The 144,179-nt window shown below is 31.4% G+C and overlaps 7 protein-coding genes, 2 long non-coding RNA genes, 4 other non-coding genes and 3 pseudogenes across 15 annotated transcripts; 11 read left to right on the forward strand and 5 right to left on the reverse strand.

Moving 5' to 3' along the window:
• Positions 1 to 11,303: 11,303 nt before the first annotated feature.
• LOC126846574 (uncharacterized) lies at positions 11,304 to 71,900 on the reverse strand. The gene is made up of 4 exons (XM_050586165.1): positions 71,719 to 71,900; positions 43,917 to 43,984; positions 15,532 to 15,908; positions 11,304 to 11,692 (listed from the first exon to the last, which is right to left on the reverse strand). The coding sequence occupies exons 3-4, from the start codon at positions 15,840 to 15,842 to the stop codon at positions 11,395 to 11,397; spliced, it is 609 nt and encodes a 202-aa protein (XP_050442122.1). The 5' UTR covers positions 15,843 to 15,908; positions 43,917 to 43,984; positions 71,719 to 71,900; the 3' UTR covers positions 11,304 to 11,394.
• Positions 71,901 to 72,066: 166 nt separating this feature from the next.
• On the forward strand, positions 72,067 to 74,488 carry LOC126846419 (RNA polymerase II transcriptional coactivator). 2 transcript variants are annotated; one of them, XM_050585798.1, is made up of 4 exons: positions 72,067 to 72,194; positions 72,276 to 72,443; positions 73,776 to 73,971; positions 74,045 to 74,488. In XM_050585798.1, exons 2-4 carry the CDS (start codon positions 72,378 to 72,380, stop codon positions 74,128 to 74,130), a joined length of 348 nt encoding a protein of 115 aa, XP_050441755.1. In that variant the 5' UTR covers positions 72,067 to 72,194; positions 72,276 to 72,377; the 3' UTR covers positions 74,131 to 74,488. The 2 variants fall into 2 exon arrangements, with proteins under 2 accessions (XP_050441755.1, XP_050441754.1); XM_050585797.1 differs by having other exon boundaries at positions 72,075 to 72,443.
• Positions 74,489 to 75,150: 662 nt separating this feature from the next.
• Positions 75,151 to 78,854, reverse strand: LOC126846845 (farnesol dehydrogenase-like). The gene is made up of 6 exons (XM_050586662.1): positions 78,591 to 78,854; positions 77,655 to 77,850; positions 76,366 to 76,492; positions 76,095 to 76,224; positions 75,863 to 76,018; positions 75,151 to 75,441 (listed from the first exon to the last, which is right to left on the reverse strand). Exons 1-6 carry the CDS (start codon positions 78,720 to 78,722, stop codon positions 75,352 to 75,354), a joined length of 831 nt encoding a protein of 276 aa, XP_050442619.1. The 5' UTR covers positions 78,723 to 78,854; the 3' UTR covers positions 75,151 to 75,351.
• A 1,537-nt stretch (positions 78,855 to 80,391) lies between these two features.
• LOC126846844 (thioredoxin domain-containing protein 15) lies at positions 80,392 to 83,446 on the forward strand. The gene is made up of 6 exons (XM_050586661.1): positions 80,392 to 80,721; positions 80,853 to 81,004; positions 81,091 to 81,351; positions 81,457 to 81,659; positions 82,066 to 82,196; positions 82,943 to 83,446. Exons 1-6 carry the CDS (start codon positions 80,670 to 80,672, stop codon positions 83,164 to 83,166), a joined length of 1,023 nt encoding a protein of 340 aa, XP_050442618.1. The 5' UTR covers positions 80,392 to 80,669; the 3' UTR covers positions 83,167 to 83,446.
• Positions 83,447 to 83,949: 503 nt separating this feature from the next.
• Positions 83,950 to 89,829, forward strand: LOC126846910 (SET domain-containing protein SmydA-8-like). Of its 2 annotated transcripts, XM_050586770.1 has the most exons (7): positions 83,950 to 84,196; positions 84,914 to 85,338; positions 86,333 to 86,587; positions 87,454 to 87,607; positions 88,169 to 88,321; positions 88,911 to 89,079; positions 89,327 to 89,829. In XM_050586770.1, exons 1-7 carry the CDS (start codon positions 84,029 to 84,031, stop codon positions 89,605 to 89,607), a joined length of 1,605 nt encoding a protein of 534 aa, XP_050442727.1. In that variant the 5' UTR covers positions 83,950 to 84,028; the 3' UTR covers positions 89,608 to 89,829. The 2 variants fall into 2 exon arrangements, with proteins under 2 accessions (XP_050442727.1, XP_050442729.1); XM_050586772.1 differs by lacking the exon at positions 84,914 to 85,338 and having other exon boundaries at positions 89,327 to 89,827.
• A 1,681-nt stretch (positions 89,830 to 91,510) lies between these two features.
• On the forward strand, positions 91,511 to 99,477 carry LOC126846832 (protein wings apart-like). Its single transcript, XM_050586641.1, has 13 exons — positions 91,511 to 91,893; positions 92,750 to 92,960; positions 93,030 to 94,339; positions 94,417 to 94,544; positions 94,610 to 94,730; positions 94,813 to 95,277; positions 95,581 to 95,803; positions 95,882 to 95,994; positions 96,067 to 96,169; positions 96,239 to 96,424; positions 96,520 to 96,608; positions 97,899 to 98,000; positions 98,342 to 99,477. The coding sequence occupies exons 1-13, from the start codon at positions 91,888 to 91,890 to the stop codon at positions 98,444 to 98,446; spliced, it is 3,162 nt and encodes a 1,053-aa protein (XP_050442598.1). The 5' UTR covers positions 91,511 to 91,887; the 3' UTR covers positions 98,447 to 99,477.
• A 7,026-nt stretch (positions 99,478 to 106,503) lies between these two features.
• Positions 106,504 to 106,622, reverse strand: LOC126847265 (5S ribosomal RNA). The gene has a single exon (XR_007687018.1). It is a non-coding gene; the product is annotated as a 5S ribosomal RNA (ribosomal RNA).
• A 1,171-nt stretch (positions 106,623 to 107,793) lies between these two features.
• LOC126847297 (U5 spliceosomal RNA) lies at positions 107,794 to 107,916 on the reverse strand. Its single transcript, XR_007687041.1, has one exon. It is a non-coding gene; the product is annotated as a U5 spliceosomal RNA (small nuclear RNA).
• A 455-nt stretch (positions 107,917 to 108,371) lies between these two features.
• Positions 108,372 to 108,576, reverse strand: LOC126847284 (small nucleolar RNA U3). Its single transcript, XR_007687029.1, has one exon. It is a non-coding gene; the product is annotated as a small nucleolar RNA U3 (small nucleolar RNA).
• A 1,038-nt stretch (positions 108,577 to 109,614) lies between these two features.
• Positions 109,615 to 113,034, forward strand: LOC126846492 (uncharacterized). The gene is made up of 4 exons (XR_007686893.1): positions 109,615 to 110,221; positions 110,710 to 110,874; positions 110,954 to 111,040; positions 112,041 to 113,034. It is a non-coding gene; the product is annotated as an uncharacterized LOC126846492 (long non-coding RNA).
• Positions 113,035 to 114,798: 1,764 nt separating this feature from the next.
• Positions 114,799 to 114,929, forward strand: LOC126847282 (U2 spliceosomal RNA; annotated as a pseudogene).
• A 544-nt stretch (positions 114,930 to 115,473) lies between these two features.
• LOC126846179 (uncharacterized) lies at positions 115,474 to 119,235 on the forward strand. Its single transcript, XM_050585403.1, has one exon. The coding sequence runs from the start codon at positions 115,474 to 115,476 to the stop codon at positions 119,233 to 119,235; it is 3,762 nt and encodes a 1,253-aa protein (XP_050441360.1).
• A 163-nt stretch (positions 119,236 to 119,398) lies between these two features.
• Positions 119,399 to 119,572, forward strand: LOC126847275 (U2 spliceosomal RNA; annotated as a pseudogene).
• A 917-nt stretch (positions 119,573 to 120,489) lies between these two features.
• On the forward strand, positions 120,490 to 120,608 carry LOC126847268 (5S ribosomal RNA; annotated as a pseudogene).
• Positions 120,609 to 122,871: 2,263 nt separating this feature from the next.
• LOC126847263 (5S ribosomal RNA) lies at positions 122,872 to 122,990 on the forward strand. The gene has a single exon (XR_007687015.1). It is a non-coding gene; the product is annotated as a 5S ribosomal RNA (ribosomal RNA).
• A 4,365-nt stretch (positions 122,991 to 127,355) lies between these two features.
• Positions 127,356 to 129,007, forward strand: LOC126847090 (uncharacterized). Its single transcript, XR_007686973.1, has 3 exons — positions 127,356 to 127,474; positions 128,369 to 128,401; positions 128,866 to 129,007. It is a non-coding gene; the product is annotated as an uncharacterized LOC126847090 (long non-coding RNA).
• The last annotated feature ends 15,172 nt before the right edge of the window (positions 129,008 to 144,179 follow it).

Consider the following 144,179-nt stretch of genomic DNA (forward strand, 5'->3'; position numbering starts at 1 on the left):
TTGTACTATTTAGATATGTTTAAAATAGAAATGAACGACTAGAAGGCAAAGCGAGTAAATAAAATGTGATTAGATGAAACGAAATTAGAGAAAAACCATGTAGAGAAGTTTTAGAGAATTTAATATTTAAATTTCCTTAATACAATTCGAGTGAAGACAGTGAATAATATAATAAAATTTGGAGATGAAAAAAAGTAGCTTTACATTGATAACATTGATGTGCTAATTAATGATTAATTGATGGAATTAGAAAATATTATACGGATAAGAATGCTCAATGCTTAATAAAAGTTGAAATAGATAGTATTGTGCGTGTGCGTGTAGTTCTGTTTATTTAATGTGGTACGTCAAACGTAACCTATTGACATCATTGCTAAAATTTAACTTGAAAGAACCAATTCCAAGACAACAGCAGAGCAAAATCATAACATGTGTATTGTGAAAATATAGTATAGTATTTCAAAAACACTCGGTATAGGTCGTATTCCTTTTACAATCTTTACTCTGTTCAAGCAACAATCATTTTTTAACCGATTCTATATTAATAATATTTATGATCGTTATTACCGCTTCAAGCTATAATAAAAAAAAAATATATTTATTTATCATAATGTTGAGTAACACGACGGATAAGATAGACATTAGACAATTTACGATAAAATAAATAAAATTATCTACAAACCATTGTTAATATATTTAACTAGCCATAGTTAGTCATAATTTTGCCGATGGTATAATTTTGTATAACTATGAAAATACAGTCAGAAAACTATTTTTAAAAAAACAAGCACAGTCCAAATTAACCCAGTTGGCATGCTAGTATAAACTTGGTATGCTAAATTTGCGATTTTACAGTTGAAATGTAAAATTTAGTTTGCTTATCTATAAAGCATTATGTAATATTATCATTATTATTTAATATTAAGCACTATTATTATTATTTATAAGCATCATTATTCATTTATTAATCAAAATTTATTAAAAACATGTAACCAACCGGTCATAATATCGTTATAGTTAAAATTAATTAAAATATATACTTGCAGGTCGGTTAACCTTATGCATTTCACCTTCCAGACTGTCGTTTAAAATAATATACTTAACTCAACTCTAATTATTATTAAACTCATTATTTAGCCAGAGTTGGACGTCATTCAAATAATAATTTCATTGCTAAATATAAATAATATTTTATTGCTAAAGAATTATTTTAATATTCATCATTACTAGGTATTTGGTTAATTATATCACAATTGGTTTTTCATTATTAATTCGAATATTATGCATTGTTCGTTGTTTTTTATTTGTTAGTTTTAACTTATTTGAAGGATTTTACATATTTTTATTTATAGACGACGAATAAATATACAAATTCGTTATAATTTATCTGAAGCGCTGGCTTCCTTATTTAAATATATGTAAATATAAAAAATGTATTGTATTATTTTGTATCTTATAGTGTGCTATTATGTGCTGTAATGTGTAATCCCAAAAGCAATTTAATAAATAAAATAAAAATTAGCTATAAAAAAATTATATATATTAATAGTAAAAAAAGACTGTAAATAATGTACTTAGGAAATAGAAATGTTTTTAATTTTAATTCGTTACACTAGAAAATAGGTACCTATTAAAAAATACAACAAAAGAAAATGTCAAAACCGTAACGACATGTACATATACAATATAAATTATATTTTATTAAATTAATAGCAAAGTCTATAGGTATCAACATCAAATATAAAGTATGAATTACCGCGAGATGAACAAATAATAGTTTTATATATCTAGTATGTATACTGTAAAACTAGCAGTAAACAGATGACAGAAAATAATTAAAAAAACATAAATCAGCATTGACAAACACAAAATTAGAAATTTTGGATTTTCAGATTTTGAAATTCAGATTTATGTAACATTACTAGTAGGTATAAATATGTAAAAGTATAACAAAGTTGGTTCAAAATAATTATAAAATCTGAATGTGATTTCATCGTAGAATAACGCTTCGATCTAAGCTGAACGTCTAGATTTTACTATAAGAGGCTCCAAAATAGGTGGAATTACATCCTTTTGGAGCCTCAATATCCGAGATAAATTCCATTGACTAAAATATAATAATAGATTTTTTTTAAATTAGGTAATATAAATATAGGTGAAAATTAATTAATATATTTGTTTTGGAAAAAATGTTTGCATTTTCGTTCATTAAACTTGTTAGTTATTGTTATGATTTGTGGCATATAAAACGATTCTCTCACGAAACGTTCATTTTTGGATACAACACTTAATTATTTATTACCCATTTTTCTTTTGTACAATAAAATTAAGTACGACTTAAACTATTTACCGAAACTAAAGTAAATATTAAATTATGAAAAAGATGTGGTAAGAAGCCTTAAGGGGATTGAAAGCGGTTGGGTTTTTTGACGTTTTAGACCAAAAAGCCTGGTAAATTTTCACCTAACTAAGATGGTCCGATTTCAATTCTGTAAAAATAATATTGTCTCTATAAAACTCCTTTCAAACCGGCCGCTTCCAATCCTCTTAACTAAGCACACTATTCTTTTATGTAGCTATATTGCCTACACTCGGCCCCGTTTTAATACCAGACGCATGTTTTGTAGACTTCAAATAATATACAAAAACAAATACTTAAATGTAACCGTATATTTTAATTTTAACATTAAAAATGTCTGCTACTGAAACTTTTATAAATTCTTAACGTTGTTGACTTTTTTACATGGGGACAACGGCAACAAATTATGATGATAGACATACGATCAACGTACGCGGTAATCGGATCTAATCGAATACTAAAAATACAATTTTAAGTACTCAATTGTCATTAAAATGAAACCTATTGTACTGGGTTTTTATATATATATTTTTTAACAATTTCAAATGCGCGGTGATTTTTTGTTTTGTTTTTACACGATGAAACTGATGACACTATTTTTAAAGAGTAGTGCATTACACACTCCACTTAAGATGTCTAATCGTACTTGCACATTATAATGACGGTAAGATTGAAGTGCAACAATTTTTTTTTCGCACAACCATAAGCATTGCACTACTGGCGAACGCGCACAACTGATTTCGCAATTATTATTATTTTTGTTTTGTTTTGTTTTAGACGTTTCACAGCTATAATATAGCAATAGCGACTTATGTTAATATAAGTATTATATCTCTCAAGTAGAGAGCTCTCTCGTATACCGTGGAGCCACATTGTTACCGAGGATTGTAATATTAGCCAATCGCCTGGCAGAATTCCTCTTTTATATTTTTCTCATACATATATGTACAATAAAATGATAATGACCAGTAAAATATTGCAACTCTGTACGTGAAATATGTTAACGAATTCGGAAACAGGATATCGGCATGATGTAATAAGTTAGCTTTTTTCATTACACGGTTAAAATGTTTTCATTATATTTTATATTAATAGGTAATACATAATAGATATTGATATTAATAGATAGATATTAATGATAGATATATCTTATGGATTTCAAGTACACATTTCATCAGACTAATGCGATTTACTGTAGATAAACTACATTATTTTGTTTCTTTTGAAACCTTCACACGCGCTTAAATTTAATAATATATTTTATTATACTGACATAGTTAAGAAAGCTTTATTCGTATTTTTTCTTTAGCGCGTTGTACATTTTTATTTTTTAGCAGATGTTCAAGAGTTTAGGCTTCAAAAGGTTACCGAGCACTTTAGATTTGCACAGTTAAGCCTATGCAAATGTATGAATTATTTTTTGGTATGTACATTTTTGAAGAAATAATACAAGACGAGCGTGTAGGTGAATGTTATTTTGAATATTTTGTCCCTTACTTGAAATTCATTATCCTCTTTTGAGATAACAAAACACTTATAAAATATTTTCCGTTCCCATTCAGGTTCGTATCATAAACGGTTAAAACAGAATTACAATTTTTGATTTTGGGTCAACATATCTTTTTGATTTGCTGGTTTTTCTGTTGATTTTTTTTTATTTATAAGCTAAGTGGCTGCTCATTGCCTTATGTCGTGACTAAACATTGGATAATATATTTAACCGTCCTTTCGAGTTGAATATTCATACTGTTCATCCGTCTGTAGTTTGTACTCATAGTTGTTTTAATAGTCAATCAAAATGAGTATAGCAGGTATTTGAGAGTTAAACCTGTATCGGAGCTTGTAATTACACAATATTATAATACTACCATTTGTTGAGTTTGCAAATTCCTTTCAAGTATTCGTGAGATTGTTTAATATCGTATGTGTGGCTTATGAATTTAATGTCGGAGTTTAAATCACTTGAAAAATAATTGCTGTGTACAGTGAACACATTGTAGCGCGTTTGGTTGCTAAGAAAATTGTTTATTATATGTATATAAAAACCCTAAAATAAAATTTAAAAAAAAGTCAGCACAATCACAATGTTTCAGGAATTATCAAAGCTGAAAGTGATAAAATCACTTAAAATTAAATGCGAATCGGTAAATGATAATATTATTAAATTCCAATAAAAATATCGTAAGTAGTAAAAAAATATATACTTATTGCTACAAGAAAAATAAATGGAAATTCGCGTTTTCAATGTTGTAAACACAAAAACTACAGTCTGTAAAAAACAAACAACAACGATATAATATAGAAAAAATATTTATTTGATTTTACTTAGAAGTAAACACATTTCCAAATGTCAAATGCAAACCGTTTAACATAGAGCTTTCTGTTTGAGAACGAATGTATAACTCTTCGTACATAATATAGTTTTTTTTTTTGTACTGCGTTAACAAGAAATATTTCACGCTGGTAAAAATATGTTTTATAACGTGCGGGTGAATCTGTTATTTTTAATAACCATAGTCGAACTCGCGTCATACTCGCACCCGGTTAATTCGAAAAGAAAATATAACGAAAAAATCATCAACAAACTGACTACACTTCTAAAAAGTACCGGATGGAGCCGTCTCAATCAGCTGGAAGTCAAGTATCACGATAGCACAGAAGTTCGTACTTCATTTTCTGGCATAGATCTATTTATAGCCCCCGAAGAACCCGAACAGCTTATCATCACAGACAAAAACGTGAAAAATAAGTACATCATGGCCAATAAGCTGTTGGCATGTGTGTACGCAAATGCTGTGGTCGAGTTCGTACAATTGATAAAACGTCTTCTGGTAAAATATGACTATGAAATGCGTCTTGCGCATGGAAGAAACTATGGCCGAGAACGTCGCCACATCGAAAAGTGTAACGCAGGTAAGGTTAGGCCGCCTTATGAAGTACTTTCTGGTAACTTTTGCAAACCCTGTAAGCTCTTCGACACCGTTATGGAACAATTTGAGAACAGTAGGCAGATGTTTGATTGCATGTTGTGTGCGTTGGCTTATTTATTAGAACCGTTGACAAAAAAAAGAAAATATGTTCACCTCCAAAACAATATAAAATATCTTATAGGTAGCGTGATTAAGATTCGAGATACGACGACTATACTAAACTATGAATACCACGAGGACTCGGAAGACAATGTTAAAACATATAATATAAAACTGAGACAATCTTTAAATTACCAAGTAAATGTTGTTTTGTTACCTCTATTAAAGACATACTGCATACTACCAAAAGAAGCTCGTAATATTGATCTTAATCAAATGGATGACGAAACAACTGAAGATGTGTCAACCAACCGGCCCCTCGAGGTGAGTGCATACACTGAGGATGAGGTCAAATTGCAGATCGCAGAACACGTGGACGAGGTCATAAATAAATACTTTAGAGACTTAGGGTTTCAGTGTGTTGCAATTCCAAATTGATTATTTGTAATAAAATATGTTTTTGTTTTAAAACAAAACTATATAGTGTAGAGTATCTAAGTATTGTATTTATACATTTTTTTTTCTAACTAGATTTATACCAGTTTATAATTTGTATTATACTATTACTTATAGTGTAACAAATTACAGTGCTAATATACGGTTTTTTTGTGTGGAGATTTATATATTTATTTATTTAATATAAATTAATGTAAGGAAAACGGATCTGATGTACCCTGTGCTAGATAATAACTTGACTCTACTATGACGTTGGAAATCTAATGGTGCGTAGGTATGTTTTATGATAGACAAATATAATTATTGTACTATTTAGATATGTTTGAAATAGAAATGAATGACTAGAAGACAACGCGAGTAAATAAAGTGTGATTAGATGAAACGGAAGTAGAGAAAAACGATGTAGAGAAGTGATATTTAAAATTTAAATTTGCTTAATGCAACTCGAGTGAGGACAGTGAATAATATAATAACAGATTGGAGATAAAAAAAAGGAAAAAGTAAGTAGTAAGGTTAATTAATGATAAATTGATGAAATTAGAAAATATTATACGGATAAGAATGCTCAATGCTTAATAAAAGTTGAAATAGATAGAATTGTGCTTGTAGTTCTGTATATTTAATGTGGTATGCCAAACGTAACTTATTGACATCATTGTTAAAAATTTAACCTGAAAGAACCAACTCCAAGACAACAACAAAGCAAATTATAACATGCGCATTCTGAAAATATAGTATAGTATTTCAAAAACGTAGGTATTGGTCGTATTCCATTTACAATCTTTACTCTGTTCAAGCAACAACGTTCCGTTTGAGTATAACTGTAACCTACTTATTATTTATGTCTCTTTCAATATTGAAATACAACATATTTTATTTGATGTTTTGCTACGCATCCATTATCATAGTTATAAAAACATAATGTTTTAAATTCCTATTTGGCCATAAGTGCAAAGCCGAATGTATTAGCTAGTAGATCTCATAAAATTATTTATATTTACATATTAATTATGTGTTCAGCGTGTTACATATAATATTTGGGCTATTTGGGCACTGTATTTTTCAAAATGAAAAGTAGTTTTGTACATTTTTTAACATTACTATTTTTTAAAGAAATTTTGAATCTGTAGTGACGCCTTTGTCATTGGGAAACCCCCAAAAAATGTATTGTGTCGACATTTTTTTTTTATATATAATTGTTTGTGCCATTTACAGTCTTTCACGTCGAAGCGTTTACATATTTCAAAGCGATTTTATCACTTTCAGTTATTTTTTAAGTGTTTTTTTTATTTAAACAATACTTCCTCAGCGCCTAGTCGAAGCTAAAGTTGTTAGAAATTGTTAAGAAATCGATTTTGTCCGAACTAAAACGATGTACGTTTTACATTGGGGAAACGGTTATAAAAAAAAAAGCACATAACTTGTGCAGACAAGTCGTACAACAATTGAAGTGGTTAAACTTACAAAAAAAAAGAAGCTACTCCGTCAGAACAGTATATATACACAAAACCGAACGGAATACCAGAAGAAAAAAATGTCTGATCCAGTGTCTGAATTGATGCGAATCCAATTGAGTTTTTCCTTTGAATGTTTGCTCACCGACCGGTTCATTTAGTACATCCTTTAGGCGTTATAATATGACGTATAGATATACAGGATCACGGCCGTTACACAATATATAAACTGTACAGTTCCAAAAGGTTTCTAAATTCGTATTACTACTATTTTTTTTTTTCTACTATTTTTATATGGGATTTCATTATATTTGCTTAGGTGCGTCCGAGTGGACACAACAAAAGCGCAAACGATATTATTACCCGACCGTTGCGTTGTTGTGTCTCGGTTTTGCCAAAAAAAAAAAAAAAAACATCCGATGCAGGCAAAACTTTTGTTATTCTTAAAAAAAAAAAAATGAATGTATACAAAAATATTTGAAACTAAAAATCCAATAAAAATATCGATATTTTATTTAACAGACAACTATTTGCCCTTCAAACAAGTTAAGACTAACAAAAAAAAAAAATTAAATTAATAACGAATTGTAGCAGAAATTTGCAGGGTCAAACTTGGGAAATCGTTGTTCTGTGTACTAAGTTTGGCTGCTTTCCCATAATATTATTTCAGACACGTGTTGATCTAAAGTACTGGCAATTAGTCGGTTTCGAGGGCATTACCTACGTGCCGAGTGCCCAAAACGAGTTAATAGTTCAGCAGCGCCTTTTTGATCGAGTGTTATGCTTCACATTCGTGTATTTTCTTGCCGGCGTGTTCTTCACAAAAGTTTCTTTAATTGGCTTTCACAAAATATGGCGCAATCGGTTAATTTCTGTATACAATAAATTAGAGCGGGAACGAATTTTTCCAATTAAATATTCTAATAATGCAATATTATGTATGCTAAATAAAAATAATTCCAAAACAAAAATGTGTAACAACCGAATATAAGGCATTAGCAAATTTTATTTTTTCCGGAGTGAGCAACAACATTTATTTTGAACTAAATGTGTAAAATGATTTTTCCAATGTTCGGAAAAATATATTTGATTTTGGAAAAACATTCAATTATTTTGAAAAGAGTTATAGTATTAAACTATTAAAAAGAAAGCTTCTTTTTTATGTTAATTTTAAAAAATATTAAATACGATATGGATTTTTTTCATCTTCATCGTAATATTAATAATATCTTAACCACAGAATAATACATTTATTGCACTCGTATGTAAAATTATAAAATCACAAAATAATTTAAATAGAACTAAACACATATGCACTGAGCAAGCCAAAAAATCCCATTCCTTATGACTCGTCTTTCCCTCCTTTCATAACAACCAGTGAACAGAACGATTTCTAAGGGCCTAAGTTGATTTCTAAGTTGATTATGTATCACCATCCAATTAACAAAGCGATAATTAATATCCTTTTCCCGAAATTTCTTTATTATTTAAATTTCTTACAAAAAATAATTTTTCAATACTATTATTTTTGTTTTTTTTTAATTACTAAATTAAGTTTTTATCATGTAGATAGTTTCAAGTGTAAATTGTGTCGATTAAATTTGACTAGACTACAAACGTTTAATATTAATATTTGCTTTTTAAATTGAAAATATTTTTTAATATAAAAAATACATATGTACCAAAAAAAAAATCTGTACCGAGGAGAAAAACCGCATTTGTTGTCGCAAAATATCTATTTGTAAAATTGTATGAATGCAAAAATAGTGGTACATTTTAATTATCAATTATCATATTAAGATGGACGCATTAAACACTGTATACGATGTAATGGTATTAAATAATGTATACATCTACTTACCTTTCGTTAATTAATTTCCAGCAAACGCATAATTTCTATCTAAATTTAAATTGTATAATTAAAAGTTCTCCGTTAAACGATTAAACAGTTAATTAACCATTGTACAGGTTAAATCACTATAGCAGGTGAAAGAAAACCCATTTCGCCGATGAAATCGTATCTTTATAATTCATATTTTATGAAATTACAACTTTTGTCACATCTCTAAATTCGTACTAAGAATTTATTAAGGTCGAACAGAAGAGATTTTTTTAAATCTTCCTTTTACAAAACCCACGTTTTTTTCCTATCAAAATAGACAAGCACGTATATGTATCTAATAAAAGAAGTAAAAAGTAGTGGAACTTCGCTAAAAGGAAAGCTTTGTACCTACATAAGAAAAAAGTAAAGACGAAAATCGAGTTAAATACGTTTTTGATAAATATTATTATTTCATACTTTTCTCGAAGAACGTTGTTATTTTGTAAAAATAAAATGATACACACACGTTTTTTGATAAATCCAACTGTATTTTTAATATAATGATTTAAATAAAAATACTATTTTTATACGCGTTTTCAACTGTAATTAATACTCGACACTAATTGATTGATTGAACAATTGATCAATTATGTCAGTTATTATGTGGTTATTGTCAGTTATAACAGATAACACACTGATAATAATAATTGGAGTTATTTAATTTCAGCTTTTGACGTGTTGTGCAAAATATGACAGATGTACACTGTATACATAATAAATGTCAAAATCGTTGTTGGAAATAAATACATTATACGCAATATTATTTAAAAATGACAAACGTCCTGTATAGTTTATACTCTACGTGGTATAATTAATTAGAATTAATATATTATAATATTATTGGGTACATTTTAACATTTTTGAATGTATTGCTCATAGATATGTGCATAATGTAAAAATACAATGACAAAGTGGACGAAAATAATCAACTAGGTCTCTATACTGATTCATAATGGTATAATAATATATTGTATGATACACATTTTTTAGATTACAGCAACGACAGTAGAAATAATTCGGCAGCCTTTCATCGCTATTCACGCTATGTTTTTATTATTATCACTAGAGCTTCGCTCTAGTTATATTGCTAATATAACAATATCAACAAAATACCAAGTCAGTAATAAACTTGGTATAAGGTGTACAGAAATAATTGTAATAAGTGCAGTTTTATTATGATATCCGATACGTCATATAGGGGTTACTATAGGAAATAAATTGTCAAAAATCATTTTATATAGATATGTATTACATAGATAAAGATACACGTATGTACAAGATTTTCAATAAATAATATTATGCATACACAATGTGTATTACACATTATAATATATTTGTAAAATATAAAAGTAAGTAAACTTTTGGATGCATTTAATTCAAATCTGGTCTTTTTTTTCTAACAACAGAATTTTTTATTAATAATTTACAAATATGAAATTAAACACCAGTTTGCTTGTACGTACATTATATTACCGTTAAATTATGTCGTTTAGAGTTAATATAAATAATAGGTAACTAGATAATTCATCAAATAACGGCCGGATTTAGTTTATGAGTAAAACAGAAAAACAACAGTTATATTTTACCTGCATATTAATTAGTTTTTCTATTTAGGCGTTTGGGGGTCGCATCGGGTGTGCTTTTAGATTAAAGTTAGTAGAATTTTTTTTAAGTTGTTTTTGTATTGATTTAAAAAAAAAAGAGATCGAGATAAAAAGTAAAAAAGTAGTTATCCGAAAATAGTCTAATGTTTTATCGATTTCATATCATGTTAAAAGTCCGTTTTATTGTTGTATATTTTTGACGGGGTTATCATTTTTCTGTCGATGATATCACAACAAAACAATCAGCACATAACTAAGGTTATGTTATCAACCGGAATTCAATTAATTTTAAACGACAGGTTGTGCAACACAAACGGCGCGCACTCAACTGATTTAACAAACGGTTTCATGCGACCCGACATAGTTTTCTAGAAACTAATTCTAATTAAAAAATAAAAAAACAATGAAAATCACAAACACAAACGATACTCGATTGGTTGACAAAAAAAAAAAAAAAAAAAAACAATTAGTTTTTTTCACATGGGCGGTTTCCATTTAGTTTTGCTCGAGTGTGTTTTCCCAAATTCTTCAATTTGATCGTGTCGGACCGGACGACCAGTTTTTGTTGCGATCGCTTCGATAGTCGACCAAGTGCGGTCGTGGGTCGATGTCATTCGAAAAGTAGCAAGTCTTCTTCTTCGGAATTTTTCCTGGACCTCGACAGCTGCTGTTGTTGCCCGGACCTGAACCGGCGGTCGTTCTTCGGTCCAGCAGGTAACGCGGCACACGATTCTATACGGTGAACGTATTCGGTTAGGTCGCATAATTTGTTTTCGTACGGTTCGGCGACCGAATTGCGGTAATCCCGCGACTTGGTCGGATTCAACAGCGTTATGGCATCGCCGTCTATTAGCTCCGAATCGAACGGGTCGTCTCCTTGTAGCTCGGTATAAGTGACGGCGCCGAATCTGCGAAAACAAAACGTCGAAAAAAAAAAGGTAAATTTTAGCCGGGCAACATAATAATGTAATTGAAATGGCAAGGTTAAACGTTGAAATCAAATAACGCGGCTATTTGCGATCATAATTTCGTTCCAAACTGATTACTGATAAGAAACGGCTGATAATGATAATAGATAACAGCAGTTGATAGCGCGAATCATTGGCTTAGAGGAGCCGTTTCACAAGTATGCAATTCAAGTACAATGCTGACCCTAGACGAACTCTGTCTCACTGTGAATTCATTCGTTTCATCACACGCACACACACTGTCTGTACGCTGCTTCTTTATTAGTTTTACAAACATTCTTTGTAAACTTTTTTCTCCCGACCCTCTGCACAATACATTTCTCTGGGCACTCTGTCATGTCGTTTTTATACAAAAATTTACTGACAAAATTGAAAATGATATTATAATTTATATTGTTTAGAAGCAAAAATAACGTTGGTTGAGCACACGAGCAACACCACCCATTTTTTTTAACTCGTATGATTGACACCAGTGGTTATCAATGTGATATTTTAGATCATTATGCTATCAGTTTGCTTGATTTATAATAAATATGATTAAGCTACATTAGAGGGTCGAAAGAATCCCGAAGGACTTGGGCGTAATTGGAAAGCATCTAGTCCGGAGTTATTATAAAGACTTATATGCTGGTAATTTGGAGTAGGTAGTGCAGAACTGCTGTATAATATGGTAAGAAATAAGAATGTATTTTTTTTTACAAAAAAAGTAAATCTTTAAGTTTTTAAGTTAAGATTTAGCTTAAAATTACTAAAAAATATGGCTTTTAACTAAACTTTAAGTTTTATAACTCTTTAACATAGTTAAACCATAATAAAAAAATGTATTACATGTTAAGATTTTTTTTTAAATCAGACATTAAAAAAATTAATTGTTACTATTTTTTATTTTTTTCGACTGGTTTTTTTCTATACATTTTAGACTATAATGATAAATACAGTGTGATTTTATCGGTGGATTAATTGTGTTTTCAAATGCATACAAATTATTTTTCGGTAAATTTTTTTTTTTTAACTTATAACGGAATGTATTGTGTTTTAGTTTAGTTAGCTGTGCAGGTATTGATTTTTAGTGTTCATTTTTTTGTAATAGAATATTTTTGAGTTAACACTAGTTTATTGCTAATATATATTTATTATATTAGGCGTTCAAGTTATCGGATCTTGGAACTTTCTAAATTAACCGTCTTCGAACTTGCACTTAATTTCCTTGCACCGTCAATGTTGACATTTAACGTCAAAATAAACTCCAACCGTGTCAATATAAATAATCTTGAAAAAATTCTTATTCAAAGTGTCAATTTTGATTTTTTAATAATATCCATAAAATACTGTAATTATTAGAGGTTGTTGTACTTGAAAGAAAACTTATGCCCCGCTGGGTCTTATAAGATCATATTCTAAAACGGTTTACAGAAAATTACCATTTTGTTCAGTGTATAAAATATATATTCTACTACCTTCATATAAAGTGTATAAAACGGTCGTTTCAAACGGATAACATCATTATTTTTATTTGAGAAAACCTCTTGCGGTGAATGAAAAACGACTGTTGGTCGAGTGTATATTATAATAATGTACAACAATAATCGCAATTACAATAATAAAACAGTTTGTTGACCCTTTACAAGTCAAACGATTGTCGAATCCGTGATTTTTTAGTAATGCAATAATTATGAGGTTAAAAAAACATAACAGTTCAATGTACAGCAATAATCATTTTTTTTCAATACATTCGGTTTGGTCGATACTTTTAAGGGTAATAATTAAAACTAATTACAAATTCCTAAGTATAATTTATACAGAACAAACTTTGCCCAAGTCGTTATAAATATTAACAGCTGTAAAGCAAAAAACGGTTTGCTTGAATAATAGCCCTAATCAGTAATTTTTTACATTGGAAGTTTTTAAATTTTTTCTAATATTAACATAAATAAGCAAAAATGTGCGTTGTACAGAATTCAGAGTCAAATAAATATCGATATATAATATATATAAATATGGAAAATAACCTTGTTACTGAAACTTAAATTCAATAAAAATAAAACTAAGTTTTTCAAAACTTCTAAAGAATATTAATCAATCTAAACGTTTAAATTCAACAATAATAACTAACAAAAAATAAAGCCTAAACGAGTTGAACATACAAACATAAAAAAATACATTTTTCTTGATATTCATTCATACAGTTTTCGTTTTGGGTAATTCATTTTTAAAAGACAACTTCGTATGGACGGCTTTTACATGTATTTCTAGTTTCAATATGACAGTTTACTACATAGAATATCATGAGTTTGGACGGTGTAACACCGTTAAACTATATTTCAGCTATACATTGAACGTTTACCGCAAAACTTTACTCAAAGTATTTCAATTTATACGGTTCTAGGCATTTTCGTGTAATTGTTACAAAAGGGTCTTTTGTTTTCATCGATTTCTCTCTTGTTGGCATATCGAATGCAAAACAATGGTAATGGAATAGTTTCTGTATTTTCTCTTAAGTTATACTACACAAAACGCTTTACTTAGAATTCTAAAAAATTAATTGTTTTTATTCATAACAGTATAACACTAAAGCCAAAAGGGATGTATTCGCACAAATCTGGCTCTTCAAGTGCATTTTTGTTATTTATTTATTTATAGCTAAAGTAAAGGCAAACATTTTGCAGCTGCTTAAGTTTCCTAATTATTAGCTAACAATTATTCTCGAAGTGGATTAATAAGATAACTGCTAATTATTCAACCAAGTACCAATCGATAATTAAATTGAAATATTTTACTATTAAGTGGTCGACGAGTTCGTTAAAGTTGTACTACTCGTCGAATTTGGATTAAATGTAATCAACTAAATATTTGATCATGCATCGTCCAACTAACAAATAAATCATTCATCAACTAATCGTCAATCAGTCGGTTAAAATGAATCAATAATTTCAAAAAAGTTGATATGATATTTGTTTAATTTCAATTAGATAAGTTATATTAAAATAAGTGTTCAAATTAGTTATTTAGTAAAAAATAAATCGAATAATTATATTTAATTTTGAATTGATGACTTACGATGAAAATACTAGTTATGATAAAACATTTAGCAATTATTTTTCTAAAAGTTATTCATTGTTAATGTTTGAGGATTTATTATTTAATTTCAATCTAATAATTATTAGTTGATTGAAAATTTGCCCAACGCCAGTTGGTAATTTATTAATATTAATCATAAATAACTCAATTTTTACATATAAACAACAACATATTAAAATTTATATTTTACAAATAATTACCTACACGATCGACCTTTTAAACTCAACCAATTAATTTTAATTTTGGGCTAATTATTTTCTTACTACATAGTTTAATTTCAGAGGGCGTAAGAACAAATTCAAACCATTTTAGTCACTTATGCAAATTAAATTATAAATTTTATCATAAATACTCGGCAAAACAGATAATTTTAATAATCGTATAATAGTAATTTTTTATTGGTTAATTTATTAAAATGTGTTCGAATAATTCTCAATTTTACTTGACGGCTTCGAAATGATTTTTAAAATAATACATAAATCTCACTTAAAATTGGATTGTGTTATTAACTACTGAGAATAATATGATGGTGATGGGTTTGGATTGGCGATTAAGGGAAACCGGGAATCTTGTATAACAGCCGTTGAAGAGAGACGGTCGCCTGCCATTAAGCTCCGGCCGGGTCTCTGGGATTAGAATGAATTTTTTTGACACTCATATTGTTTACAGTTGATTTAATGACATATTCGTGAACGGTTTACTTTTTGTGGTACGACGGATCCGTGAAACAGTGCACGCAAGTCATGATCAGCAGGATGAAAGCGAAGTTCAAAAAACAAGTGACCGCGATGATGACCAGCACTTCGTTGGTCGTGTAACACATACTGGCCGGTGTCGATTGCAAATGGCCGCTGTTGGCCACAGAGTTGTTGGCGGCCGAGAACACGGTCTGCCGGTGGTGTACGGCGTTCTGTTGCTGGTCGGCGGCACCGGACGGCCAGCGGTCAGGCGGGGCCATTTTATGGTGTTTGCCGTGGTGCCGGACTACGCGGCGGTCAGCAATTCCGTCCATGGCCGTTCAGCGGATTTTCATCTTGCCTCGAGTCCCGGAGTCCTTACAGATTATGAACTACGCAACCTGAAAGCAATAATAATAACAGTTGCTAATATATCTATTTCAATTACACAGGAAATATACATATTAACTTAGTTTACGGTTTTGACCATTTCACGGAATAGCGACACCCTGTATAACGGTGTCACTATCCAAGAGATAATTGTAGCCAATATTATGAGCTGTCTCTTATCACTAATCTTTTATCATTGAACCTTTATCAGCTATCTCTTATTACTTATCTGATACACCGACCGTTTCTCTTTTCCTCCATTTCCTTCTCCCCTTAATTTCACTTTTTCCTTCTCCCCTCCCTTACCTACCTAGCCTAACCTAACTTAACCTAATCTGTTGGTGTCGGATTATTTTCAATTATTTATTATCATTTACAAAATTTGCCCAACTGAGCTTACATTTCCATTAAGTCCCATTTCCGTTGAATTTAAAACGCACATTCATAATATATTATACCGCAGTTCTACACTACCTACTCCAAATTACCAGTTATAAATCTTTGAAATAACTCTGGAAGATATGCTTTCAATTTACGTCAAAACCCTTCGGGATTCTTTCGACCTTCTGGTCGTTTATATATTGTAGCTTGATAATATTTATTATAAATTAAGATAACTCATAGCATAATGATCTAAAATATCACATTGAAAATCATATGAGTTAAAAACAAATTGTGGTGTTGCTCGTATGCTCAACCAACGTTATTTTTGTATCTAAACAATATAAGTTATAATATAATTTTCAATTTTTCCAGTAAATTTTTGAAGCAAGAGGTGATGTGACAAGATTTGAGAGAGAAAAATAAGAGAGTCCAAGGAATGTTTATAAAAGTAATGAAAAAAAGAAAATTAGAATGTTAAGATTTAATATTTATGTGTGTGTGATGAAACTAATGAATTCACAGTGAAAGCAGGAGTTCGTCGAGAGACAGCATTGTGTCCAGACTTGCATTAAATACGTTAATGGGGAAGAGCTTACCAGAGACATAAAATTAAAAATTCAACTATCTGAAATGAAAACATTGAGAGGGTTGTGTGAATTTACTAGGTTAAAATGAATTAATAATGAGTCAACAAAACGTATTCGTGCTGCCAGTGAACTAAGGCGGTCGTGCCCATTTGCATGGGATAAAACTTAAGAATTTCAATTAGGAGCAAACTGAGAACTCCCAACAGTTTTAAAGTTAATACTGACTCCGAACCCGTAAAATCTGTTGAATCTTAGGGTCAAAAACATAAACGTATAGTTTTTCGATTTGAACTTTAATACTACCTAAATGCTACAATTCTGCCTAAATCCTGTTTATACAGCTAAAACATAATTATATAAAAATAATTCTCATTTTACCGTCGATAATTGAACCACAAAAATTAAACAAATAATTCCAAGCCGGCGGCGAGGCAGAAAGTTGGCTTATTTTTCATTGTTATTATATATTTTTTTAATTATTAAATCGAAAGAGCTGCGTACGATTTGAAAAGGTGCATTTCGAGTTGTTATTGCGAGCACTTAGCATACGCAATGACAAGTGCTACTTGACATGACGGCTTTAAATTAGTTTTTCAAAAACTAACCCCCCCCCCTTATTATTATATCCCTTCATCACCCTTCGCGGTCGTATGAATTGGTAATTTCGCTGCGAAATAGTTTGCTTTATTTAGACCTGACGTTTTAAATTGTAAAAACTAGTAATTACCAAAATTATTTCAATTCGGTCAATTTAAAGTGAGATCAATTTATCGCCAATATAAATTTACAATCAGTCATAAAAAAAATTAAATAACAACATTAAACAACACAATTTTGGAACAAGAATCCAAATTCTTCAATTGTGTTTGATTTCTTTTGCTAAAATCAATTTTGAATTCAGAATTTTCTTTCTTTTGCAAAAAAAAAACCTAAGAAGCTACATTAAGTCTAAGGCTGGTTTTTATATCTAAAAAAAAAATAAAATATAATGCACTGAAAAATATTTTGGATAATTATCTACAGACTACACTTTGAAAACACTATTATACACTACTATAGAGATTTTTTTTTTGTAATTTTCTTTTCTTTGCAAAATTCAGTTCTGGTTACGTGTACAGCCTGGCACCTATTTTAAAAAGTAATACTCGAATATTTGTTAAACTTGTAATTTTTTTTTTTTTGAATCCAATGTAATTGTTCACCACATTAGTTTATTATGTCTAGGATCAAGTTGGGCCGTTATACTCGACAGTGGTATTTAATGACGTTTAAAAAGCGTTCATATGGAATTAATCCTCGACCCCAAAAATACAACCAGAACAGAAACGGAGTGACTTTTTAGATTCAGTAGAATAAGAACCTTAACTAAATATAAAACTATATGTTTAACCGAGAACGAACCGGACAATTGAAATGGTCTACTTAAAAACACAGTCCAAGGATTAGTACTAGTACAACACATGCTGTAGTTAAATTCATGTGAAATCAGTAAAGCGGTTTTTTTCGAGCCGTACAAAGCTCCATTGTTTATTTTTTTAATACGACTTATAAAAAGGAGTAAATACCGGACAATTTGAAAACTTTATAACTAAAGAACAAATCAAATCGAAAAGGTACCTAAAACTATAGTTAAACAGTTATAAACTGTCTTAATTGGAACATCTGAAAATGAAAACACTAACATTTGTTTTTAATCTAGTAGAATAAATATATTTGGACTTAATAGCGATTAGTGAATAATTAAATAATGTTTCATAAACAGTAAAAACAACATTTTCAAAACATTACTTAATTCAAACAGATACAAAATTCTTTTAGCAAAAAATATAATTAACTTTACCATACTTAATTGACCTTTTGTAAACTAGCATTATTAATTTAATTTTTAGTAATATTTAAAACCTGCAAATTTCAAAATAACTTAATTCAATAAAAAAAATAACAAAATAAGGAATGCGAAGAAACTGAATCTGAGTCGAATTCCTTTTTTAAATAATGAACATTCCCACAACAGTACAATCCATAATGATATTATTAAACTGTAAACATTTAGTTGTAGTTTAACATTCATTTCCATCGCGAAAAATATAAAAGTAAACGATAGTACATGTTATAATAATAATATAATAAATTGATTATTCGAAAAAGGGTAAAACAAATGAAAAAAAGAAATATTTTTTGGATTTTAAAGTACTGATTTTGTGTCTTTTTTATGCACTCATAGCCGTCTTATATTCTTTTTCTTAAATGGAATATAAAAAAAAATGGTGTAACAGAAATTAAAATAATTTCGACGAATTAAAAATGGTTTACTTTCCAAATAATACAAGAATGAATAAAAAAAACTAAATAAATGTACAAAGCCACAAAAAAATATAGATATAATTATTAACTAGATAAATATACAATAGTGTTTATAGTTAATAATTTATATACATGTTAATATATATTTGTGATTTTTATATAATTAAATATTTATTGAGATATATTTATAAGAATTTGCACTACGCTGATGGCAGACGATCATTTTTTACTTATAATTGTTTAAGTTCATCAACCTTGCCTAACTGTTAATTAATTAATTGTTATTTTGCTATATGTATTGTGTTCAACACCGTTTGTACTGTTTTTCATCAACTACTTTTCAACTGTTATAAGATTGTGGCTTAGGCTTTTTTTTCTAGATGTTTTTAGGATTCTCTAGAATAATTTTGGATTGGCCATTATGAATTATACAATTTGAAATAATCGTGGCTCACTTGAAACCCTTTTATAGTACTTTTCCGAGTATGACTTTTATATTTAGGTCAACGTGAAAAGCGCTGCTGAAGGCACGAAGAGAATCATTTGTTATAGCTTGTGGTGATAATGTGATATTGTGGAAAGATTACATTTTATTAATGTTTCGCTATTATTGACACTCCAAAGATCTCACGTTATTTATAGGTTGGAGATTTATAGTATATATTTTATATTATAAATTAAACGTTTATGTTTTTTTTAGCTTCGACGCGTAACTGGGAAGGTATTGTTTTTACAATGATGTGTTTTGTGTGTGTGTGTGTGTGTGTGTGTCCACGATATACTTTAAGTCGCTAAACCGATTTCTCCATATAGCTATTGTCTATTGATCAGAAATCGTACCAGAAGAATATTTGTTTGAGTCAAAGGTTCACCATACATCTACCATCTGCAGGTTAGCACCGAAGTCGTTTGCTTGAACATATGTTTTTTTTATTTACTGCAAGTATTTGGTTATTTTCGCGCTGGTCGACAAATAAATGAGTTATACATAATTTACCGTTGATAAAACCGCAGTTGGACGACATTGGAATGGTACAAAGCGTTTATAATTAATAATAATTTAGTTAAAATATTACATTCAGCAGCCGGTCACTCGTCCGGGAATCGCTTGTCATAATTAATTGCCATATCAAATGGACTAATAGCAGTGGTAATAGATACGGTCGTATATTAATAATATATTATATAATCGGCAGTCGGTCGGAATCGACGTTTAAATCGCCTTAAGACGGTTTATCGACAATTCAACCGACGTATCTGACATTGGAAATCGAGACAATACAAAACAATAGGTGGCTTCGAAATTAAGACGTGTATTGAAACTTTCACAAGGGCCTCTTCTGTAGAGCATTCGAATTTATTGACAATAGCCCAAACCTGTCGGCGGGGTAGATTTTTGATTTTCCGAATTATTTGACCGTATTTTTTGACTTAAGCGCATTAAAAAAATGTTATTCATGCACTAAATACCTAGATTATTTTATTAGAATAGTACAAATTATTTTAATTGTGGCTTTTATTTAATAAATCGCCATTATATTTTGTCATCAAAACAGATTTCAATAATAGCGAAACACAAATAATATCCAATCTTTCCAAAATATCTCCACAACTATAACAAATCGCTTCATGCTTTTAGCAGTGCTCCACACAATGGCCTAAATGTAATATCCGTACTCGAAAAAGTACTATAAAAAGTATCATGTAGAGCCATAATTATTTCAAACTGTATCGTTTGAAATCGCCAATCCTTTATTGTTCCAGACGTGTATTTGAAATTATTACTTTGAAATAATGTTCGAACATAAATACAATTTTAATTATTACTTGAGATTTTATTCAAATAAATTTTGATAATTTTTCAAATATGTATTTAAATTAAAAAACAAAATATGCCTTAGTGCGCCGAATAATATGTAAAAAACCGTTTTAAAAACAACTTTAAATATTATGGTTCAAGGATTACATCAACAAAGTCGTGTATGTTGACAAGGAAAATATTACCTAATTTAATATTTTTTAATCATTAAATTAGTAACGTTGACACATCCCGTGGTCGGGTTCACCCTGAGGGTTTTCTCAGGTCGTTATTGGATTAGGCTTGTAATACTCGTACAATGTAACTTTGAAAAAATAATAAATGGGAAAAAGGGTTTACCGTTTTATAATTAATTACAAAGTATCAGACGTTATTTGATTATAAAACTCTGCCTCTGCTCTTCCCATCCCAATCTCTTGCCCATCTCCTATCAGTCAGCCATTTCTGTACTCAACAGTGCACCCAAGTTTTAGAATTCTTTGATTTTGTTTTCCAACGAGATAATAGATTTAGATTATTATATTATTTTCTCATTTAGTTTACCGCTGTATCAAAATATATGTTTTGTTGACTTGATTATAAAAGTATAAAAATTTGATAATGGTGTTAAAAAAAAAGGACATCAAAGCATTACCGACTATATTTTTGCTACGGTCCCCATCAACCCACATAATAAAAAGTGTCAACCGATTCTTATCGATTAATCATTTTTTTCTATACCTATCACCGACAATCTGTGAAGTCTTTTAAATATCCAAAAAATGAAAAGTTACATATTTTTAAAACTTGATCGCGACTATTTATTTTTCTTTAAATTTTCCAGACAGTTAATAATGTCATATAGAAAAACGCAACGCGCGTATCCGGGAATATAAAAATCAATCTTAGATACGTTTCGATTGGTTCGACGGTCGCCCGGTTTTTTCACCAAGAAAATATGTATATATAAATAGATATAGAATGAAAGGCAATCAAGATAACATACATTGCTTTGTGTTCGCTTTTATAATATACTTTTGACAGTTTCACGTTGCGTCTGAACTCTAAAGGATGAATTTTGTATTGTGATCCGACACGGTTGATAAGTGTTTTTGGACGCTCACAAACCGAGTCAAAAATAAATAATTGTATGGCAAAGTTTCCGAGGTACGCGTCCGGTTGACTCGTTTTAAAAAAGGAAACACTGGGAAATCAATAAAAAAAAAAAAAACCATTAATTAACTCAACAAACGGTCTGATAAATAAGTGTATTCTTCGACGGTTATAAAGTGGTACAGATTTATCGTTTAACTTCGCATAATATATTGAGCTCTTTATAGAATATAAAGTGTTACACGATTTAACAGTTGAACTAAAGAACGAGCGCAATCAAAATCAAAATTCTCGTTTTATAAGCTGGCGTTAAAGTTTTGTAAAGAAAACTTTTGATGAAAAGATATATGATAAAAATGAAATAATCAAGAAAATTAAGTTACAATTTGTTAAAAAAGTTGAAACTTATTTTAACACATAATAATATAACCAGTAAAAACAAAATAAGTCTGAGTGATGATTCGGGGCTGATTTATTTTAATCGAGAAACAAAAATAACAAATTATACTGTTAAATATATAATTTAAAAATCCCATGACCCACAATGTCTTATACTGTTTATTTTGCATTTTTCAAAAATTTCAATTATTTTCCTCGACAAACAAAAAATAGAACAGCTAAAGAAATGTATTAGTTATACAACTAATATAACGGATGTGCGACTTAAATAAACGCACATCTGACATTTTGTTATGTCAAAGCAAAGTCAACTGGACATCGCTCGTGTTTTTCTTTCTTTATTTTATTTTTTTTTCAAGCAAGACAAGACGAGTTCAAAATTAAGTACGAGTGCCATCCGTCCGTCTTAGTTGCAACAAATACAACATTCGCCTTGTTTCGAAGTACAAGTTAACGCTGTCGTTTAATGACAAACTAAAGTTATTTATGCGAGGGACCGACGGTGTACATTGTAACAGCTGTGTTTCTCGTGCTCTATAAGCATACACCATAGTCTCAGGCACAAGCTCAAGGGCAGATATTTTTTAATGGCGGGGGGCTAAAGTTTACATGAATGTGTCTTATGGCTAAGGGACAATCCAAAAATTTGCTTTAGACGCTTTTGGGGAGGGGGATGATGAGGGGTATAGAAGATGAATAAAAGGGTATGACCATAAGGGAAGAACGATATTCTTGGATACCGATAAGATCAAAGAATCAGCTTCTTAAGATATGGTTGACTTATTTTTGACATGAGTACGTCTCATGGCTGTGAGTTGTGAAAAATTGGCGACATAAACCGTTTTACTGAAAATTTTTTCCCGAAAGAGACAAGAAAAGACTGATTAAAATTATGGTGATAACAAACTGCTGATAAAGGATAAGTGATAAGAGACCGCTGATAATGACTCTTGTTAAGAGATCTTAAAAAAATGTAAGGGAGGGAATTTTTTTCCTTTCCTTCAAAGGAAAAACTGATTTCTTTTTGTTAAGTTGTATTTTAGTAACAAAACAACAATTTTTTTTTTCTTTTTTGTACTATAAATTTAGTATTATAGTAAATAAAACGTCACAGAGATTTCAAAATAATAATATAGAACCATCATTGAAAAATTTCGATTTTCGCAATGTAAATTACTAATATTGTGCAAAAACATAAACAAAAATGTTTTCGAAAAGAAAAACTTTAAATTTGAAATTATTTTCCGAGAAAATGAGTGTCTTACGTTCAAATTGATGTATAAAATTGTCCGAATGAAAATAAATTAAATTTTTTTACTGTACAAAGAGTCTTTTTGTACTTGCTATTTTTTAAAAAAAAGTCTGGTTTTATTTTGAATCTCATTAAATTACCTAGTTCTAGTCGCATAATGAATATAATAATGGGTAGCACTTGCGTAGCGTTGGTGGACGCAGGATGGTTACCACGGTACAGTGTGTGCGACGATTAGATAATTTACCAGAATTTACCGCGCTTTCATTACTAGACACACGGGATTATGGCTCGGTAATTGGTAACTCAATTACGGTATCGACGTGGTTATCTGCAGCCGCGCCGGAGGCAGAGGGGACAGACACGTGCATAACACTATAAATATACACCGGGCCTTTGGTTTCCAGTCAGATTAATCAAGCATAACGAGACGAGTTCCGGGGATAAAGTATATCGTTTCTGAAAATTATACATATATAATTATAATAATAATAGTAATTATTATTATCGTCCCGGGATAACGAGACTTTAGTGCGTGACATATTCAAACGACGCGACGTTGGTTTTCGGTTAAGCCACCATTTTCCGGCAAGTGTTTCAAACAGACGCCGAACGTACTTTATCAGTTACAATCAACGTGACGACCGTTTTTTGGCGAACATCGGCAACAGAAACATATCATCTATACTCTGCCGACAGTGACTATGGCAGTGCTATACGGTACAACAATATCGGTAGTACGCCACTTTTTTTTCAGATTAAAACCACAGAAGAGAAACTTAAACATTTTCACATTGGGCTCTTATGGGACGAGATAAAATCATGTCCGACATCTTAAAAATGATAAAGAAATAGACAGTGCTGGTAGGTGTAGGGAAAATCTTATTTTTTTTTGTTCATTCTGACCAAAACTGTTCACTCGACAAACGCGAAAAATGGCGACGACGTTGTAGCTATGGATCACGGACAAATTTAAGAAAAGGGAATATCTGAGTTACGGCATCACTGGCTAAATCTCAATATATATGATCTTTTTTTTAATAAACTCTAAGATCTCCTTCTGTTTGTTCTGTGTTTTAAGACTATGAAAACCCGCCTAAAAGTAAAACGTTAACAGTTCCAAACAAATGTCGGTTTAGACGCGAGACCTTAGAGTAATAATATATAGAGCCAAATAGATAAATAAAGAATAAAAAGATAAAAAAAGAATAGATAAATATAATGTCCTGTACACAGCAACGAAGCAATCAAGGTGAGCGCGCTTTATATAAAAAAATAATTTTTTATAGGTTGTTAAAAACACTGCACCGTAAAATCCTAATCAACTATACAGACCAATAGATAAATTTGAATTTCATATGATGATGTGATTCTATAAAAACTTATAATTGATCTTAGTCACCGCCCCTATATTGTGTTCTATGATTAGCAGCTCTCGCGTTCCATATTTGTATATTGAAGGTAATTTTCTGTACAGGGAAGGTGACAGAGAAATGAAGCACAGCTTGAACTTTTCATTGCAAAAGACTTTATAAATAAAATTCGGTGAACGACCAGAAAACGGGATTGAAAGATCTAGCGCGCTAACATTCCGGTGGTTTTTTGAAATCGAATAGATTTTATAAATCTAAAGTTTTTCTTTTTTAGCAAACATTTTAGTTGGTGTTATTTTACAATATTATACGACTATTAAATATTTACCTTTTTTTTAGTATTTTCAAGAGCTCTATCAAGTTTTGAAATTAAAACGGTAACGTTAAACATAATGGAGTGTAATTTCGAATCATTTGCTAGATGTACCCATTAATTTGATTGAAGGGTCTGTGTGTGTGTGTATGTAAATATATCTATGCTTATACTTGTATATAGCGTGTAGTGTCAAAAAAAATCATTGACCAGCATAACACCGGCTATAAACGAAAAAAACAATTTTTTTTTACTTTATCATCAAAAATGTATTTATAACTTATACGACTTGTAAATGTGAAAAAAAAGTAACATGACAGTGAAAAAAGCGTTTATGGGAAGCAGTCAACTAGGAAAAAATAATTTAAAAAAATAGATGAAGTAAAATATATGTGTATATTGTGTAATTATATGTGAAACAACATTTCAAAAATAATAAAATAAAATATCTAGAAAAATACAAGAGCAAATTCGAGGTCAAATGGACAAAAACTAATGTTGGATAATTTGATTAATTAGGACTACTAGACACTGTAGAAAACCAATATTGACAAAACTAAACGAAAAATTATAATATTTACATAGTCATAAGTCACAAAACTAACAGGTTGATGAAAATTCAAAATTCAAACGCTAATATTTTTGAACACTGAGCATATTGAAATATAAAAAAATTTTAAACTTATCATCTAAAAGTTACTAAAAGTGAGTATGGCTGTAGTTTAGCCCCCCAAATAATAAAAAACGTTCTAATATTAAAGTTTTCTTTGGAACAGTTTTTTAAAAGTTCTCTCAAATACAATTTCCATAATAGACTGTTATTTAAAAATGTCCTGTACAGCTGTTACAAAAAACTTTTATTTAATATGAACACATGTTTAACCCTTGAAGGTTAGTTCAAAATTTGCGTAACATACTTTTCAGTAAGATCAATATCTGCAAAATGTTTGACCTATAACCCTCCTTATCTCTTATCACTCACCATTTTCTATCTCCCCTACTTAGGAAATATCCTTATCACTGCTCCTTATCATTCAACCTTTTTATAATACTATTAATTGAATCGTGAAATGTTCAGCTAAGACTAGGAGGAGATGGGTGGCATAAAAAAATTCATGATTTACATTTCTTCCTCATTTTTGTAATTTACCCATTGACCTTACAAATGTTAAAATTGTATTTTTTCAAGTATTTGGATGGATACGGTTAGGCTCGATCTTCTTAACAATAAAATAAAAATATGTTTTACAAAAAGTTCTAGAAGAGTTGCTAAAAAAGTAAACTTTATACAGGCATTTTTTTTTAAGAGAAGATACAACATAATATTGCTCTTAAATTTGATCCCTGGTTTATTTATATACTAAAGAGTTTTGAGTGAGGGCAAATAATATTAAACTATAGCAACGTTTTAAAAATTGATAAAAAAACAATAAAAATTGCTCACAACTAAAACCGAGATATATTACATTATTATTATGGACATTTGTCATACCAGCATTGCTACAACTACGCATGTACACAATGGATGTAAAAAGAGTTGTCGGCCGTCGGTTATTTATTTATTTTTTCGATTTCACCTCGAATTTGCTCTCTTGTATTTTTTTAGATATTTTATTTCATTATTTTTTTAAGTATTGTTTCATATATAGGTACACTTTAAATGTACATATTATTATATTTTATCAATTTTTATTTGTTCGTTCACTGCCAATATAATGGTTGGTCATTGACTTTTTTTTTTTTTTGACACAATACACATTGTATAAAAGTATAATCGTAGATATACACACACAGAGAGACCCTTCAAACAAATTAATGGGTACATATAGCAAACGGTGCAAGAATACACTCCATTATTTTTAACGCCAACGTTCATCCAGAAATATAAAAGGCGTCACGTAGGGTTCGCTTTGATTTCGCGTTAAAGTTGTCAATTTAATATTTTTTTTTCTCTTGTACAACTATTTCCAGTGTTTAGAGTAAAATCTACAATGTTTTTTAAGCCGCTAGACCGATTTCTTCTGGTAGCAAGTGTATAGATAGTAAATCGTAGCCGAAAAGTTCTTTATAGGGCCAAAAATGTACAAAGTTCACCTCTCCCCTTCATAACCAGAAAAAGACAATGTACACATTTTTCAATTGAAAGTTGAAAATGTTTTTTTATGATGTACAAGGGATAGACAGTGATACCCCTAGAAAATATCTAATGATATTTCCCAAAGGACCCTTTCGCCCAGGACGCATAGAACATGATTACTTTAATAAAACAAAATTAAGCCTTTTGAAAAAATGCCAAATTACAGGCTTTTTTTAAAACATTTTTTTTTCGTTACTTTATTTTCTTTGAACTAACTTAATTTGGTTACATTTACGTTATTTTCTAAACACAAATACAAATAAATTATAATATAATATTACCACACAATTTCAACAAGAATATTATACTTTCAGACCGTTGCATTACTTTAAAATTACCTCTTGACTATAATAATTGTGTGGTAATCGTCGACTTAATCCGTTTCTGGTTTAAAGCTAGACATGACCTGAGGTACCTAAGTTTCAGCGACACTTTTTATTGCACACTTTTCCACATGCCCTTTTTACAGTGCTGTTAATGCGGTCAAACCTCTCGACTATTATACCATGTACGTTTGGCCAATTTAAAAGGCCTTTTCTTCGTTAAGAATTATACGTATACCGCAAGGTTCTACTACAGTATATTTTAATAGTTTCAGACTAGTTTAATAAGCTTCAAAATGTCCAACAAACAGTTTGCCGAAACAGAAATGAGCGACACGAAAGACTCAACATATTAAGTAACGTTTTCCCTAGTTATTATTTATTCCAACTAAAGTATTAGTGCTTTTGATGAGGTTGAGATAAACGTTGAAGTCAGTCAATCCAAATTTAAGCGTATCTATGTGTATATAGGTGTTTTTCTTTTCGATATTTTTGAATTATGAAAATCTTAAATATAGTAAGAAATATGAACAAAAAGAGTCATACTACATAAAACATTTCTCCCACAGAGCGGTCCAGAGTTATAACTTGAAATTAAATGACAATCACGACAGGTATTAAATTTTGTGTAATATACACAATAATGCACTTTGAGTGCCAAAATTATGCAAATAAACTTTTCTTAGTGTTAAAAACGAGTAATGGAAAATAACAAACTATATAAGAAAATATATGTTGTTATAGGATGACTATGCCATCATTACATTATATTTATAAGAAAATAAATGCGGACAGTACTAACGGTGACTCGAGACTGATGAATAACTAAACAGTTAAATTATTTTAAAAAAACATTAATGTAACGATTACTTACAAAAGTTAAATTAGTATAAAAAATATAAAAATATTTTCATTAAATCAATTAACGATAAATGGGTTACAATAGCAACAAAAAAAAAAATAACCAGACCTTCATCCCTAATCGTATCTACCCTAATACTAAAAATACAATTTAAAGCACATTATTGGCAAAGATTTATTTGTATTCAATATAATAATGTTATATCTACAAGTACGCATTGAAGCGTTTATTTTAAGTAATTTTATCACATTCAGATTAAAATATTCCTATAGATCTGTGACCTCTCCCGTTCCAATGTGCTAATATATGAAACATTTTATTTTTGCAAACATTAAAAGTACTGTACCAAAAAAAACAGTCAAATATCAATTTATTTCTACAACTCGAACGATGTTTTAAGCTTAAATCCGTGTATTTTAGCTATATCGGCTAAACAAATAACTATGGTTAAATGATCAGCTCGATCAAAAAAACAATTGCAGATATTTTGTAGTAAAATATTTTGCATTCTTCTATAAAAATATGAATGTACGAGATTGTTATGTAAATGTATTATTGTAAGTTAAGAAACAGAAAAACAACTAAATATGTTTTTTACTATTGAAACCTATTGTATTAAACTTAAATCCAGTACATCGTGCTTTTACTCATACCGACTAAATAAATAACTATGGCTGAATGTCGTACGCACTTGTTTTTCATACGTACACAAAAAAACGTTTTTACAATTTTGTAAACAGTGTGAATTGAAAAACAGAAAAACTAGGTTTGGCGTAGGATTTACATTTTTTATAAATAAAAACTTAAGAGTGAACATATACGACCAGGCAAGAGCTGTAGCAGTATGCGATTTCCAATATTCAATATGGCAATTCTCAGGATTTCTCTTGTTTTTATAACAATGGCTTGTCTAAGTGTTGCCGACCGGAACGACATTTTTTTGATGCAGTCATACATGCCCGACCGAGGTTATTTGGCAAGACGTGATATTACTTTAGAACAGCTTATGTTAATGGATACAACGATCGCAGAACAATATTATTCAACTTTGGAAAAAGAGTTAGAATGTAGTTTCGTACTTAGTGCACTGGTGCATATAAATCTAATCAATATTTACTTGTCAGAACCGGAAAAGTCAAGTATTTTAAATATTCGAAAAAAATTATACGATATAACATTTATAGAAGAAGCATTGTATATAATTAATTATGCATTCGACAAACAAAAGTCAAGTCTTTTAGAGGTCATGTGGATATATTATTTTCTCGATTTGAGAACATGTAATTTTATCATTAATTCATATGAAATCAGAACTCAAAGTCTCAATAATAATATGTTAGCTGCATATGCTAACATAAAAATAGTGCTCGAGAAGTTCACTGAGTCTTACGAATGTCAGGTGTACAATCAAGAAACTGGCGAAACCCAAAATGTCAAGTATGTGGACAAGATCAAAGAAGTTATGGAGGGGCGTACAAACGGCACTCCATTGACACTGGCAGCTAACAAGCTAAGATTTTTAAATCAGCGGAGAAGTAATATTTTATTATATAGTGTACCGAAACACATTAAGCTTGTACAACATTTTCGTTTTTATCATCCGATGAACGATAAAGTTACGAGGGGCGAACTATTAGATATTTTTAATTTTCATGTCTGCACCAAACCTATAAAGGATCATTTTATTGATCATTACCAGAACACTAACAACGTTAATATGCTACTAAATGAATATATTAATTCCTTCATAACTTTACAAAATGATTTCATAACCATTCTTAAGGCAATGGCTTTGAGATTCGTCTTAGGAATCCTAAACTACATGAAAAAATATTTCGCTATCCGTTCATCAGTTCAGCATAAATATATGTTGATGAATTTGTATAGGGAAAATTATAAAAACATTACTACTTTTCTTATTAATTTCGCTTCTTGTGTTGATCAGCCTGATGATCACCATTTAAATAAGGTAAACAATTTATTTAATAATTATTTGTGGGATTATCGAACAGTCTTCCAGTTAGATACGCGCATTAATAGTGTACTTAGTTCACTATATGAACTGACATCCAGTAACCGCGGCTTTGCTACATTGTCCAACCCATTAAAGGAAAAGGAATACGCCCGATCGTTGATGCTATATAAAATCATGAAGAAATATGGCATCGAACAAGAAGAAATTTCGTATATAAAAGCTTTAAATGACGCTGATAAATTTGTCAAGTTTATCCAGAAAGTAACAGGTGACATTAGAATAATGAACTCATTATTTCGACTCAAGGAGTCTGACTCATATAAACATTTAGTTTACCTGGAAAGAGAAGCTAATTCAATTTAACACAACATTTAAAAAAAAACTTTTACTTTAGTTGGATTAAAATTAAATGGCCTTAAGTTTTACCAATTTTTAAATTCACACTTTTTATTGTTATTATTTTATACTCTAGTTTATGTAAATGATCATATAACACTTGTAATATTTTCAAGCAACGGTTAAAATTGTTTAAGTGTTTTCCGTTTTTCTTATTTTTCTGAAGGGAAGTTTTTAAAATTGTCAAACCCCATTTTAATATTTGTTTTGGTTTCTTTATATTAAAAAAACTAAATTGTTTGTAGATCGCTTTTTTTGTTGTTGTAGATAAAAATAATCCATAGCTCAAATTTGTGTTTTATAAGTTAAAACTGAAAAAAATTCGAGTGTATTCAATTAATATCATACTATTATGTTGAAATATAATATACATAAGATTTAGAGTTTACATATAGTATGTTTTTCCACGGTTTTTGTGCATAAAATATTCATAACGAATCCATACATTGGCAGACAAGTCAAGCTATTCAAGTGGAAGTATCTGCAAATCGTGTAAAAAAGGTGAATACTTACATACTTTAAATGCAATATCGTCCATATAAATAATCACAATTTTCTTGTGAATAAATTCATTAAATGATAAGCACAAAACAAGAATAGACTATTTACATAAATTTACAAAGAACCAAAAGTAAATCATAAATTAATGTAACCAAATTGGCTAATTTTACAATCTTTCGACTGAACGGAATTTTTATTCGACATTTTAACAGGTACTTAAGAAACTTAACCTCGGATTTTGAGGTAGCATAATGTAATACCAGATGATTTATTAATAACTGTTGATATTACGCATTCCGGTCACTGAATTGTATTCTATGAGATGCCATTTGCGTTTTGTAGTTTTTATTATTAAATTTAAATTGAACGAAATGTTCAGGTAACACTAGGATTGGATGGTGGCAATAGAGTATTCTCAGTTTTAATATGGTCATGATTTACTTTTTCTATTCGGTTTATTATTTTTCTGTCGGTATTTGTAGTTGTCAACGATATTATAATATACTATAAAAGAGAAACGATTACTTCAGAAAAAAAATGGTTTATATATTCGTTTAGATTATATATATATTTAAAAAAAAGGCAAAGAAATGAATTACAGTTACTATAAAAAAAAAATTCGGTTATTTAGGTCTGCGACATTTGAGCGAAAAAAAAGGGTTTACAATTTTTTTCTAAGGGTTTTCAGTGAAATCTAATATTGAAAATATGGCGATAACAGTTTAGGGTTGTTCAATAAAACATAAAAATGTATACCGGAGGGTTTAAGCGTACCTACTACCTACTATAATAACATATATCCAATACGGCAAATTTAATAGTTTTAAGATTATTTAAACGCTTTCGAAGGAACTTGAATCTGAAAATTAAACTGTAAGTAGATTTCAATTTTTTTTTATCGAAGGAAACTTAAAAAACTAACGCTTTGATTGTAAAAACGACGTCGTTCGCATTTTTAAATATTTTTGTCGTCTACAGACTTGGATCTAAGCATTTTTCAACAGTGATTTAAAGTTTTATTACTTTCAGACTTTGATGGTAAACGATAGAAATTACTACTCGGGATAGAGATATAATACAATTGAACGATCAGATTTTGTCTGTATAATTGCATTTAATCCGTTTTTTTTTTCGTACAATACAATCTATGACTATGGTATACATTTGTAAGACTTGCAAATAACCGGATCTATAGGGTTTTTTAAAATTCCATAAAAAATAGTTTTACCTTACTGACCTCTTGATGTCTATCATCATAATTTCATTTACCTCTAATTTCATATATCGAACTGTATTACTCCGACAACATGATACAGATATTTATTAATAGATAAAAAATAAATATCATTAAGCCTGTTTCCAAGGAGGCATAGAACATTTTTACTTTAATAAATGCATAAAAAATGTTCGAAAAAATGACAAATTACTGTTCTTTTTTTTTTTTAATTTACTTACTTTAAAATTACCTCTAGACCATAACAATAGTGTAGTAATCGTCGACTTTATCCGTTTGGAGTTTAAAGTTAAAATACAATTGCTAGACTGCCATGGCATGATCTGAGGTACCTAAGTTTCAGCGTCGGCCGGCTACACTTTTTATTGCTCACTTTGCCACATTCCCTTTTTACAGTCCTGTTAATGTGGTCAAACCCCTCGACTATTGTAACATGTACGTCTGGCCAATTTAAAAGGCTCTAAGGCTTTTTCTTCGTCAAGAATTACACGCAGGTTCCGCTACAATATATTTGAATAGTTACCGTTTCAGACTGTTTCCATAAGCTTCAGCGTTTCCAACAAACGTTTGCCAAAAGATAAATGAGCGACACTAAAGACTCAACCTTTTAAGTAACGTTAGAGTTTCACTATAAGAGAAAAAGTATATATTATGTGAAAAAAAAACAACCGATAAAATTTCGGGGCCTAAAGTAAAAATGAAAATACACGCTGTGGTTTAATATGTTTTTACTTTGCCCGGTACGGCGGTTCGTCTATTGTGTTATATTTAAACACACAATGTACAAAATAAACGAAAATTTTTAAATACAATATACTGTTTTCCCTTCTAACGTTATTTTAGGTGCGTATTGTAAATGAACAAAAGCCCTATTTTGGTATAAAGTGTACACGGAGAACAAAAAAATAGAACTGATGTATTATCCTTATCATGTCTTACACAATTACTTTTTTGTAAAATGTTTTTTAGTAAATTACTATACTTTCTTCCCTAGTTATTATTTATTCCGACCAAAGTATTAGTGCTTTTGAAATTTTGAGGTCAGTCAATCTAAATTTAAGTGCATAAAGGGTATTTTTCAAATATGAAAAGCTCAAATATGAACAAAAAGAAAAGTAACCATGACATACTACTCCGGTGACTCGAGACTGATGACTAAATAATTAAATACATTTAATAAAACAAATTAAAATAACGATTAATTACAAAAGTTAATTTAGTTTAGGACACACACAATATTGCAATGCTCTTGATCAGTCTACTTCAGTACACCACTTATCAGATACTGGTGACGCATAATACACCTACGTGGGAAAAATCCCTTAGGAAGGGCATTTAGGTGGAAAGACTACGTGATGGAAGACCTCGAGAAATTACCGGATGGACACGCCTCGTATGTCATATGACGAAGGAAATTATGATGGTAGAGATAGACTTTCAAGACACGCTAGCTGCTGCTGGTAATGATGATTGCTGTAAACGACATTAAACACATATTATTATATTTAGTAATAATCTTGTTTCGTACTGAACTCACTATGATGAGTACATAGACAAACGTCTCACAACATAATTTGTGTGAAAGTTAAACAATTGTAAGACTTTAAGCTAAAGCTAGAAATGTAGAATTGTGATAATATCTCTAGGCTTTGTTAAATAAATTGAGTAAACGCGTATCACGGATTTTCTTGGTTGACCTCCAGCTTGACGTTATTATCGTGTCAAAATATTCTTTTAATATTAGTTTTATTGATAGGTTAGAAAAGAGATAGTAGACAAAATATGGTGGAATAGATACAAGACGGACTATTGTTATTTACTGATGAAGGTGGAAAAATATTTACTGTTTCCTCAAACAGTTTGACAAATTTTTGGGTATGGCTTTGCACGTGATAATCGATTTTATAATTTAGTTTTGTTTCAACCATTACCAAGCGTTTCGATTAATAGAAGGTCGACGTTAAATCGATAACGCTGAAATATTTCTCGTAAAGTTTTAAATTTGCAGCAATTTTCTTCAGTAACGACTTCAATAAAAAAAACGTCTTGCAAACTTGGCGAGGAGAAATGTGAACTCGAGGTCAACCTCTGTGTAATCTCGAATCAAGGCTGGTGATTAATATTTAATAACTTTAAATCGAGTTGAAAAGTAAATTTGATTTCAAACTTTTTAACCGGTCCTTTACACATACCGAAACACGACTTATATTGACTTTCGAGTGTGTAATCAAATATGTAATATAAATATATAATATTTTCTTCTGTCTGTATTCATGTTTCAACGGGAAACTTAGAACAGAGTTTGATTTTGAAATATTTTAGCTCCGATGCGAATCTGTAGATAGTATGATCGAACCAATACAGTCTAAACCAAGCACAGTATAAACCAGCACAGTGAGAAAGTATTAAAGTGAGGTGTAGTTGTCCACAGATTCACATCGAAACGTTTATTTGAAAGTGATTTTACAACTGTCCTGGCTAATTTATGTTCCAAGTGTGAATCATAAAAACACAATTTATTTATTTTTTATATTAGTTTATCGTCGCTTAGTTAAGAAGGTAAAATGTTTACATTAAAAAAATAAATAAATACGTTTTATAGTAAAATATTCAGTTTTTTGTTCGTTATTGTTTATTCTATGATACATAGGCCATAGCTGTTTTATGCCATACCTTATTCAAATGTTTGAACTATTTTCTGGCTAATGAGTTAACTAAAATACAAGACATACGTAGGTAAAATAACATTTTCTTAAGTATTTATTACTATAGGGTTTTATACAAACTTTATTTTAGCTATAATATTTCTAATAGTATGGTACTATCATACAAGCAAATTTAAACGTTCATAAACTAGAATAGTAAAATACTAGGTACTAGAACAGTTAAAAACAGCTGTCCTGTGTATCGTAGAAAAAATAATAATGAACATTTCTTAAGAACTTGTGCCTGTCGAAAACAAGTGTTTTTTTTGTGTCTCAGTATATCTTTTAAACCGCTAAACCGATATCTTCGTGTAACGTCTATATGAATCAGAAATCGTACTTTAAAGGTTCATTAAAGGGCCAACAATTAAAAACCAAAAAAAAAAAAAAGGGAATATTATACTTTAACCGTAGTCTATTTCTCCATATTTTCATTGCATTGATTTATGATAAACGGGTAACAACAGCAACAAATTATTTTGATCAGACCATCAACCCTAATCATATCTACCCTAATACTAAAAATACAATTTAAAGCACATTATTGGCCAAGATTTATTTGTATTTAATATAATAATATTATATTTACAAGTAAAAATCGAAGAGTTTATTTTAATGTTATTTTATCACATTCAGATTAAAATATTCCTACAGATATGTGACCTCTCCCGTTCCAATGTGCTAATATATAAAACATTTTATTTTTGCAAACATTAAAAGTACTGTACCAAAAAAAAAAACAGTCAAATATCAATTTATTTCTACAACTCAAACGATGTTTCAAGCTTAAATCCATGTATTTCAGCTATACCGGCTAAACAAATAACTATGGTTAAATGATCAGCTCGGTCAAAAACTATTGCAGATATTTTGTACTAACATATTTTGCATTTTACTATAAAAATATGAATATACGAAATTGTAATGTAATTGTGTTATTGTAAGTTAAGAAACATAAAAACAACTAAATATGTTGTTTACTATTGGAACCTACTGTATCAAACTTATATTCAGTACACGGTGTTTTTAATAATCCCGGCTAAACAAATAACTATGACTAAATGTGGTTTACACACCTTTTTCATATGTTCGCAAAAAATGTTTTTAAAATGTTGTAAAAATCGTGAATTTAAACACAGAAAACCAATATCTGGCGTTGGATTTCAGCTTTTCACAAATAAAAACTTAAAAGTGAACATAATCAACCAGGCAAGAGTTGTAGCAGTATGCGACTTCCGATATTCAATATGGCAATTCTCAGGATTTCTCTTGTTTTTTTAACAATGGCATGGCTAAGTGTTGCTGACCGGGAAGCAGAACGGTTGATGTCTTTCAGGAAAGGTCAAGCAATAAACATTTTTTTAAATCAGTCATACATGCCCGACCGTGGTTATTTGGCAAGACGCGATATTACTGTAGAACAGCTTATGTTAATGGATACTCCGATCGCAGAACAATATTATTCAACTTTGGAAAAAGAGTTAGAATGTAGTTTCGTACTTAGTGCACTGGTGCATATAAATCTAATCAATATTTACTTGTCAGAACCGGAAAATCCAAATATTCTAAATATTCGAAAACAGTTAAAAGATATAACATTTACAGAGGAATCATTGTATATAATTAATTACGCATTCGACAAACAAAAGTCAAGTCTTTTAGAGGTCATGTGGATATATTATTTTCTCGATTTGAGAACATGTAATTTTATCATCAATTCACATGAAATCAGAACTCAAAGTCTCAATAATAATATGTTAGCTGCATACGCTACCGTAAAAATAGTGCTCGAGAAGTTCACTGAGTCTTACGAATGTCAGGTGTACAACCAAGAAACTGGCGAAACCCAAAATGTCAAGTATGTGGACAAGATCAAAGAAGTTATGGAGGGGCGTACAAACGGCACTCCATTGACACTGGCAGCTAACAAGCTAAGATTTTTAAATCAGCGGAGAAGTAATATATTATTATATAGTGTACCGGAACACATTAAGCTTGTACAACATTTTCGTTTTTATCATCCGATGAACGATGAAGTTACGAGGAACGAACTATTAGACATTTTTAATTTTCATGTCTGCACCAAACCTATAAAGGATCATTTTATTGATCATTACCAGAACACTAACAACGTTAATATGCTACTACATGAATATATTAATTCCTTCATAACTTTACAAAATGATTTCATAACCATTCTGAAGGCAATGGCTTTGAGATTCGTCTTAGGAATCCTGAACTACATGAAAGAATTGTCAGCAAGCCGTTCATCATTTCAGCATGTCAATAAGATTATGGTAATGTATAGCAAATATTATGAGAACATTACTACTTTTCTGACAAATTTCGCTTCTTGTATTGATCAGCCTAATGATCACCATTTAAATAAGGTAAAAAGAATATTTAATAATTATATTTGGGATTATAAAACAGTCTTCAAACAGTGTCAAACAGTCTACCAGTTGGATAAGTGCATTAATAGTGTACTTAGTTCACTACATGAACTGACATCCGGTAACCCCGACTTTGCTACATTGTCTAACCCATTAAAAGAAAAGGGTTACGGCCGAGCGATAATGCTAAATATAATCCTGAATAAATATGGCATCGAACAAGAAGAAATTTCGGATATAAAAGCTTTAACTGACGCACATATATTTATCAAGTTTATCCAGAAAACATCAGGTGACATTAGAGTAATAAACTCATTATTCCGTCTCGAGAAATCTGACTCGTATAAACATATAGTTAACCTGGAAAGAGAAGCTAATTCAATTTAACACAACATTCAAAAAAAAAACTTTACTTTAGTTGGATTAAAATTAATAGCCTTAAGTTTTTTTCCAATTTTTGAATGTAAACTTTTTATTGTTAATACTATATACTTTAAGTTTATATAAACGATCATATAATACTTGTAATACTTTCAAGCAACGGTTAAAAATGTATAAGTGTTTTCCGTTTTTATCGTTTCTTTAAAGGGAAGTTTTTAAATTTGTCTTCAAATTCCCCATTTTAATATTTGTTTTGGTTTCTTTATAATAAAAAAAACTAAATTATTTTTACATTTGTTTTTTTTTACGTTTTTGATAATGATAATCCATAGCTCAAATTTGTGTTTCATAAGATAAAACCGAAAAGATTCGAGTGTATACAATTAATTATATTATTATGTTGAAATTTAAATATAATGTGTATATTTTTCCACGGTTTTTGTGCATAAAATATTCATAACTAATACATACATTGGCAGACAAGTCAAGCTACTCAAGTGGGAGTATCCGCAAATTATGTAAATAGTGTGAATACATACAAATGCAATATTATCCGTATAAATAATTACAATTGCCTTGTGAATAAAAGATAAGCACAAAACAAAAACAAAAACAGTCGAACAAGACTATTTACATAAATTCACAAAGAGCCAAAAGTAAATCATAAATAAATGTAACCAAATTCGCTAATATTACAATCTTTCGACATTACAAATATCCAATATAAATACAATTTGTACATTATATAAATTTAAATTAGAATTATTGGTTGATTATTTAAAACAAATAAAAAATAACTTTTAGTAAAATCAGTAAAAGTTTAACGATCAGATTTTTTCTCTGTATAATTGCTTTTAAACAGTTTTTTCTTTCGTAAAACTATTTCTATGCATATTTCATTAGTGTATATGTTTAAGACTTACAAATACCTAACCGGAACCATAGGGTTTTCGAAAATCCCATTGAAAATTGTCTTACCTTACCGGCCTTGTCTAACATCATTATTTCATTTACCTCTAATTTCATATGTCGAATTGTATTACTTTAACAATATGATACAGATATTTAATAATAGATAGAAATGAAATACCTATAATATAATCTTACAAATAGGTAACGAGAAACTATGTATTTTAATCCTATTGAGAATTCTCTTAATACCATCACACAGGGTCGACATTGCTGTGTATTGATTTTAATTTCTTTAATTTCATTTCAGACGTCCAATACCTACTACCTACTTGTGTGTTAGTATTGTACTTATAGACCTAATGCGAAGAAGGAAACTAATGAAAAATAGTAATAGTAGGCCGAAATTCTCAACAAAGAATTTTACCGAAAATATGGTCTCAACATTTAACAGACGACTTTAATCGGGCTTTTAGTTAACAATTAAGAACACAGAGTAGAGATTTTGATAAAAAAATAAAATAGTTTTTGACATTTTCATGTCTTAGCTCTGGCACATAACCGAAAAAATTATAACAAAAAAAGAAATGAGGATGAAGATGAGGTTGGGGGTGGGAATGGGGTTGGGGTGGAATTAGCTGTGGCAAATAACCGAAAAAAGTGTTACGCTGTTATCTGATATGAGATAAGAGATATGTTGTACGTTCAACGTTCAAATTAGAATGTGAATAATCCATGACCGATTTTCAATATGATTTCCTAAGAAAAACCCAATAGCTACTATATATACACCATTATAGCTACTAATGGTCATTATCATTTTATGTTTTTTTTTTAAATAATGAAAGTCACGTTCTTAAATAGAAAAACATTAAATGTAATGTCAAAAAGAATTATTCATTTCACAAAGACTCCTTGAGTAATCGTGTTTAGGGAAAAGTGACTTAATGTAACGTTGTAACGTATCATAAATACAAATTGAGACGAAATGACATCGTCAAATGTAAAGGTGGAAAATGTTTAAATAAAATATATGTTCTTTAAGTTCGAAAAATGTATAAATCTAACCTTGGTGAAAAATCTGACAAGCGTATGGAATGTAAATGCAAATTTAACAGTTGGGGAGGTGGGGGTCGTAAAGGGTACAATATAATTTAATGAAAATTTGTTTAGTAACAAGTTTTAATCAATACATTTTTGCGATACTAAAACCGACAAAATATCGACCGTTGAGTATAAACCGATATTTTTTATTTTTCAGTTAAAAAATGTAATATAATACGAACAAAAGTTGTAAACAAAACTATTCGAACTCCATCGCTAAACAATTTTATAGTGGAATGTTTGTCTATGATTTACACGTTTACTACATGGGGGGCCTCATCTTAACGAGTTCATGAGGTTGCTTATCTGGTCATTTTGTAAGATTAAACACGGTGTTTCCGGTTTTTGAGCAACAACAACCTTCACAAAGTTTATGACAAATAGTTCTCTTTCCGGGCCGAGCTATTAAGAAAACCACGTTTGATAGTAATTTACGTGACCAACAGTTGGACGAGGGGTAAACATGCCATTACCCTGAGGAGGGCGGTGGAGTAAATGGTCATATTAATTTAACCAAGGATGCAATTTACAGGTTGTTAAATTGCTGTGTAAAACCAAACGTCTCGAATCTAGTTAAAAACTACACCGATTAAAAATAAGATTTTCTCATCCAAAAAACCTTTCTGGGTAATAATACTTAACAAAACTATATCCATTGCGAAAACGTGTTTGGCATTATCGTCGTTTCTTGTGTTGGCGAAAACTTTTGAAATTGCGCTCACAGTTGTATTTTTAGTCCAATAATAATTGTTGTTTGCACGATTTTCTTATAGTGTTAAATCTCAATAAGCTCGGTTAATCGAAAGAGATAGGCGTTGTAAAGTGGTTGCACGAAACGCTTTTATTTAAGAATTTCTGTGCTGGCATAATACACTATGTTTCGTTATAGAACTCCTCCTTAGAAGTTTGCCTAAAAAGGTTGCCGACAATACTCCTTTCGTTCGGACACTAAGCACATAACCGTACATTGATCATTATAGGTATACATAATAAAAATAATATCACCTCGTTTAACGCCTACTCGAACGAAACGATAGAAAAACATACTTATAATCAGTTTCGCATCATAATATAATCTATTAGAGAAATGTAACTTAGTGGACCTAGTTATTATTAATTAAATAATATTGTTTATTCGATTTGTATACTCGTTTAGTCGATTTTATTCAGTCGTGTGTTTCACGATAGATATTTATGTTAAACTATAACTAAATAAGTACCTAGTTGTAGTACTTATAGTACTAGTTATGATTAGTAAGGGATGGATTTGAAGGTAGTAATAGATAAATAAATATATACTCCCAAATGTCATATATATTTTTTTTTTGTAATATCTCTTCATTGTTTTAAAAGATAAAACCAATAATGTGTTAGATATTGTCTATAATCCGGTCCAATAGTTTTCACAACAAAAAGTTGAAAAGTACTTTTAAAAAACGATTTCCGCCTCTTCGAGGAGTAACATATATAATATATAACACACCGTCAGGGCACAGTGGAAGAAGGGTAGTAGTCCATGTATGACAATTTTAGAGTACCTATAGCAAAAACAAGGTTTGTGAATTCCTCTCCCTCTTACATAAGAACAAACAAAATCACATTAAGTGCTATTCTATACTAAAAAATGAATTTATTTAAACAATCGATTGACATAAATAAAAAAAATTAATGTCATATAATGAAAAAAACTACTTGAAAAAATTGATTTTCATAAATGGACTACTACCCTTCTTCCCCTGTGCCCTTCATGTGTTATATAAAACTCACCTGCCCTTAATCTTAACTGAACATTTCACACTCGTTATGGTAGGAGGGGTAAATAAATCGTGTCTTTTACTGAACAAACGAGGACGGGGGGGGAGGGGGTTATAAAAGTAAATAATTGTCACGTTCTTTGAGGTAAAAGTCGGATGAACCCAACATCGTTAAGTTCAAAGCGGATATTTTATTATATATTTTGTTATCGTATTAACAGTCTGGCACGGAAAACACGTAGTTAATATCGCGTGCATGACAAATTGTTTGAAAAACTTATCGTCGTGTCGTCAACAATGTTTGCGAAATAATTATGAAACTCCTATTTTGGATCGTAAAGTTTACCAACGCGTTGTTTGTCAATCCGGTGATATTTTCCAGTCACGCGGCTAAAGATAAACCGCATTATTATTAAATCTTAGAATATTATTACTTTAGAAAATCAACAGAAGAAAAACAAATTCAATTCTGTTTGTATTACTCGGCGGCCATTAAATGTCAATCGATAATTATAATTATAGTTGCTTAAAATTGAGCTATACCTAACGACGGCGACGGGAAGTTTTTGTCAAGAGAGATGTCGAGAAAAAATGTCACTTAAGCAAAGTCTAAAAATATTATAACGATTTTACATTACTACGAGTGTGCCTTTACCTCAAAATATAAAAGTGTATTCTATTTTATTTTTTTTAGCCGTGATGCGGAGCATAGAAGGTATTGTACCCACTCTAACTTTGTTTTATACTATACCAATGTTTTTGTATCCAACTTGTTGTTTGCTATTTTGCGACACGAATTTAGTGTTTCGCTGTAGTCAACTAATGTTAATCGAAATGCATGTATTTACCTATTTTTTACACACAACAAGGTAAGGTTATAATTATTATAAATCGGATTTCCTAACGTTTCGTTCGAGTAGGCTTTCAAACGGGGTGATGTGTACCTATTGATCAACGTATGAATATGCGCTGCTGAGTATACGGATGAAAGAAGTATTGTAGGCAACCCTTTTAGGTAAACTTCTATGGAGAGGTTTCTATAGTGTAACATGTACTATGTCGGTACAGCAATTCTTAACCAAAAGCGTTACACGCAAACATCAAAACACCCGGGCCCGTCTCGTGCGATGAACAGTGTTTATTTGGATTTTGCGTGGTAAGAAAATCGTGCAAACAACAAATGTCTTAAGACTCTTTGATACAACTCTAACTTTGGACTGATATCAACCGCTCTTGAGTATCTAGTAAACAACACATATTTGCCATAAACCGCAATGAAGTATGAGCGTTACAAGTTTAATTAATCACCGAAACGCCACAACAAGTCACTCTTAATTAAAAGAAATTCAATCTAATATATTTGTTACCATTTCAATTTTAAAAGCTGCTAAAGCTCTAGGAAATACTAAATAAAATACAAATTTGAATATTGCCTAATAATGTAAAATAGCATTAAAGTGCCTCCAAACAGAAAATGGGCATCTTATCCTTAATGAACCACCTTTATATTAACCACAGTACAACCGTGTCAATCTTGGCATATTCGTTTCAATAATGGAATACATTTCAAGTCAAAAAATTTCTCTAAGTCAACGGACAAGTACAGCAAATGTAAATATTATTTTATTTTTTTATACATTTACAGTGCGTTTTTAATTTTAATTGAAAGTAAAAAAATTATGTGTCCTATAAACATAATTCTGTTTATATTTGCCTGTAGTCGCTTACAATTATCCCTAACTGCGTTTGTACTTGTTTATAAAGTAATAATTAATTAATAACAAGAGTATTCTCGTTATTATATATTTACTATTGCACTTACTTTTTGAGTTGTTTTCTTCGAAATACAATGCCACGGTTATGATATTAACTGACCAGCGAAGTAGACTTCTGTAATAAAAAACAAATTTTCATTTTATTTTAAACTAATTTTTTCTAACATTAAACAGGAGGTGTAAAGGACAAACGATTAATTTACAATTCGAGAGGGAGAGAGGGTTAAGTACCCTCCAAATTATCTATATGGCGTTTGGCAATTGTTTATAAGTTAAATGAAAAATCGTTTAGTTTCACCAAACAGAATATGTTTTCTTTTTCTTTATCTCAGGGTTTAAATACAAGTTTAATCATCATTCATTTTGACGTATACTTAATTAAACAGTGTCGGTCTTGACCACAAAACACGTATAAACCAATAGTTAACTTTTCAACGGATTTACAGTTTACTTCTTGAATTTTTTTATGTGTTTAATGCACACTTAAATCATTTTAAACTTTTTCCAAAAATGTTTACTGAAAAGCGTACATTAGGAAATTTACTTTAAAAAATCAACAGTTTTTGGTCATTATAAATATTTAAAACAATAGATTTTTTTTTTTTTTTAATTAAGTATTTTAGGATTAGATTCAACGCATGTTAAATGAAGCAAAAGTTATTGTAAATATAAATTGCATACAAATTAATATTGTTCAACATCAGTCAGTCGGTAGGTGAAGCAATAAGATTGATTTTTATTTACAATGCTAGTATTCAACGGTTTGACACGGATTATGCATTTATAGTCGTTTGACATAAACCTACATAAGGAGTATCCAATAAATCCGAGTAAGATTCTTATTGCAATCTGTCACTATCACTATCCATAATTCATTACCGTCGGCGCATCAGAAATCCTTTTTTTTTTTTATAATAATGACACCATTTAAAGTTGTCATTTAAATCTGGATTCAGTAACAAATATATTGTGTGTAAGTCGAACGACGGTGTTATTTACAATGTATTATAATATGTTGTTATTGTAGGCAAGCCTCGATTTCACTTAAGTATAATTTAATATATGTACATAAATGTGCGAAACAGAACCTAAAGGAATTTCATACACGTCGCTGTTGTTTTACATTTAAATAGCTGCCAGAAGAAAATCCGATCATACTTTAAGGCGTAACATCAATTTTGAACGAGCAAGTATTCAAAAATATAATATACAGGAAACACATATATTTTATCGAAACCAATACATTTTTAAGTTTAGTATCGAAACTAAAATTAACATAGTCTCGCAGGAATAAACGCAACATCATAGTTTTTTTTAAAAAATCCTCTTTGTTGTTAATTAATTATTTTAATTTCGTTGTTCAATCAATAATGTCGACACGCTTTTTTTACCTTTTTTGTTTTGTTTTTTTTTAACTACCAAAAATAAATTTACTTTCCCTCTTTTTTCCCCCTCGCTATTAACTTAACAGGACAGATGTCGTGGTCCTTAATTAAACATAGACTTCGTGCGATTACTCATCCGAGGATTCGGTCGACGGTTAAATTGCGCAAAGAACATTAACTCGTGTGACCATCATCAATAAAGATTGTGCTGGTAATTGGCTTGCACGTTGTATCAAATGTCTTAAGTCAACCAGAGCGCACGTAAGTATTGTGCACTCTGTAGATTTGATTGTAACCCCCATTACTACATTACGGTCATTACCGGTATAATCTACCGACTCAATCAAATCGACAAATAATTGATTTGAAAATATCTGTGACTATTGACACCTAAAGTTAACCCTTGACTAGATTTAAATGCAGAGTGATCTAAATAGAGCTCTAGAATTTATTAGGGGAAAAAAGATAAAAATGTGAGTAGATATTCTTGAATACAGTAAAATAACATTAATAAAAAGCCTCGAAAAGAAAAACTACAAAATAGTAATTATATTCTGAGAAAATTAGTTTCTTATGTATATATTTTTATTCAACATAATTAACTTTAAAATGAGTATGCAAAATAAACAAACATAAATATGTGTTTTTGTTCAAAAATTTGGGTAACACTTTTCAGGCACACTAAAATTATACTTCTCATTGCATCATTGTTTTGTAGTTTATTTAATTTTCGTTTTATTTTTTTATTTGTTTATTCAATTTTTTACTAGCTAATTCGGCTTAATTACCCGTTTACCTAATTTATTTATTTGTTTACTGACCGTTCGCACCAACTACACATAAAATGTAATAATTGATAGTTTAGCTGTACTGAAATCACAGGTTAAACTCTACTTAAAATTTAAGTAGAGTAGGTGCAAACGGCCATACTTATTTACTCGTTATTTTTATTCCATTGGTTTACTCTGTTTACTAGATTTATTTATGCCGAAGCACTAAGCAAAATTATCGCGCTTCTGCATTTTCAGGTTTGGTTTAAATCTCACAAATCGTTTTCCCCGCTATTTTCAAATGTATTCGACGCTGAAGCAATCATTATTATCCAACCGACAGAGCCGAGATACCACAAACCGTATTATAGCGTCGTTCACGTCGTTATTAAGTTTGGTATTAAATACACGATTATCGAACGATTGAAATCGTTTGAATTCCAAATTCATTTTTTTTTTTTATTCATCTAAGCTTGTTGCAGGCGAAAAGTGCTTTCCGGCAAAACGGGGATTACACAAAACGAATATCGTCGGCGGCGTTTGGCCCGTCGATAAGGGTCGTCGTCTTGCCATTAAAATATTATACACAAAACAAATTGTCATGCACAATTCTTCCATTCGACGAAATCTCAATTCAATACACCGAGTAATTATTTATTTCTTCATCAACGCACGCATTTTTGGCAAATGTGTAGATAGTTTTAGAGAAACGACAATTTTCGAGAATTCCAATACAACGGCCAAGTGGGTAATGTTACTGTGTTTAGATTTATCGACCAGTGTAAATGTGACATCTGCGTTGAAACAATAAAATATGTCAATTGGTAGTTTTAATTAAATGCACTCAACTATAACATCTTAACGTAGTGCACGATTAAATCAAACACAAGCGTTCTCGGTTTTATCTTTAAGAACAAACTGCGTTGTTTGTTTATAGCTGAACCCTTCACCGAGTTAATTTATCGCGAGTAAATTTATTCACTTTATTAAATTAGGTTAATTAACATGTTATTTATTTGTCGAAGAAAACTTATAAACTGCAAGTTAAAAGCGTTAGCTGTTCATTTTTTTACAAACGATTATATGTAGTGTAAAAACATATGATTTTTCCTTTTCCTAATGTTTAACATAAACCGCGAAAATCTTCAAAAAGTTTGCATATAAAGAAATTTGAACAATACCAACTAGAAAATATTGTACAAACAAGTAAAGAAAATATTTGAAGCCTAAAAGGCAATATAATAATATACAGACATGGGTAATTTCATGGAAAGCGGTACATGTTTGTTCATGGCAAGTCGTGAGTCATTATCAATGTTGTTGGCATGTCTCAAAAATTGTCAGTTTAGGGTATATTGAGTATTGTATTCGGGTCAACAAAAGGTCTAAAATGAGAATCATTAATAACAAAGATCAATTAATAGACATTGCCTCACACCCGCAGCTCGTCCTGAGGTCTGTGGCTCACCCTTTGTCATGGCAAAACAAAACAAAACATTGGCATCTCGCTTCTCTGTCAAGATTTGAATTTGTCACCAGGGTAGGGACGGTTTGAGAAATTTTGTTTTCTTCCCTAAACAACCAAGACAATCACAGTAATCATGCAATCCCCTGGAATTAGTCTTAAAAAAAGAAAATAACAATAAAAAAAAAATCAAGTAACAGCATAAAATGTACTGTTTAGCAAATCATAATGTAATTCAAAATCTTTGTGTTATTAAAGCTACTTATTAAGAACACAACATTATTTTCCTAATCTTTATGGTAATTTGATGCAAAAATGGCATATGCCCACGATCTAAAACGTTTTAAGTACCTTGAGTCCTATAATAAATTTTAAAATGATTGTGGAAACTTATAAATGATACCTGAAATTATATTATGTTACAATATGAAAGTTGTTATTCATTTTTTTCAAGAGATATTATGTTTTTTATCTTTACTGAACAATTTTTAGACCTGTACTGTGCTCTTCTTTGTATTTAACGATTCATATACATATATTGTGATATTGACCATAAAAATAAAAATCGAACGAGCTATTATTTGTTGGTTATTCTAGTTGAATGCATCGACTTAGGTCGGATACACGTTAAGGTCGAAAGAGTGACGTCTAGTCCACATAGTTGGGTATAATATTATTCACAACACGGCCATGTACCCATATTGCATACACGATACGCCGTGTTAAAGGACATGATACGGCTATTTATTATTAGGAGATAAGATACAGGCAATATATATTGTCAAACATTGTTCAACGACAGGTTCCAGCTATGTTAATTTGTTTTAGGGTATTTATGTACTTTTAGCTTCAATGCGGTGAAGGTTTTGTTTTTACAATTATGTGTTTTTATTGTATTTGTTTGTGTCTGATATCTTCTAAACCGCTGAACCGGATTCTTTCTGTAACAACTCTATTGATCAGAAATCATACTTCGTCTTCAACAGATTATGGCTATGGAAATAATAATATTGTAGTATGTAATTTGTATAAAGTATGTAGATGGATACAACATAAGAAACACATTTAAAATCATACAATAAAAAAAAAACGAAATGAGCATATATTTTATATGCGACGTTTCGAAAATGTAATTTACTACCATAAGTATTTTTGCGAGTGGAAATCTTTTATATTTTCCTGATAACCATCAACGTTTGATTGCATCGAATAGGTAGGCGTTTTATAGCAACGGATTTTATATATTGTGTGATATTATATGATATAAACAAAACCGAGACTATGTCCTAGAGATAAATAACCGCGTTTGCCAATAAAAGTGTATATATCGGTTCGGAATAATTTATTTGATTATATTTCAACAAGACACATATTTGGAAATACTCGCACACAAGTGCGATTTATCTGTTGGTACAAGAAAATGGTTTCGACGTTGAACAGTATAGACAACGCAAGCTAGACGGCCAAAGAAATAATAAACTACGATATTATATTGTACAAATAGAGTTGAGTTCAGATGATAAAAAATTATCTAACTAAAATAAGGATAATTTTATATTTATATACAGACTATGAACTCTAATTGTATCCTCCCTAATACTCGAAATAATATAACGTTAAGCACATTTACCTATCTTTTGCATGTACACCTCAATTTTTACTGTTTTACTAAGTTATAATTTTTTACTGATACTCTAAGCTTTCTGGTGTTTATAAATAAATAAATAAGTCATCATTTTTATAATTCTTTAATCGCTTTTTTATATCTATATTTATATACCTCAAAGATTAGCATCGAAGCGTTGTATTTGAAAGTGATTAATGATTGCATTACATTTAACTATAATAATTCTTGAAGAATGTGATCTTCCCCTCCCCTCAATATGCTTTGTTCCACTATGCCGCGACTTTACTGAACTGACTTTTTTTTTATTATAAAATAATAATTAAAATACAAAATACGTTTTTATAGTTAGGCGTTTTTACTTTTTATTTAATTCCTAAACGCACAATGTATAAAAAATTAACTATAATATCGCAATTAGTTTTATAATATTATGATTATTTCTTGCAACTAAATTTATAATCTTGAATTTTTTTACGGTGGACTGAACTCTATTAAAAAAATAAGAATAACGTTCTACTGCCAATGGCCGATAGTCGAACCAGCGACCGTGTATAACTATTATACCCACTGTCGCCTTATCCTATTCTTCTTAGGTTTATTTTTCATATTGATTGACAGTGTAAAAAAAAAAATAAACTTACTGTCAACCATTCAGTATTTCATGTACAACCATGGAACAAACGTGTACTAGTTTCGGGATCGATAAAACAAAATAATTGCAATTTCGTAGTTTGTATTTTTGAAAACAAATTTTTTGTTTATGACATAATTCAATATTAGACAATATTGTTTAGTATCCTCTACTAGGGCTTTATCAACTTTTGCAACCTAAATGGTGACATATATATTGAATTGAATTTTTTATTTAAGACCAATTCACTACAAATTATGACTGGTCGATATAACCAGTTTTGAAAAAAAGTTTTTAAGTAGTTAAAGTTTAGGACCGGAGTAAAATGTAGGAATTTCTTATTACCTATCGCACAAAATTGGGCCTTTTTATTTTTAATTCTGTGGGATGATATGCTCACCCCTCATTATATTTTATCTCACAACTTTAATAGGACTGCCGTAAACAGTATAATACACTTATTTCATAAAAGGTCGTTTGAATAATTGTTTAAAATTATAATAAAACCTACGCGCTAACCGCCAATGTTGATAATAGTTAGCAATTCATATAGTTTTTTTTAACGTACCTACATAATTTTACTTGATATTAAAAATTACACTCTTTTTTTGATTATGTATACTATTAGATATAGACTGTAAAAAAAAAAATTAAATACCATCGGTCAAACAAAAAAGAAAAACCCTTAGGGGGACCTTTTGACTTAAATAATTTATTTGTAGTTTATGAGTTTAAAACTAATTAGCCCAAACGTATTGTTGTGCAAAATGCACACAACAACTTCTTTTGTACTTATAATCTATGATATATTTTACAATTTTAAATAAAACACAAAATGCACCATGTGCTGCAAAATTACAGCGAATTGCGAGTAAACAAAAAAGTTAAACAATGGTTACACTACAATAGTTTTTTCCTTCGATAAAAATGCCAGCAGTATGAAAAATTTACATTGTGTACAACTATTGGAAAGTTTTTTACATAAACTTTTTTTAATTATAGCGTACATATTTAAAAAAACAATTTTGGCAAAAACAAAATAATGAACATGAACAAATTAACTAGGCCTAATTATTTCGATGTTTGAATCTAACATTTTGATTATTTTTTTGTTATTTCTACTTTTATTGATTTCATTTACTAAAAATAATAATTTTCAAATTCCATTTTATGGTTTTTTTTTATACTTTTCCGTTTACATTATCTAAAAAGACAATTTCGTCTAGTTATTAAAAACATAATTAACTAGGCGACATTCTTGTTACTCGGTGCTATAGTTAAAATATATGCTGTCTTAATGAACAAAAATAAAATATACGGATTTTATAAAAAAAAATTGGGACTGACACAAAGATAGTATAAAAACAATAATATTGTTTTTCAGCCAGAAATCACTAGCCTGGCTAATTATCGCTCAGAGTTTACAACGTTGGAATAAATTAAATTATAATTATTAGTATTCGTTTTACTCTTTGCAGTTGGTTTATTATTATATCAACAAAGCGTACCAAATATATAATAATGTACAGCGCTAAAAATTTAATTCATTTTCTTTGGAAAGTTTCCGTTAAGTTAATATACTTAAATTGTTTAACAAACGATTAATAATTGTTCTGAATATTCAAAAAGTTAATATTTTCAACGACGCCACCATTAAAACCATTTTCGTTTTGCAAATAACAGAGGCAAAATTAAATAAATACAATATAATAATAATATCTTTTGTTCGATACCGGCCATAATTATTATTATTCCAATACAATAATAATTTTCAGTTGAATGTTTTTAATCCAGAAAATATCACAAGTGTACTATCGAAGATTACTTGGAAATTATTTCAATAAAATTACTTGTTCAAATAATAAGAAGAACTTGGCATACTTACCTCGAATATGAATATGTATAATATGTAAATAAAGATAAATATAATTGTTACCATCTAAGTTTATTTTTTTTATCTTATTTTGTGCTTTCTGCCGACCAGCACTAACTTCCAATGCTGACTTAACTGAACTTTTTATAAAACAATTTGTTCGCTCTTATAATGGGACCTTATCTCTACACAATACCTCTGTTGTCTATTTTCATGAAATTTAACCACACACATGACACATAATTTAATATCTAATCTATTTTCCCTTGTTTTCTTAGGATAACAGCTTTTGTACTTCTTTCTAAAACTTAATTTTTTAACTTATAATAAAATGGAGGCCGTTTTTTTTTGCAAAAAAATGTGGGCTAGCATTCACATCATGTTTCGGTGAGTACATATTTTTTATATATACAAACCAAATTAAGATACTATTATATATCACGAAACTTATACTATGGCCTCTATAAGAGGTTTATGAATTTCAGAAAGTTTAAAAAACTAAATCCCTTTTTTTAATATAAATATTGACTTGATTTAACAAGTAATTGGTTTCAAATAGCTAACAAACTTTGTTCTATGTAACTTGTTTGGCCTCAACCAGTAGTATGTGCGGGGTCCTTTTAAGTATTGTGTTACTAGACCATCTTTTTGCATTTAATGTTTCATCTCTATTTATAAGCGAATGATTTAACACATCCATTAAAATTGCATCGACCTCAAAAAGAACTAGGGTAGACTTTTTTAAAAAAAAACACCAAGCTATTTTCTCCACTTCACGGAAAAACATTTTATCATGGATATGTTATCTCTTATCATTCAGCTCTTATCACTTGTATATTGTATCTTATCTCATATCACTGATGTGTTGTATATTATCTCTTATCTCTAACTGTAAGTGAAAGTGCTACGTGAAAATGGCGACTTCAATTTCTTGTGTCCATCCAAAATACTGATCAAGAAGCATCGCCGTTTTAAAGTTTAACGATTACTAAGAAAAACAAATTAGGGACAATGCTGACCTTTGACGAATTTTTATTCTCGCTGGGAATTCTTCTGTTTCACCATTTTAACTTTCAACCCTCGTTTTCTATCCGTCGTACACGCGCATATATACTCCATTATTTTTACATACATTCTTGGGGCTCTTTTTTTCTTTCTCAGAATTGCCCAGAATACCTTTCCTAGCACCCCGACATACCCACCCTTCACCACGTCCATAAACACACCCAATTTAAATATTTCTTTTACATACTTTATTTGTCGATAACTATACATTTCACAAATAATATCCACACGTTTAAATGTTATGTCAATACGTTTTTTTTTTTGTTCAATTGTTCCTTATTAGAGAAGTACTAGAGTAAGGTTGAAGCAGTGTCCTCCTTTTTAACATTAAAGAAACATATTTTATGACACCCACCCACTCCTAGTCTTAACTGAACCATTCACACGATTCGAATGTTTCTCATTGTCGAGGAATGACTAAATAAATCGAGCAAATGAGTAAATAAATGTAAAAAAGCACAAAACAAAATATCATTACGTTTATAAATGGTTTTATTTATCTAGCACGGTTTAATAATACTACGTTTAATTTTCGACGGCTAACTTTTTGAACGTTTATCCAATTGTTGACTTGGGTAAACATGTGAAACTATCTTAAATTATAAACAGTTGTATTATTAATCACAAATAAATCCTATAAAAGCGATTGATACTAAATAAATACTAAAATTACTGAACAAGACTGTGTAAATGCAATAAGCGTTTGAGCAGTTATAGGAGAATAAGCTATGATCAACATTTACTAGTGATCGAGTTTAAGATATCAGCGGGTTTTCAATATATTTGTATTTATTTGCTCAATTTAAAAATATATAATTTATTTATCTGCAAGCTGGGCCAAATGAATATATCTATAAAATAAATGTATATAATGGTAATATATAACATAATGACACATAATAATTAAATACAAATTCTTTGAGTTACACTAAGAAAATGTTATATTTTGTTTAATGCATAGGTATACCTCATTTATACGTTTTTCAATTTTTTCAATTACACATTTTTAACAATCACGTAAAATATATCTAATAAAATATTAACGACAAGTATGATTCCGTTTATTAAAGTTTGAATAAAGTTCTGGTGAAAATTCTGGAGATGTATCTTCGTTATCTTATTTTGTTTGAAATCACTGGAAAAATTAACACAAAAAACTACTACTAAAATACCGACAATAACTCAATATTATTATCTTTCGCGGTCGACAATTTGTTAAGATATAAAATATAGAACTTTTGTTAACCTGAAGTGGTTTGTGGTGTTTGACTTTCAGTTTAGATAACATTTTATTTTTTTGAAGTTCAAAACGATATAATACAATTTAATAGGTCTTTAAAAATAATCGTTGGTCGTCCAGCCTTATCGGATTAGCCGCTGGTTGTTTGCTTACTTACGTTGTTAATAATTAAATTTAAAAAAAACATGTAACCTTTAACGTTTAATTTTCGACCTAATTTTCATACAATAAATTGCTTTTTCTGCAAAAACAACACAAGTCAAGTATGCCTTATATTAATATTGATTTATTAAAATATACGGGCAATGGCAGGCTATTTAATACTATAGCAAAACGCTATTAAACAAAAGTAAAACTATCGATTTGCTGACTTAGTTTGAAATTTAATTGTTAATAACTTGAGTTATACTGAAAACTGCTTTGGGAACGGTTCCATTTTCATATAATAACATTAATAATAATAGCATTGTACACAAACACAACTACAGAGACCGTAAATACTTATGAAACTTGTTAGTATGAAAATTAATACAATATAAATTGTAAACAATAATTGGTGGTACTCGCAATATTCTGTCATGTTAATGGATTCATTCGAAAATCACTCAACACACTGCTCTCTGTTTAAGACGTCGCCTGTTGTCTGAAGTGTATTATTTGATTAAATATATTTCCTATTTATTACTAACACGTATTAAATTATAAATACGAAACTTCCAACGCAAATTTCAAACGAAAAACACACAACGGTCATGTTCCATTACACACTTAGATTTAATTCAAAAACAAATACGACTCAGATGCTTGAACTTTAACATTGATATTTTAAAAATAAGTTTTTTTAAATTCAAGAGTGATAAAATTGAGAAAAAACATATTTATTTGTGAAAATGTCGAGAGAAAAAATTAGTTAAATTTGTGGTTTAACTTTATTTTTTAAACATACATTTTTAATGGATTTTTTTTCAAAGAAGCGATTCTGTTACCATCCGTGTGGCATCCTTTCAATAGTTTTTTTTTTTGTAAGTAGTTAAGATAAATAAAATAAGCGGATTTCGGTTTTATGATTAATGTCGTTTTTGGAATGATCGATTCGGTTATTTTCAGTGAAATTTAGTATGCTACTAAATTTGTTCAACACTTGGGATAGGTATTTTCATACATACTGTATTTAATACGTGACAGACGGTTGGTGCACTTGTCAAAGTATGGAAAACTAGGTTTTATAAATTTGTTATATCTTAAATATTACCGACCGCCGTCGTGTGCTTGTCACATCCTTACACGTCTATGTCGGACATTGATTGATTGGTTGTGCGTGAGCCCGACCCACACTAGAAGAGGGTACATACATCCTTTAAAGAGACCGAAATGACCTGTCCGTGATCGTTTTTAAGGTTGTAAACTATTTGGTCTTTCGAAGAAGAAAAAAACTTGTTGCCATTATTTAACTTTTATTTGTAAGGTGTATTGTACTTGTTCGACATCAGGTGTAAGTTGTCGTTTAAGAAAATACCCTACTCCTTATATATTATTTCTGTTGTTACTGAAACTGTTTTAGTGGCTAGGTCATAGTCATCATAGGTGTATTTTAGCAAAAGTGTAGTTTATTAGTAATTTTTACTTTTTTTTTGTTTTTCCTTCATCACAAATAAGTTTGACGACAGATTTTCGAAAAAAATCGTACAACCCTATTTAAGATGAAGCTTTAGTCGAATTTTCAGCGCTAAAACTACACCTAACAAAACACCTAGCTAGTTTTTCCACTCCACGGAAAAGCATTGAATCCATAATCATAGATATGTGCTTAGGCTTACATATAGTACCCTGGTACCCACATTTATTAATTGACAAAATCGAGGAAGAGATCCTATAGCACGAAATTGTGACACAAAATGCCACACAAATTTTCGAATGACTCCCAGCAGTAAAACATATCCATGGTAAAAAGCAAAATTAAGAAAAAGTCTCCACCCAATGGGATTTCTTCTTTTGAACATAATTTAAAATACACAAATCGTTTCATGGTAGATTTTTTTTATAGGTTATGTATATCTGTTATAAAGATATAAATCAAGTTTAGTAGAGGTGTGTGTGTGTGTGTGTTATCTTAGAAGTCCATACGGCACTAAGTAATGGCACGTTTATGTTGACCAAAGCACAAAACTATTCAGGATTACCGAGGATTTCCAGTATGATTCATTAGAGTATATATGTATGTATTTTTTTTATTTACTAAAACCGTGGACTATTTTGGTAGATTTGTTAATAACAACCAGCGTTTTGACTCGAGTAACAAGTATAAACAAACAAACCGTAAATATAATAGTTGGTTTGCAAATATCAAAGTTCATACCGAAACGGTTTAATAATTTTTATCTCTTACAAAATGTTCTGTATTTTTTTTCTAGACTTGAAAAATAAAATTGCTCACTAAGTTTGATCAATGCTTTTCAATACTTATACAGCATCAATAAGGCAAAGAACATATTTTACGGTCACTTGTTAAATGCTCACTCACACATTACGACCTAGTTGATCTTTATACATTTTCGGTCCAGTAAAATACCTCACGTACGATTTTTGATCCATAGTCTTGCCACATGGAAAAATCGATTCAGCGGTTTGGAACATAATATTATGAGTTCAGACACACGAGAAAAAATAATAATAACACATCATTGTAAAATCAATACTCAACAGATTTTTTAAATATCTTATCGGTACACGGTAGACTTAACAATAGGGCAATACGTTGGAATTGGGAGTCCAAAAATTATTCCAAAAAAAAACTATTTTAAAATGATATTATTTTGTAGTTCGTGCAATTTTTTTTTTTTGAAAGTCCAAACGCAGCTCAACAATTACTTTCAGTCAACATAACACACTGCAATCAGCATACATACATATTTTATTTTAAACGGAGAAACTTAATAAAAAAAAGTTTATGCAACAAAACTTTCCAATTGTTGTACAATGTAAATTTTTTTTATTTCTTCTTTAGTTTTTTTTAAATTTTACTACTAATACTGCTCACATTTCCATTATCTAAAAACTAACTTTAAATTTCAATTAAATAAAATTTGTTTCTCTCACTGTAACCACTGTTTGATTTTTCTTTTCACGCAATTTGCTGGAAAATTGCATTACATGGTTTATTTTGTGTTATCTTAAAAATGTTTAAATGTATCAAAAATTAAAAGTATTAAATATATTGTGTGGACAATAAGGTATGTCAAAATGCAATAACAGTATGGTAATTAGTTTCATTATAAGCCGTGAATTTTTAACACATACAAACTGAATAAATGTGTTTTGCTACATACAAAATTGTTTTTTATTATAATAAATACAAATAAAAAACTTACATATCTTTTTAAAAATATTATACAGCTAGTACTATTTATATGAATAAAGTTTTGTTGCAATATCGTTTTAATATAAATTTGGAGAAAATTGATGTTAATATATGTCGTTCATATACAATGTACAAAAAAAAAAATACACTCATCAAATAATTATTTATTTGTTGTTTTTTTTTGTACATGTATTTAAATTTGAATCGATTATATATTATATTATTATCAAAAGATGTTGTTATATTTGACTTTTAATACAGACAAATTTTAATGTAAAAGCAATGTAATACTGTCAAATAATTTTTGAAGAAAATGTCTTCTATTAATTGTTCCACACATGTTCTCCGACATACGTGTGATTAAAAAAAGTAATTTTTGAAGAAAATATAATCATTAATACATAAAAAGAAATCACTTCCTTGGCTTTTAACTTTTAGATTAACTTGTTTTTCTTGGTACCATAAAAAAGGGGCTGTGATAAAGTAAATTAATTACCTGCGCCTTTTAAGAAAAAAAAAAAGCCAAATTAATTTCACTCTTCGTCGAGCTTATTATTCGCAAGGGAACTTTACGTGAAATTGAAAATCATTTGTATTTTATAAAAGTATATTCATTATTTTGCACCGGTACTGTTTTTTGCTTTTTCTTAGTAGTACAAAGGTTTATAGAACGGTTCAAAGAGAAATAACTTTGTCTTGACCTAAGTCGCGACAATAAAGTAGAAAAAGTTTCTCAGAAATTTAAAAGAATAAAAACTAATCTATACTTGTCTCCTTACCTTGTGTACCAAGAAAACCTATCATTAAAAGAATGTGCTAAGTTTTAACGTTAAAACTCTATTCGCGTGATTTTATGTTTTACAATTATTATATAATCGAAACGTGAAGTCTTTTTATTAAATTGTTTTAACAACAAAAATACAAATCAACAATTGGTTTTACAGAATTGCCTACTATTAGCTATTTACTACTTCTGGTAACTAATTAAATTATAGTAAAATATTTTTTTAATTTAGAAATCTTTTTTTTTTTAAATAAATTATAACGTAAGGTTATGTAAGGTCAAATAGCTCTCATAATAATCAAACGCTTCGATGCGAATCTGTCAATAGTATGGATCCAGCACAAGACAAGCCAAGTACTATCTAAACCAGGAAAGTTTGAACCAAGCACAGTATAAAACAGCACAATAAGAAATTACTAAAGTGGGGTCCAGTACCGATCAGCAAGATCCAGATTGGCGTCGAAGCTTTTCTTTTAATTTGCTGGTATATCTCAGATCTTGGTATCAGTTTTCAATTTTACCACTTACTTGGAAGAGGTGATATACAATTTTAAAAATGATCAACATTTTTTTTATTTTGTATACATTTTTTGTGTTTATAAAATAGGCCACATACAAAAAAATTCAAACCCAGATGGGAGGGGGGGGGTTAATCAAAATGTGGTTCCAATGCGATCTGTGGATAGGTGCATACCTAATAAATTTTCCATACAAATTTCGTTAAAGGTTGAAAAACCCGGTCAAATTTTTTAGCATTAAGTCACACGGAAAGCCGATGTTGCCAACCGATATTTATTACATCCTCAATTTAGAGAAGTTAAAAATGTTAGCTCAAGTCATGCCGGGTTTCAATAAATCAATTCAATAATATATAGTACACCCGAAACGTGCAAAATTATAAATATTTGTTCCGAACCAAAAACGAACGGTATGAAATTAGCCTCGTTTTAATTAAGCGGTCGAGCTTTTGGCGAGTTTGTAATTATTTTGACCGCACGCATTCCATCATTGAACCTGACAGACTACCGTTTTCCTACGGCCAAAGGTATTTTCCATATCATACAATTACTGTTAACTCCTAATCCTTCACCGTCGGTGCAATACTAAAACAAACTAGGGTCTTACAAAACCATATAATATATATATATATATATATATGTGTACACAAGATATAAAATGAAGGCGTAACGGGAAATATCGCAAAAGTGCCAATACAATGCATAATGATGCTTGTGAACAATAAAATGATTGATGGACGCACTAATGTAATTTGAGGAGCAAAAAAGTGCATTAAATATAAGTAGAAACGGGTCATTTATCTAGCGCGCAATACGTCAATGTTGTCATCAGATAATTATTTAAAACTCGAAAAAATAAATAAATAAGAAAGAAGGTATCCACTAAGTTTTAAATCGATGAGAATATTTTAGCCTGCAAAGTAAATACACTGTCAGCCGCTCTTGTAACGAAACAAATAACAATTAATCACGGACAAGCTTATAATCGAGGTAAACACGGAAACCTACAATTAATAATAACCGCGCTAAAATGTGTCTAAACGTTTATGAACCGGAAGTAATTGTTACACGGTATTTTGAATGGCTCGTAAAAAACATCACTCGGAAATAATGTAAAAATCAATTTCAAAATAATCCGTTTATAGCTGATCATTATTATTATTAAAACCTAACCAACCCAACCTAACCTGTTGGCCACAATAGTCAAAACAAATCGGTCAGGGCGAGTATGAGGAATCTGGAAAACAATTTTTTTTTTACTTACCCTTTTTCCCTCCTTTTAATCTATAGTAGCTTATTCATATAAATAAATCCTTGAGATTTCAGTTCCCTAGATTTACTCTAAGTACTTCTTCGTGATTTTTCAAAAAAAAATGTATTAATATAGAAAATTTTAATTTTCCATTTAAAAAGTTCTTACTTTTAATCTTATCAAAATATTTACATTTTAAAAAAGTTCTTTAAACTGAAATAAAACACTTCAAATTCACTTTATTGAAGTTTAACAGTAATAACTGTTTTTTACCAAGTCAAGTCCATTGAAACTATTAAAACTGGTAACTTGATAATAAAAAAAAAAAATTATCACAAAATATCTAAGGATTTTCAAGTGACGTATTTTAGCTTTAAGAATATTCATTTCAAATCGATTGATAAGTTTTGAACTAAGAATTGTTTGATGAAAAATTAAAATTTCTCATGTTAGTCCAATACAAAATAAAAAAAATCACGAGGAATTTCTTTGAGTTGAGCTAGTGATCTGAAATTGTAGGGATTTCTTATTCGAATAGGCTATTATTGATGGAAAGCAGTAAAACAAAACAAACTGAAAAACAGTCTATTAAGTAGGTGGATTAGTTTTCGTTAGGTGAGGTTAGAACTAATCTTAGGTTGAATTTGTTTTATTGAAATTCGTTAGGATGGGTTAAGTATAGGACTCGCAATTAGATCAAGTCAGTGTCGAAAAAGAACTCGCTCCAAAAAAGAATAAATTATTCTTCAAACATAATAAAAAAAATTTTTAATTATACACAACCACCACGACCTTTATTATTTTTTTTTTTTTTAGAAAAATATATAATCTGTACAGTTAAACAATGTGTACAATAAGCAGATGGTAATTACAAAAATAAATATATATATTCATATATTAACTGTGTATGGCGTGTTTAGAGATATTGTCCAACGATGGAACTCCAATAGCTGGAAGGGTGATGTTAATTAGGTGAGCAGATCTCTATACCACTTCCTATCCACTACAATATAAAAACGGTAAACCGCATCGCAGATTGCTATAATTTATGATTTGTAGTCTACAACATAGCCAACAACATAATACTGCAAACCTACTCAGAATGACAATTGAATAGGAAATTCAGCTCAACGCGATAGAAGTAAAAATACATCATTATCATAATTCATATAAACATATAATAAATAATACTTTCAAATCGCAAATGCAAACTTGCACCGTTAAGGATCAAATAAACGATTTAATGTGGTAATGAATCAAACTTTTTACTCAGTTTATCATCACAAACTATAAACATGTCCAACGCGATTTATTATACTCTTTTTGGTGTCGCATTTAAAAAGGCCAAATCACCCATTTAAATGGCTTAAATAATAATGCATTGATTACTGGAAAATCGAATCCATTAAGAGTAACTCCGTCTTTCGTGTGTTTATAAATAGCGATACTATTGAATGTAATAAATCACTTTAACAAAAACGTTTAAAAGCGTTTAAATAGATTTGTCATTAATAACAAAAAAAAAAATCTTTATCAATGCTAAACTATATTGCTTTACAGCTGAATTACTTTTAAATACCTATACACTTTTAAATATTTTAATAATGACACATAAAAACAAGTGATTTATTTTTTAACTGTATTCAATTAGTAGTAAAACAATCGAAATTTAAAAGAAAAAGCCGAATAAGCAATTGTCCATGTTTAGTCAAGAGTTAGCCATATGTGTACATTATTATTAAACAACCATGATTTTGGAATACATATAAAAATAATAACTTATTTTAATAATAACTTGTTTTTTAATTTTTTTATTATTGCCTATCATAATTAAATGTTCTCTTTTGTTTAACTTTAAAACATCAATTTTGTTTTGTCATTGTTTTAATACTATTATGTACTTATTTTTTTCTTGTCTTAAAAACGTATGTTATTTGATTGATTATTATGCTGTGTTGTATTGGCAACCCGAATTATTGGGCAGCTCACTTTATATTATTTTATTAATAAAGTTGTTTATATGATGTTAAACAACTATGAATTAAGCAGACGCGTAATGCATAGGTGTCTTACGAATTTTCTGGATTAACCTCCAGTCAAAAACATTATCATGTTAAAATTTAACTACCAGTAAGAAATCATCATTACTGATTACTCTAATAATTACAAACAATATAATAGTTTTATTTTATTTCTATTGAGTTGAATCAGGTTTCAACAACTATGGGTTTAGCCTAAATGCACAATTACAACATACAAATAACTATTGGAGTATTAATGAGATCTTAATTAGTATACTATGTAAATGGTATAGGTATAGTTATGCTATATTAGTGTGTACAGCTCAATACTTTTTAAGAACTGTATTATTTTATATACATTTTTTAAATTAATTGCTACTCTTAGTGTGCTTGGAATGTTGTATTGTATCCTGACCGGTGTGTACTCTGTGAACAGTCCATGACAATAATAAGATGGACGTTCGGCGAGACGTTACATGGCTGGCAATGAGTTTCTTTATTCATTTTCAACGACATTTCAATGATTAATTCACAACCTCCCTGCCTCGACAATTTTAAAAATGTTTTAAATTTGTTTATCCCGCCATTGGAGTTTCATCATTGGATGGTATCTACACGCCATACGCAGCTAATACACCTTTCTTTTTGTAATATCATGTGCTTAATGTACTAATTTTTTAATTGTACAGATATTTTTTAATAAAATTAAAAAAACATTTATTAGAGCAATGTGATAAAAAAATATATATATATCTGGGCTTTGCTCTATTTATAAACGGTAAAAGTAAAATGTGCCGAATTGTATCCACGTATAAATGCCATTTTTGACGAGCGCCAAAAGGGTGGAACTTCGACTCGTGTCGATAGGTATGGTGTAAACACAAACTTGAATGGAGAAATACAAATTGTATGTGCGTGACATGTGTCAACTCGAAAGAATGTAAACGGACCGATTTTCTAAGTACGAAAATCACCTCATGAGGTCTCAAGAGTATTTTCCATCTATTTTACACGCTCGTGACATCTTACACCTACTCGTCAAATGTGATGACACATCAACTGTTGAGAAATTTTTGGGTAAATCCATTTAGGCAGACTTTATATTATTTGACATTTTTTTTTATTATTGCTTGTTGGCAATTGATATCTATTCATTTAAATTATTAAAATCGAATTAATTACTTAAAACCGCTAAAACAAGACGTGTTGCCTTATTATTAAAAATCATATTGTTTCTGTTTTGTTGTCCACCAATGACTAGGTATACAAAAAATGTGTTTAAAATATCATGGTAAACTAGAGCGATTGATTATTCAAATGTTTATTACCTATACAAATTCGAATATTCTAATAATTTACAATTACTTTTAGCTGTGCCAGTTTGGTCATAGAGGTGCGGATCACAAAAAATTGGTGTACAAGTTGAAACATTTTTTTTACTTTAAGGCCCACGTTAACTTTTCAAAATGGTCAAATAGTTCCATATGTAAAATATTTTAATTGGCTTTTTTGGAGGAAAGGGGTAATTTTTTGGGGACTTGTGGAACCGCTGGTTTAAATAAATTTGTAATTTACTAAATAGGACGCGCAATTGTGTGTCGTAATTGTATGTAATTTAATAAAATATAATTATTCTCGTTAAAATTTCAGCATAGTTAAAAAGTAACGTTACACGAAATGCGAGATGATTAATACTTGCATATTTATACTATAAAACAGAAAAAATCCAGAATTTTCTCTTAACATTTTTTAAGGCTATTTTTTACACCAACCTTTATGGTGGCCTAAAGGACGAGGGGACAATTATTTTAAAAATATGTTTTTTTATTCTGTGTCTGCATCCACCCAGTTAACCTAACACATCATCCGGCTCTTGTAGTCTTTAAACTGCAAATGTGAAACAAAAAAAGTTATCCTAGTATTTTATTAGTTGTGTGAAAATTGAAACCGGTCTTGAACGCACAATGCTTATGTAATAAGGTTTTATTGAAAAAATAAATATAGTAAAATCAAGTATCAGTATTTTTTAGGATCATAAGTTGAAAGACAAAACACGAAAGGTATAAAATTCAGTGTTAGGAATTAAAAAGTGAGTAAATGACTTTATTTTTATAAGCTCAAGCGTCCGGTGGCTGTGTGTTTGGGCAAATAGTAAAAATGTATGAGCTAAATGTTCAGACACTCGTATACAAATCCAAGTGACTAGTAAGTACTACATTTAAAATATGAAAATAATATAAAAGTGTAAATAATTGAAAAAAATAACAATATTTTTACCCGGTAATTCTTTTGGTTGAATTTCAATGAGTTAACATAAATTGTGAGTACCTAAAAAAATATCCCAGAGATCCTTTAAATTTCGGTCAAAAAAATATCCACTGTTTGATAGTAATTATTCCTACCCTTAGTAAAAAAATTTCGTGACAGATTTTGCATCCCACCATTTAATTGTCTCGGTTTACATTAAGAACCGAATAAATGTTTGTCCAAAAAGAATTAATTATCCCTTGAACATAATAGTAAATATTTTTAAATTATGCACAGCCACCACTGTATAAAAATGGAAAACCACGTTGCAGATTGCTATCATTTATTACTTAAACAATAAGATTAACTAGGATTTATATGTTAGGCACAGTTAATCTTTAGGTAGGTCTAATTTTGAATTTCAGACCATCACTCCACTGTTGCTCCTGCGTTCAGCTATACACGCATTGTACAACTCATAAAACAGAACTGTGCAATAAAAAATTATTCGAATAGAAATAAATGAAAAAAGTAATATTGAACAGTAATTCGTGGATAAAAAAAATATTCAGAATAATTATTGTTAAATATAATTAAACTAAATAATAACAATTTTATATTAATATAAACACATTATATAATACATATTAACACATAATAATATAATATTAACATTCATTTATTCAGAATGCTTTTATAATAGTTCTTTTAAAAAATCAAGTAAACACGTTTTTTTTCGTATAAAAAATATATATATTTTATAAATTCCTGAACTCAACTTTGTGTAATTTTCCACATGGAGAAATCGGTTCAGCGGTTAAGAAAATATATTATCGTGGGCCCAGGCTCAACAAAAAACAAATACATCATTGTAAACAATACCTTCTCTCAGTTACGCATGTGTTTGATATTATTATTGTTTTTATCATATTTTTATGAGAAAGTATAAGTCAAAAATGATTCCACGAGATACGCATTATGTTACCTTAGCCATGTATCGTACAATTAGCCTCGGGAAAGACACAATAATAATATAATGTATGATATTCGGTGTGCAATAGATGGTTTGCTTTAACGAGGTCAACCCCCTGTATATTATCATAATATCAAAGCGTATGAGGTAGAAAAAATATCTTTCTGTGAAAACATTAATATTCTAGTACGGCTTGAGACGTTATTTATTGCTGGTGGACGGGAGAATAAAAATGTACGAAACTATCCACCTAAATATGAATGGCTCTATGATTTTTTTTTTTTTTTTATTAAGATGGAGATACGCGCACAGCGAAATGGAAAAGTTAACCATTTATACAAATTACATAGGTAGAGTACATGCAATTTTTATCAGATTTAAATTGATGTGTACAAACGAGCAAAAAATGCGTACATTCTGTTGTTTACATGATTTTGTGGGTACATATTTTGCACAAGCCCAGTGTATTATTAAAATATATGAGAAACGTATAAAAGAAAGTCGACTTTTTTTTAAATAGCTACATAATTTCCGAAATCACACAAATCATTTTGCTCGCATATACACTTACATGTACACGCCTGGCGCCTATTGGTCGAACTATACTTGACTGTAATCAAATTAGACAAAACACCATGAGGTCAATTTACATATATATTTTTATTTTAAGTGTACACCACTCCATACACCTGTGTAAGGTCCCAGTATCTCTCTTTTTAATAACATCTGCCCACTTCTTCTTCGACACAACTACTTGTTCTCGCTTCTTCTTTAATACGGACTATAAACTACCTAAAATTATTTTCTTCGCTAATTTAATATTAGCATCAGTTTTGAACGGTACTTTTTTTATTATGTATAACTCAACGCCTGTTGTTTCCCACTGCCTGCGCATGAACCAAACTTTTATATTAATTGCTAAATCTCTCTTAAGCCGTCATAATATTAACTGAGACGTAGTAATACTTTAAAGCATGAGGATTTAATCGTATAACCCGTTTAATGAATAGTACAAGGGTTTTTTTTTATCAAATAAAATTCTTTACGAATATATTTAACTAATTAACAAGAATAAAACATGATATCAATAATACAGTATAGCCAAATGCGTCGTGCAAAAAAAATTTTTAATTTAAAATTATCCAAACTATATTTTATTGCTTGTTACTGTAATAATATTTTATATAGATACCTAATTCATTACTCTTGCACTAAACACTAAAAGTTGTCAAAATACCTATTTATATAATTTGAAAATTCACGTTTTCAATAATTTATTTTGCATGAGATTCCCACAAAATATGTTGATAAAACACAAACAGTTTTCCTCTAAACGAAATGTAATAGCTCTTTCTTTTTGTATCAGAAACGTTTGATATTTTTTCAGATTTTTAGGTACTTGTTTTGTTTTTTTGTTTTTTAGGCAGCCACAGTGGGCGGATTTATTCCCTTTCCTCGATAAAATATGAAAAACGTGGTGGAACAGAAATTAAAAGCATATCGATGAATCAAGAATGATTTATTTTTCAAATAACACACCCACGAAAAAAAAATAAAGTTTAAATAAATAAAAAAAAGTAATGGCAAAGAACTTTATTATTGGCACATTTAATTATACCATAACTCATAAGTATAATTATCTTATATAATTTTATATTAGACTCGGTCTCCTTTGTAAAAAAGGAGTATTTAAAAAAGTGTTTTTTTATTATATTATGATCATTGACTTGTAAGTTTTGTTAAACACAAATTCGTTCGAGTCTGTCTACAAAATGTTTTGCCACTAATTGTAAAAAACAATTTTCGTAAAAAAGGTGACTTATTTATTTATTCGTTTTATTTGTAAGAAGCGATTCAACTAGATATATTAGCTTTACAATTATTCCTCATATTTTACGACTGTACGTTAGATATATACTTTGAGTCTAATTTTCGTTTATAAGCACTAAAATAGTGTCCTGAAAAAGCATATAAATGCTAAAAATCTCTTTATGAAAGCGAAAGTGCTTTCATACTTTTTTCATTTTTGTTCAAACGTCATTTTATGATCTTTTGAAGAATATTTACAATTTTCATATTATATTTATATTATAGATTGCCCAATTTAGACAAAGTTATAGCGTTCTAGCGAAAACTTAAAATATTGCTTTTAAAATCGGATATTAAGTTTTTTCTATATAATATTCATACAGCAGTTTTTTATGGTGTTTCTTCAATGAAAAACTTTATGTTTTATATGTTACATTGCGGACTTTCTTCGGTATAATTTTCAAATCAAATTCATAAAACTTTGCCTAAACAATAGAAAACCCGTTACCATTCTCACTTTTGGAATTGTGGGTTTTTTGGTTTTAGTTTGAACTTCAATAGATATGGTTTTGATGACTGTCAGAATAAAAAAAATATTCGCTTTCGTTTATTCAATTTTAATACATTAAATAAACACTAATATTTTTTTTCTAAAAAATGAAATAAAGGCATTATTTTTGTAGAAAGTTCAAATATTTAATAATCATTGGTGTTTTTGTTTATTATAAAAACTAAAATTATAGAATTTTGTATTATATATCTTAGTCAAATAAAAAAAAACCTTTGTCCATGTCATTAATGATAAATGATATACGAACTACAACATGTAATAAAATAAAATATGTACTTAAAAATAACACATTACAAGTAATGATATTAAAAACAATATAATGACAGTATTAAAATAAAACTAAATACTGTAATAAAATAAAATTAAAAATAAAAAAATGTAAAATTTAGCTGCCGTTTATTATGGAAAAATGAATAATGTAAAGCTTCCTCGTCATCGTCTTTTTTAGGTCATGTAATAGTATTATTCTTATTTCTTGTGGTTGGCATACTTTGGAATACACCAATATTCAACAGGTCTAGAAGGTCGATGAAATATTTAATATAAGTCTCATTAATTTAGGATTTGTTATAATATGTATGCGCTGAAAAACCGCTCTCGCGCTAAAAACACAAACAACTACAGTACCGATAAAACATGTTTTATTATAATACTATTATGTATTCCTTATTTTTTACTAGTAATATTCGACTAAATGGAAAATGCGATCCGGATTCACCCAAATAGACGTGTAAAAAGATTTTGAGAAAAATTGTACTTGCAATTTTTGGCCTTTTAGCCATCGAGTAAATGTCAAAGCTGTTGGTTAAAGAGAACTCTGCAAAATATTCGGGGATTACTCTGAATGTGCTTTTTTAAAGGAAGGTCTTATCTTTTGACCCTCGACATCAACAAGCATAAATGTTGAGTATAATTCCTGAATAATTCAGATCGATAAACGGAGGGAGGTTCTGATCGGTCTAGCGATTCCGAGAATTGTGTCATTTGTATAGGTTTGTATTTATTGACGGTGAACATTAGCATCGGCCACTAATGCTTTTCCGGTTCGACATCAAAGCTTAACTAATTAAAACAGGAAAAAAGTCGTTTTTTTTTTTTTTTTTGAATACCCGAAGTTTATAAATTACCATTTTTAATTGTATAACAGTGTGTACACGGCGAAATCGAAATCACTCCACATATGTTTGCTGATGTAAAATTAATTAGGACACGCCGGCCGTCATTTAAATACCTAACGAGGAAACGATTACTATATATTAAGTAATGAATTATTTACCTTTTCGGATCGTATAAGACTCCAGAGACTCGCGGGCGCCGTGATGTAGAAATTAATTTGTAACGCTCTCATTAAAATTCCATTGAAATGGAATTGTAAAAAAAAAAAAAAAAATTAAAACCCAGTAGTTGTGTAGTAAGTATACTTGCCGACTAAAAATTAGCATATTTACATTATTAATTTGCATACTTCTCGCAAGCAAAGGCTACCCATAAATTCCCATAACGCTGATTTGATGTTTTTTTAACCAAATTTATTATACTTACGGCGGCTTATATGTCTCCGTATTTCAATATTTCCTTCCGCGCTTAAGTTTTATTTTGAAATGGCGTCAAGCGAGGTAATTGCAAAACAAATAAAGCAAATGCGAATGCGATATTATTATTTTTTTTTTTTAATAAAATAATTGAGATATTAACTTATATCGAATGATTCTATACAACTGAAAGATATGTATATAATACAATTAAATAATACACAGACATTATTTTGTTGCAAAAATTGCACCCATATGTTTCTGTTTAACCCACTTGACCTCAATTTCAAATGAATAAATTTTATAATCGTATTATCCAGCCTTTAAACATTTTTATCACGTAGCGCGTGCATCCCTTAAAGTGATCACCACAAAAACAGTTAGTGTGAAAAAAGTTATTGTGATTTAGATAAATTAAACTGCCTAGAAATCCCAGTCAATATGTAAAATTACCGTTTTAGAGTTTTTACTAACTGTTTATTAAAGATAAAGAGTATAAAAAGCTATGGCTCGGGAAAGTCTACAAAGTTGGTCAGACATCCGTGACAAAGTTTTATAAAATAAGTTTGTTTTTTTTTGATAAAAACGTTAAGTTTTGTTCATTTAATACATTTTTCGAAGTCCATAATAATAATTTTAGCTGGCTTGTATTTAAGGGGGGGGGAGACAATGAGTACTTACTAGTGTAATAATATTAACTGATTTATATTGATTTATATTACTTTGTAGAGTATTTAGGTTAGGATAAAAAAAAACCTTTAGTTTTTATACTTAATTATTTTCAGAAATTGAACATATTTTTTTTCTTTTTTACTCTTTTGTTGTTGTACAAATTGAAATGGCGTAATAGTTTCAGACATAAAAGGAATATAGAAACTGGGATAAAAAAATATCTTTAAATATACTTTGGACTAAAAAAAACCAACTACAATTTAACTAATAATATTGTGTATATTTTACAGCCCAATAATCAGGATTATTTATTGTTAATTTGCCAAAACATCACGAGGTCCATTAACGATATTTTTTAACGGATAAGTAGCTTCGCAAATAGCTTTTCACTCGGGTTATAATTATTTAAGAGCAAAAACACCTTAAATAAAATTTAAAGATGATATTTTGGCGGAAATGTTGTAATTATTGTTGTTGAATGTATGGTTAATTATGTGATGTTGGAAGAATGTAATTGTTTTGCATATTTTTTCATTAATAATAATGAGGTAAAATGGTCCAAAAACACGTTGTAAGTAGATGTATAAGATATAATGAAGAAAAAACGACTAGCAGTTTTAATGGAAATGTTGAATTGGTATCATTTTTTTTCTTTTTATGGGCCTAATGGTGAATTAAATTTAAAATCATCTCATAACTAATCTTGTGGGTAATCTTTTTATATTTACCTTTCACGAGAAAAATATTCCAGGTTGATATCCTGGTATATATATGTGTGAGTGTGTTTGTACATATTGATATTATTGAATTGTTCCTTCATTGAAATTCAAGACACAAACTTTTTATTGTCTTAGAAACAAATACATTTTCATACGAAATTGTAGGGACGTGAGTATTTCACTCATTTGTTTTTGATAAATACAATAGCCGATTATTAAATATAGGAACAACTCATTTATTTTAGTGATTGCCATATACATAACCAAACAGAACAAATAATAACAAATAGATCAATGACCAGGATGGAAATTTACAAAACAATACAAAATTTACTTAGCTTGTTCAAATTAACATACACGATTTGTCAACCTGGTTAAAGGGGTGTAGAATACATCCATATTCTCTAATCTATAAACTGAATAATTAAAATAAATGAGTTTAGTCCAGCCTTTATTGCTTTTACCCAATGTAATCGCAACAAATACTATAACCTCAGAACATTGAGTTTTAATAGAATCGTTTATTTACAACATGTATTTAGTCGCAATTTTTCAGAAAATCACTTTTAAAATAATAATATATATATATGTTCTGCGGTTGTTGACGGATCGTTTACTTTCAGTGTTGGGAGTTATCTAGATAAAATCTACTCATATTTTATCTTATTTAGATAAATCTTGTAGAATTAACCTACCGGTTAGGTTAGGTTATATTTAGCCATATCTAGATAATTTTTGTGTTTTATAGGCTTAGAGCTATTAAAACAAGTGACTAAATGGCCAAATGTAAAATAATAAAAAATTACCCTTAAAAATTGTTTTAAAACATAAAAAAGGTTTCATTTTTTTTTAACTGTAGTATAAGTGAGGCTTATACCTCGCAGCAAGGCTTTGCTTGGATATATCGTCGAGCAAAAATGTTTTTTTTTTAACTCATTTGATTTATTTTTGTGTATTGAATTCAGTGTTAAAACGACGTAGTTCTTAAAGCATTGGAAAATTCATTTTTTTTTCTTTTTAATTTTTTTTTATTTGATCGATCATTATTCGGAATTTTTTCCGATCCTAAAACCGTCGATACTATAATAGAAAATATTTATCACCACCTGTGCCAGCTTAAAGCATGCAATCTTAGCAACAACAGTATTTAAATTCATTGGATTTCTTGAGATGTACATAACTATAATTCATTTGAATCGAGCATGTACTCGAATCTAATACCTAAAAGCATTGATCATATATTTATTTATATTGGGCCCCCAAAGTTATGTTCAAAATATTTAAAAGCTCCCATCCTAATTTTCCGTTTGGATACCTACTTAAGGAAATTAGCTTACCTCAAAAGTTTTTTTTTTTTGGAAATTTGATCGCGAGACGAATGCTGCGTTGAACACGACAACCCCGGTAAGCGCGACAGCCGATCGTACTTTGAGACTTGAGAGCGTGACTAAAATCGTATTCAAGAAATGCGCGGGCGGCGCTAGAACGCGCTCTCCGCCGGTCCAGACCACCGTACAGTGTTGCCCGATCGTAGAGGAAAAAAAATAACGAATATCTCGCGACCGACATCGGCGGGCTACAGCAGCGGCTCGACTTACCGACAGCCGATTTCTCGTCGCGCAGTTGGTCACACTTGTTGGTTTTGAGGTTATGTAGTTTTGTTGGAAATATCTTACAATCAGCTGCTGCTCGGAGCAACAATTACATATTATTTTCGGCGAACGTCGTCTGTGAAATATTCGAATACCTACCTACTATTTTGTTCCAAGTGACAAGTTTCACTGACTTTTCCATCTGTTTCGGTTAGCGGTTAGGTATATCCAGTAGAAATATAAACGGTCTTTCTGTGTTTTTTTTTCCATTGTTCACAGTTCATTGTTATTTGTTGTTTACGGGCTACAGCCAACAGCTCCGATATTGACAATCAACAGCCGCACAACGTACACGTTTTGTCGAATTTTCATTTGCCTTATTACAAAAACTTAACCGTTAAAAAATGGCACCGAAAAAGACAAAACGCGAAGTTTCTGACGATTCTTCGTCCGATTCTGGACCAGACGACGTAAGTTCTCATTATGTTAATTTAAAGTTATAATGCTGTAATTTTGCTTATTGGTTCATTCTGTTATGTGGGGAGTAAAAACTACTCACTGTCACTCTTAGTCACTTATTTAAAAATCGCTCACGTTTAATCACTAATTTTGATAATAAGTCACTGTTGTCTCTTGTTAATTCTAATTTGGAAAAATATTGAGTCGATATACCTAATATAATGCTGACAAGTTAGAATGGAAAATATTAAATTAAAAATTGTAAATTATCACTTATATGCCCAATTAGGGGGGGCGGCTAAATCTGCATAAATTAGTTATCCCTACTCAAAAAAAAAAATCATATCCCCCAAACACTTGGCTCTAATTACAATTAGGTATAGAATTTTAAAATAGATTTGTTCATTGCCAATTAGATTTCCTGCTATTAAGCATTAGAATGAGTACACACACAAAGGTAGGTATTAGGTAAGTACATAGGTATTGAGAAAATTCATTGGATATCTCAAGATTTAAAAGAATAATTGTTCTTTTTTCCCCTTTATCTTAAAATATAACAAATATCTGCAACAAAAAAAATGTCCCCCATTTACTATATAATACTACTAATAGAAAGGATTTTAATGAATAATAATGCCAAATTTTTTTGAAAGCGTAGCCACCCTAAAAATAAATGTTTTAATTTTTACCTACACCATGATTAAATAGTCTTAATTGTATAACTAGAGTAGTCCACAGATTTCTGACTTTATATTCGTAATCTGCATATAATTATTAACATTTTATAAAAAAAAAAAAATTTGGCAGATAAAGTAAATTTGTTCCAATATCTTAAAAACAAAACTGATATGTATTAAGGTTTTTTATTTTTAACAGATATTAGTTGATATATAGTTATATAGTTGAACTTAATATAGTTTTTTAACAGCCGTGTGAAACTTTCATCATCATGTACTGTGCAATTATCAAAATGTGTTTACTCATAAGTTGGATTTAAATCCATTGCAATTACTATTTAGTTTTATTAAAACTAATGTCTGGCATTGTTTCCTTTAGGATGCTAATTACGTTATGAATAAGAGATGTTACTAATATTTTTTTAAATTGCGACATAAATTTAATAATGATATTTTTATATGTAATACTACTTGTTATAAAATGCTTCTTAATAGATAAAATTATATTTCAAAAATATATTTTTTTTTTCAACAAAAATAAGCAATTTAAGTATGTATTTTTCATTTTTAATTTAAAATGAATTCAGTAGAATTAAAACAATTGCAACATAGGTAGAAATTAGAATTCTAATTAAATGTTTATTCTGTATTTATTCTAATTTACAGAGAAATCCACCTCCAAAAAAATCAAAGCCGGCCGACAAGGCACCTGCCAAAAAAAGTGCTCCCAAAAAAGACGAAGAACCTTCTTGGTCGTTGGACAAGAATCGCACCGTCAAAGTCAGAGAGTTTCGTGGTAGATACATGGTTGATATTCGCGAGTACTACGAGAAGAATGGCGAGTTACTTCCTGGTAAAAAAGGTATGTCCATCAAACGTAAAACGTTGTTAAAAAAAAAATAACCTAGAAAATATGCTTTTAAATTAATTTACAGGAATATCCTTATCGATAAATCAATGGAACAAGTTAAGAGAACATATCGATGATATTCAATCAACCCTCACGGAACTCGATGCCTAATTTTTTTTTTCCTTGTTAAGTTGCTATAAGTTTAATATTGTTAAAATATTAACGTTGCGTTGCGACTGATTTTTTTTTACTTTCAATATTATTTGTACTTAAAGTTTTTATTTTATAATAATGAGTACATGTCCCTTAAAGGTTTGTACTTTTGTTTCTCTACTAATGTTAAATTGATAATGTTTTTTAATTTAAATTACTATTACATGTAGAAGGTAATATTCAGTTGTAATTAATTTATTTACCGCTCTGTTTAAACAGACAATATTTCACATTTTTATTTATTTATAATTTTTTTATTTCTAAGACCGAAAAGAAGATATTAATAATAAAATGTAACTTAATAATTTTGAGTAAATATTGTTTTTGTATTGTTTATTGAGAAAAACACATAAAAAAAATAAAATTGGTAATATTGTAAATGTCAAGGTTATTTAGAAAAAAACTTTATGTTTAACATATTTTCTTCTAGATTCACACCGAAGAGAACTAAATAATAGTAACATTATTATATTTTCAATTAAGGATGAGCCCTTTTTTTTACAAATCAAAATTTATTTAAACTATTTGTTAATACTACTGCTATAAAATTATTTAAAACAAGATGTTCTGACAGCTAGACTGATTTTCAACGTTTATATCACTCCAAAAGGCACAACAATTTATATAGATAGGCCTAGAGGACTAACACCTAAGTTGGCATCATCACGAAATAATAAAGGTTATAATTTATCAATTAACAAACGTTGGATTGGCTTTGGGCTTTAATTATCCAATATATAGATTATATTTAGATATTATAAATCCGTAATGGTAAATTATGTATACATAATTTGAGATCAATTTTTTTTCATTTCCATAACCAAGGTAATCGGAGACCAAAATTTCCTTGGAAATTCTCACGCCCCTAGAATTGGGTTTATCATGTAGTCAAAAAACAAAACGTTTCTACGACTACTTTTTTTTGGATTTTGACTTTTGAAGAGGTAAAAAAAAGAGGATGATTGAAAACACAAAATGTTTCTCAGAAATGCAATTAATGTTTTCGTAAAATTTCAGTAGTGTAATTAACCGCATTTTTCGCGAAAGAAATTACCTATATTTTATTATTTATAAATCCAACAGGAAACCATGGCTTATAACATTATTTAGCCATACACAAAACTATAATAAACTAATAATATTGACGATTTTTAATAGACGACGGTTCACTTAACATGTTTAAACAAAACCAATATCTTCTTGGGCGATGGAAGGAGCGCAATGAGGTTGAATCGTTGATCCATTGGGAATTATGGTAAGTTCAGCAATCTAAAAAGAATATTTTTGTTTTCATTCGATTAAAATATATTTTACAAAACAATTTGGTGCATACATTTGAAGGGTTTAAAACATACTTGGCGTGAATACTAAATTAAATTATTATTCGAATCTTTTTGAAAAAATAAAACATACCTAATCCGATTACTTAAATGTTTACTTGTTAGCTAGGTATGATTAAAATATGTACTACCATGGTGTTAATTATTAAAAAATCGTTTAAAATAAGAAGTGGCTGTGTGCTATGAAACATAATCACGATTTCATAGGTTTCTCGTCGAAGAGGAGGACAATTTTTACATGGCTTTTTTATGTAGTCATCATGCTATTTATTAATATGGACGTTATTCCCAGACGTATTAATAATATTATGTTTTTTTATGATTTATTTCATAGTCGAGTATTAACTGACTTGTACATGAGGAGGTGTAGCCAGTGTGATGACAATGGCGTCGGCTATATCTTTTGGGTCCAACGGTTTTAAATTTATCTTGTCCTTGATTTGAGCCGACGGTCGGAAATTCGCAGTGTTAAACAAATCGGTTTCCACGCTACCCGGACTTATGCTCTGTAACCAAAAAAAAAATATATATATATATATAAATTTGAATAACCCGTTTTAATTGTTAGCAAACGAAACCGACCGATATTTTAATTTTTGAATTCGCCAGACTGAGTTCGTGCCGGAAGCCTTCGCATAGGGTCGTTATGGCCGTTTTTGTAGCGTTATACATTTTGTGCGCAAAGTATGGCGTCAGGTTGTGACCACTTATACTGGAAATATAAATATCGTTTCTAGGTTTAGATTATAAAATAATTTCGATTAAATGATTTTTGTTAAAAAATGATTAAATGTCAATGCCCAATAGCAAAAACGCCAGTAAAATAATTATTATACTATAGGCAACTGCTCACCTATTGATCTGTACGACATGACCGTTTATGTGATTTTTCGTCATAGACTGAAACGCTTCCCTTAAACACACGCATTGAGCCAATACGTTGACTTCCATGTACAATTTCCAATCACTGTATTTTCCATCTAAAAGCATACAATTAGGTATACAATATATACAAGCATATTATAATTGTTATTATTAATACAAATAATAATAATAATGATACTTCGCCGCACTTGTTAAACGTTGACCAGTTTGTGAGATATTTTATATTATAAAAGTTTGTTTGATAATTTTTGCTAATAATTATTTTGCGACATTGATTATGGAAACTTTATGGAAATGAAAATTCTAAAGTCGACAATAGCGGTGTAAAGTATGTGGAAAACCGACGATATATATGTTGAATGTTTTTTTACAACAAGACTAGACTAATATTACTATAATACGCAGGTGTTGCAAGTTGAATTTTAATGCATTTTTGTTTTATATTTTCAATTATAGCCGAAATAGGTTCATATTAGTAAATATAATTGAATGCTTAGATGATAAATTTTGTCAAATAACAAGTAAATTTCAACAGGTAACAATATTACATTTTATGAAAATTATTGCATTTAAATTCAATTTTAGTTTTTTTTTGGTTTTCATAATAAAAATAAAATTTGACTACAAAATGTTGTATGGAGCCACACTACATATTTACATACTTTACAGTCTAATTTTTAGGCCTTTAATCCAAGAAAACGCTTCAAAAAGCTAAATTAAGATTAAGTTTCTTCCCCTTCTAGGAAATAGGGTTTGTGATGTTTTCAATGTATATGCGTGTAGAAGGTACTAAAGAATTTCCCACACAAGTTTGGAACAAACTCGACTGTTTATCCTTAATTTTAAGTCGAAAAACGTGTACCAATTTTTGTTTTTTTTTTATTAATTGCATTTGTAATTACCCATTATAGCACAACGTGTACCTATATTTTTAGGATGTTTTTATCGATTTTGAAGAGAAAAGTTAAATTTATTTTAGCTGAGAAAGTAACCATTTGATTTTAAAAATCTGTGTTTTTTTTTGTGGCTGATGTCTAGATAACTTATTCCTGTGGACCGATTTACTCGAGCAGCAATTCTATAGATCCGTAATCTTATGTGATTGGTATACTTTAGACAACTCCTTGGGAAATATAGAAAAAGAAATCTTATACCCCTATACGGTGTCTATATAAATAAACCAAAACTTTACACAGTATTATACCTGTATACCTAAATACCAAAGACAACTTGTAGATTATTAATAATAACAATTACCCAATAAACTTGTCTTCAAAATAATTCCAGCGTTATTGACCAATATACTGACCCCGCCCAGCGTCGAGTCAATCCAAGAGAATACATTTTTAACAGCTTGCTCGTCGGTGATGTCACATTTTTTCGGATAAACTGTACCGCGATTGTTATTCGTGTTGTTGTCGTTTTGACCATCGTTTAATGTACGTGCCAAATCCTGTAAAAATCTTGTTGTAATATTTGAATTTGGATTCTTAACAATGTAATTCAAATTTGTAGCTCATCTAGATATTTTAAAGACCATGTAATATCATAATAGTTAAGTAATAATAGTCATATTTGTTAGGTCAACCGAGCATTTTAAATCTAACCGAACAATTACTGTAATTTACCTTCCTAATATTTTTGGAGGGAACGTACTCAGCAAGATTGCCAACTCCTTAACAAATATTCTCAAACCATTCATCCATCATGGCGGCAAAATAAAACTTGACAGGAAAGTGAGGTACCCATATTGGGATTCGCCTTAAATGTGAGTTGCATAGTTAACTGTTGATCGAATGGTATTTTTCCAGAAATTATCTTTTACTAAACAATGCTGCCATACTATTGCAATGTAGCTTTTTTCAAGCTACCTCAAATAGAAGGGTCGATCATATAGACCTTGAAACGTTAATCCAGGGGCTTGATGGCTTAATGGCTGTTAATCGATTTTTTTTTTTACCTTTACTATTGAAGCATATTAATGATTGTGATTTTAGGGATTTCGTTGACCCGAACTGGCACCCTACATGGACGACAATTTTTAAGACATGCCAAAAAAACGATAATTACTCAAGATTTGGCATGGGTACACAAATGTACGCACGACCCAAACCTAACCTAACGTGAAACGACTCATAGTGCGTTTTATTTGCTTAAAATAACCTATTATAATTTATATATAGTTCAAGAAACCTCTATTTGTTCTGATTTCAAGTCCAAAGCGACGACGTTAACTCCATTTTTAATAAGTTCTTTTGTCGTGGCAGCTCCTATGCCGGACCCGGCTCCAGTAACAATCGCGTTTTGACCTTTCCACTGTTCCATTTTGTTGTTGAAGAGTTGAAAGCAAATTTGTTTTGTTATATTTAAATATTTTTAGTCAATATTTTTTCACCACTGCATACGCCTATCTATATAACAGTTGTGTGCACGACCTACTTTAATGACACTATAATTGGACCGTACGCGTTACAATATTAAGTACTTACTTATCGTTTTTTGTTTATCTCGAGTGCATTAGAAAGGTAATATTGAAATAAGATTGTGTACTTAATGGTTCAATGTACGATGATTAGAGTCAAGAAGTTAGTAGCTCGTTAATATTGACCATTGTTAATTACATGACGATTTAATATTTTGTTGTAAAACGTCAATATCATCTAATATAATTATTTTAGGGATTTAATTAGGCAACAAACATGTGCACATATAAAATGTGCAATTGACTTAACGAATATGTGCATCGACAAAAGGGTAGGTGTTTTTTTTTTTTAAATTTATAATTAATATCAGTATAATTAAACCTATTACTGGGCCTCAATGAAAGTACTCAGTGTGTAAGGCCAGGGTTATCTACACTTCAAACAATTTCCATAGTATCTTAAAATATAAAATAAAATAAATATCGGTAACAACAACATTAATCATGACTAATAATAAAACAAATATTAAGTAGGTAATTACAATAATCGGAGACTTTAATACTCAATTATAGTGTAAAAAAATTAACAAAGTATCTCAATTAGGTTACATTTTTTAATAACGTCATATTCATACATAAGCCATCTTGAAATATGATTTTTAAATGGTGGTTGTATGAATTCATGTTGACTAGACAGGTGAGCATTGAAATATATAGTATATATATATGATTATAATTTATATGAACTCTCCCAAAAAAATCAAATATTTTTTGACACTCAGTTTTTTTTCCAAGCTAAAGAATATTTCTGGTATTAACTTCATGACTCAAAGGCTGTAATACGTTTTAAGTAAATTGTACTTGTTTCAATATAAATGTTTTTTATACTCAAGACATTAAACCCATTTGACAGTTTTGTAGTCGGATATCAAGAATATGTTTTACCTGCGACCCTGATAAGTGTGTTTTATATATATATATATATATATATATATATATATATATATATATATATATAATATATAGGCTTGATTAAAATGTTTGTCTTTGGTAATCTGAATAGTCTTTAGTTTAATTATAAACTTTTAGAAATAACATAATCGTACCACTTTATTTTCTAATAATTGTTTGTCGTAAGAGTGCCATTTTTTACTTTCCTATTACTTAACACTACATATAACTAAATATACTTAGCAAAAATGAACATCAATAGACATAAAAAATTATTATTTTGTCTTATTTTAATAAGTGAGAGCAAATATTCTATTTTGATTTTGAATATTATTGTTTTTAGTTTTATATTTTACAAAAGTGCAAATGCACCCATTTTAAATTTCTCTTTCCCGTCATTAGTCAAAAATACCACGGCCAATAAGATTTTAGCCGTTTTCAATTTTCATCACTATGGAAAAAATCAACAATGTTATCAGTTTATGTGATAACACAGCCTAGTTCACGGTGATATAAACAGGTAAGTCGGTAATTTGTGCTAACCGCAAAATGACCGTCAGTCTTTTTGGGCGGCAGTGTATTTCTCCAAGGCGAAAACCGACAACTAAATTGTAAAAATTGATATGATTTGATAACACAAGTTGCGGACATGCCTATTTATTTTGTCGTGGTGCAGGTGTAATTTTTAACTCTTACGTCGTTCGTAAATCTAAATTTATGTTTTTATCTTAAAAAAAGACAAATTAATATTACTATTTAAGGATAATTACTCAAACATTAGTTTTTTTCATTATTGTTTTTAGATATTTTAAGTTCAGTTTTTGGTTTATCGTTTGGTTTTGAAATGTAAATGTCAAAAGAATATTTTCGATTTTAAAACGTTTAACCGGAAAACAAAAATGAGCCTAACGCGATTAACTTTACTTTTGGTATTTTTCGCGCTAACAAGTGGTAAGCAATATTTATGTTACTTTTTTAATTTCTGAACTGTCTTGCCAATGTTTCTATTACTAAATTAACATTATCGATAAATCTTGTTGAAAAAATGGTAAAATTTTCTACTTCAACACAATCTGTTACAGCCGAATCAGACGAAAACTTAAATATAGATGATAGCCAGTTTGCACCGTTAGAACCGCCTGATTCACCAAAAAACACTACGTCCGTGCCACCACCTCAAATGACCGAACTTACTGAAATACAAGCTGTCAGCAATGCGATAAAAAATTTCCAAGTAAAAATATACAAGTTACAACATTTTTATTTATATTATTATTATTGATTTGATGTATTTGATTGTATGTCACGTGTGCTGTTTAGAAAAAACTGGAAGAAGAGCATAATTACCTACCGACCATGCAGGCTTATTTGACTACGAGTACTGCTAGTGATGGCGGCCAAGAGTTTAAACTCAGTTCGTTCTTATCACCAGTCCTGTACCCCGAACTCGTCACTGACACTACAAATTCTAGTCAGCCGTCTGTACAAGAACCATTATCGAATGTCACTGCAACCAATACTTCCCGCATTGTCAATTGTACAAATTATGTGCCGTTGAATTTGACAGAAGTTGCCACGGAGGTAGGTAATCTACACTATTGAAAGTAGCTGTTTTATTAAATACGTATGTGCTAAGGTTGTCGTCTGCTTAAGTGTCTTTTTTATTTATTTATTACTACTGTTCAGGTGGTCAATTCGACTAGACTCGGTCAAATTTTGAAGACTGATCCCGAGGTAATAAACCGTCATACGATGGGCACTTGCGCTCTGGTGTTGTTTTACGCTAAAAATTGCCAGTTTAGTTCGTTGGCTGCGCCTCATTACAACGTACTGCCTAGAATATTTCCACAAGTCAAGATGGTAGCGTTTAACGCTATATCCGAACAAAGGTTTGTATTACTTTGCGAAAATTATTTTTAAAGTCAGTTTACCATATTCTCAGACTAATTTGTTTGAAGAAAAACAAGTTTTGCTATTTTTTTTTTCAATATTTTTAGTTCCAAAAAAGTAATATTTTCGTTCTTTAAAAGTATACAAATTATCTGGTAAATATAAACCTAATAACGTTTCATGAAATTACACTTTGACCATAGTAAATTTTTAGGTTACTGTTGGATTAACATTTAACAGGTTTCTGAAAAATATTTTCATATTACTGTTAAATATGATATATGGGTAAAAAGTATTTTTTTTTACAGTTTTAACCCCTCAAACAGTTATTTTAATTTTATTTATTCTGTATTTACTTGATTTTTCATAACAAATTAATCGTTTTGTATTTTTGTTCCATTCAAGGTTCAACACAATGTATGGCATAACGGGTGTTCCAACTTTGATACTTTTTCATAATGGACGGCCAATAGCCAAGTACAACGGATCAGATTATTCGCTTTACGAGTTTACAAAATTCATCATTAGACATACTGGTAAAAAAATTAAATCTTGGGAAGTAAAATTTGTCTTTTTTATTTTATTTTTTTTCATACTTTCACAGTTATTAGTTAGTACAAATTTAATGTGTTTTTAAACTATATAACCCCATCCCTTTTGTGTTAAAACCCTATAAACATAAGATTTTTAAATGGTAATGTATATTGTATTATCTCAACTTTTTAAATTAAAAATAATTTGCTGAAAATGTTGACTAGTCGATAACTAGTTTTTCGATAATAAATTCTTTATAAAGTATTCATGTTCAAAATTTAGGATGGGAGATGGAGTTTGGTAGATTAATGCGTACAGATAAAAATAATACTACAGTTTACACTCCATCCTTCCTCCCGTTCTAAATTTTAAACTTAAATAACTTTAAAAGTAAATATCCTTAACTGGTTATCGATCGTTGAACAATTTCAGTAAATTATTCTTAATTTAAAAAGTTACTAAAATATACATTATAATAAGTGTTACCGTGTAAAAAGCTTAAGTTTATAAGAATTTAATACATAAGGAATGGGGTTATTATAAAAAATAAATTTAAATTGAGCAAACTATTAACTATAAAAGTTTAAAAAAGAATTTTAAAATGTCTAATATCTTATGAAATATTGACTGGTCTATAGTTAGTGGATCACCCTGTTAAATATTTTTTTAGTAGTATTTGAAGATTTTTATATAAAAATTTGTTCATGGTAATTTTATTATAATACAGCTTTTTATTCTCATGTTTCAGATCTGGCCCCGAACGAAAAAGTGGAAATCACGGTGACTGACTTTGTGAAGCCCGTGAATGGATTTGGCAACCGTGATTACGACTATTCACTTTGGCTGGCTTGGTTCGTGATAGTATTCTGGATACTGGTGTACATGGGAGCCGTGAACTTGTTGAAACGATTCGTGGAAGACATAAAAAATATTTGGCGCGAAGCCGAAGCTCAGCATGATCACGCTGACTAAATATTGTATGTTGTGTATAAACTACGTCCTGCCCTTGTTTTCGTTTTTAAGTTTTTGGTTGTATAATTTCGGTGTATTCTCGTTCTGTTATATAATTGTTGTATATTGTATATTATTTAATAATAGACCTATAGGTACTTTTTATAATATGTTTTAATGTTGTGATATTATTATGTATGCGGGCGTGTACCGGAAACTAGGTTAAGGGGCCTATTTGACACTTTGCAAGGACCATGTAAGTTGAAACATTTAAAAAATATATTTTTTTAATTTGAAACCACTTAAAGATGTACATTTTGATTAAAAGGACTAGTCTAGGTATGCTTTGACAACAAAAGTGATTAATAGCCATTTCCTCCCACCTGTCTTAATGTCCTATGGCTGGACCTTTGCAATGGTACAGAACATTAATACCTCACTCTTATCTGGCAGTAAATAAGTATCGTTAAAATTAAATTTTTTCATTACCAAAACAACCAACATCGTCACTCAGTTGCCATAGAAATTCTCAAATATTGGGCTTCACTTGGCCCCCTCGGAGTTGAGCTTAAAGGTTTTTTAGGTTAACAAAAAACAAAAGTTGACGTTCTTTTTCTTAGATTATGACCTTTGAAGCGAAAAAAGAGGACGACTAAACATATTTTTTTTTTTAAGTACAAATGTTGTAGTAAAATGTAAATACTGAAAGTGACCACTTTTCCAGTGTATATTTTTTCCCCACTCTACTTTGGCAACTATTCGATGTGTTTATTTATAGCCTATAGGTGGCTTGAAATAAATGTTAGTATTTAGTAGTGCATTGACTTCTGCAGCGAGTTTGCCTTGGTGTTTTATCTATCCAATTAAAGTAGATTTCACAAAAATGTCTAAGATTGAAACCGAAATACGAAATCAAAATAATTATCGGTGTGCCGTTTGCGGTGTGGCGGCCAACAATAAGTGTGCGGCTTGTTCGTCGGTATCTTATTGTTCCAAACAACATCAGAAGTCCCATTGGAAAGTACACAAAAACGAGTGCATATGTTATGAAGTAGGTACAATTTAAATTGTTTTTTTTTTAATGTTACTTCTCGTTAACGATGGGCACAAGACCGGATTTCCAATAAGAGTATTGTCTAGGCTTTAACTTAGGGATGTCAACCTAGAAATTTAGTATTTACTAGGTACTATATTACATTTACCCTAGTTAGCGTAGGCTACCAAAACTGACTTATATTCTAATTCTTTCCCAAATATCGGATGAATAAAACCGTTTAAAAGTGATGTAGTATTTAAATGACCTATACACTTTTTATTTAATTTTTTCGTCTGTAATATTAATCCGTTTGGACATTTTTTAGAAAATATAACAAGACTTTTTCTACGCTCCAAGAAAAAACATTGAATCATGGATATGTTTTTATATTTCATAAATGCCCTCCCCTTGCTTTTACTTTTCCTTCCAAATCATCAATTCTGGATTAAATATAATCTCTTATCACTAATCCCTTATCAGCTGTCTCTTATCAAACGTGACGGATTTCGTGATGCGAAAATGTCGACGGAAATTTCGGATTGACTCTTGTCTCTTAGTAAAAAAAAAAAAAATAATAACTTTATATTCACGTTAAAACTACGTGTACTTCACATGCAAATCTTTACGGATGGACATTTTAATCGGGGGGGGGGGCACCGTATAAATTATAATATACTTCGCCTAAATAACAATTATTACCCTAATGTATATAATATGTAGGCATGTATATAGGTCCTGGACGACCCGCGACTAGGCCGCCATTTGGCCAGCAAACGCACTATTAACGCTGAGGATATAATTATACGAGACGACCCTTTGATCGTGGGACCCGCGTTTCCGACAACGGAACCCGTGTGTATTAAATGCTTGAGAGATTTAAAAAAAACGCCGGTGGTATCGCTGTGCGAGCAATGCCTTTGGCCGGTGTGCCCTGCCGAATGCCAGCCGTTAAAATGTTTGTTTTCTCACCGGGGAACCGAATGCAACGTCTTGGCCAGAGCGGCCGAGACGGTGGCCAAGTCAAACGAGTACAAATACGAAATAATAACCCCATTGCGGTGTATCTTATTGCAAATAACCGACAAAAACGATTGGCGACGTTTCCTCCAGTTACAATCGCATCTTTCACACAGAGGTCCCGAGTCCGAAGTATACGAGTGAGTATATAAAGTTGTCGTTTTGTTTATTTTACATGAATAATATTATGTTTTTTGGCAGATCAAAATCCGTCCCGTTGTTTATTTTATTACAAAACGGGTCTAGGTTAGGTTAGGTATATAGGAAGGACTGGTCCTCGTTGGCAATGCGCATCATCCTGTATATTGCGCTGGAGTAATTAAATGGTGGTGCTAAGTGAAGAAAGGATGGAGAGTATGATAACGAAAACTAAGAGCTTTGGAATTTACTGGGCTAAGTAATTCAAGACAGTCGATAAACCCCTCGATCGACTTCAGTAAGAATGCTCGATTCGCAAGACCACGTCCATCGGCTAATCACTGGAAACCTAGTCTATTAGAATTATAGGCTCGTGGTCGATTTTCAGATTAGGAATAGAAAATTAAGAAATTTGCGTTGCACTCTTTCGATCTGGCTCTTATTACTTGCATCTGCTATCTGCTTGAAGTCACAAATCTGTTTTTTAAGGCAAGTGTCTTTAGAACCCCTTACAACAGGATGCTTCAATATGACCACGAAAGCTCAACTCGTTAGCCAATGCAATTCAAAGTTCCTTGACCGTATACCAACGTGAACGAGTGAGAAACCATACAATGAGTAATCAAACCCCACAGGCAAGCAATTGCTGCAGAACATCATTGAACTTTAGAAACTCAGCTTTAGCTTTAGGAATTCAGGGTAGGTACCTGAGTCAAGTTACAGAAGCCATAATGAAAAACATAATGAAATCGAATAGCATTTAAAAATTCACCTGTAAAACCACAAAGACCGACCTGATTTAATACCTTTCAAACTAGCAAAACCGCACTCGACTTGAGTATTAACATTTACTAGGATGTAATAAGATTATAGTAGGAAAGTAGAAGGAGGGGGTGATACGTTTTTATGTGCGGGTGGGTACCATAAAACATAGTCATGTCCATATGTTTCTCTGGAAATTTTGATTTACTTTAAAATAAATTATTTGTTTCGTAGAGAAATCAACGCTATTTGTAATCATTTGAAACATACTTATTTGACCACTTCCGAGTTAGACTCGTCCGCAGAAACCATACACAAGGTCTGTGGAATATTGGACGTGAACTCTGTTGACGTTCAACTGTCCGGAATCAACTTGACCGCTGTATATCCGGTGGTCAGTTTATTGGAACACAGTTGTTTGCCGAACATCAGATTGTCTTTCGACGAAGCTGGTCGAGCCTGTGTGTACGCCACTAGAAAAATAAACAAGTAAGTACTCGTTCAAGGTCACTCCTGACATTGGAATAGTATGGCAGCATTGTCTGGTAAAGGATGACTTTTGGAAAAACACCTTATATCATTTAATCAATAGAATACAGTAAAATACTTCAAATGATAATCATGTTATTGCGTTGTAAGTCTACTTAAGAAATGACAATATGTCATCGATTTTGCAGTCAATTATAGTAAAACCAGTATCTTTCCACTTTCAAAACCATTTAGATCCGGTTTGGTTAAACCTAATTTATAGGACCTGAAATTTCGTTTGATTTTCAATAGAACGAGCACAAATTTTTAATTTATAAAATGTATTTTAATACATTTGTCATCAGTATCGACCAAGAAGTCTATTTTCGACACATACCTTCTTTATAAAAAACCCGAAGACATTTGTGTTAGCTTTAAATTTGAATAGTTGGCTAAAAACCAACTATAATAATAATTGCAGTTAGCTAAAAATAAAAATTAACGGTCATATTTTAATTAATTATTTAGGATTGACAGTTATTAGCATATAAATCGATTTTAATTATTTTTAATTTATACGCCATTTAAATGGCATTGTTCGCATAAATAAAAAATCGTACAGCGAATATACTTTGTAAGGTTATAAAAGGAAAACAAAATGACTCGTTCCCATTTAAAATTTGAGAAAAACGGTAAAATATATTATATTTGGTGCATTTTTCTGTTTAGCACTTAACTTTTTCTCGTTAAAGGCGTGGGAACTGTTGCTTAGATGTCGGCTCATAACATTTTAAGCTACAGAATGTTGCATACAATTTTCATCATTGTAAATAACTAATTCAATGGTAAGTATTATTACTAAATATTTTTGTTTTTTTTTAACTTAGGGGTGAACATTTAAGTACCATGTACACAAATGCTTTATGGGGCACGCGAGGGAGACGAGCTCATCTCATGGCGACAAAGTATTTCAGTTGTAACTGTACAAGATGTTCTAGTAACACGGAGCTGGGTACTCACTTTAGTACAGTTATATGTAACGTAAGCTTATGTGACTACATAATCTTATTGCATTAATCGATGAACTGTTTAAAGTGTGTTGTTTTTAATTGGGGATGGGCAAAATACAATAATCTTTATACAAGTATTTTGATGGTACATAATACTTTCACACGAATTTATATCGGTAAACAATTGATATGCAAGTATGTTAGTAATTATTTTAACACGAATAATATGTCTTATAGTTGGTGTCTTATGATCAACAGATTCTCTTAGCAAAATAATATAATTGCCAATAACTAAATATATAATGTAAACGTAATTTATTTTGCTGATATTATGAACGGAATATATTAAATACTATAAACGAAAATCCGAAAATTTTCTTTATCCTATTTTTCGCAATTGAAATTATTTTACCAAAAAATTGGCGAAAAAGAAATTAGTTAAGCGTTTAATTAATAATACGAAAATATTAGGACTTTAAATACAAAATATAAAATACTGAAATACTGAAAATTATTTAAATACAAGTATTTTTCAAATACTGTCCATCCTATACTATATTTGTACTCAAGTAATTTGCAAAAATATTTTCAGGCAAAGGACTTCTGTAAGGGAAATCTTACACCGACCGATCCTTTGAACGACTCTAGCTCGTGGGAATGTGATCGATGCCCAACGACTGTGTCGTCTGATAGAATAGACACTATTATTGCAGATTTAAGTCTAGTTGTCGACGAAGCTCTTCAAGTAAGGTTTTTGAATTGTTATTCTTAGTAGATCTCAAGGGTTTTTTTTAATTGAAAAAAAAATAATAATTTACTAATAACGAGTTTATCAAAATCAGGGTTCGAATTTAACAGTTAAATTTTATTTAAAAAAGTAAAAGTTATACTATTAACTTTTATTTTACAAAATAGAACCTATGAACTTCGATTACATTACTGTTTTATGTGCAACAAAGTGTTTTAAACAAGTTAACAATTAAAAATTACTTTTAATTAATTCAATATTTAAATAACTATTAAAATTAAAATTTTCGAAACCGTTCTACTTAAGAATCATCCAAATATTATACTATCAATTAAAAATGTTTTTAAAGAAAATATTTTTTTTTTGAAAATAGCCTAACCTTAAACAGTACATAAAAATGGAATTCAAAGTGTAGTAACAAATAATATACATACACTACAATAAACATTAATAATTTATTATGGAGTTGACATAATTAAAATATAATTTTTTTTTTAAAGAGGAATATTATATTAGGTATTATTTCTAATTTAAATGTTTGCCATTATTTAGTCACAACACATTTGCCAATTTTTTAATTTTTTAGAATCCAAGTATTACCTTGTTGGAAAAGACTCTCGAGAAATTGACTAATTTTGTGCACTCCAATCATTATTTGTGTTTTAACATAAAGCACACGTTAGTACAAATGTATGGTCATTTGCCGGGTTACAAACATTCGAAACTTAGTGCAGAACTATTGGAAAGAAAATCAAGTACGAAAATTCAGTGATTAAACCAAATCTGAAAACCCTAACCTAGCCTTACCGCCACCGAACAACATAAGTATTTATACAAATAATTGTTCTGCGTGAGGCAAAAAATCTTACGAAGTCCGCTCTAAAAATATTATAATTTAAAAAAAAAAACTGGTTTCATAATGAAAATCATAACCGACATTTGATTTTTTTTTCAGTTTTAAACGGCGTTAATTAAATAAATAACGTTGTTTTCGATTTGCAGAACTGTGCCGGGAAATGTTTTTCGTGTTGAACGTCATCGACCCTTTGTACGTACGACTTAACTTGTATACTTCGGTGGTGCTTCACGAACTTCACCAGGTCCTGTTGGAAACGGCAAATCGCATGTCGAAATCGCAGTTTGAAAGTAAAGGAATGATCGACGAAGCCAAAGTGCTGCTGCTCAAAGCTTTGGAAATGCTCGAAAACGAACCGGATGGGTCGCCCGGCAATAAACTGTTGCAAGCTTATAAATCCAGCATGGACAATAGTGTATTTGCTTAGAATGTGACCACTTCCATTGTTGTAATTTGTTTGCAAAAAAAAAAAATTCGAAATTATTTAAACGTTTTTATTTTTGCCATCATCGCCCCTTCCTTATCACTTGAATAGGTCAAAATCCAAAAAAAAATCGTCATCGAAACGTTTTGTTTTTCATTAAAAAAAAAACTGAAAACTGCATCCACAATTGCATATTAGGTAATAATTTTGATTTTAGACATTTAGTTGACCCGAAATCCGAGTACACACTAGATGGACAATTTTTTAAAAATGCCACAAATAACGATAACGACTCGTGATTTGGCACAACATTTGTATCACTTTCGGTGTAATTACCTAAATAAAGTTGTTTTTTCTGTAACAGGTCAGGTTAATACAATTATTTGGAAATTACCATTTTGTGGTGTCACATTTTGTGGGTGTTAACCCCAAACTTCATATGGAGATAGCTGATTTTTAAAGGGTCTTTTGTGTTTTCAAAAAATAAATTTGTTGAATATCATTAAATCTAACTTTGCCTATTATATATTTCTATACCTATATAGACATATCTGTAACTGAGAAGGCCATTACTAAAAAAAATATCTATGTCGATAGTGTGAGTTTTTATGTTTGTGAATATATTGTAATTATAACAGAATGTAATCTATTCTGTGGTATAATTCTTAAATGTATTATCTGCGGTTATAAACCACATAAATGTAGTTTATCATTTTCATTTTATCAACATAACGGTTTGCATATCATATATTGTAAAAAATGTTCGATAATTTAATATAATAAAGTTAGAAACTGTTTAAATTTAATAATAAACGAATTACGGAAATACATATTGATAACTAGTTTGATTTTAAAATGTATCATTTACATATTATAAACTATTAGCATTTAACTATATGAACACCAGATCCTAAAATTAAATTTATTAACGGGCGAAAGTGCATAATAAGTTTAATTTTGAACTTTGGTACCAAAATACCACCTTCATCAAAAATTGTGAAAAAACATTACACGATATAATATATTATGTATAGTATAATTACTGGAAATATGTGTGCAAAATTTGAAGATTGTCATTTTAATACGCTGTATGTTACAAGCTTTTGACATTAAAAAAAAAGATGTTTTTGTGATACATATGGTTTTAATTTTGGTATACATATATAAGTTTGCTTTACCGAGTACGCCTAACATGCCTTTTATTATAAACTAGGTAGTAGTTACAATTTATTAACTATTGTTGTTTAAATGTATAACATAACTTATACTGCGATTTTATTTGTTTTTATTACCTTAAAATAGTAATAGTATTAAAATGAAACTTACAAATTCTAAATTTAGGTGTGAGCAAAGTGTAGGTATATATATTTTTTTTTGTATTTTTTTATATCAGAATAACACTAGTTTTTAACTTTGTAATCTTGTAACTCTCAAATTATTCAAAGACCAGCTTGCAATTTCGCACACATACTATTTAGATACTACGCATATACTAACATGTAATATTTGTTTTATGATGGCGGTTTTTGGTACAAAAGTTTAACGTTTATAAAATTAAAAGTTCAAATTAGTTTTTTTTATTAAGTTTACTTTCGAACGGGTCGACCGAAAAATCATTTTTTGTTTCATATAAATGAGAGGTCAGAAATTTAAAAAGAAATCTTGTTGATTTTACACGAAACAAAATATATCATCGATCCAATAACTATTTGATTGAAATTTAAAATTCAGAAAACCCGCTATTTAGTTTCATGGAAAAATGGTTGCTTTCATGGAACAGTCGACTCATTGATTCTGCTATCGACGTGCGGCCGTTACACGCATGCGCGTTGGGTGGAGGTTGATTATTTTTATTTTTCCATTGCACGATATTGCCTTTTGGTGTGTGTGTGTGTATGTGTACCGTGTATGTGTGTGTATTGTATTATGTGTGTGTATGCGACTGTGTTTTGTTTACAATTAGTCAATCGGTGATATATATTATATATATTTTTTTCACTTCATGCAATATCAAAATATGTTTATGCGGTTGCTTTTAGACTTTTAGTGAATCGCTGTTCGTATTCCGGTTTTAATGTCAAGTAAAAACAATAGTTGTCGACGGTCCGAAACGCGTTCCTACGCACTACCGATGTGAAATCTTCGAAACCCAACATTTTTTCACTCTAATTTAAAGCCTGTTGAAATATGCACAAATAAAGGAGTGAACACATTATTATTATATTTCTGGTAAAAGTATCAGATGCGTCCAAGGTTCGATCGTGCCTGTTAACGAGATATACCATGCAGGTACGGTGATCGTAAAATAAATCGTCTATACTAAATGCCCAAACTTTGCTTGGCTTGTTAAGTCGGTGGGAAAGTCGTCCCTCTCAAACTGACGTAGCTACGTTCCTCTTACGTTTCCAAAAACATTTTTTACTTGTTTCATTTGAAACTGTAGGTTTTATTCAGAATTACTATATCAAATCAGTATTGAAAATACCTCGTTAAATATAATGTAGAGAAAAAAACAACAAAAAAATATTGATGTTGTACCGTTTAAATTATTAATCGTTTTTGACTTTAAGAAAATAGTATTACGTTTAATATCTACTGCAGATCCATAATAAATTGCAACTCCTTCAGTCTTGATGGTCGAGTATCTGTAGGTGTTAAAATATTCAAAAAGTTTAAAGCTATGTGAAGCTAACAAATAGTAAAAAGTACCTAATAATTAATTATTGGTAACTAAGTAATTATTATTAAACTCGAGAGATAAGATGCTATTGTTTTTCAATCAACTGAATGTCGTACAAAGCAATGTTTCTAAAATTCATTAAATTTATCTTGAAGCAATACATACAAATATTTTTTTAGTTTTTATTTTCTGTTGTGTGAACAAATTTAATGAAACTTAACAAATTCACTTTACCAGAACATTACTTTCACCTTTATTTTTATGCAAAAATATTGTATTTTTACGTTGAGCAAAAATCCTTAATTTGAAACAATTTTATATTATATGCTATAATTATTTAAACATAAAAAAAAGACAAAAGGGTAAAGTAAATTTACTCCAATAAAATTACAATTAGTACATTACATTTTACGAAAGGCCATATTGATTTCCTAATTAAGTTGAATGTTTTTGTTATTTTTTTAGAGTACTGCAAAAGGTCCTAGGTCTTATATGAAGTCCTATGGTCGGGCCAAGTACTCCAACAATCCAAACAGTGTAGTACAAACGGCCATTAACTTTGATAAGTTATTATGTGAAAATACCAACAAGCCAACAGCTGCTAAATCAGCTGGCACTGTTGGCAAATGGGGTGTTACTTCGTTTACTTCGATCAGAAGTACTAACTTTGTTACAGGTAAAACATTTTGTTCCATTAGCTGTGTAATAGAAATTTAACTTAGTTTCATTATGTTTGTTGTCGTAGGAAAATCTGAAGAGACGTCTGGTTCTCGCTTCAGCGTTGGCAAGAAAAGGCAACACCAAGAAGCTAGTCCTGTTCCAAAAATTAGTGTACCTGAACCCGCTGTGAATGTGGTACGACCTAAGAAGTTTTTCAAAAGTCGTAATGCCGATTCAAACAGGCCTGGCAAGTATCCAGGGTCTGAGGCTACGAAAAAAAGTAAATTGATTGTGCAGAAAACTCCTGAATCATCCCCTGAAAAAGAAGACAGAATTCCAGAAGGAAACGAGTTGTCGTTTACATCACTGACACCTGTCAAAGATCCGAGTAAACCGCCAATCGTACTTAGAATATTTAAGGGTAAATCTCAATTGGTCACCGAACCACCCAATGACGCTCAGAAACCATTGCAAGCCATCGAAGTGCCTGAAAGTAATCAAGTGACGCCCACGATAACTACCAGGAGTCTCCGCAGACGGAATCCACAGACTACGTATGCCGAGCCTGATCCAGACGAAGTGGAAGAATCTCCTACGGTGGTTGAAATTCCTAAAAAAAGACGACAAGACAGGCCCAAAAACACAGTTCCCGCCTTAAAGATCAATATATCTAATAACACGATTATAAATAGTAATCAAGAAAAAACTGTAGAAGATAAGGTCGAGGTAAAACAGATAGAAGTCGCGGAAACAATCGACATAAGTGAAGATGACAACGAGAAAGTGATTGACAAATCAAAACTAGAGCAATTGGAAAATGATCGAAATCACTTGCTAGCTGTATTGGAAGGCAGCGATGATTCATTGTCCAGTCCTAAACCTGATGTCGAATCGGTTGAACCCGTAGTTAGTAAACCGGATGAAAATGACGATTTACTTAAACAACTTGAAGAACACATTAAATCCGATACAGAGTCAAAAAGTAAAAGCACGACAAAAGTTAAAGAAGATATTGGCGCATTCTCAGAGATTTCTTCGTCTTCAAAGAACAAAGGAATTTTTGTAGAAACCGAACCAATTAAACTTGATGACGAAGAAGTTGTCGAACCAATGGAAGTAGAACAAGCTGAAACGTTTGTTCCAGCAGCCAAAAAGAGCATTTTCAAGTCGAGAAACGAAAGAAATAAAAAAGGCATGTTCCTTTACAAACACTCTTGGGTTGACAAAGATAAAAAAGTTGATGATGAGAAAAAAGACGAATGCGCTCCGAGCACGAGTCCAAATGATAATTTCGAAGAGAAACCATTGCAACGGATAACTAAGACTGCCGACGATGTGTTTGATGAAGATTTCGATTCGGTTACTAGTGTCAAATGCAAACGAAAGGAAAAAAGAGTAAGTTTAAACAAATTTTTTAATGGAACTCTGGAAATTAGGCTAATAACACTTACAATATTGTCTTTTGTTTAAAGTTTTATACAGTCGTTCGTAATGTTAAAAAAGCACATCAAATTCAAGAATCAGGAGAGTTTCAAGAATTCAACGATGATGTTGAGTATATCCTGGACGCGTTACAACCGAATAATCCTGTTGGAACTAGGTATGTTGTGGATGCTGAATGATTTTTTGTTTAATAAGTTAACAATAAATAATTGTAAAATTTAGATGTTTATCGGCCATTACGTTAGCGACAAAATGCATGACGCCAGCATTCAGAATGCACGTGAAAGCACACGGTACAGTCGCAAAAATATTTCGAGCGTTGCAAGATGCCACCAAAGATCAAGTAATACCACCGTGCAACTAATATAATGTGTTGAGACATATTTTCTGATAATTATTGGCTTACCAAAAATGTGCTTTTATAGAGTTTGGGAATGTGTACAGCTACAGTCATGTTCGTATTGAGCCAAGATCGTCTGAACATGGATTTGGACAGAGACTGTCTCGAGTTGATGTTGAACTTATTAGAGAGTGACACTAGCCACGATCAGGCGTTGGACGATTGTGGTTTGACGGATCATCAGTTGCAAAAGACGCGTGAACGGGTTATACAACTGTGTTCAGAAATCAAATCGCAAGGCGCCGCAAAGTACTTAAACACGGACAACATAACTGTGGGACAATTAGCTATGGAGACGTTGTTGAGCTTGACAAGCGCTCGAGCCGGGGAATGGTTCAAAGAAGAAATGAGACAGCTTGGGGGACTCGATCACATTGTACGGACGGTTGTCCAGTGTTGCGCGCAAGTCGACTCAATGACGAACATTTGGTCTCCTACCCTGCTCGAACGCATCAAGAAAGTCGATCGTTGTCTGAGGATATTAGAAAATGTAAATTATTTAGTTTAATATGTATTAGACTGGTTCTTTTTTTTTGGTCTGAAAAACCTCAATTTTTTTATTACCACATGTAAGTTATTTTGGTTAAGTTTGATCGTAGTGAGAAATCACCGTCTAACTTAGTTTTAACTAGGTAATGAAATAATTGAGAAGGGGAAGCTCTCAAAATAAATACCTAACTTTTTACCTTTCTATAAATAAGGACATTAACATTACATACCAACTTATTATGAAAAAAAAATTTTTTTTTTAATGAAAAAATAGTTGTTAACTCATATTTGTTTATTTTTCCAGGTAACGATTCAAAACGAAGAAAACAATGTGTATTTATTGAACTTTGAAAATGGTATTTTAATGAACACATTGATAAGAATGTTTAAAGTTTGCGATTATGAAATTCCGCTGTACCCAAGTTATAACGAAAACGACAAAGAATCGGTCGGAGGCATTCTACGAGAGTGTCTTATTGCAAATTTAAAAGTTCTTATTAATTTTTCACACGACACTAATCAAAAAAGTAAATGCTCTTCTTTATTTCAAGTCAAGTACATAATAATTGGCTTCTAACAATTTATAACTTTTTTTTTCCTTTTAGCTAATGGATCTAAAATTGGATCAAAGGACGGAGTGATCGATACCACTTTGCATGTTCTACTCAAAGTACCCGAGTATGTTCCGCACGACGAAAAGTTTGACATTATGTTTTTAGTAAGTTTAAAAAAAAAACAGTCTTCGAGCTCTCAAAGTACATTATATATATTTAATGTTTTGTTTGACTAGACTTTGACGTTGTTAATTAACCTGGCCGAGAAAAACACTGACAATCGACGGCTCATCGTTGAAGCTAAATCTCTTTCCAAAGGGGACGGTGTTGTTATTGACGGTATTTAACTGAATTGGTTGATTATCGATTGAACATAATTAATCAATATATTCCTTGTGAATATTGCAGATAAGTCAAGGTCGTTTGCGATCGAAGCTCTAGTGAAAATGTTCTTCCAACAAGAAGAGTTAGCCAAGACTGAGGAAAAAAAGACTGATGAAATATTAGACGGCGAAAACAAACAAACGGAAAAACCAGCTAAAGACGCTCCACTCAAGGCTCACAAAGAATACATCGAAGAGACTATAGCGCTACGTGAGTAGTTTTATTTTTTAAAGAAGATAAATGGCTCATTTGTAATTTTTTTATACCGATACGATAACAATAGTGTTTTTTAAAATTTTTAATAGTTGTCGAGAAAGCCGGACAGAACATGCAACATACCATGATATCGTCTTATATTGCCATACTATTGGGTTACATCACAATGGACGACAATGTAATTACTCATCCAGTTATATACGTAAACGTTTCTATTTAAGTTTCAAAAGTTACCCCTTTCCCTAAATTAGGCCTCTGACTGAAAAAAAATACAACATTTTAAAATTATTATTGTTTGGTAAAAATCAAAATGGTTTGTTTTACATAGGTAATTTTTTTTTGTAATTTTAGTATATTGCTAAATAATTAGGTGGGCCGTGAAATTCTGAAGATCTTGTAAAAATAAACAATCAACAACTAGATTAATGTCGCAAAACATTTAAATATGAATATGATGATTTAATATATATTCTTGAGAGGTACGAGGATTATAAAATAAATAATTATTACAATCATTGTGGTTAATAACTTTTTTCAAAACATTTTTTGTAATATCATATTATCTTCCAGAGATGTAAATAAATGCAAATAAAATGTTAGAATTATTAAAAACAGCATCATTATTGAATAAGTTGAAGAGGAGTGAAGAAAGGTAATGACCATCTTGAGGAACTCCAGAAATGTCGAGTATAAGAATTGATACATATTTTTTAAATTTGACAAATTAGTATCCCTGAAATAAAAAAAAAATCAACCACAATGAAAGTTGGCCAATTTCAATAAACTTATAAATGAAGTTATCAAACAGAAATAAATAAATATAGAATTAAAAAATGATTCAAATAAAATCTAATAAATATTTAGAATGTTAAAATAACAGTTGATTTAAAAACGGTTAAATAAAAATTTATTTTTAAAAATTATAGATAAATTGGTAAACGGTTAACAAAAATGAATTTCAATTGCACAACTTTATTTGGTACAGTATTTATTTAAATATAAAATGCACCGGTTCATTTGTCGTTAGCAAACTACATTTATTGGTGTTGTTAAAATTTAAATATAGTAAAACCTCTTCGGAGTACTGTAAAGAACGTGTGTCGAAACCTGATCCATTTTTGTGAATAAAAACATTATATTAAATTTAAATCTCTTAAATGTTTTAAACAACTCATAAAACAAAACCCATATTTTCTTTACATAAAAAAAAGAAGTAATAGCAAATATAATTTTTTGTTTTGTACCACTTTTACGACTTTGGATTATTACTAGAAATGCCTGGGGAAAAAAGCTAATTCACGTATACGTTATTTCCTTAATAATAATTTCTGGTTTTTTAAGGGTTTCGGCTATACGGGTGCAAAGCCTTGCACTTTTTCTAAATTCTAACCGGACCAACCCCTCTTTCCCCTATGATAAAAATCAATTTTTTTTAATATCCGTTTTGTTTTAATTTATTTATTTACAGAATTCTCTAGAACTTGTATGCAAACAACTACCCGACGGTCGGTTTGCAGCGATGTTGGCCGTTTTGGATAAATACTTAAATTTCATGAAGCTCACTGCTGCGGTAAGTAGTGTTGCGGTTAAGTTTAAGATTATTGTTGTCTCATTGTCGGGGACGGTCAGCGTTAAGCCGGATCCACACTAAGGAAACATTCATTAGTTGCCACATGTTTCGCTTTTTATCGAAACATAGAAACAAATGGAAAGCAACATTCTGCAACACATTAATGTTGGTCTATGTTACCTTAGTGTGGACCAGGCTTAACACCTCTAAGTATACCCACGTGATTTTCGGTCTACCAATGAAATACCGTTATCCGTTTTAATGTTTTCTGTCTAAAACTGCATCCGCTCTTTGCCGAAATGGTCAAATATTTATCATCTTTTTTTTTTTAACTTGTTTAGCCTGGTACCAAAGGTATTAAGTCGGTGGAGATGATCATCAAGCATTTGACCAAATGCGATAAAGTCCAAGCGGAAATCCTAGGATTGCCCGGGACGTCTACGTAATATTTATTATATTAATTTTTTTAATCGTAAGACAAATTTTATAACTATTAAAACTAATTTATGTAATATATTAATTTTTTTTTTAAATATAAAAGAGTCTTGAGATGATCATATTAATTGTACATATTATATTCATATATATATATATATATTTTTTTATTTTTATTTTTAACATACAAAATAGTATTAATTTATTTCTTGAATGTACTTCTGTTGTTTGGTCGTCTCCATGCCGAATACTTGTATTTAATCCACAAGATTGAATTAATTCTTAGATGTTTTCCTATTGAACGTTATCATTATACATAAAAATAATAATACAAATTAATTAGACATCTCATCGAATGGTCTTGTTACAATTGTTCTGTACACGTTGTAATGATATTTTAATTTTTAATTTCGCTTAATAATAGTTACATTTTTAGAATTTTTCCACACAGTCGATTCATCTTGATGAGTCTTAATTTTAACTTAATTAATTTCTTTGAAATTATATTCCTCCTAACAACAAGTTGTTTTTAAATGTAATTCAATCAAACATTAATTTTATTTTAAAATGTTTTTTTTTTCGATCTCTGGTTTTTCACTAAATGTTTATAATAATAATCGTTCTGCATAGAAAAGTACTGTTCGATTTTTTTGTCCTATTTTTATTATTATGGATTATAATTATTAAGTAAATAAGTTTAATGTACGTGAATTTGTGTTTATGAAAACTCGCTGCACAATAACGGAATAATGTTGTCAACGATGTAGTCATCGTAATAGGTATACGCTGTGTGTACTCACTTCTGGGTATAAGTTAATTGTTGTGTTACTACAACGCCAAATAACATTTACATTTTCTTTTTTATTCTTTACGATATTTCAATGTGTAAGTCTCGACAAGTTTTTCTATGTTATGAATTATAATTTGATAACGAGAAACTCGTCCGAGTAACCTTTATGTTTTTATTTTATATGTTTTGTCTTTAACATTATTATATTGTGGTTAGCCCGTGAATTAAATTATGCTCTTTTTGTTTTGTTTTTTTTTTTTGTATTGTAAGTCTTATTAGAATTGGTAGGTACGTAGCACTCGCTTTAATTTACGAGTTTTTATGTAATATTATAATATATTAATGTACATTATTATTAGAGTACAATGTCAATATTGATTATTGATTATATATAGGAATATAAATGTATCGTTAAATTATAAATGATTGACATTATTTTATTATTATATTAAGGTCATTATTTAATATATTTAATTTTGTTTTATATACTTATACACATTGTATTATATTATGTTATCTGTTTTTTTTCTCAATATTTTTCTACCAACGTGAATTATCTCAAGTGTATATTTATATACCTGCCTTTCTTTGTGTGACTATGTCGCCGCATTGGTTTTTTTTTCTCAAGAAATTTGGATGATTTTAATTAAAGTTCCATGTTACTACTACGGTTGCCAACAAGAAGTTAATAAATCAGCTCCGTTTCAAGTCGGTTATGCAGTTTTTATGTTTAAAATTAAAACTAAATACTCAATACAGATAATACACCCACAACCATACTTAAGTTGTAAGAAAAAAAATTACCTACTTATAAATGTTATAATGTACGTGTTAAGAAACTTTAAAAAAATAGTTTGATAAACTAATGCAATTTTATTTTTTTTTTATTTACTTAAAAATTCATTTGGGTCATTTAACGACATTTTAAAAGCATAAACAATTTTTTTTATTATTTTCAATAATTATCATGCTTAGTCCAGGTTACAGGCTATTAAAGAGCCTTGAATGTGACTTCTATCTTTTGCCTTGCTGAACGTAACTCAACTCGGTTGCACTGGAGAAACAGAATTTTAAATGTTATAACAGAATGTCTAAGTAATTAATAATAACTAATAGTATCCCGCAAGGCTTGATTTATGAGTATTTTGACAGGTAACCATGGTTGAAATGTACAATAGTATTGCACATACACCCCTTCTTCATAAAATAATCGATGATGAAAACAAATATGTCAGCGTAAAGGAAGCCACAATCAAGCAAAATATGTGTACACGGTAAAACATAGAGTAACAATGACATTGATATCTCTTTACACGGCCATTTTGTTTTTGAAGACAACAATTCGAGACGATATACAATAACCAATATATTTAACCATGCAGGTAACAGGTATTTTATATCGATATGCGTCTATTAAGAATGGAAAAATTAGTGAAAATTCCATTCCAATATCATAATTAGTCATTAAGTGACGTGGTCGTGAACTTAATGTGTTTTTACAATAAATTAAAAAAATATACCTAGCACAACGCCTAAGTCTGAAAACATTTTTTCCCTTTATTTTCCGATTTTATGGAACTATTTGCGTAGAATATATTAGTTTGAGGCATTTAGAAAATCCACTCGTACACACAAGTGATTTAGTATGAAATGACCCATTGATGAATCAATTTTGAATTTTGGTCATTAAGTCATGGCAAAGTTTTTAAGATACAATTTACCAAGTTACATCATACATCCACGCAATAAATTAATAAAGAAAATTTTAAAATTTAATTTTAAAATTAAAAATTGCTGATTATCTACACTATTAAAAATGATTCAATAAAAAAGGTCGGTTGCTGAGGATTCGTTTTTAAATAAGTACCTTTTTTGGAATTTTACATTATTCAAAATAATGTTTGGGCTGTTGTACCTTGAGCACGTGACAATAATTTAAAAAAAATTAAGGATACTATTATTTTTAGTTTATTTACTACAGTAGAATGTTACACAAAACAAATAATATGCTGTGAATTGAACAGATTCAATAAGTTTACAATTATTTTAGAAATTGAAAGAATTTATATATTTCAAAAAAAGTACTCGTGTTTTATCGAAAACTATATACATTACACCGGTAGTTTTTAAAATAATTATGAATTTTGACTTTGTTACACTAATAAGAATGGATAGTATATTCTTAGCCGACTGGCCTAGAAGCGACATGTATCGGATAAGAACAGTTGATTTATTCTAAGCCGACTAGCCGAGAAGCGACATGTATCTGATAAGAAAAGATGGTTTATTCTTAGCCGACTGGCTGAGAAGCGATATTAGCAGATGTTAAGCTGATAAGAACAGTTGATTTATTCTTAGGCGACTGGCCGAGAAGCGACATGTATCTGATAAGAACGGATAGTTTATTCTTAGCCGACTGGCTGAGAAGCAATATTAGCAGATGATAAGCTGATAAGGACGGATAGTTAATTCTTAGCCGACTGGCCGAGAAGCGACAAGTATCTGATAAGAATTGATAGTATATTCTTAGCCGATAGGCCGAGAAGCGACATGTATCTGATAAGAATGGATAGTTTATTCTTAGCTGACTGGCCGAGAAGCGACATGTATCTGATAAGAACGGATAGTTTATTCTTAGCCGACTGGCCGAGAAGCGACAAGTATCTGATAAGAAAAGATGGTTTATTCTTAGCCGACTGGCTGAGAAGCGATATTAGCAGATGTTAAGCTGATAAGAACAGTTGATTTATTCTTAGCCGACTGGCCGAGAAGCGACATGTATCTGATAAGAAAATATGGTTTATTCTTAGCCGACTGGCTGAGAAGCGATATTAGTAGATGTTAAGCTGATAAGAACAGTTGATTTATTCTTAGCCGACTGGCCGAGAAGCGACATGTATCTGATAAGAACGGATAGTTAATTCTTAGCCGACTGGCCGAGAAGCGACAAGTATCTGATAAGAAAATATGGTTTATTCTTAGCCGACTGGCTGAGAAGCAATATTAGCAGATGTTAAGCTGATAAGAACGGATAGTTAATTCTTAGCCGACTGGCCGAGAAGCTACTAATATCTGATAAGAATTGATAGTTTATTCTTAGCCGATAGGCCGAGAAGCGACATGTATCTGATAAGAATGGATAGTTTATTCTTGCCTGACTGGCCGAGAAGCGACATGTATCTGATAAGAACGGATAGTTTATTCTTAGCTGACTGGCCAAAAAGCGACATGTATCTGATAAGACAGTTGATTTATTCTTAGCCGACTGGCCGAGAAGCGATATGTATCTGATAAGAACGGATAGTTTATTCTTAGCGGACTGGCCGAGAAGCGACAAGTATCTGATAAGAAAAGATGGTTTATTCTTAGCCGACTGGCCGAGAAGCTACTAATATCTGATAAGAATTGATAGTTTATTCTTAGCCGATAGGCCGAGAAGCGACATGTATCTGATAAGAATGGATAGTTTATTCTTGCCTGACTGGCCGAGAAGCGACATGTATCTGATAAGAACGGATAGTTTATTCTTAGCTGACTGGCCAAAAAGCGACATGTATCTGATAAGACAGTTGATTTATTCTTAGCCGACTGGCCGAGAAGCGATATGTATCTGATAAGAACGGATAGTTTATTCTTAGCGGACTGGCCGAGAAGCGACAAGTATCTGATAAGAAAAGATGGTTTATTCTTAGCCGACTGGCTGAGAAGCAATATTAGCAGATGTTAAGCTGATAAGAACGGATAGTTAATTCTTAGCCGACTGGCCGAGAAGCGACAAGTATCTGATAAGAAAATATGGTTTATTCTTAGCCGACTGGCTGAGAAGCGATATTAGCAGATGTTAAGCTGATAAGAACAGTTGATTTATTCTTAGGCGACTGGCCGAGAAGCGACATGTATCTGATAAGAACGAATAGTTTATTCTTAGCCGACTGGCCGAGAAGCGACAAGTATCTGATAAGAAAAGATGGTTTATTCTTAGCCGACTGGCTGAGAAGCAATATTAGCAGATGTTAAGCTGATAAGAACGGATAGTTAATTCTTAGCCAACTGGCCGAGAAGCGACAAGTATCTGATAAGAAAAGATGGTTTATTCCTAGCCGACTGGCCGAGAAGCGACAAGTATCTGATAAGAACAGATAGTTTATTCTTAACCGATAGGCCGAGAAGCGACATGTATCTGATAAGAATGGATAGTTTTTCTTAGCTGACTGGCCGAGAAGCGACATGTATCTGATAAGAACAGTTAATTTATTCTTAGGCGACTGGCCGAGAAGCGACAAGTATCTGATAAGAACAGATAGTTTATTCTTAGCCGATAGGCCGAGAAGCGACATGTATCTGATAAGAATGGATAGTTTATTCTTAGCCGACTGGCCGAGAAGCGACAAGTATCTGATAAGAAAAGATGGTTTATTCTTAGGCGACTGGCCGAGAAGCGACTAATATCTGATAAGAATCGATAGTTTATTCTTAGCCGATAGGCCGAGAAGCGACATGTATCTGATAAGAATGGATAGTTTATTCTTAGCTGACTGGCCGAGAAGCGACATGTGTCTGATAAGAACGGATAGTTTATTCTTAGCCGACTGGCCAAAAAGCGACATGTATCTGATAAGACAGTTGATTTATTCTTAGCCAACTGGCCGAGAAGCAATATTAGCAGATGTTAAGCTGATAAGAACGGATAGTTAATTCTTAGCCGACTGGCCGAGAAGCGACAAGTATCTGATAAGAAAATATGGTTTATTCTTAGCCGACTGGCTGAGAAGCGATATTAGCAGATGTTAAGCTGATAAGAACAGTTGAATTATTCTTAGGCGACTGGCCGAGAAGCGACATGTATCTGATAAGAACGGATAGTTTATTCTTAGCCGACTGGCCGAGAAGCGACAAGTATCTGATAAGAAAAGATGGTTTATTCTTAGCCGACTGGCTGAGAAGCAATATTAGCAGATGTTAAGCTGATAAGAACGGATAGTTAATTCTTAGCTGACTGGCCGAGAAGCGACAAGTATCTGATAAGAAAAGATGGTTTATTCCTAGCCGACTGGCCGAGAAGCGACAAGTATCTGATAAGAACAGATAGTTTATTCTTAACCGATAGGCCGAGAAGCGACATGTATCTGATAAGAATAGATAGTTTTTCTTAGCTGACTGGCCGAGAAGCGACATGTATCTGATAAGAACAGTTAATTTATTCTTAGGCGACTGGCCGAGAAGCGACAAGTATCTGATAAGAACAGATAGTTTATTCTTAGCCGATAGGCCGAGAAGCGACATGTATCTGATAAGAATGGATAGTTTATTCTTAGCCGACTGGCCAAAAAGCGACATGTATCTGATAAGACAGTTGATTTATTCTTAGCCGACTGGCCGAGAAGTGACATGTATCTGATAAGAACGGATAGTTTATTCTTAGCCGACTGGCCGAGAAGCGACAAGTATCTGATAAGAAAAGATGGTTTATTCTTAGCCGACTGGCTGAGAAGCAATATTAGCAGATGTTAAGCTGATAAGAACGGATAGTTAATTCTTAGCCGACTGGCCGAGAAGCGACAAGTATCTGATAAGAAAAGATGGTTTATTCTTAACCGATAGGCCGAGAAGTGACATGTATCTGATAAGAACGGATAGTTTATTCTTAGCCGACTGGCCGAGAAGCGACAAGTATATGATAAGAAAATATGGTTTATTCTTAGCCGACTGGCTGAGAAGCGATATTAGCAGATGTTAAGCTGATAAGAACAGTTGAATTATTCTTAGGCGACTGGCCGAGAAGCGACATGTATCTGATAAGAACGGATAGTTTATTCTTAGCCGACTGGCCGAGAAGCGACAAGTATCTGATAAGAAAAGATGGTTTATTCTTAGCCGACTGGCTGAGAAGCAATATTAGCAGATGTTAAGCTGATAAGAACGGATAGTTAATTCTTAGCCGACTGGCCGAGAAGCGACAAGTATCTGATAAGAAAAGATGGTTTATTCCTAGCCGACTGGCCGAGAAGCGACAAGTATCTGATAAGAACAGATAGTTTATTCTTAACCGATAGGCCGAGAAGTGACATGTATCTGATAAGAATGGATAGTTTTTCTTAGCTGACTGGCCGAGAAGCGACATGTATCTGATAAGAACAGTTAATTTATTCTTAGGCGACTGGCCGAGAAGCGACAAGTATCTGATAAGAACAGATAGTTTATTCTTAGCCGATAGGCCGAGAAGCGACATGTATCTGATAAGAATGGATAGTTTATTCTTAGCTGACTGGCCGAGAAGCGACATGTATCTGATAAGAACAGTTAATTTATTCTTAGGTGACTGGCGGAGAAGCGACATGTATCTGATAAGAACGGATAGTTTATTCTTAGCCGACTGGCCGAGAAGCGACAAGTATCTGATAAGAAAAGGTGGTTTATTCTTAGCCGACTGGCTGAGATGCTGTAACGGGGACACTTGACACCCCGTTACCACTCGTCCTAAAATACGCTTACTGGACATATATCAATAAGACAACAGGTAGGGGAGACAGCGAACACACAGGACAATAGCCTTCGCGCGGACCCCAACGAGCAGTTGAGACTTGACCATCCTCGAACTGCGATTAACGACCACTTTAGCCCTCATCTGATTTACGCACTTTACCACGCTTTAACGCCGCCTATTACCATCCCGCATCGTGTGTGTTCGCTCGTCTCTACTTCTACAGGACCAGCTGACAATCTCAGGGACCCAGGTAGATAGTGTATTTTATATATATATTGTATAGTTAGTTTTACCTTATAAATAAATAGTTATAGTTGCATACCTCAGAGTTACGTCATTCAAAGGCACGACCGCCCGTTTAGCCCCTCGTGCAGTGCATATAAATATATAATGGGGACTTTGGGTTTTACTTAAGTGTAGACACGGGGTAGCTTCCCGTTCTCAAGCCGAGATCTACTTACTCGATCCCATCGGCGACCGTTCAGTCCAGGATTAGCCCCTAGGCGTGCAGGCTCGTTACAATGCGAAATTAGCAGTTTTCATTCTGATAAGAACGGTTAGGTTTAAAAAATATAATGTATGGATGAAAGTGGGTGTGCGTATCTAAGTCTCGCGTATGTCCGTTCTGTGTACTTATAAGTAGTTTAAGGCCGTTTTCGTATATTTTCCTGGTAACAAAAATGTAGATTATTCGCTAGTGGGCAAACAATTTAATTTCTATAGATAAAAAAAAAGTTATACCGTCGTTTATTAAAGTAATAAAAACAACGATTTGAAAAAATTGTATAAAGAATTGCCAACGGCACGCAGTGTTCCCAAGCGGTCACCCATCCAAGTACTAACTACGCCCGACGTTGCTTAACTTCAGTGAACGGACGAGAACTGGTGTATTCAACGTGGTATGGTCGTTGGCGAAAGAAGTGAGTTTGTTTTACTTATTTCAACACAAAACTATAATGATTATGCTTTAATATTATTTAAATGTGTTATATTGTATACGTACTGCATACATTTAGTTCCTAGTGGAAAAAAAATTATACAATACAAACAAATCACATAATTTAATTATTATATTGTGCACGTATAAAATATGTTGAATACGTTGTTGGTCGATGATTAGGCGTAATGATGTTAAACACTGTATTGATGAGACAATATAGAAATTTGGCTATCATGAACCATGACAAAACGTACAATATACAATTACAAATTAGTATCATTAATAATAAACAATTTATAAATAATGTTAGTCTTTGGTTGCTATAGAACCAAGAAAATACTAATAAAAATGTGACAATTATTTCTAAAATGTGACACAATATTCGTCTTCTACGCGTAGTTAATAAACCTCAGAATTTTGTAAATAACTCTAAAGAAAAAATTATAAAAAAAAAAACAGTATGTAAATATAATTTATCTAAACAATTTTCAAACTGAATTTTAACTTCTTTTATCAATATTTTGAATGTTATTGTTTGGAACCACTTCAATAAACACGTGACTCATATTCCATACACTGTTATGTTATACGTATTATGGACATTTTAAAAACTGAATTTTTAAAATTTTAAATTGGTTACTATGAGATAATTTTGCATTTTTACCGTGTCATACATACATTGTGATTGAAAATTATTAAAATGTTGATTTGACTGAATGAAATGTTGGTTGCTAAGGAGCCGTTTCTAAATAAATATGCCATTAATTATTATTAAATATGTATAATTTATATTTTGGTTGCCATGGCGTACAATTTTAAATTTATACGTAATAATATAGCCATAAGTAGCATTAAATTAATTAATTATGTAGTTGATAATATTAAATGACAACACAAGTAGTGTCAGCCATTTGATTATGTACCAATAACCGCATAAAATTTAAAAGTTGTTCTTCTGCAGTGAAAAGTGAAAATTGCAATCCTTGTCGAGTCTGTTATGTGTAACAGACGGATTGAATAAAAATGAATTTGATTAATAAGTGACATATTATAAATTTTGTAATATTATAATAGTAGTAGGCACACTCACATCTCACACGTCTTCGTTTTAATTTTTATTGCCCTGTGAACATTTAGTATTATGAGCCCAGCTCGAAAGTCGGGCATAAGAAAAATTATTTATCTAGACTCCTATGAGTGCTCCCCTCCACGTATATCTTTAGTAAAAGGCGAACGATTGATTCGTATTGAAAGGGAACCGAAGTTGACCGAATTTAATGCATTATGTATTCATTATTATAGTAGTTGTGTTTTTTACTGTTTAGTGTTTTGTGCTTTCTCCACAATAGTCTCCTACAGAAAATATAAATAATAAATCTCCGTCCAAACGTACACCAGTAAAATCACTTTCAACGAAAACTCCGGCAAAGAATTCTTCATTCAAGTCGCCAACAGTGAAAATTATAAGTTTAAATACTAAAACCCTATTTGAGTATAACTTAAATATAAAACTCAACAATGTATTTTTAAATACTAAAAATCGAAAATAATTCGACAACATACTTATAACAACATAATATATTTTTATATCATTATTCTTTACAACTTTACTAGTAATAATACATAAAGTCATTTATTACGAACACCTGTGAGTGAACATCTCTAACAGGTCTTCAGCAATCAGCAGATTGCTCGCTATTACATTACTACTTTAATTTTGAAACCACTCAGACTGTTCGAACACCTTCCAGCGAACTGGTTGCGATCATCGTCGCTAGATAGTCATAACCACGCAAATAGTAGACCACTAGCAGCCTCACGCTCTGGCGATTGAACTAGTCTCATCATCATGGCTGACGACGACTCCAGATTTGCACCTGGAGGGGACGATGCATACTACAGAAATGATCCTGTGAAGTATGATCTTAACTGGAAAGATTGCCAACGATCCATACTTATGGTCGTCGTCAGTGAGTTAACCGGAGTTACCCAAAGTGATCGAGTAAAACTGTCAAAAGTAATTTTCACCCCACGCGTAATATTTAATATACTTATTTTTTGCACACGACTTACATTAGACGACGCCTAGTTGTTTTCAATCAATAGTAAACATTCTTAGTCAGTTGTAAGTATTTCATATCGTCCATCGAAGTTACCGGCTTAATAGTAGTTCACAAACAGAGCCATCTACCGTCAACATTCTACACCTAATAGACGGCAAAATACCAAAATGAACTATTTACATTTTACTCCAGTATCGTCACAGCTATTACACGTTGTACTAGGTATTGATTATACATATTATAATATTATAATCAATGATTATATCCTGTTTATTTCATTATCATAATCGTGAGAGCAAAAAGGTTAACTTTATTTTGTTGATTGTCCAGGTACAAAGTGTTGAACACTAAAAAAAAATAGCCATATAGACACAAGTCCCCGGGTGCCTATTTGATTCTATATAAGAACGACTGCAAGTTTCCTAATGTAATATTTGCTCTCTTAGACTTATCTCATCAATAAGCCGCTATAGTAAGTGAATAGACGGTCTCCCTCCCCAGAGGGTCGCAAAACATAGTACGAACATAATATAAAATATTTACTTTTGTGACATTTGTGCTTCTTTGATAGGTACCTACCTAATTATTATAGGATTTAGATTTTAAGTGTCTGTTAACCGTGTGTATCAAAATATGACCTAATCTTATATTGAAACTTAATTTATACGAATAAGAATATTTACTTGTTTACCAATATTGTTCACTAAATTGTGTAGGTAGGTATCATTTGATAAAAATTAAACCTACAAAGCTTAGAAAACAAGTTTTTAAAAAGGTACCTTATTTCATACATTTTAAATTTTATGAGATGAAGGGGTTCACTGATAATATATTCTTATCACAAAATAAATTCTTTCAAATTATAATGTGTGATAATAATATTATTGTTCTTGACAAATGATAATATAGTACTGAAGATTCTAAGACCATAAGTCATTATGTATCAATAGTTATTATATAATAATTATTATTATAATAGTTGTGTTTAATATTTAGTGTTTTGTGCTATCTCCACTATAGTCTCCTACAGAAAATATTAATGATAAATCACCGTCCAAACGTACTCAAGTAAAATCACTTACTCATTGAAAACTCCGGTAAAGAATATTAGAGAAAGCAATCTTCATTCATGCTGCCAACAGTGAAAATGTTTACTATCAAACCGTCTAACAAACCAACAGCAGTTTCAATGAGTAATTTTGTCGATCATTTTTATGCTACAGAAAAACGGTTAGAATCTCCCAGAACTTTACCTAAGAGCAGAGAAATGCTTTATGAATCAAGTTCTTATGCACAACTTGCTCAATGTGTTGATTCTTTAAAGCACCAATTAAGAACAAGTTGTTTGATAGTTTGATGACTGATGAGAGTATAAAATGTGCTTTGAAAATAATAACTTTTTGTGGAACTATGAACTTGGATAATAACTTCTTAGACTAAATTTCGTAACGATATTGTAGCGGACGAAAATGACTGGACGTTATATGATTCTACGACTTCAAGATAACCGTGAGTACATACGTAAAAGGCCTCTTCAGTACCTTAAAAAATGTATTTTCTTAATATATGTAATACGATGGTTAATTTTAAAATTGTAACCCAATACATACAACACAACAATAATTTAAGTATTGATTAAATATAGTAAAAGTGTTAATAGATTTTTTTACTGATTGTTGTACGTATATGGTACTGACATAAACGACAAATTACATTTAAATCATCTGACTATTGTAATTAATATAGGCTTGATAATAACTGAAATATACATCACAAAAATGTTTGTTTGCATGTCGTTTTTTGTACGTTTAATATTATTTTGGTTAACAAAATAGAACAATGTTCAATACATTTTTCTTTATGCTCTTGAAAACTATGAAAAATGTCCCTTATGCTAACAGCCAAACAGACTTTTAACCGCCGAACTATGTATTCAAAGTTCATGGGTAGTTATTACTTATAAATGTATTTACTTTTGAATTTTTTTATTTTTTCAGTTACTAACACCAACGGATTGATACAACAACAACAAGGTTACTACTAAAAATTATTAAAATAGTTTTCATAAATTTACTCGAGTTTTAAACTCGCAAGATGTCATAATTCATAGAAATTGATGCAAGAATGAATATTCAATCGTACTACATTTGAAAACATGAGGTGTATGTATCAGTTATATTTTTAAATTAAATATATTAAACGTTACATATTTTTATTGTTAATTGATTTTTGTATTATCAGATTGATGTTTATTTAAAAAAAGCCAAGCTCTGCTCAGAATAACTACTTGATACAATCGAGGGACACGCATACAAGACTGATCAAAATGTTGGTGAAGTTTTATTTTTTTGTTAGTTATTTAAATTAAAATAACTAAAATTCTGTAATAATATATCCATAAATAATAATATCAATGGCATAGTGCACAAGTGTGATGTATGATTTTTTTTTTTATAATTTTAAATATTATTATGTATTTACTGAACTTATGGCAAGTTCTCTAGTAGCAGTAATTTTTAATCAAGTTATTATAAATAATATAAGTATACAAATAATAATATTAAATTAGTATTTTAAAATGATTTTTCTTCTAAAATAATTATTTTTTGCTCTGATAATTTGACAAGTATTTTTTACATCACTGAAAATTCTATGATGTGTAGTTCTGTGAATTGCTCTACATAACTAATTTTCTCCGGAAAAAAAATGCTCTCATCGCACTTGTGCACGACTATTGAAGTGCGTTTAATACTTGGTATGCTTTTAACTAATAATAACAATAACTGTTAAATAAATTATAACTAGCCATAGATAACCGAATTTTTTTTTTGCATAAACATTAAGTTTTGTACGTAATAATAATTTTATATTTTTTTATTTGAATATTGAACGAGTAATAAACTTAATATGTATGAATTTTACTATTAATTAGAGTGTATTAATTTATTATTAATTTTATGTTTAACAAATTCACGTTTTCAACTATTTTTTAAGGTATTTTTTTTTTTACGTTATTTATTCATTATTCATTGACAAACTGTATATCGCCGCCCCGGTAGAACAATAACACAACTACAAAATTTGGTAAAATGGACTAAATGCTTCAATGTGTTTAGATATAGCGACGCATAAGGTACAAAAACGACGTAATTGTAGTTGTAATAATTAATTGTGCATTCACACATTTTTTAGTGAAAAATAATTTGGTTTTTTGGTTCTCTGTGAAATTTCAACTATTGCAGTTGTGTCATTATTCTACCGGGGTGGCGATATATTAATTTTTTTATAATTTTTGTAGCAATTTCATCTAATTTTATTTTTCTTCCAGATCATCCAAGACGTCAAATGAAGGAACGAAAATCGGATGTTTTATTAAACTGAATGAACTCATCTTTAATTGAACTCAAGTGCCAAAACAAAGAATTTGCCGTAAAACTATTTTATAACTGCATATATGAAATTAATTTCTTTCTCTTAGATTTCTTGATATATTTTTATGAAAAATTATGTATGTTAATGTATCTAATATCAGAGTAATAATATCATCTTGTATACTGTACACAATTTAAATACTTCAAAATTACGTTATAATTGAAAAAAACCAACCAAATAAATTATTTGTAAAAAAAAAAGTTTATTTATATACTAAAAACAAAATATTGATTTTTTTTGTTTTTAGTTTGTAAGTAGAAAATATTTTATTTTTTATGAATAAAATATAAGTTATTATTGTTAGTAAAAACAGGTAACTTGATCAGTCATTACTTTCCAAAGCAAATAGTAGTAATTTTTAAACATAACTGTATGGACGTTACACATAAAAACAAATTGTGCATTATAACTTTAAATTAGTATATTTTTTGTTTGGATAATTTAATATTTTATTATACGTATTGATTTAAATAGTTTGTTTACTATTACAATATTATTACATGTGAATTTCTTTATTATAATTAATTTCTTTTTATTCTTATTAAGTATAAGTATCATTAATAAAAAAATAGTTCAAACAAAACAAATGTTCAATTATAGTTCATATTTATTGTAAATTAGTAGATAATTTGTCTGAACGATGACTGATGAGACAGTATGCAGGTATCGTTTCCTCTGTGCCGTAAAGTGTATGTTTCCGTCAGTAATAGTGCTACAGGCTTTTGAGAAAAATTATGTATTTATATAATACTATTATGACTATAATGGCATAATAATATTATATAGGTACATAATTTTTTTTATAAATGTCTAACATGTAAATGTTCATAATTATTTTTAAAAAATGTGTTTAAGTTATAGAAATAGAAATTGTAGCAACATATGACATAAGCATGTATATTATATAAGTTTTTATTTTAGTTTTACATATTTTTATTTGTAAAAAAAAATGTTTATTCATCTAAAATGTTGTTTTCTTTATCTTTAATAAATATAAAAAGTATCAGTTATAAAAAATAGTTAAAACGAAACAAATGTTCAATTATAGTTCATATTAATTAAAAATTGGTAGATATTTTGTCCGACCAATGGGACAGTATGCAGGTTTTGTTTACTCAGACCCGTATCATATATGTTGCTATCAGTAATAGTGCTATAGCCTTTTGGGGGAAATGATGTATCTACAATATACCATATGTAAAATACTAAAATTCCACTTCTTCTATAGAAAGATCATATTCTCTTCACCAAGTCTTAGCAATTTTTTTTTCTTTGTTGCTATTTTATTTGAACGTCAACATCTTTATAAAAAATATTTTAACCCTAACGAAAAATATATTATCAAAAAATTATTATTTTACTATTATTGTGACCGTTACGATGGTGTTCAATAAAATATATTAAGTTTTAATTAAGATTTACAAAAAAACTTTTAAATATGTATTGCCATTGGTTAATAAATGTATTGAATAATAAATGCATATTATTATTATTTTTTTAAACATGCACAGTGAATGAACATAATAATTAATAATATTTTTAGCGACCATAATTCACGGATTGTTATTCTTCTAAAACTTGTACTCTATCTGTTTAATATTAGGCGGGTGCAACTTGATGGAAAACATTTTGAAAATAAACAATAGTCATTATTTTAAATTTGGTTACTATAGTAAAAATACTTTAACAAAAATTTATATTTTAAGGAAAACACATTTTAAACAAAACTATACTTTTTTTTTTTAAATTTGAAGGTTGTATTTATTTAAAAAAAAGAGTATGACCTTACACAGCATTCATAGTTCTATCGACGCCTTAAACCCGTAAAGTTTTAAAAATTATTGTAGATTTTGATTTTGAATTCAAAAAGACTATAAATGAAGTTTTGACGGTCCAAAATCATTTTGGAATGTGACTTTCCCAACATACAATAGAGAATTTTGACTTTTGCAAATCAATTTTGGATTTAATATCTCCAAAATACTAGAAGTTTTTGAATCTACCATACAAATTTTTAATTTTGATGATAATTTTATTTTTACCGGAAAATTTTTGAATTTACAAAATAATTTTGGATTTTGAGTTTTTTTAAATACTAGATCCTTTAGGTTGTTTGCATTTTCCTTACGTTTTGAGTTTTCCAAAACGCTATAAGATAAATTTTAACGGCCAAAATAATTTTGAAATTTGAATTTCCCAAAAAACCTAATGTAGGATTTGGACTTTTGCAAAATAATTTTGGATTTTGAATTTTCCCAAATTTTGAAAATAAATATTATATCACTGCAAGCATAACAGTAGTGCTATCTAACGGATGTACAGTAAAGCAGTAGAGAAGGCGGCTATACACAAATGCGCGGACCGCATTGCCTGCGGCTGCCGGTAGACACCGCTGACGCTGAATTTTTTTTGAGTTTGTGAAATATTGGCAGGTTTTTTTCAAAAATTCGATCTAAAATCTTTACGAAATCTTTTTGAAACGTATTATTTAAATTGTAATTGATATTTACAAGAAATTAGAGCAACTTTTAGCACGTTTTCGTGCATATTTCGAGCGTTTTTGGCAATTTTTTCGAGTTTTCCAAAATTATCGTTCTGCGTTTTGTTTGTGCGTTTGTTTTTTGATAAATAGAATGTAGTTTGCTTCTGTAAGTATCGCTTCTCGGCCTATCGGCTAAGATCAAAGTGTAGTATCTGTTCTTATCAGCTTAACGCCACGCTAAGCGCGAGCGTTGAGTCTGATTTTTGTTTTTGAACAGGCGGCGCAATAGCCGCACTACGCTCTTTTTCGGTAAGGTCGAGATCGGTAGGAGTAGGGACTGTCTAGGAACTGATTGTCTTTTTTACGCTAGTCCTTGTAAGGACAGGCCTCAAGGCTAGAACGGCATCTGCCATATAGAACAGAGTATTAACACCCGCTCTCCAAGGACGGTCACGACCGTCAGGCGAGAGGGTGAGGTTCACCACTCCCACCCGGGAGGGCGAGAGTAGAACACCGAAATCGCCTCAAAACTCCCACCCGCCCTTAGGCTCGCGAGCTGCGGGAAGGGCGAAGTAGTCACATAGTTATTTAAACACACAGTTACCGAGCAGAGTTTTTATACGCGTTACCGCAATAATGCATCCTTTCGTGATTTTTATTGTATTTTACGTCGGTGTGTTATTGTGTGCGTCCAGTGAATTATTTTGTTTGAGTTCGTGAATACATTTTTATTTGAATTATTCCTATTTTTTTTTGATTACTTTCGTGTTAATTGTTAAATTATTCTTCTTTTTTTTTTTTACGTCGCGTGTCAATTATAAATGGGTTTGGTATTACCCCCGTCGGGATGAGTTACGCGGGAGACAGCCAGGTGGCCGGTGCGTCTCGAGAGCCTGATCCGCCACAGCGAGTCACGCGAGCGACTGCGTCCCAAACGCGTCCGTCGGTGGACTACCGTGAGAGCGATGGCGAAGCGGTCGAGCACGAGGAGCAGGCGGCACCCGCCACTAGCCGAACGCGGCGAACCGCCCGGGCGGTGAACGCGGAGCGTCCGCGAACACGGGGCGAACCTCCCGGAACGAGCAGTGGAGCGGCCACGGTGCAGCGTCGGCAGCCGACCCTGGAAGGCGAGGCGCTGACCGTGTGGTATCCTACTCGCTCGTGTATAACGTGCCCAATACCGGGGTGTGCAGGATCGTTCAGTGCCGCCGTTTGGACCCAGTCCAAGCAGTCCTTAATGAGGCATTTGAGGGAGATGCACGACCTCGTGGGGCTGACCACGTCGGTAGTGTGCGTGGGGTGCGAAATGACGATGGGTTTGAGGCCGGGTGCACACAAATGCGACCGGTCGATAGCCGCGGACGACGAAGCCGTAACCGTTAACCGTTATAAGTGCCGAGAGGAGGAGTGTGGTAGGTCGTTTCCCAGTAAACAGGGCCTGGCCAACCACACGCGGGACCACCGCAGGCGCGTGATCGCCGAGGCCGCAGCCGTCGTCATGCCCGTGCCGGCCACGAGGCAGCGAGGTGGTGTTCCTCGCACCGGTAGAGGCGGGGACCCGAGGATACCGGAGGTAACGGTTATGCCACCAGACACATCGCCACCCCAACGGATCGCTACACCCGTTCCGCCGCCGATCGAATCACCTCTGCGGGTTTTGAGGCCCGCTCAGACCCGGGTTCCGACGCCGGTCCGACCGGTGGAGGCGAGGCTTATCACACCCCCCGAGCCGCGGCGGGATTCACCACGGAACGAAGGGTATGTGGTGACATACGCGAGCCCCGAGCTGTGGACGCCCAGTCCGCTGGCTAGTACCCAGGCCTCCGACCAGGGGAACAACACGGAGGAAGTAGCGGATAGCGTAGTCGAAGACGAAGAGGGCTCCTCGGACATTGACCACCCTCTACGGCCTGATGACACTACCGCTATACACGCTCACCTCCCGTGTGTGCTCGAGATCTTGGCGGCGCCGACGACGGCCGACACGTGGGATAGGTTTACCGGTCTGGTGGAGCGGATTACCGCCGACGCCAAGGCGATGGCGAAGATACCAGACAGGCCCCCTAGGACCAACGTAAGAGCGCGGGTTAACGTGGAGGATGCCGAGGCTCTGCAAAAGCTATACCGGAGAAACAGGAGAAAGGCGGTTCGCGCTATTGTCGGGGGCGACGGCGTGCGATGTGAGATACCGGTCGAGGAGGTCGAGGCCCACTTTCGGGCGGTATGGGCTGGCACGGAGGGCGACCCTACTATATACCCATCGTACGACGACCGACGACCGATGCCCACCGGCGGGTTCACGGCCGTGGAAGTCGAAAAAAGGCTGAAAAAATTTGAAAATACCGCGCCCGGAGACGACGGGCTGACGTACCGGCACTGGCGCCTGATCGACCCGCGATGTGCACTGCTGACGGCAATATTTAATGTCTGTTTGAAGCACCGGAGGGTGCCTGGCCAATGGAAAAGTGCGACCACGGTGCTAATTCACAAGAAAGGCGACGTCGGGGAGCTAGGCAACTGGAGGCCCATCGCCTTGAGCCGGACGATTTACAAACTTTACGCAGGGTGCCTTGCTAAGAGGTTGACTGCGTGGCTGATGGAGAACCATGCCATAAGTCCGGGCCAGAAAGGCTTTCTGCCGGCCGACGGCGCCTTCGAGCATGTTCACACACTGCAGCGGACACTAGAGCGTGCACGCACCGGACGAGCCGACAAGTGCGTCGCATGGCTCGACGTGTCCAATGCGTTCGGGGCAGTACCGCACGGCTCGCTAGTCGAAGCGGTCAGGGCGTCTGGAGCGGGCGATGTACTGGCGGACATAATCGCCGATATATACCGGGGTGCGGTGTCATGTGTGAGCTCATCGGACGGTGTGACGGGTGAGATACCCGTGTTGTCCGGAATCAAGCAGGGTTGTCCGCTGAGCGGACTCTTGTTCATCATGGCTATCGACCCCGTCGTTCGAGAGCTACAAGGCCAAAGTGAGGAACACAGAGTCCTCGCGTTTGCCGATGATCTCTGTATAATTGGTGACAGCCCGCCGGAACTGCAGGCGGCTGTACGGACGGCCGAAGAACAGCTGGGCCGGATTGCATTAAAAGTGAATGCTGCGAAGTGCGCCTCGTTGCACCTATCGGGTATCACTCCGGTTGGTGCCCGTGAGACGGTCTTTACGGTAGCCGGGGGCCAGATGCGGACGCTCAGCGAGGGAGATGCTGCGGTCTTTCTGGGGGTCCAGGTCGGCTTCAATATCGTGCCACCGATGTCGACGTTGGCCGATATTACCGACCTGGGCCTTAGGATAGTGCGCAGCAAACTTGCACCATGGCAGCGGCTCGACGCCCTAAAGACATTCTTTTATCCGGCGGCCACTTTTTCCCAAAGGTTCAGCGAGTTTAAAAAGACAGATTGGGAGACGGTAGACCGAATAATGCGGCCGGAAATCAAATCCACGCTCGGGTTACCGCAGGAGGCAAGTAATGAGTATCTGTACGGCTCGGCAGCCGGTGGAGCGTGTGCGATCCGTATGTTGGCCGAGGATGCTGACATAGCTGCGGTCGACAGCGCGTTTAAACTCCTCACCTCGCCGGATCATCGCGTGTTAGCGGACGCGTGGACCCACCTCAAGGAGGTGGTCAGCAGTAAGGCGGGTAGACCCGCGGACGTTCCGCTGGCGGGCGACTTCCTCTCGGGAAGTATGGATGGTGACTTGGCGTCGGCGCGGTCACGGACCGGCGTGAAATCGGTGTGGTCGAATGCTCGTAATGCTTCTCGGCGAATAAATGTTACATGGAACCCGGAGGGCGACGCCGTTACGATCCGCAGGAGAGGAGCGACAATGCGGCCGAAACAACGCCACGAGGTTATGAAAACGTTGCGAGAAGAGTTGCGTATGGAACGGAGCGAGTCGCTCCGCGCTAAGCCCGACCAAGGTCGGGCGATGGAGTGTGTTGCGGCGCACCGAGCGTCATCACACTTCATACGCGCGGGCGACTACACCAGGTTCGCCGACTGGCGCTTCATTCACCGGGCACGGCTCAATCTCGTGGCGCTGAACGGGTCAGCGTCGTGGCGGTCTGGCGACCGCAGTTGTCGGCGATGTGGGTATATTACTGAAAGCCTAGCCCACGTCGTTGACCACTGCTGGCGCTATGCCGCCATGTACATGGCCCGCCACAATGCGGTTGTAGCGAGAATTAAGAAGGCGGCGGAACCCAAATTCGAAATTCTGAGCGAGAACCAGGTGATCGGGAGCGGAGGACTGCGGCCCGACCTGGTGCTCAGGCGTGACGGTCGGGTTTATATCGTCGACGTGACGATCCCGGCCGAAAACCGCGTTGCATCGTTCAAGACAGCCGCCGACGGGAAACGTGCGAAATATGAAGATTTACGGGCCGAGTTGGCCGAGGCTAATGCAGGAGCAGTGGTGTACCCAGTGGTAGTGGGTGCACTCGGGTCTTGGGACCCGAGCAACGATCTGCTCCTGCAGAAGCTGTGTGCGCGGTCATACGCTTCGCTGTTGCGAAAACTGTGCGTCAGTGAGGTGATTGGATACACTCGAGATATATACATCGAGCACCTCACTGACGTACGGCAGCGGCAGCTGTAGGCCGGCACACAATGTTACCTATTTTACCTTCTTTTTTATACTGTGATTTCTACTTATTATTATTCTTATTTTTTTGTTTTCTATGTCATTTTTATGTAGAATGTTTAAAATTTATTATGTTATATGTGGAAAATTAGATAAGTATGTAATCATGAACCAATGTATAAAATTTCAAATAAAAACTCTGTTCTTATCAGCTTAACATCTGATACACCTCACATCGTGGGGTTCAAATGTTAAACTAATTTTTTCAAATTGGTGGAGAATTTGGGGCTTGCTCCTACTCCACCGCGGGTTGACCCGGTATTGCAGTACCACCGGGAACGGCCCAATTAAACATCTAGAAAATGCTTTTAAATTAAACAATTTCAATTATTCAAACATTTGTAAAACCAAAATTATTTGGAAAAATCTTGATTTGATAGTAAAAATTCCTAAATTTTTTTGGAATTCTCAAAATAATTATGGGAATTTCAAAATTACTTTGACTCGTTTAAAATCACGATGGACGACTCAAAATTATTTTGAATAAATCAAAATTCATTATATTTTTCGAAATTCCATGTGTACAATACAATCATAGGGTTTGAAAAATCTAAATTTATTCAATTTCGAAAATATTTGTGGACTTGTTTAATATTATGTTCAAATTGCAATATATTAATTTTGTCCTCGACTACTGTAACTAATTTAAAAAACAGCCGTCGTTTGTTTTCAAAATTATCATCTCGTGCGTAAGCCGCAGCAGCCCAAAAAAACAACAATTAAAGACCAGTTATTTTGAAAAATGTCAAATTCCAAACATTTTACACCATGGTCACCAAAATATAAAATACACATATTATGAAGTATTTATTAAAAAACAAATCCTTAGCAACCGACATTTATTATTGCAAAATTCAATCAGTTTTTAAAAAAATTGTCATTAATTCATATGCCTACATTTGTAGTGTACTTGGTCAAAAATGCCAATTGCTCCCTAGGGTACCAAACATTTTAAATTTCAAAATTCAGTTTATAAAATGTCTTTTATTAATTTATTGCGTGGTTGTACGATGTAACTTAGTATTTGGTAGATAATTGTAACTTACAAATTTTGCCATGGCTCTTAATAACCAAAATTCATTCGTATTTAATTTTTTGTGCTGTGAAAATAAATTTTATGCAGTGTGTTCCATCATATTATATTATTAAAAAAAAATAATAAGAGTTGTAGTATTGTGTTTAAATAAGTGAAATAAACTCACCTCCTTTGCCAACGACCATACCACGTTGAATACACCAGTTCTCGTCCGATCACTGAAGTCAAGCAACGTCGGGCATAGTTAGTACTTGGATGGGTGGACCGCTTGGGAACACTAGTGCCGTTGGCATTTTTTTGCTTTTTTATATCTGTACACTATTTTTTTGTTAAATTTTTTTGGTTGAATCTTTAAAAATGTATTTCACGTTAAAATACATAATATAATTGAACACATTATTTATAAAATATAAACATATCTACATTTGTATAAATGTTATGTTAAATAATAATACAAAGAATAACGCAGTTAGGTATTGTTGTTTTTAATTTGTCTATATCTTTCTTAAATGTTTTTTTATTGGAATATATTTAAACATATTCTCTAGTAGTATATGTTACAAATACATGATAATTGCTCATTCCGCCATTCCATAAAGTTCAAAAAGTATGAAATAAGGTTTTAAAACTTTTTTCTAAGCTTCATAGTTTTAATTTTTTTTTAAATGATACCTACACAATTTAGAGAACAATATTGGTAAACAAGTAAATATTTTGATTCGTATAAATTAAGTTTCAATATGAGATTGGGCCATAATATGTTACAAGCGGTAAACAGACAATAAAAATCTAAATCCTATGTATTTTACTTTAAACAAATTAGGTATCAATCTTAAACGCACAAATGTCACAGATGTAAATCTTACACATTGTGTTTGTGCTATACTTTGTGACCCCCTGGGGAGGGAGACCGATTGTTCACTTACTATAGCGGCTTTTTGATGAGATAAGGCTAAGAAAGCAAAATATATATTACATTAGAAAAATTGCAGTCGTTCATATATGTATATGTAGAATGACATAGGTACCCGGGGACTTGTGTGGCCTTATGGCTTCTTTTCTTTTTCCATATAGACATTTTGTTTTGGTAAATCTATAATTAATAATAATTGTAGAACTGTAAGTAGGATGTCAATTTACTATCTTGCCGGTAGATGGTACCTTTGGGAGTTTCCATTAAAATCACCAACGAGCACCCGTGGAAATTCGGGTAAAGTTTACTGGAAATCTCATTAAAAGTAAAATGTTTGAATTCTGCGGCATTTCATCCACTCATTGACAGGTCGAACGCTGGAAAAAACCGTTTGTCGGCCGTCAGTCTCTGTCGAATGACACAAGGTTAAGGGTGAGTTCACTCAACGGGTCGACCGCACCTGTCAGAGCATAAGTACTGATAATTGCCCGGCAATCGGCGAACTCCGGTTCCCCATTCAATTCGAATAAATCGAGCTGGTCGGTATCATCAACGCGGACGCCAAGGCAATGGCGAAGCTTCCTCGATCGACCACCCAGGAGCAATATCAGACCGGCGAGCCCAGGGTCGTTGTCGCAGCCAGAACACTGATCATAAGAGCGATGCGGAGGAAGGCATAGTTGAGGACAGAGGGGACTCTTCGGACAACGACCACCTTCTACGGCCTGAAGATACTACTGCTATTCACGCTCACCTACCGTATCTCGTTGAACTGCTAGCAGCGCCGACGACGGCGGAGATATGGGCGCGCTTCATCGGGATTTTGAAGAATATCACCGTCGATGCCAAGGCAATGGCAAAGCTACCGGAGCAACCGCCTAGGCCGATTGTTAGAGCCGCGGTTAACGCCGTCGACGCAGAGGCCATACAGAAAATTTATCGGCGCGGAGTCACGACGGCCGTCAAAGTGATAGCTGACGCCAAGAAACACCTGAATTGTGTAGTTGAAAGGTCTTTTTTCTGCTAGCCCTTGTCAGGGTAGGCCCCCAGGTTTAAACTACATTCTTTTTATCAAAAAACTAACGCAGAACAATAATTTTAGAAAACTCAAAAAAGTTGTCAAAAACGCTCGAAATATGCACGAAAACCTGTTAAAAGTTGCTCTCATTTCTTGTAAATATTAATTACAATTTAAAATAATACGTTTCAAAAAGATTTTGAAAAGTTTTTGGATCGAAATTTTGAATCAACCTGCCAAAAATTCACTACTAAATGTATGCAGTACGTATACAACATAACACATCGCTTGTTTGCTACAACAACGACATAAAATAAAAATCGTCATTTTTGAGTTGTTTGCAAATAATAATAAAATTGGTGTTTATTTTTATACTGTTAGTGAATACATAAGTATTACATTATACATAAGTGAACATACAAAATTAGCCGCTAAATGGCAGTTGTGACGTTATTGCGTTATCATTGGTTATCCATGTAAATTAAATTGTCTAATTCAATTTGTGTAAAATCATGTTTTTTTGTGTTATGTCGTTGTTGTAGCAAACAAGTGACATGTAAATAATATTAAAGCATAATCATTATAGTTTTGTGATGAAATAAGTAAAATAAACTCAAATCTTTCACCAACGACCATACCACGTTGAATACACCAGTTCTCGTCCGATCACTGAAGTTAAGCAACGTCGGGCGTAGTTAGTACTTGGATGGGTGACCGCTTGGGAACACTACGTGCCGTTGGCTTTTTTTTGCTTTTAGTACACCGCTTTTTTGTTGTGTTGTATGAACTTAAATTGTACGTCCACAGGCGGATAAGCTAAATTTTTATTACTGGTAAAATATATGAAAACAGCTCTAAGCTACTTATAAATACATACTTTTTTTATTATTACTATCATCCACCTTCAGTACAGTTCAGTGAAAGATAATTGGAAGTGAAATGCCGAGAAAAATACAGGGTAAAATATCTAATTAACTTAAGTACAATTTTTATACTTTTGTGATTGTGCCCACAATATCTTTTAAGCCACTGAACCGATTTCTTCCTGTTTGGAATCGCACCAGTAAGGTATATTATTAGACTGAACATTTTAAAAACACCTGAAAAGCTTACATTTTTTTCAACTAAAAATTACGGCACTCCATATATTTTTCCAAAATAGTCCAACTAGTTTCAAAAAAAAAAATCAAAAATTAAATATTTACAATACCAGAGCTATTTGCAAAAATCCCTTGATAATTAGTTTTTCGAGGATTTTTCCAAGAACAGGTCTTAGAGGCTTATTGGTCTGTATGACACCAATTTTTCTGGAGGTTTGTCAGGTTTTAAAATTGAGATAATAACCGCTGACTTCCAGATAGAAGTCCGAAAGGCGAATGATTTTTTTTGGCGGCAAATTTTATAACAATATTATTATACTAATAAAATCGTTCCAAGTAATGTTGGCAAGCAATTACTTGGCAACCTTTATTTGATTTAATTTTGTTATTCTTACATTTTTTATGCTAACGAATGTACAAATTGTAATTGTGAAATTTGTATTTCTGTTCAATTGTGATTCTTAGTGATTCTTTGTCATTTCAAAATGAGATTTACAAAGTTGATGATCGTTGGTGGAGTTTTAGGCGGAGGCGCCTTAGTCACATATGTGGTCGTGCCGGCCGCGAAACGCTGTTGGCGCTGGTGGCGCACTGAAGTACGTATTAAATATTAATTACAATATATACTAATCGTTAAGCTGGTAAGTATCTTGGCTTTAGTGGTTCTGAGCCGGCAAGCTCCAATAAACAGTCCTGTTCGGTTGAAATTTCTTGACGGCGCGTGTACCTAATACACGGTTATCAATCAGCATAATGCTATTTCTATACATCAATTGTGCATGGATACGATTTTAGGATAAACGATGAAAAAATGGCGGCTTCCATCCGAAAATCATTGTTTGCCTTTTCTGATTCAACCACACACACACACACACACGTCAAACCGTGTAATACACGTTATGAGTACAGGGTGGGCTAGGGAAAACAATATTTATCGTGGAAAACGTAGAGTACATAATATATGCCAACCCTTAAAAGCCTCACATAACCATATGATTAAACGCCATCTTATTTTTTTAGCAAGTAACTATAATAATACATATGTTAAAAAGGGGAACGACAAAATTATGTAAGAACTTTACCACATTAACAAGTCCCTCAAGTTCTTCAAATTGATTATTTTTCTCTTCTAGTGACTAACAAATTCTGAAGCAAAAAAAAATAAGATGGCGGTCAATACAATGGCGTCGTTGTTTTCGGCCATTTGCAATTGGTTAGCGTATTCTTTAGTCTAGGTATTTTTTTCCAACATAATATTTGTAAAACTGTTTAAATATGTACACAAATTTTGTACAACAATATTTTGTATTTAATTTGCAATGTACACTGTTCAGTAACGTTTCAACTTACTTGGAATTTATTATACCGTTGAGATTTACATGATCTCTTGCCGTGGTTTCCACAGCCTTCTGTGGAATATTTTGCTTAGATCTTTCAACAAAATTAAGCGCATTTCCAATAAAATTGATTTATTGTTATCAAACGATTTTTATACAGCATCGATTTTTTTCATACGGATCTCTAAAATCTGTTTGTGGCGCAAGTAATCTAAAAACAGACAATTTACTCTATAGTTATAAAAAGAACCAATTTGTGATTTTCTTTTAATGGTGTTTGGTTAATATCTAACCAGTATGCGTGGATAATTGAGCCCAAAGTTAGTTTTTGAGAGTCTTGATATGTTTTTGACAAATCTTGATACTGTTGGTAGGATTCTAGGTAATTTTCTAGTTGTAATATTGTGTCGTTGATATTTTGTCTTTGTGAAACCAACCTTTGAATCATAAATTTCACTTATTTTTACACCTATAGTGTTTAACCAATATTCAAGTACAGTCGTAGCTTCGTCGTTTTCTTCCCATATGGTAAGCTATCTTGTCTGTAGAGATTTTATGTGTGCTATAAACTTTTTCATTTTCATATTTGGACCTACATGGGATTATATTTAATTTGAAAAACTAGTTAAATGTATACGGTTCTTTTTTAGTTTTATAAGATATCCTCTTTAATTTTGACTTCTGACTGAAAAAAACTTCAAAATATTATTATTGTATGACGTTACGGTGGCACCACATTGTATTGAATATAATATTTGTATGTGTGTATTAGTAGGGTTTTTTGAAAGCAATCCTGAGTAAGGAATTTATCGTTGTTATAAGTTTTTTGCATGCGCATCATAAGCTCCTCTCCAAGCAGCAATTCTATAAGAGAAAACTGACTGAACAATTGCACAATACATCATTCTCATGGTGGTGGTCAATAAAATATTGTTTAGAGTTTTGAAAATATAAAACATGCTTCTAACTTTTTTAATAGTAGATGCAATGTGAATATCCCATTTAAAATATCGATCAATAGTCACACCAAGGTATTTTATAGAATCAACAGATTTGATATGAATACAAAAATTGCTATTAGTATTATTTACTTTAACTCGCTGTGTGCCATTTGTTAGAAAACTTTTGTTAAGGTTATTCGCTACTCCGTGAATGCCATATGTGTCTAATTGTTTTAGTAACAAATTAGGGTCTACTGAGTCAAAGGCCTTTTTTACATCTAAAAAAATTCCAAGTACTAAGTCGTCACCCTCATCAAGTTTTTTGTAATTAGAACTTATTAGATTTTGTAACGCTTTAGAAGCACATTTATTATTTCTAAAACCAAATTGTCTTTCAAAAAAAATACACGATTTTTCCAGAACTTCATACAATCTTATTGTTATACATTTTTCTAATACTTTGGATAAAGTATAAGTCAGAAATATCGGACGATAATTAGCACAGATATTTTTATTCTCCGGTTTATAAAGTGGGATTTTAGTAGTTTCCTTAAGCACGTGTGGGAAAATTACAGAAGTGATTGATAAGTTAAATATATGTTCCAAAGGGTTTATTATGTGGTCAATAATTTTTTAGGCCATTACTATAAAATGAAGTGCTTTCCTTACGATTCGCGGATGAATATGTTCGGTTATTAAAAATGTATCCCATGATGTTGCGGAAAAGTACGCAAGCTGTTAAAATATAATACGTAAAACCTATGTGTTTTTGTGACAGTTTTTTTTCAATTTATTTGCCATAGTAATATACTACCCCCACTCCCATTCCAACCCCTACTCCCAACTCCAAATCCATTCACACCCCCACCCCAACCCAATCCCTCATAATTTATCTCTAATCTCTTATCGGTTATGTGTCCGAGCTAAGACATGAAAATGTTAGTATAATAATGTTTTTTTTCCAAAACAGTCGGCAGTGACATCGGCCTCCGCTACTGCCTCTGAAGCGGCTAAGAGTACGGCAACGCAGTCCGGGACCGCCTCTGAAGCGGCTAAGAGTACGGCAACGCAGTCCGGGACCGCCTCTGAAGCGGCTAAGAGTACGGCAACGCAGTCCGGGACCGCCTCTGACGCGGCTAAGAGTACGGCAACGCAGTCCGGTACCGCCTCTGAAGCGGCTAAGAGTACGGCAACGCAGTCCGGGACCGCCTCTGAAGCGGCTAAGAGTACGGCAACGCAGTCCGGTACCGCCTCTCAACCGGCTAACAGTACGGCAACGCAGTCCGGGACCGCCTCTCAACCGGCTAAGAGTACGGCAACGCAGTCCGGAACCGCCTCTGAAGCGGCTAAGAGTACGGCAACGCAGTCCGGTACCGCCTCTCAACCGGCTAACAGTACGGCAACGCAGTCCGGGACCGCCTCTCAACCGGCTAAGAGTACGGCAACGCAGTCCGGAACCGCCTCTGAAGCGGCTAAGAGTACGGCAACGCAGTCCGGGACCGCCTCTGAAGCGGCTAAGAGTACGGCAACGCAGTCCGGTACCGCCTGTCAACCGGCTAAGAGTACGGCAACGCAGTCCGGGACCGCCTCTGAAGCGGCTAAGAGTACGGCAACGCAGTCCGGGACCGCCTCTGAAGCGGCTAAGAGTACGGCAACGCAGTCCGGGACCGCCTCTGAAGCGGCTAAGAGTACGGCAACGCAGTCCGGAACCGCCTCTGAAGCGGCTAAGAGTACGGCAACGCAGTCCGGGACCGCCTCTGAACCTGCCTCCTCAACGGCGAGAAAGCATTACCCCGATAGGCGAAGACAGCACCAACGGCGCCGGCAAAAGGAGTCAGAGGAAAGTCCGGTAAATCATTATATTCAGGGTGTTCCAGCATGTAAGGTATGATTCGTATAGATGATTCGTCATCTGGGGGACCCCCAAATAAGCCCCCTGTTTTCTTTTTTTCGATAAGTAAAATTTTTTAAATTATTCCCTGTTATTTAGTGCAAAAAGCTTACCTTCAAAGAGGGGTCATATCATTTTCAGTCTTTATCGGCCCCAATTATTCTCTTATCACTTATCTTTTTTATTTATTTCTTACCTCTAATCTCTAATCATTTATCTCTTATCACTAATATCTTATAATTTATTTATTATCTCTTGTTTATAATTATTTACTTTTAATTGCTTATCATTTATCTCTAATCTCTCATCATTAATCTCCTATCAATTATTTTTAATAATTTATCACTTATCATTTACTTCTTATTTCTTGTCTTTAATCATTTTTCTCTTATTATTTTTTGAGTTAGGGGCCTAAAAAGACTGAAAATGATGTGACCCCTCTTTTAAGGTGAGCTTTATGCACTAAAAAACCGGGAATACATTTTTTTTTTAGTCATTATTTTTTACTTTACTGTCGAAACTTGACATTTTTTACTTATCGAAAAAGTGAAAACGGGGGGCTTATTTGGAGGTCCCCCAGATGACGAATCACCTATTACTTACTTTTCATGCTGGAACATTCTGTATATACAATATACATATACTAAAAATTGACCTCGGCCAAAGATTTTTCTTCTTTATTTATAAACCAAAAAATGTTCATAAACTGTTTTCCTTAAAAGGGAGGGGGAGACTTTTTCTTTATTTTGTATTTTTAAGTGAAGATTTTGGGGTTTAAAGTCTGAAAATTAGACCATAGGTAAATCTAAAATATACAATTATATCAACTTTTTCTTTATTTTGTTTTTTCAGCAAGAATATATGAAAAGGATAGTGGAAAGAGAGGTAAGTACCAAAAAAAAAAAATTTTCGTTTGATGAGATACTATGGGAATACGACCCTAGAATGTAAAAACTATTATTCGACTATAATGATAGATTCGTTAGGGATAAGACAATATAATCATTTTCTATTAAAATATTTGTAGTTTTTCATTTGGATACATACCTACTTTAGTTTACGTTATTTTACAATATGAGGTCGTATTCAAATATGTATCTTTCTGATTTTCTTTCAGAGCTCCATTAACTTTTAAAACTTAAATGGTAACATCTATATTTAATTATCTTTTTTAATTCGTGTAGTGCGGTAAAGTTGTAAAATATTTATTTTTCTGTCTGTCATATTTATTGATATTCAACAATTTTTTAGCAAAATTTTATAAAATATTTATATGTTACCACATGAGTTTTAATAGTTGATTACACTTTGGATAGTTGTTAAGACAAAAAATGTTTTTTAATTATCAGAGGAGACAGCATGCGTGTAGAAGGTGTCATCAATTTGGACACAACGAGACACAGTGTGCACCAAATAATTCTGCAGTATAAGAAAGAAAACTTTGTCATTAACCTTGTAACCTGTACTTTGTAAATAATTGTTGTTTTTCTTATGTCCATAGACCATATTTGTATTATACAAATATGTATACTTGCTAAAAACCTGTATAAACATATAAACATGTATTTATTGTATAATTTTAATATTTGTTGTAAATAAATTGTGTTAATATAATTTGTTTGTATTTATTTTAATACAAGGTGTCCCGACCCGGCGTTGCCCGAGATTTAGTTTGCCTAGGCTAAGTAAAATAATTACAAATAAGATTTAAAAAAAAAACAGTTCTCTAGGCTGTATATTGTAAAGCTTTAGCATACCCCGTCATAGTCATACCCCATCTCAGCTTTTTTTTTTGGTTTAACATATTTTGTCATTACATTGTATTGATTATGTGTCCCTCTTACTCAAGGGTCCCAGTCCCAGTCCCAGATCTAGTTCCAATTGGGAAAAGCATCCCTAGAATCGTGGTACATTGAATTGTCGTTCCTGAAGCTGATAATGCACTGTTCTTTCGTGCTTGCGGTGTAGATCGACTAATCGATTGACGTTAATTGATTGGCATAACATAAAATTAATCACCAACCAGCCAGAAATGAAATCAAAGATGTATGGAGACAATCAGAGCGCTATCAGAATTGTGGAAAATCGCAAAAATGCCAAATAATACCAAAGTTGACACTCCTTTGAAAAGGACTACAACTTCCTGTCCGTCTTCTCGTTCCAACAGTGTGTTCACTGTCACAGATGTGATGAAAAATTGTTATCTATAAATTATATCAATTATTCCAGAAACGAGTAAAATGCTTGGTTCTTAATAATACTTTATAGAGTATGTTGATCTCAATAAATAGCTTAAAAAATTGAAATAACAACCTTACATCTAAAGTAAAAAGTAAATAAAGTTTCAATTTTATAATCTAACTAACAAGTCAGTTTTACATTTTTCATCAGACGGGTTGATTTTAGCAGCTAAACATAGGTTTACGAAAAGTAAAAAATGCTAATTTATTAGTAAAGTAGAATCGCCTAATGAGGAGGTTAACCACGATACACTGAAAATGACTAAAGAGTTGATAACTGATCGAAATTTAATGTAACAATCTAAATAAATATGTAAATGGCGCTCCAAAAAACTAAAATTATCTTCGTCCGTCAAACCTAATAGTAATTATTTCTGTTTGTATTGTAAAAATTATACTACATTTTGTGTAAATAACTGTAAAAACGTAATGATATATGTTAAAAAAATGTAAAAGCTGGAAACGATACAGCGAATTACAAAACATGGGGCAAAACGTCCAAAACCACATGAAAAACAAAGGAACGTTTAAAGAATTCTTCTGTAATCCGAAAAATTTTAAAGCAGTACTCATATCATAGCTGCAGCTTGTTTTGCTCAAAGAGCGGGTGGAATTAGTAGTCTCATCGCATACCCAACATTATCTCTTCCTGAACCGGTATCATTTGGTCACAAATCTGATGACATAATATTATTCGCTGTACTGAAAACCGGAATTAACTTTTTCGGTTTGCCTTTAGTCGACAGAATCGGACGAATGCCTTTGCTGATGTTTTCTGAAGTGTCATTAGGCTTGGTCACTTTCATTAACGGTCACGACTCAGTACTACTGGATCCCTTACGCTTGTTTGGAATTGTTTCCAACCACGTATTTTTTGGGTGTACCAGTGGTAATTTTAGGCGAAATGCTTCCGGTGAACGTGCAATCTCAAGGCTCAGCAATCATGTCCATAATGGTAGCGTTTAGTTCATTTATCTCCAATAAAATGTTTTTGTTCATCTCGTACTGTTACGGTTTTTATGTTATGCTGTGGATTTTTTCAACCATTAACTTGGTTTGCGCATTTTTGGCTTATAAAATGGCAATTGAAACTAACGGGAAAACATTTTCAGAAATTCAAGATACGTTGGAAAACAGTTTAAATAATGACTTGGTGGTAAAACAAGAAAGCACCAATAAATAAACCCGAATTTGTAATTGTTGTACATTTGCATAATACTTGATTGTTCTATAAAACTGTGATTCATACAATTATTTATGTATAAACTACTTATAAGTTATATATATATATATATATATATATATATATAGAAACGCTTTATAATACAATTCCCGTATAAGAATATTTGTTAGGGGGAAAAATAGTTCATTTTCTACACAAGAGTATCCTTAATTTATATTATAATAATAATATAAAATCTCAGGTTTGGAGAAAACACTTTCAAGTAAAGGTTACAGGATAAACCACTATTAATTAATTGTCTTACTCGTATATAATATCTGGGCGTGGAAAGTACTGAGCGCTCCCAAATTATCAATCGTTTTTTAGTATTTTTTTACAATGGTATAAATTTTTCTAATTAAAATATACCTAATTAAAAAATAACATCTATTACTATTGTTATATTGTTTTATTTTGTTAAGTATCCACTTACATTTTCACGTTATTATATGTGTTTCATATCGAATGTATTAAACATACATTATTAAAGAAGACAGACACCCGTATAATAATATACAAAATGTAAGATGATATACAAAATAGAAATAAAACATTGAAGTCGAGTGGATATTGTATTCGCCGAGAACTAAAAACGATTTGTAGTTTTATTGTTTTTTATACAAACGAGTAAATCTAAATTTTTTAACGTCTTGTATTGCCCCGGTCGAGTGTCCGGACAGGTTTAGAGCTGATACAACAGAAGTAAATACATACATAACATTATAAGTATATATTTAGCGTATGTTTGCATTACAAAACAGCCGTCTAGAGTCGGAGGGACGGGGAGGTCACAGGTTTACAGGATTTTTTAAATCTGAAAGTGATAAAATCACTTTCGAAAAAACGCTTCGATGCAAATCGGTAGTTAGTATTTTCAAGCCAGTACAGTCCAAACCAAGCACAGTATAAACCAGAAAAGTTAGAAAGTTTTAAATTAAGGTTCTTTAATTACAAATGAGCATCAAAGCGTTAATTTGAAAGTGATTTTATCCGAGAGGACTAGTACAGTAGAGTATAGGCATAATGGAATCAAAGCAATAAGGAAACGAAGAGGTCACAGGTCTAAAGGAATTATTATAAATAAATGTGATAAAATTGAATAAAATAAATTCATAATTTATTTTATACAAATTGAATACATAATTAGTAGGTATACATTTTCAACTAAATATAGTTATTCTTGCCCTGTGATTATTACTGTAGATAAAAGTTTTTATAGATGTTTTTGTTGTCTGGAGAAAAACGATTGGGGCAAAAATATGTACATTTTTCTTCTGTGTGGATATGTATGGTTGAGTTATATTTATCCAATTCAGATATTATTCAGTTATATTATATTGTTCAATTCGTATAAATTAAAGTATTCGTTGTTCTCGATTTTTTATTATTAGGCGTCCAAGTCTATGTAAATAAAGTCTGGTTGATCTACTTAAATACAAATTTGACGTGAAGTCAACGCAATATTATCTATTTAAAAAAACGTATAATAGGTCTTAAGTCGTGAGGTGAAATGTCTTATATTATATATTATACCATAAATGTATTTATTATTATGTCTACTATTTAAAAAAAACATTTCTGGGATACAAGTTCGTAGTCGTTCATGTGCTTAATTAAAACACAATATGAATAATTAAAATAACCCATAATAGTATTTAAAATCCATATTTATAGTGTTTAAGTCAGTTTTTACACAGCCTCTTCGGCTTAGATTAAAGCTAATACATTTCGTGGTTTCGTTGTAGTGAAAACCAAGTTAGTTCAATTGATATTTGATGTCTTAAGTCTTTTATGTATAAACTGTGTTGTTAGGGTAAATAGTAGTACTCCAAGTAATAGGTATACTATATATTAAGTAGATATTAAATTTGAAATTATTTTCTTAGACTGTGTAATTTGAGCGGTTTATTTTGTTGTATAAAATTTAAAAAAAAATGATTTCTAACTGATGCTATGTTTAAAAAACTATTAGTTGACTCTTAAAATTTCTTTCTTTCTATAATTCCTTCAGATCACACCGGGGTTTTATATTATTATTATTATTTTTTTTTTTTAATTAGTAATAACCTTTTAAGCAGAGTCGTTATATTTGTATATTAGATAAAAATCAAACTACAGTCTAAAACCAGGAGGATTACTTTTTTTTAAATATTCTGTGATCCACTCATCGCACTGCACTGTACAACAATAGATAGAATGTTGTTATATACACAGTATATAACGCACATTTTCACATGAACGTGGCATTAATGAATTCATTTTATTAACATTTAAAACAGTAAATAATATTTCTATAAAGGAAAAAAACAATAATAATACAACCTAAAGTCTAGACGATTACTTAACTAGGTATCATGAGTTAACTGTTAGTCACTTCGATGGTTATTATGAAGAGTTCGATGGATATGCATAAAATGTTTGACCAAGCCGCCAAAGAAGTCAGAGATTGTTTGGAAGTCACCGTAGACGATTTGAACTAGTATATTTTATCGGTGTGATAAACTTTTGTTTTTAGTAATTTTTTGTTTATTGCAAGACTAAAACATAATATTTAAAAAATGTATATTTGTTTCACATATTACAAAATAATATAAAGGGATATGCATAGGAATATTAATTACATTTCATGAAAACTTCATGCATACTTTCAATAGGAATAAACGATTGACAATAATTTATAGGTTATTTAATTAATTTGTATAACTGCCGAAGGTTTAATAAATATAATATATGTTATAACATTTTTTTAATTTAATTTTTCCATTATACTTTGATTGTAATGCAATATACATATGTATTTATATACATATATTAAATTAATATATGACTTTATAAATTATCTGAAAAAGTACTATTTTTAAACTTGAATAATTTCGAAAGCAATTTTATAAGATAAAGTCTGTATGGAAAGTTGCGGAAATCGGTTAATTAGTATTGTCGTTTAATACTAATTAGCGGTTTTACTATTTCTTTTTCCTTCCTTCTTTAGATAGACACGAATGACTGCTACAAGTAGTCCAACCCAAGACATTTTTCGTAAAATTTCAACACAATTTGTGGGCTTAACACTTTCACCACTCGGGCAGGAACAAAATTGATATAGTCTGCATGTTTCCATTTTAGTAGGTACATTAGGCCTCCGTTAGAGTCGTTTTTCATTCCAAATACCTCCTCTGGTTCAAGTCCAACGTAGCTATCAGTGGTTTCTTCCTCCTTATTTTCGATGCTACTAAAACACGTTATTATGGTACTATTTAGGTAGTATTTTTTATAAATGTTTTTTAAGTTTATGTATGACATTTAATTATGAAATGTTGATAAAAACAAAATGTACGCATTTTTAGTGTACACAAAACGAACAAAGTTGTTACTGACTCGTTTGTGGGTTCGTCATCGCTGCTGTCATCAACACAGATTTTTGAACCACTATCATTGTCATCAGCTGATGGCTGGTCACTCTGGTGATCGGAGGTGTCGACTTTCTCAAAATCAAACCGGTCGGTTCTAAAAAGTGCATTATTGATGTAGATCATTGATAATAATATTAATACAACCATGTAGATCCATTCGGGGTTACCCGTTACCTGGGTCGTTTGGACGCCGGTTCGTCGCTGCCGTATGACCTTTTGGCACTTCGACCGCGACAACAGTCCGGGGTGTCCCGGTTGTCTTCTAATTTTAATTAAACAACACTAGGTCACTAGGCGTACCAACTTACAAAAACAACGTAGAATATGATACCAACCTTGTTCAGCAGGTGAACCGACGGTCGAAGAGCGAACACCGTGAGTTATTTCTACACTGCGGCGATCGGCCATTTGAATACAATGTTAAATAAAAAGTACAATATTAAATAATGAACACAATGGTATAGTTAATTAAATGATACACTGTCACAAAAAGTCGAATAAAACTATGTAGATGTACAAAAGATTAAATAACAACGCGTTTATACGTATATAATAATTGTGAAATAGTCTATTGAAAAAAATCAGTAAGTTGAGACGATGAAAATTGATTTGTTATAATTTACAAACATCAATAACGATACCGGATTAACGTTGCCAAGACACGAAAATCAATATAAATGTCGTTTTATTATTAACAGGCCAACCATTTGGACACTTTTCATTCGTTTCTATGGTCTAATGTGATTACTGTAAAAAATCATATATATATATATTTATTTTTACAAAACTGGTTTGTTTTCAAACAAAAAAAACTTTTAAAAGTTTACAATTTAAGTCATTGAAAACCATGTTTACTATTACCGTTTTTGAAAAGAATAGAGTGAACTTTTTAATTTTTTAACACTTAATAATTTCCGGATAATATTTCTGATCGAGTGATACTATTACTGAATCTCAAAAACAACTTACGTAAAAAACCCGTAGTCACTATTTTATTTTTCATTATGTGTTATAGGTGTATAAATAAGTTTTACATCCTGAATAATTTTTAGCACTCTGATCCAAGTATAGTGAGAATTCTAACTCAGCACAGTAAGGAATTACCAAAGCGGTTTCTTGAGCGTAATAAAAGTTTTTAAATTCGATTTACTAATTCTTGAATGGGATGAAATACCTACCACGCACTTCGAAAAAGATGATGCAGAATCAAGTCTGTATATATGTACCAATTTAACTATGTTACGCATGTTTTTACTCATATTTTTAAAATGCAGGCGTTGTTATTATGAAAAAAAATAATGGTTATTGGTCGATACGGCACAAGGATTATCAAACGATTTTGGTGCAATAATGTATTTTAATGATGATGTTTGAATTAATTTTGTATACTAAAATTATTTACCCATTTAAAATTTTGTTTTCTATAGTGGGACATGAGAAGGCAAATACTTATTACATTTTTATTGTGCCCAGCAGTATAAACCTCTAATATTTATATTTAGCTTTAAATTTAATTTAGTTAAACAATAAAAAAAGAGAAATTAAACAAATTTTAGTAAACAATATTTGTCTGACTCTGTTCTACTATAGTAAAACGTATCGTAACGCTAGCATTGATTATTACTTATATGATATGATGTGTTGTACATACAACGAGGAAATGTGTGCTTATTATCTATTTAAAATATATAACAATAAGTTAGAAATGGCTAGGCTTGAATGGTCGTTATAATGGTTTATTAAATTTTAAAAAAATCAAATCGTTGTGAACGTGTGATTAGAAGAAAAATATTTGAAATTTAAATTTGATTTAGTAGACAAAAAATAATTAACGAAATATGTTTAATTTCACGTAATACTTTTATATGTATGTTATAATAAAAAATATGATTGCCTTTGAGAAAATCTGATTAACTAATTAAGATCGTCAATAATCTATCTAAAAATGTCAACTATCTAAAAACTATAACCATAGTTCAAACACTAAGTTTAGCACAAAAAATTTTTTTTTTAAAAACTAAAAAATAGTTTATGTATAAGCCGAGAATGTGTTGTATTTGTGTAACTGCGTGTTTTGATATTCACTTTTTTTTTTGTGTCTGGAACCTAAATATGTTTTAAGCCGCTGAACCGATTTCTTCGTGTAGCAACACTATATAAATCAGAAATTGCATCTGAAAGGCCAAATATTTTAAAAAGTCAACCCTTCCCCTTCAAAATCGAGGAAACCCCCAAAAAGATATACATATTTTTCAACTTAGATTTACAGCGCTCCATAACTTTATTAAAAATAGTCCAATTAGTTTCAATGAAGTATAGAATATTCTTAAGACAATATAGTACAATATCACAATCCCTTTCCCGTAAAATAGATGTTATTTTTTTTTTGTTTATTTCACTTTTACAAGTTTTACGGATTTTAGTCCGAAAATTAGAAAATGTAGATCTAGAATTAAACTATGACGTATACAATTTTCTGAATAATCGTTATTATTGATATTTATTATTTTATTTCCAAACTTACCAAACCAAACTTTATACTTACTATACCATAGTTATTACAACTACTCACTTACGTATAATACTTTCTTATTGTGCTTGCTTTATACTAAATTGGTTTTAACCTACTATCCACAGATTTGCATCAAAGTGTTAATTAGAAAGTAATTTAATCACTTTTTGTTGTAACCGTTTATATAGATCTGTGAGTTCCTCTCACCTTAATATGCCACGGCCTTAATGTATTTGTCCAATGTATTATTAAATAAATCAAAATTGACCAATACAAAATATTATTCTATCATAAATAACTAGAAATTTGAGGTTTTTTTTTAAACGTATATTTAGAATTATAATAGTCAGTTAACAATTTTAAAATGGAATTTTATAGCTGTACAGGTTTTGTTATTTTATAAAATGTATTTGACAATAGCTATTATAATAAATTGCGAATAACTGTTGCGGCTGTGGATGAGGATTGTTTCGAGTTCTATGTTGGTTGGATTTTCAATTATTCTTCGACAGATAATTCGTTTTATAGTATGAATTTGTTTAAATTTTCTTGGAATTCGTTACGGTACGTACGTAACACGGGTTTTATCATTTGCCGCATCGTACTCGAAGCCAACAGAGGCCCAGAGTTCACTTAAGCTCGAGTTGACGGTAGAATCTATCCGATTTTCAATTTGTTGCATTACTTCATTGGGATGTAATATTATATTCATTGTCCGGATATCTCGCCTAATTTCGGCACTTACATTGCCATTTTTCGGTCTGCAAAATTTATTATAAAACTTACCCAAGTGTCGTAAGGCGGTGTTCATATTATTTTCGGTAGAATTGATTATTAAGTCGTGGTAAGTTTTTTCGCGTGATGTATCATCGAAAAACAAGGTGCTGTAGAACCTCTTGAATTCTTCTAACGTTTGGGACACGTCATTGTCGTACGTTGTTATTGGGAATTCATCGTTAATACACGAAAGCGTGGCCAGAACGCGCACCACAATTTGGTCGATATTTTGGATCATATGCCTAAACTTGGTTATACATACCGTGGTTGTGGCGGGATCTCCATAGACCTTACACTCGAGTACTGCGCCTATAGTGTAACGGTAACATTTGTTTAGAGTGCTGGCATACTGACAGCTGAAAAGTTGATGTGCTTGACGGATTTTACAACCCGCATTTCTGACGGTGACTAGTGAGTGGCGCCCTTGAATTCTGCCGACTTCTAGTATATCTTCGGCGGACATGAGGTAGCGGGTGTTCATCCATGGCACGGCTATCTTGATACCATCGCGTTGCGACATATTCCTCCAACCGGATAAATTAAATATGTAGTTCAAAGCGTCAACATGGTACTGCGATACCGGATCTGCTGCTACTAAAGCGGGCATGAAAAGCGTTAAAAAAATTAAAAATATATCACGTCCGGCTTTCATTTTTTATAATATACGACGATCATAACGCTCTTGAAGTACAGGCTTGACTAATATATCCGTTGCAGAAAAATGTACACCGACGATTTAATAAAAACCGAACAAAGGAAAATTGAGAGATATTAAATTCTTATTGCGGTATGTACAAACTAGACATAGGTTGAAATTATTTTTGATGCTCGTCAATCGGGTTCGCTGCACGTGAATATTTATTCAGATGTTGCTATTAGCTTGAAATGAAAAAACACAAAAGAAATTGGTATCTGAAATGAATTTTTTTTTTACAAAAATAAATGTATATTTTGGTTTTTGGTCGAAAAATAGTTTTCATTAAAATTATTTTTATTTAGCTATAATTTTATCATATAACGTACTAAATACTAATACGATGTATGCTACTGTACACCTTTAGTCACATAACTATAGTAAATGTTAAAACTATTTATTTTCTTGCACTTTAGAACCCTGATTTTACATTAATTATAGATGAATTTTTAAATGTAGGATAATCATTTACAAATACATAGGTTTGAAAAAAATCAGATATGTGTATCGTTCTGATGACTTAGGCTCAACTAAGTTTGATATTGTAAAATAAAACTCCATTAAAAACCAATCAAAGTCAAGTTATGACTTATGTCTATACAAAATAATTTTGTTTCAGGACAACAGCTCGTGTTTATATAGTCCCAAAAGAACTAAATTAACTTCAAAGTGTTCTTAATAAATTTTTTTTCCCAAGCTCAAACTCAAAGTATTTGATTTTGTCTTTTATTATGTCTTGAACCCAGAAAATAATGTATGAAAACTAAAGTATCTTTCCTGATGCAAAGGAAATAATTAAGTCTACTATACCTTATTTCCGTCTATAGATAAACTAAGACCTTTCAAGTTAATACTATAAAAAAAAAGTGTCAAGAAAAAAACTAAATATACTTTTTACGACCATGGCCAAAATAATCATACATCATAATTTGATAATATATATAAATGGCAATACATTGTACGAATTTATCTAATTGTATTTTTTAGTTTTTGTATGTACTCATATTATAATAATATAAAGTTAAGAAAATAACATTTCATAAGTTGAAAATATTCACTAAATAAACAGGCGCATCGTTCTAGGGTTGTGTACATAGTTGTTAAATATATATATACATATATTCTTTTTAAATTGATTTTTCATAGGTATTTTTCTACATTCAGATGATAAATACCAAGTTTTAGAAAAACAAGTCAATCCAACTACAAAATAATGTAGAAAATTGTCAATTTTGTTTGGTTTTTGTGTGTAATCTTATTCATATACATTTTCATAATACAAATTCAATGACTATAATAAATCAGAAGTTGATAATTTTTTCGAAACAAACTTAAGCTAAAGTCAATAACACTTAGTATATGTTTTTTCAGCTACTGAAGAAGTATTACATTTTTAGATATTTGTACATAGGCTTTGCACCAATATACCTTGTTATTCAGAAAATTCAAAGGTTTATTAAATAAGCCATAGGTAGATAAATACTTCGAAACAGGAATACTTTTATTGGAATTGTACGCATAGATGTTGTATTTTATTGCTACTCCTGCCTTTATTATTTTATAAATAATAATAACAGATATATATATAAAAATCCTCAGAAAATTAAAAAACAAATATCATTTTATATGCCGACACCGACTTGGCAAACGTTTTTTAGCAACTGTATAAATTAAAGGAAATTTAGGATGACAAGCAACCGCAAAACACATACTTGAAATAGCTGTACTTTTGTCAACTGCAATAATTATATTCACTAATTATCGGTCGTGTTTCACGGTTGCCCTTTTTATATTTTTTTTATATACAAATTTAAAGTATTGAAAAAAAAGACTCAAATCTCATGCTAAACTTTTTTGTATTTTTATCTCCCCTTTCATGATGTTCAAGCCATGAAAATATTCTATCTAGAACGGTGGAAAAAATCATTGAGCTCAACATGCCTACAGGGGAAAATGTCACCCCCTATATTTATAGGATAAATGCGTGTGTATTTTTATACAGATAACTACAATCAAAATCTCAAGCTGAAAGGAGATTTTAAAATTTACAATCATTTGATATTAATTAACATAGAATCTTATAAAATCGTCTAAATCTTCTATCCAAAAGGCCCCTTGGGGACAGATTTTTTGAAATGTAAAATATATATTGATATATTTAAAGATTATTTGTTTAATATTATTCAAAATATCAAAACTTAAAAAAATACAATCGTTTTATATTAAATTTTAAATTATAGTATCTAATTTTTAACTTAAATGTTTCATGTTTCTTTTTTTTGCTTACAAACATAATTGTTAAAAATAGCTAATACGTTTCATTGTATTTTTTAAGTAGGTATTGGCTAAACAAATATAATTATAATTTCCAAATAATAATAATAATGTAAAAACAGTTACAATTTTTGGTCGTCATAAATGTTTAATAACTTGCTTAGCGACAGATAAATCAAAATTATTACTTTTATTTGTACATCACATCGAACACTTTTGCTCTCAACAAAACTCAGTGGTTCAGTGAATTCAAAACTGACGATCGAATTTGTATTTGATATCTAGGAAAACAAATTGACTCATTCAATTGCATTTTCCATATCTATTATGTTTGTTCTATTTACAATCTTTTGTTTTTTTCAGTCCGACTTAAACAAATCAATTTCACTTATAAAATATTCATTCATTCGTTTTTTTTTAGACTTGGAAGACATTTTTAATTAAATATAAATAACAATTTAAAAAGGCGCGCAATTCAAACGGGACTTGTAAAATTAATATAACTGATTTTGATGGATTAAATTCTCAGTTGGCATTAAACCATGCCAAACCATGTTCAATAGGACAATATATTTTTTACTTTGGTCCAAAGATAAATACTTTGTGTCTTATAGATCATAAAAAATTGACTTATGAAAGTTTAAATTTATTTTTTCACTGTCTTAAGGTTTGCATCAAAGTGTTTGAAATTAAATTTTTTTTTAAATGTAATAAATATGTTGTGTCGTACTCGGTACTTGAATAGTATTGTTGCTATGACTTTAGGTGACATACAATTAATAGCTCTGGTAGGAACAATTCGCCTTCTATTTTTTTTACCTAATTTTTAAGAATATAAAAATTTTAAATGTTAAAGAATATTTGTTTTTTGGAATTACCCATATTTGCCCTTGGCATCACTGACCATTTGCTAAAATACATTAAGATAATTTGTGTATACTATTTTAAAATATTGTGTATATAAGAAAAGAAAATGAAAAGAAAGAACAACACAAAATTAGTATTTTAATAAATTATATTAGGCTATCAATTTTATAAACAGTAAATTTGATATTTCAATGATTAGCTACTTTAAAAGTTGTTTTAGCAAATTCCAAAATAGGGTTGTTTCTAATAATTTTTTAATGATTTTAATAAAATTTCAAAATGTTTAATAACAAGGCAAATTTTTATTGCGGTTAACCTTTTTTAAATTATTCATATAAAAGGGTAGGTAGGTGTACAAAAGGGACTTACTAACGAATTGTCATACGAATAAATAAATAAACGATGACATGTGATATAGATAATCACTAACGGCTGTTGATTATTATCAACTAATAACCATTATGTTCTATATATATTATATTAATCAAATCCTACACAAAAAATAAGAAAATATACATTTAATTTTTATAATTTGGATAGCAAGCTTAGATAAATTGAAGGCTGCTGCAGTTTACGTTTACACGCATTCATTTTTAACTGCTAAAATATTTTTATTTGATATGCATCTAGATGTGTTTTTCTGTAGTATACACAGTTCAGACAAATAATTGGAAATAATTAAATAAAAACGCATTCCCATAAAATATTTTTTGAAACGGCAAATAAAAATGTATTTGATGCTCCATTCAGTTCTAGAACACATACTATGCTTCTAACTGGATTATCATTGAACGGTCTTTATAATTTTGTCCAGGATATTTAAACATAAATTATTAACAAAAACAAATTTAGTCATCAAGAAAAATTTTAATTGCCACACACGGATTAGGCAAAATTTGCATAAATTAAATTTTAAAAAATTTGTCGAGTACAAATTTTATCAGTGTTTTCCATCTAGTCTTGCCTCCAATTTAAATCCTCATAATTATGTATTGTATGTTGTTTTGCTGTTACAAATATTTTAAACAGACCAAATCTGTGGCTTAAAAGGGCCATTGTCAATTTTGGGCATAAACGAGTTGGTCCGCTAAATTAATAAATTAAACCATTATTTATATACACTCTGAAGGCAGGTTAGGTTAGGTTAGGTTAACAGTACATATGTCCCGAGGGTATAAGCAACCGAATATACAGTTCGGTAAAATAGACCGACCCAGAATATTACTATTTTTCATTCAGCCGTACTTAACAGTATAAAATAAAAACTAAAATTGTGTCATTACGGACAATGAAGTCTTTAAAAAATTTTTTTTAATAATTTATATGATCTACAATTTGATAATACTCGTTAATATTACATAGTAGGTTGTATTATGTTAGGGAATCTGACAACTGCGGTGTTTGTTTGTTCGGGAAGTTTTTCCCTGCTAGTGCCTACGCCTACCTACCAAATTAATTCAACTATCATTATATACAAAAAACTATCCTTATCGGTTATCCTTCTGCATAGTTTAAACGTTGCCAGGGACCGGTGGACGGGACTTGCCGGCCGTCTGGCTGTCATAGGTAATACACATTAATCAATAATGCTGGGTCGTCCGGGCTGCCGGCAGCGGCCAGAGTATAAGAGTATGCAGATTAATAACCGGAAACTGCTGCCGTTGCACATTTTGTTGCGTTTTCCAAATCGAGACACTGGGTTTTTTCTTATGAAAATGTCTTTTGTTTTTTTTTGTCATTTGATATTGTGGTAGAATTATTGGCTGATGCACGCATTGTACGGATCACACTGGTGTAATAACGGGTGTGTGACGTCCAATTAAAAGGGGTTTATTATAGACAATTTTATACACAATTATAATGACAGCGGGGTCATACGGGTTCGGATGCAGTAGCAGTGTTCCGGATGCACCCTGTGATAGAGAGGGGTAGAGGGGTTGGCGCTGGCGCTGTTATACTGCCAAGTTGTATTGACGCTTGTCGACGGTCAACATGCAGTAGCTTGCGGCGGTACGCGTGCAAAACACGGTGTTGTTTTGGGGGTTCAACAGTCGGTCACACCGGTAAGTACAAAACATTTTTTAATTATTTTAAAAAAAACAGTTAATCGAGAGGGAGTAGAAAACGTGACGTCGATTTCACTGTATTTACTTTTTTAACTTTGCTGTGGAGCCGAGACGGTGTCGTTTTCGAAATGATGATCGCCTTTTATTTGTTTGTACCAAAACCCAATTTACTGATGTAGCGCTTAAATTTTTTTCTTACTTCATCCTAGTTTCTAAAGATTTTTAGATTGCCGGTTAAAAATCTTAATAATATATATTGGTTTAGTCTTTCGACTTTCCGTACTAAAAATAAATAAATCAATCCAAACTTTAACTAACATACAAATACGTCACATAACAACAAAATAATAACCTAATGACAATATATTAGAATTTATCTCTTTAATAAAATATGTATTCACGGTAAAACGTGCAGATTGTTATTCTTATTGTAAATGATTGTTATTTTTCCATAATCCAAAAATAATAGTACTAAATACACGAACATTTTACTCTAACTGTATTTCAGTACCAAAAAAATGTCTCAATTTTTGTTTGTTAAAATAAAATCTTTAATATTATTGTACCTATTATATTTGATTAATTATTATGGAGCTATAGG

Source organism: Adelges cooleyi, unplaced genomic scaffold, assembly GCF_023614345.1.
Source record: "Adelges cooleyi isolate 19-005CV unplaced genomic scaffold, UGA_ACOO_1.1 ACOO_flye_CR_arks_rails_tigmint_CR_PRNA_9, whole genome shotgun sequence".
Classification (NCBI taxonomy): domain Eukaryota; kingdom Metazoa; phylum Arthropoda; class Insecta; order Hemiptera; family Adelgidae; genus Adelges; species Adelges cooleyi.

Excerpts from the sequence above, each read along its gene's own strand:
- LOC126846910 (XM_050586770.1), top strand. The coding sequence starts at position 84,029 with ATGTCTAAGATTGAAACCGAAATACGAAATCAAAATAATTATCGGTGT. Across the intron at positions 84,197-84,913 it reads ACGAGTGCATATGTTATGAA|GTCCTGGACGACCCGCGACT; the intron begins GTAGGTACAATT and ends GCATGTATATAG. Across the intron at positions 87,608-88,168 it reads TTAGTACAGTTATATGTAAC|GCAAAGGACTTCTGTAAGGG; the intron begins GTAAGCTTATGT and ends AAATATTTTCAG.
- LOC126846419 (XM_050585798.1), top strand. The coding sequence starts at position 72,378 with ATGGCACCGAAAAAGACAAAACGCGAAGTTTCTGACGATTCTTCGTCC. Across the intron at positions 72,444-73,775 it reads CCGATTCTGGACCAGACGAC|AGAAATCCACCTCCAAAAAA; the intron begins GTAAGTTCTCAT and ends TCTAATTTACAG. Across the intron at positions 73,972-74,044 it reads GTTACTTCCTGGTAAAAAAG|GAATATCCTTATCGATAAAT; the intron begins GTATGTCCATCA and ends ATTAATTTACAG.
- LOC126846574 (XM_050586165.1), bottom strand. The coding sequence starts at position 15,842 with ATGGACGGAATTGCTGACCGCCGCGTAGTCCGGCACCACGGCAAACAC. Across the intron at positions 11,693-15,531 it reads GATCCGTCGTACCACAAAAA|ATTCGGCGCCGTCACTTATA; the intron begins GTAAACCGTTCA and ends TTGTTTTCGCAG.
- LOC126846845 (XM_050586662.1), bottom strand. The coding sequence starts at position 78,722 with ATGGAACAGTGGAAAGGTCAAAACGCGATTGTTACTGGAGCCGGGTCC. Across the intron at positions 77,851-78,590 it reads TGAAATCAGAACAAATAGAG|GATTTGGCACGTACATTAAA; the intron begins GTTTCTTGAACT and ends AGATTTTTACAG. Across the intron at positions 76,225-76,365 it reads CATGTCGTACAGATCAATAG|TATAAGTGGTCACAACCTGA; the intron begins GTGAGCAGTTGC and ends TTATATTTCCAG.
- LOC126846179 (XM_050585403.1), top strand. The coding sequence starts at position 115,474 with ATGAGTTACGCGGGAGACAGCCAGGTGGCCGGTGCGTCTCGAGAGCCT.
- LOC126846832 (XM_050586641.1), top strand. Across the intron at positions 95,804-95,881 it reads ACACGACACTAATCAAAAAA|CTAATGGATCTAAAATTGGA; the intron begins GTAAATGCTCTT and ends TTTTCCTTTTAG. Across the intron at positions 96,425-96,519 it reads CGAAGAGACTATAGCGCTAC|TTGTCGAGAAAGCCGGACAG; the intron begins GTGAGTAGTTTT and ends AATTTTTAATAG.
- LOC126846844 (XM_050586661.1), top strand. The coding sequence starts at position 80,670 with ATGAGCCTAACGCGATTAACTTTACTTTTGGTATTTTTCGCGCTAACA. Across the intron at positions 81,005-81,090 it reads ATGCGATAAAAAATTTCCAA|AAAAAACTGGAAGAAGAGCA; the intron begins GTAAAAATATAC and ends TGTGCTGTTTAG. Across the intron at positions 81,660-82,065 it reads AACGCTATATCCGAACAAAG|GTTCAACACAATGTATGGCA; the intron begins GTTTGTATTACT and ends GTTCCATTCAAG.